This window comes from Oncorhynchus tshawytscha, linkage group LG04, assembly GCF_018296145.1.
Source record: "Oncorhynchus tshawytscha isolate Ot180627B linkage group LG04, Otsh_v2.0, whole genome shotgun sequence".
In the NCBI taxonomy this organism is placed as follows: Eukaryota; Metazoa; Chordata; class Actinopteri; order Salmoniformes; family Salmonidae; genus Oncorhynchus; species Oncorhynchus tshawytscha.
The window spans coordinates 20564343-20686578 of NC_056432.1; the positions used below are offsets into that span (position 1 = coordinate 20564343).

Here is a 122236-nt window from a genome sequence, read left to right on the forward strand (position 1 = left end):
AAATATTATTCTGCCAACCACTATATGAAGAAGTTTAAGGAAAACATCAACTCAAATTGCTCCTTTTGTAATGACCACCCAGAAACAGTTGTGCATCTTTTTTGGCATTGTATGCATGTAAGAAAACTGTGGCAAGACATCAGTATGTTTATAATTGAACACATTTAGGAAGATTTTACACTATTGTGGAGAGATGTACTGTTTGGATTCTTTACATACAATAGAAATAAGCGGAATCATTTTTATGTAATTAATTTCATTATTCTTTTTGGCCAAATTTCATATACACAAATGTAAATTTACAAACAGAAAACCACATTTTCGTACCCTACAAAAAGAAATTGAACTGTATTTTAAGACTGTTAAATGCTCTACTCACAAAAAAGCTGTTAGAATTGTAAGTATATGCATGTCCCTTAAGGTCCTTGTGTAATTGTAATGTGATATTGTATCCCCTAACTCGATTGTCTATTGTTTGTAATCTATGTATGCTTGTGTTCCCTCATGTGCTTTATGTATTGATTTGATATTAATAAAAAAAAAGTTTTAAAAAAAAGAAAAAAAAAGAGAATCACTGTGTTATGGAACGCCGTTTGGGTCTATGCTATCCTCATGGATATGCAGAGATAGGGATATGCAGAGATAGGCCTACGCCGTCTCGAACTACGAAGTGTCACGTGCATCACACATATCAGTACATTCGTAATAAACTAAGCATTACGATACTTCTATTAGATCACGTATCAAAATAGCAATGGGTTTTATCTTGACTAAATTCGACACTCCCATTGCCCCCTATACAAAATTCCTCAGTTGCTTTATACCTGAGACAGATTTTAGGCGGAAGAAACCCGCTAGCTTCGCCTCTTCCTCTCTGCTATCACTATCAGACAGGCATTCTGCTTCTGCAGAAAAGAAGCCTCGAGTTATGATGAATCTGTAGCCGTGTCGGAATAGTTTTTTAATTGCATCCTTCCTTCACCGATGTGGTTATATGCTGTACTAGGAATAGTTTTGAAACGTGCTTTAATTTACCCAGATGTGTTAGATTGGTGATTATTTCAAGTGAGTAATTAAATATACATCGGCCTCGGTTGCTACTGTGAAACAAAAACGTAACATACATTTTCTCGTCAACCTTGTTGTGAAAAAGTAGCCTCGCCTGGATTTTTACATGGAATCGTATCATTGTTTCTGTGGGCCCAATTGCGCATAATTTCTTAACAAATTAGAGGCTACCACTTCCTGTTATAGTTCACCCAATATGTCTTTCCTCACTTCTAGTCTTTATGGAGTATGAGAAAGGATTAACGGCTATAACAAATTCTACAAAAAAAATAACAATGGAGTGCTAGTTCCTCCCCGACAATGACAGATTGTAAAACAAACCATGCTGTCAAATAAACAATAGAGATTGACATTGCTGGCGACCAATCCGTTCTACAAAAGTAATATGATTGTCTTGTTTTATCCAATCAGGTGATAAGAGGAGGGATTAAGATTCTGAATGCAGCTAGCCGGCTAGGGTGTGTTTCTTGTTCAGGTCTTGAAAGCTTGTGAAGCTAAACAGCTAGCTAGTTATCAGATTTGAAAAAATTCAACAATATTTTCGTCGAAATAGCGGCTACATTTATCGTTTTTTTTTATTTTAAAGGTAGCCTTTTGTTTTTGAGGAGTTTCCCACTTTGTCTTTTGCACATATCTTTACACATAGAAGAGCTCGTGAGCTTCATCATCAGGGTAATGCAATGCTTTTAATTTTCCCTCGACTTTGATGTTGTTAGCTAACGACAGCTAGCAAGCTAACGTTAGCCAGTTTTTTTAAAATTTGGGCTAGCTAACGTTAGTTGGCTTATTTATCACTTCTAGTGTTAACATAAAATAAACACGATTGTTATTGTAACTGGCAATGATGGCGCTGTATGTCTCAATCAAACCATTGTTTCGTTGTAAGTTAGCTAACCAGTCATTTAGCTGTATTGAAAGCCTGAGTTAGGTGGCTAACGTTAGCTAGCTACAGTAATTGTTGTTTTCACAACAAAAGGTATTGACGATAACGTAATCCCACCATACGAGTCATGTACTCAATTATTTCTGCAGCCTTTCATGGCTTGCTACCTTATGAGTAAATAATTGCAAACTTAACTAACTTAAATAGTAGATTTGTACTGCTGATAAAATGCCTATCATCAACCAACCGGCCTGAAAGTATCAGCTAGCTATGGAGCTAACTACCCACTTAGCCGAGGTAGCTAGCTTGGTACTAACTGCAATATATACACTAACGAACAATGGAGTTTATCAATTGAACAGTATATCACGGTAGATAGCTAACCACCTTTTATAATGAAGATGTGGTGTTATACAGCATCCACCAACACTGGTATGAAACGTTTGTTTTATGGCTATATGTCTTCGCAAACAATGGTATGTTATGTTTACTTGCTTCTAGTGATTCAGTCCACTGAGTGCTCAAGTCGCCTCTATTATTAGATATATTATGTAACTACAGTTGTTGCTAATGAAATTATATGATGGTGGGATTTATCTAACAAGTTTTTCAAGACCACCCATTCAATTTAAAATGCACCCATCACACAATTGAATGCACTCGTCATCACATTTTTTTAAATTTAGACATTGATTACTAAATTCCTGTGTTTGATTTTACCTCCTCAGGTGTCTCATCTCTTTTGCACATATCCAGTTCCTCCTCACTCCAGCCCTGTGATTCCTCACGAAACAGAGGGACCACACCAGAGAAAGGGCTAAACTGTGCATCCCTTCCTCCAGGTCCCCTCTGCCTCAGTGTGTGTTTGAGTTCTCTCAAGACTCCTCCTCGCTACAACCAAAATGTCCTCCATCTTGCCTTTCACCCCTCCGGTAGTTAAGAGGCTCCTGGGGTGGAAGAAGTCAGCCAGTGGCGCCGGGGGTGGAGAGCAGAATGGCCAGGAGGAGAAGTGGTGTGAGAAGGCTGTCAAGAGCCTGGTGAAGAAGCTGAAGAAGACTGGACAGCTGGATGAGCTGGAGAAGGCTATCACCACCCAGAACTGCAACACCAAGTGTGTCACCATCCCCAGGTAAGTAACCATAGCCCCATGCCAGGTAACAGAGCTAGGGTTTGCCTATAGTCATTGTATGGTTCTATAGAATTAACAGTTGACCATTCATCAGAAACCTACAGGTAACTGCCAAATTAAAGGAAATGCCATCATTATGGCTGCATTTACAAAGTCAGCCCAATTCCACTAACATTATTGCTGTATTTGCAAAGGCAGCCCAAATCTTTTTCACTGATTGGTCTTTTGACCAATAACATCACTCTTTTTCAGAGCTGATCTGATTGTTCAAAAGACCAGTTAGTGAAATAAATATCAGAATTGGACTGCCTGTGTAAACACAGACAAACTGTCTTAATATGGGGCGTTCGGCCATCACGAGCCGCCAGAACAGCCTCAGTGTGCTTTGGCGTAGGTTCTACAAGTGTCTGGAACTCTATTGGAGGGATACGACACAATTCTTCCACGAGAAATTCTGTAATTTGGTGTTTTATTCGTGGTGGAAAACCCTGTCTCAGGTTGCACTCCTGTTCAATTGGGGTGAGATCTGGTGACTGACACACACTCACCCTTTAAACACTCCTTTGAGACCCCTCTTTCAGAGTCACAAATCTCTTCTAGTAATGGTAGCCAAAATAATACGCAACAGGGCATTTTTACACATGACCCTTAGCATGATGGGATGTAACTTTCATAATTCATTCAGGGACCACACCTGTGTGGAAGCCCCTGCTTTCAATATACTTTGTATCCCTCGGTTATGCAAATGTTTTCTTTATTTTGGCAGTTTCCTGTATGTTTTCTGGAGATTATTATTTAGTATCGGGTAACCCTTTTGTTGCCCCATGTTTCCTTAAACAGCATGTAACATACAAGATCCCAATACATAGAGATCTTAGCAACTCCCAAATTCTTTTACATTTTATAGGCTTCTACTTTCTTTCTAACATTGACTCTCAGAAATGGCGCAACAGTTTGTTTTGTAAACACTGACTTGGCCTCCCGCTATGTACTTGTATCACATTTGTCTGAGGGTGTAGGGTGAGAACATTCCTTATCAGCCAGTTAACCTTGATGTCCTAGAGTAGAACATGTTCTCTGGGAAATGTTGTGTGCTGTAAAATACCTATTTGTTCAATATTGACTAGCTATGAACAGTTCAGATGTCTAGTATGTTTATTAGACACTGAGTAAATTTGTATAGAGCTTTTTGACAGATGGAATAAATATATTGTGTAGGCCTATAATTGATGGTCTTGCAAAGAAATTAAAGTTTAATGTTATTTGCCAATCTACATGTCATGCATATATATATTAGAGTGAAGTTTAGAACCTATTCCAGCTTTTAGAACACAGTATATAGGCCTAGCCAATAGTTTAGATTCAGTCCCACTTCAGAGGTAGGCTATATTAGCTCTGAGTTCTAAAGTCAGGATATTGTATGAGCAGCAACTATCATGTCATATTTCCCCATTTCATTTTTATTTGATTTCTAGAGTTGTTTATTTTTATCATTCCTTTCTACGTGTCCATTACAATCACAAAATTAAATATAGAGGGTAGTTAATTGGAAATGTACTTTTTTCCAAGATTGCTCCCTCCTTTCCTTTTAGTCCCATTTTGTGTCTTCTGTGTTTACTTAAATGTCTCAAGATAAGTCAATTGCTTGCGACCTACACAGCTGTGGTGGAAATGTTTCAGTTGTTCCGAAAATTTGATATGCCACAGTAGAAATGTTTTTTTTTGTCTCGCATAATGTTTGTTTGTGTATACTACTGTACTCCCATCTTATGCTGTTGTTTTTCTTTATTCTGTCAAAAGGCTTCTCTTATTTGACAGTTATTTTTTTTTCAGTTCCAGACTGAAAGAATTAAATACCCGATTGAAAATGACTCTAATAAAAGATGCCTTTTAATGTTTACATTACCCATACTGGTATTTCTGAATGACTCATGCCCCATGTTTATCATTTTGTTTTTGTTTTGTTGTTTGGTTTTTCTGTGCACAGCAATTGCTCTGAAATATGGGGACTGAGTACACCAAATACGATAGAACAGTGGGATACCTCAGGCCTATACAGCTACCCTGACCAAACCAGGTGACTATCCTCAACTGTCCTATGCTACATACTGTTGTACAACCTTGATGTGGGAAGTAATCATTCCAGGGGGGTGAGGGACATTGAGAGCACAAATTCTATTCATCCCTCTATCATTCTCATCTCATTTCATCATACCCCACCTCCCCTCTCCACACCCCCACCTTTTGTTTTGCTGGCCACATGCATCTCCTTCTCTTACTCCTATCGAGTCCTCCCCCTTTTCTTCCTTTCCTCGCACTCACTTTTCACACCTATTTCCTCCATTGCCTGTCCTGTCAGATCCCTGGATGGGCGCCTGCAGGTCTCACACAGAAAGGGTCTTCCTCATGTCATCTACTGCCGCTTGTGGCGATGGCCCGACCTGCACAGCCACCATGAGCTGCGTGCCATCGAGGCCTGTGAGTACGCCTTCCACCTCAAGAAGGATGAGGTCTGCATCAACCCCTACCACTACCAGAGGGTGGAGACCCCAGGTAGGTTGTCATTTGAACCACTAGTGTGTGTGCTGACTTTTGGGTGCCATCAAAGCCCATGTTGACAGCTAGTTGTGACATTCTTATTTCTGAACATGAAAAAAGATTTGTATGAGAGGCTAAAAGTGGTGTTAGTATAATCTTCAACTATGTTTTGTAAAGATGTCACTTCTTTTGAATTTGGTTTGGCATTGAAGAATATTTTCTCCACCTTTCCTCTAGTTCTGCCACCTGTCCTTGTGCCAAGACACTCGGAAATTCTGACAGAACTGCCCCCATTGGATGACTACACTCATTCCATACCTGAGAACACAAACTTTCCTGCAGGGATCGAGCCTCCAAATAACTACATACCAGGTTTGTGTATCTATCATGAGTTGATATGCAAATGGTATTCATGATAACGAGGTATCCATTTCAGCTCATCAGTATTTTTCCCTCCCCTGTTACTATAGAAACGCCACCACCTGGATACATAAGTGAGGATGGGGAAGCCAGTGATCAACCGATGAATCAAAGTATGGACACAGGTATATTCCACTTACCTCAAATAAGAAGTTCTAACATAAAATAAAAATATTTGCCAAGTTTACATTTGTTAATTAAAATATCTTGGTAGATTCTTTGCACAAATAAATCTGACCATGCAATTTTATAATTTCCTGTTTTCTCCCATGTTAGGTTCTCCTGCTGATTTGTCCCCTGGCACCCTCTCACCTGTCAATCATAGCATGGGTAAGAAGAATTGTCTTTTTAGACCTGCTCGACGTCTGAAGAACCAGTAATTGATCATCTGAACAAATTTTACTAAACTCATTGGCTGCATTTACACAGGCAACCCAATTCTGATATTTCTTGTTTTGTTACTAATTGGTATTTTGACCAATGAGACCAGCTCTGAAAAAGACATGATGAAAAAAATGTGATTCGTCAGAAGACCAATTAGTGGGAAAAATATCAGAATTTGGGGTGCCTGTGTACAATTTAAATAGCCCAGTACCCACTCTGGCCCCAGGACTACCTGACATGATGACTCCTTGCTGTCCCCAGTCCACCTGGCCATGCTGCTGCTCCAGTTTCAACTTCCACCTGACTGTGCTGCTGCTCCAGTTTCAACTGTTCTGCCTTATTATTATTCGACCATGCTGGTCATTTATGAACATTTGAACATCTTGGCCATGTTCTGTTATAATCTCCACCCGGCACAGCCAGAAGAGGACTGGCCACCCCACATAGCCTGGTTCCTCTCTAGGTTTCTTCCTAGGTTTTGGCCTTTCTAGGGAGTTTTTCCTAGCCACCGTGCTTCTACACCTGCATTGCTTGCTGTTTGGGGTTTTAGGCTGGGTTTCTGTACAGCACTTTGAGATATCAGCTGATGTACGAAGGGCTATATAAATAAATTTGATTTGATTTGGAGATCATTGGTCTATGCCTGTCAACCTGTGTAGTTGTCTTTCATCCTGACATCTCACTTTTTTTCCCCCCCAGACCTGCAGCCGGTGACCTACTCTGAGCCTGCGTTCTGGTGCTCTATAGCTTACTATGAGCTGAACCAGCGTGTTGGAGAGACCTTCCACGCCTCGCAGCCCTCTCTGACCGTGGACGGTTTTACAGACCCTTCCAACTCAGAGCGTTTCTGTCTGGGCCTGCTCTCCAACGTCAACAGGAACGCCACTGTTGAGATGACCAGGAGGCATATAGGTACAACAGGGGCTATGTCACAAACGGGACACTATTTCCTTTATAGCGCATGACTTTTGAAGGCTATGGCTAAAATGAATAGGGTGCCAATTCAGATTTGCCCACAGAGATGTTTTGTAGGAGAAATACTCATGCTAATTGTCTACTATTTCCACAGGACGAGGAGTCAGGCTGTATTATATTGGTGGTGAGGTGTTTGCTGAGTGTCTCAGTGATAGCGCCATCTTTGTTCAAAGTCCAAACTGCAACCAGCGGTATGGGTGGCACCCAGCAACCGTGTGCAAAATTCCTCCAGGTAATTTAGCCAAACACAATTTCTTTAATATTCCATGTGTTCCTATAATCATTACTTAGTATTAAATGTTTTTCACGTGTTTAGATGCCATATTTAGTCAGTCTAACTACTTGTTTCTACAGCCAATATAAAACTGATAGCAGGGTGGTTCTGCAGTCCATACAAGATGCCCAGTAGGAATGGGCATGGTTATTCAAATATCCGAACGGACGTTAGTATTCAAATACTTGAGTGGTGAGAAGGAGCTCCGCGGACCCTTATTGTCCGGAAGTTTTTTTGCCATTTATTGTAGTCATAGCGATATGTAGAGTTGCTATTTTCTAAAGTTTTCTCGTCAATTAACTTGTGACATTCCTGGATTACTCATTATACACCATATAGATAAAATCAAATCAAATTTTATTTGTCACATACACATGGTTAGCAGATGTTAATGCGAGTGTAGCGAAATGCTTGTGCTTCTAGTTCTGACAATGCAGTAATAACCAACAAGTAATCTAGCTAACAATTCCAAAACTACTACCTTATAGACACAAGGGTAAGGGGATAAAGAATATGTACATAAAGATATATGAATGAGTGATGGTACAGAGCGGCATAGGCAAGATACAGTAGATCTTTTAAAATGAGGTGAACATTCCTTCAAATGACTGGTTTTGAAGTCTGACAGATGAATCTGGGTTTGGCGGATGCCAGGAGAACGCTACCTGTCCCAATGCATACTGCCAACTAAAGGTTGGTGGAGGAATAATGCTCTGGGGCTGTTTTTCAATAAAAGTTTTTAAAAAGTTTTTTAAGTCACACAATAAAATACCTACAGAGGCTATATACATGCGGTACCGAGTCAAATGTGCGGGCATACAGGTCAATTGAGGTAATTTGTACAGGCTATGACTTGGGTGAATGGAGTGACCATTTTTGGGCCACGTTGGTCCTGGATGTCAGTTAGCTTGGCCCCAGTGATATACTGGGCCATACGCCCTACCCTCTGTAGTTCCTTACGGGCAGATGCCGAGCAATTGCCATACCAGGCGGTGATGAACCGGTCAGGATGGTGCAGCTGTAGAACATTTTGAGGATCTGGGAACCCAGGTCAAATCTTTTCAGTCTCCTGAGGGTAAAGGATATTGTCGTGCCCTATTCATGACTTTCTTGGTGTGTTTGGACCATGATAGTTTGTTTGTGATGTGTACACTAAGGAACTTGAAATTCTCGACCCGCTCCACTACAGCCCCCTCGATGTGAATGAGGGCATTTTCAGCCCTCTTTTTCCTATAGTTCATGTCCACAAGTCCACAATCACTCCTTTGTCTGGCTCACGTTGAGGGAGAGGTTGTTGTCCTGGAACCACACTGTCATGTCTCTGCCTATAGGGAGGAGGTCAGTCTCATCGTTGTCGATCAGGCCTACCACCGTTGTGTCATCAGCAAACTTAATGATGGTGTTGAAGTCATGCTTGGCCACGCAGTCATGGGGTACAGGAGGGGGAGTAAGCACCCTCCCCTGAGGGGCCCCCATGTTGAGGATCAGTGTGGCAGATGTTGTTGACTACCCTTACCTCCTGGGGGATGTCGGGAACTCCAGGATCCAGTTGCAGATGAAGGTGATTAGTCCCAGCGTCCTTAGCATAGTCATGAGTTTTGTGGGTACTATGGAGTTGAATGCTGAGCTGTAGTCAATGAACAGCATTCTCACATGGTGTTCCTTTTGTTCAGGTGGGAAAGGGCAGTGTGGAGTGCGATTTGCGATTGCGTCATCTGTGGATCTATTGGGGCGGTATGCCAATTGGACTGGGTCTAGGGTTTCCGGAATGATGGTGTTGATGTGAGCCATGACCAGCTTTTAAAAGCACTTCATGGCTACCGACGTGCTACGGGGTGGTAGTCATTTAGGCAGGTTACCTTCGCTTTCTTGGGCACAGGGACTATGGTGGTCTGCTTGAAACATGTTGGTAGTACAGAATCGGTCAGGGAGAGGTTGAAAATGTCAGTGAAAACACTTGCCAGTTGTTCCGTGCATGCTCTGATTTACACGTCCTGGTAATCCATCTGGCCCCACGGCCTTCTGAATGTTGACCTGTTTAAAGATCTTGCTCACATCAGCTACGGAGTGTGTGATCACAGTCGTCCGGAACAGCTAGTGCTCTCCTGCATGCTTCAGTGTTGCTTGCCTCGAAACATGCTTAAAAGCCTCCGGTAGGCTTCCGTCACTGGGCAGACCGCGGCCAAGTTTGCCTTTGTAGTCCATAATAGTTTGCAAGCCCTGCCACATCCGACGAGCGTTGAACCCGGTGTACTCTGTAACTGTTTTCAAGTCACCATTGTTCTCATGGTGAAGTCCCTGGGTGGCTTCCTTCCCCTCCTGCAACTAAGTTAGGAAAGACACCTTTATCTTTGTAGTAACTGGGTGTACAACATCCAAAGTGTAATGACTTCACCATGCTCAAAGGGATATTGAATATCTGCTTCTTCTTCTTTTTTTTTACCTCCCTCGTCTTTGTGATTGAATCTGTGTTTGAAATTCACTCCTCGACTAAGGGACCTTACAATTATCTGTGTGTGTGGAGTACAGAGACGAGGTAGTCGTAAAAAAAAACATGTTAAACACTTATTGCACACAGTGAGCATGCAACTTATTATGTGACTTGTTAAGCTAATTCTTACTCCTGAACTTATTCAGGCTTGTCATAACAAAGGGGGTTGAATACTTATTGATTCAAGATGTTTCATATTTTCCTTTTTAATTAATTTGTAAGAATTTAGAAAAGCAATTCCACTTTGACATTATGGGGTATTGTGTGTAGGCCAGTGACAAACACATCTAAATTGAATCCATTTTAAATTTCACTACAAAATGTGGAAAAGGGAAAGGTGTGTGAATACTTTCTGAAGGCACTGTACAATCCCGAAATCAGCTGTAACTGTCAATAGTAAAACAAAGCTTGAAATTATGGTCGAGTGAACCTGAATTGTAGAGTGATGAGGAGGAGTCTACTGTGTCCAGAAGAGTTCACCATTAATTTTCTGTATTCAGGGTTCACTCAGACATTGTTTTTAAGCTTTGTCTCCCTCTCATATCAAACTCACTGACCCTTTCACTGCTGCACGCATGCTGAGCGGCACCTCTCCCAAGTCACGCATGCTGAGCGGCACCTCTCTCCCAAGTCACGCATGCTGAGCGGCACCTCTCTCCCAAGTCACGCAGGCTGAGCGGCACCTCTCTCCCAAGTCACGCAGGCTGAGCGGCACCTCTCTCCCAAGTCACGCAGGCTGAGCGGCACCTCTCTCCCAAGTCACGCAGGCTGAGCGGCACCTCTCTCCCAAGTCACGCAGGCTGAGCGGCACTCCCTCCCAAGTCACGCAGGCTGAGCGGCACCTCTCTCCCAAGTCACGCAGGCTGAGCGGCACCTCTCTCCCAAGTCACGCAGGCTGAGCGGCACCTCTCTCCCAAGTTTCAACCTAAAAAAAAAAAATGTATAGTCAAAATAAATATCTGAACAAAATGTATTATTTGCAGTGATGAAAAAAGTGCCCAATTGTCATACTTGAGTAAAAATATAGATGCCTTTTTAATAGAAAGTTACTCAAGTAAAAGTCACCCAGTAAAAAAACTACTTGAGTAAAAGTAAGGATTTGGTTCTAAATATACTTAAGTATCAAAAGTAAAAAATAATTTTAAATTCCTTCTATCAATCGAAGCAGGCGGCATTTTAAAATGTATGGATAGCCAGGGGCACACTCCAACACTCAGATATCATTTACAAAAAAACAAACATTTTTTATTTTATTTAACTAGGCAAGTCAGTTAAGAACAAATTCTTATTTACAATGACGGCCTACACCGGCCAAACCCGGATGACGCTGGGCTAATTTTGCGCCGCCCAATTGACTCCCAATCACGGCCAGTTGTGATACAGCCTGGATTCAAACCAGGGTGTCTGTAGTGACGCCTCTAGGATTGAGATGCAGTGCCTTAGACCGCTGCGCCACTCGGGAACCCATAGAAAAGATGCATTTGTGTTTAGTCAGTCCGCCAGATCAGAGGCAGAAGGGACGACCATGTTTTGGATTGGTAAGTGTGTGAATTGGACCATTTTCCTGTCCTGCTAAGCATTCAAAATACAACGAGTACTTTTGGGTGTCAGGTAAAACGTACACTATTTTCTTTAGAAATGTGAAAAATATAAATAGTAAAGTACAGATACCCCCAAAACTACTTAAGTAGTACTTTCAAATATTTTTACTTCAGTACTTTACACCCCTGCTTATTTGACTAGTGAAATGATTTCTAATGCCTCAACTGACCCTCTCCTTCCAATGCCCCTCAGGTTGTAACCTGAAGATCTTCAACAACCAGGAGTTTGCTGCCCTGCTGGCCCAGTCCGTGAACCAGGGCTTTGAGGCTGTGTACCAGCTCACCAGGATGTGCACCATCCGCATGAGTTTTGTCAAAGGCTGGGGGGCTGAATACAGGCAAGCATGATGACCGACTTGTTACTTTTTATTCTTTCAGTTGTACACAATGGCGTAGTTAGTAGAAGATGAATAGTTGGAGGAAGACAGTAATATTAATGTAATCATTGACATATATTTTTTTTAAACATTGTAGTCTGCTAATGATCCATTTTTCTGTATTTGTAAAAACTTTGGAATGTTTAAGGAGTTGGGATGGGTATTCAAATGTGAGTTGTCCCTCTTAAACAATACTTCTGTTATGGAAGAAGTCAGAGAGGTTCAGGCTATTCTATGTTTTTTGGTGACATTCCTGTGCTTGCATGCTGAGTGATTTCACCAATTTGTCATTGTTGTCTTTTTGTCTACTAGACGGCAGACTGTCACGAGCACTCCCTGCTGGATTGAACTGCATTTGAATGGACCTCTCCAATGGCTGGACAAAGTGTTGACTCAGATGGGTTCCCCTTCTGTACGCTGCTCCAGTATGTCATAATGCTAGAAAACGACCCAAAACGTCGCCCACTCAAAGATCATCAAATTCCAACTTGCAAGTCCTATCATGAAAAAAGCTGCAGAAATAATTTCTGCTATTAACATACTTCATAGTATTTGTGGCCTAGCTCCACGTCCCTGTCTAAACACACACACACACACACACACACAGCAAGACATACTTTTCAGAATAGAATTAGGCACTTTGTTACCCATCTTTGTTAAATTGCTTTCCCCCAAATCCTTAATATTAGATCTATTTGTGGTGCAAATAAAATGTATATTGATTTTTAAAGTCCAGGTATGAGTTATTGGAGGCAGTGGAAATACCAAAAAATATTCTACAAATAGTTTCTCAGTATTGGAGAATGCTTGTATAAGTAACACAAGCGTGAATGCTAAATGAATTTTGGTTCAACTCATCCATCCATCTTTTTGGCCATGAGGTAACTTTTCTCTGGGAAACATGGACCCATCTGTTTTTGTCTGGGGAGTTAGTGTGGTTAAGAAATGAAGATGGCATTTGTCGCTTTCTCCTCGAAGGGAAATGCTCAATTATGTTTTTAAAATGTAATTGTTTAATTTACCTAATTAACTCTTCACCCTTTTGTCAAAATGTATTTTTTTTATTCCAGATGTGTCGTTGTAAGACACCTCTTAATGGACATATAGGAATGTTTAGCAAAAAAAACTAAACAAGCTGCGAAATCAATCCGGCTGTAGTTGACATACATTTTAGCTCTGTCATTATATGGCACCTCCAATGTAATTATAGGTAGCCCGTGTTTTCATTTGGACCACACCGCCTCAGATGCATGCTAGTGAATTCTAGGCTCTGTTAGGTTTGGATGCACCGGGCAAGGACCAGAGAATATCAGCTGTAAAATCTTTTTTTGATGTCTCACTTGGTGTCCAGGTCTCTCGAGGTGAATTGTTAAAAAGTTATTTCACTTGGAGAATGGAAGGTATCAATGAATTTCATTCTATATTGTTTTTAGCCTATATCCCCTTTCTTTTGCTACTTTTTTGTATTCTCATGTATTTTTATATATAAATATAATTAAACTTCTGTCGTTCACTTTTTATTAAAGTTAATATTTTCAAGACTGTCTCTTTTTAAGTGACATGGTGAGCATGGATCATTAGTGGGTTTTTTGTGTGTTTTTTTTTAAGGTTCAACTTGAATCCAATTTAAGCCCATGCCTTGGTAAGAAAAACACAGCCCCATGTTATGTAGACAGGTTCTGTCTCTTTAAAAGAATAAACTTGGTGCATCAGAAGTACACAAATCAAAGCATAAATGCCTGTAACATGATATCTGCTTTCCTGTAATGTATGGATGGGTTATGTGACTGAGGAATGTTGTATGAACTTTTGACTCATTCATCTCTTCACTCTTGAAACACATTTGATTTCTGGAAGCTATTTGGTGCTCAGTAAAGGATAAAAAGGTCCACCATAAAACAGTGGTCAACCAAAAAAAGTGATTTATTTTTTAGCTAAATGTTACAGAAACTTGGCAGTATTCTATGTTCTTACATCACAAAAGGAAGAGAGAAATGAAACTGCACACTGGGACATGTTTTCTGTATTAGTGTGCATTGTATTTGTTCTTGTCTATAAAATACACTATGTACAACAAGACTGAGCTTGCAGTCTGACATTGTCATTTTGTGGCTATTGCAAGATTTCTTTTAACATCTATTTTCTCCCATCTCCTTTATTGATGTTATTCATCTATAACCTTACGGCACTAGTGATTGTACTTTGTAAGTGCAACTAGTGAGTTTGGATTTGGGGAACTGAACCATGTGTTAGGGTCCAGTGTTGAATCCTTGTACCATTGGCCTACAATATATGAATGTGAAGAGAGTACATAACAAATCTGAAGTGGACCAGACGTACATTATACAGTAGTGTGTATTTAACAGTCAAATATTTGCAAAACAGTCAGTACAGTAGTTCTCTCAGTTTTACCAGTAGAGGGCGTTATTGATAGAGCAGGTTTTTTTTCTGACCATATGCTTCTCAGGCGTGTGGCATATTATGCAGACTTCATAAAACACTAATAAAGATTTTTATTCTCATGATGCCCATGTGTTTCTTTCCATCTTTATTAACATGTTTACATTTTCTCATCTACAGAAATGTAACTTCTGGGAATATGCCTTTACCTTTCTAGTAAATCAAGTGCAAATGAAGGAGATATTGAGGTGTTATTAACGGAGACAGCCATCCAGTGGTGTGTCTGGCTAAATACATCCATAACCTCTCAGGAATGTTAGCTAGTTCTACTGCAACGTTTTCAAGCACTTACACCATTAAATCAATAGTCACAAAATGCTACCCCTTTGGACATGAGTATGGATTATGATTATACAGTATTGGTATTACATTGGCCATTTACTGTTGGGCACCCACTTTTGTATTCCGTCAAGAAAGTCACGCTTTCGAACTGCCCGTTCAATTTGTTCTTCTCATGATGCCATACATTTAGGCAACGTCATAAGGAAATACTTGAAGCTGCTAACGTCAGCTAACACGTTACAGTTATGGCGTTTACATTATATTCCCTTATTCAAGCGGTGATTTTGTGTGTAAATGCTGTCGCCGTATTGCACGAAGAAAGATTTTTAAGTAAAAGTAAGTGGCCGTCTACACATTTGGTCTAACATTACTTTCAACAGTGATTTACTTGCTTGCTAGCTAGACAGGGAGCAAGAAAGTAACGATATTTGGTTGATATGAGTCATTTTAGCATAATTTGGCGTTACCGCTAAATTAGCTAGCTAACTACACCAGCATAATGAGTTGGAAAAGCGTACAGGTACGTTGATCTGCCTCATGGCCAGGGTCATTTTTGTTTGCATTAATGTAATTGTTTTGTTCCTTCTAACTTAGTTGGCTGGGGTGTGGACCAAAGTATTGGGGGATTTGGTGATGAACCGGGCATTAAAGTGCAGCTAATGAACCTTGTCCGCTCTGTGAGAACAGTAATGAGAGGTACGACTGAAAAATCAATACCATTTATAAATATCAAACATCGTTCTGCATGCATTTAAAAAAAAATAGATTGTTCTTGTTTTATTCAAACAATTTTATGATGTTGACCTAACTGAACTGAGACTGGTTTGTGTCATTTTTCATCATATTTTCTCTCATCTTGCAGTGCCCTTGATTGCTGTCAATTCGGTCTGCATTGTGTTGTTGCTGCTGTTTGGCTGAAGCGAAGACTTGACTGAATCTGGATGTTGAACTAAGAGAAGACATTTTCAGGGCTCAGGGGGATGTCTCCATGATTCCTGAAGGAGAAACCCTACATGTACAACAAAGAAGATTACACACACACACACGTGTTGTTGTATCACAAAGAATCAGCATTACATTTGATTTCCTTTTTATTTATTCCCACTTTACATGGTCAGACTGAGTAACAGTTCAGATGCAGGAACAGTCAGTGTTTACTCCTTTATGCCATTCAGTTTCTTTCAAAGACACTGAGTCAATGATGTTTACACAAAGCAGTCCAAAGCATGTTGCTGCTGGATGATTTCTACAATGTCAAAGGATAATTTACTTTGAGCATGCGATTAATTAAACTTTCTTTCTCCTAATATGAAACTGTGATTGTGTCACAGTGCTGATTATGGCATGCATGTTGCTGTTAACATATTGTAATCTTATGTTGCAAAAAGTGTATTTTTCTTCACACCTTCCTGGACAAAATGTTAAATGTACGTAATTTGAACAGACATAAACGCCGTAAATCGGGATATATATTTGGTGTCTCATGTAGACAACTTAATTATGTATGACTTTTTTTTTTCTCAGTAACTTTCAATCAATTACTTGAAAAAAATAAAGATGTTTTAAATATCAACACATTTTGAGTTTGTTCATATCAATAACTGATATTACCCAACGGCATTACATGTTGACGTTGTAATGTTTTGTCCCATAACGCAATCCGTACTTCAACACAACTTTCGTTTTGATCATGGTTGAAAGTGTCAAAAGTGCAGTAAGGAGACCGAAGTGACTTGATTCCTTTGTTAAATACAAAATTGTGTGCATGTTGGCGATGTTTTTTAATTGCCGTGTATGAATGGCATGGCAGTGTACTCTCGGACTAGCTGCAAACTTCAGCACAAGGGCAACTAGCACTCGTTCTCCCGAGGAGGCCTTCCTATAACAGTATAGTACATATTAGTGATCAAGTACAATAGAGTCGGTGGATGCTTCTCATGTAATACTTGAAAATGGAAAATATTATGACCAATGTTTTCATTGCTGGGCTCCCAGCGTGTGCCATATATTTTCTTTACACCAACATTTATTGCTCTTATAAACTACTGAAAGCTAATGTGGTGTTTGACAGTTGTCAGAGCATTCCAAGTTTTGCCTACCTTTTTCTCAGATATGTATTCAGAGCTCTTATCAAAAGACAGGGGCATTTGTACTTTTGCGATAGAGATGTCGAAGGTGAAGTTTCCTTCACCATCTTTAACTGCAGGTAAACTGATTGCGCTTGACAATGTAGCAGTCCAATTTGTTTTAGTGCTATGGTTTGATTTTATTATAATAATTTCAAACAACACTGCCTTACAAAGATGGTTGTTTATTTGTTCACATTTGGACCAATTATCTCCTATGTGCTGTACTTTTTTTCTCTCTAAGGTTCAACAAGGATCTACTGAGGAGGTTCTGTAGTGCAGCTGGATATGGCTGGGACTACCCAGACATTGAGTTCAGGGATATCCTCTGTGTTACCCAGACACCCTCTGTCTGCGGATGCTTGACATATTAATATCTGCTGAGAAGTTCAGATTGAGCCCTCTGGGTAAGTAACACCTCTTCTGCTGGCTGGGTATTGCATGTCTTTGAAGGCCATCCAAATGTCAACACTCAAGGTACTCAGTTTTCTTCCTACATTTCTGTAGAATATATTAATTCAATTCAGCCAGATGTGTAGTTCATACAAAATCCCCCCACTTCAATACATTGTTTCCTTAGGTCTAGTCCGGGTACGTCAGAGTTTGAGAACATGGCAGCCAATAGATGAGCTGAAGAAGGGACCCTTCAAGTTGCAGGCTCGTGTGTTAGAGTACAGGGTTGTTGAAGATGGGGTGGAAGTTGACATTTCTTTAACTGCCATTTCACACACTGACCAGCCAGTATGGGAGAGTGTTTTGACAATGCTCTCCCAGGACAGAGGCCGAACACCAAACACACAACCTAAAACTGAGTGGTATGATGGTGAGTAGACCAATACTTAAGTTAATTAATTCTACATTTTGCCACCAGTCAACAAACCTGAGGAAGTTGAATGAAATTGTTCTATTCAAGTTTGAGTAGCACAGAACCCACATCATAAACCAATATATTTTCTTACACTTTTGACAGGTCACATGGACACATCAGAGCCAGATGACGTGAAGGCGGTAGATATCAATGTTCCCTGGACTACAGGACTGAAGTTTGTGTGGGCTTTCTCTGACTACTCTCCACGTTGTCTCCTAACTCTTCCTGCTAAACTCTTGGGCTGCAGATGTACCCCAACTCCTAGTCTATGGATGCTGTCTAAATGTTTGGCTGAAATTGAAAAGCACAAAGGTAAAGTAGCTTTTCTAGTGATTGTACCTCAATAGTGAATTATTTATAAGCAAAATGATGGTGGCTCAAATAGTATTTTTTTGTTGTTGCTGTCCATACTTTATTTACCCTCAATCTAGCACCTTGATTGATATTCTCCAAACATCCATTGATTCCACAGGAGTTGATGCCATTAGAGCCCCCATCTCTGTCACCGCCCAGTTCAAGGAACCATTGTTGGTACCAGGAAAAGTGACCATCAAATTTTGTGAGAGTGCGGGAGTGCAGTCCAAATGTGTTAGCTTCCAAATGGAGCAATACGAGAGGAAGATACCTCACATTACGGGACAGATCTGCAGGATTACTGTAGAGGATGTGAATTAAAGATGAAAACGGCGCCAATGGCCACACCAGCACCGTTATTGTTTTTGTTGCAGAGATGAGGAGCATCACGTAGCATGGTAAAAAAAAAAAAAAAATGCAGTACTCTTCTATGATGTGTTAAATGATGTCAGAGTTGAAAAAACTGTTTGTTGTTTGCAGTAACTTCTTTGTTGTAATATCGCAAATGGTGTGGCTGCTTCACCAATAAGGATTCCAGCTTTAAGATGATCAGTTATGACATGACATTCTATAAATATCAGGTAGATGAAAGTCATAATAATAAGGGATGATTGTGTAATTATTAGTGGAATGACATCTCATCTTTGCCATTATGTGGCATCCTAGTCAGTGCGGCATAGGCTTCATGGCCCAGCAGGTGATTTACACAAATGTATCTTCAATCCAAAGTACCCCAATACTGCTACCCTCTAGAGTAGATATTTACATCAAACAAGAACTGCAGTCTTAAGGCATTTTCTGTGTCCTCTACAACTCTAATGTTACTATGTCCACAGAAGCACCATAAGCTACAGTTGATGCAGACAAGGTCCCTACAGGGAATGGAGACTTGAATATTTGATCTGTTTGATATTCTTGTTCCCTGCCTTCATGTTTATGAAGGTCTTTTCTCTTGTATTACTCATTGTAAAATGGAGGTGTAGGCAGGAAATATGTAGAGGAACATAAACAGTATTGTTCACTGAAATGCTTTGTAGAGATCCATGAATTAAACTATACCTTAAGTTTAATGTCAGTATTTACATATTTCTGCTAAACTTCAAAGAGTGGTGATTAGATTCTGCCTAGGAGTAAAGTGTTAAATAAATATTACTAAAATGAATTGTAGTTTCAGTTCATGTGGTGAAAAAATGATCTTTATTGTGAGTGGATTAGGTGAAGTAATATTATGATATTGTTTGCATGCCCATAGAGATGTATGTAATTCTGCAGTTGTAGAGTTGGAAATTCAATTTTATGTAACCTTAAATCATGTGATCAGAAGCCCGGATCTCTCCGGCCTTACTGTATACGGTGGTTGTGTAATCAAAAGAGCATCCCGTGACTGCCTCTCATTGCACAGAGAGTATATGTGTTTTTCCAGTGTTTGAGGGAAGAGAGGGGATGAGGTTGTGAAGAAAAGCATCCGTTAGTAGATCTTCATACCACCGAATAACTGAACAGCACCTGACACTATTTAGTCTGACTGCCCACTGATGAAATCCTGCCAATACATCCCACGTGACGTGATTTACATTACTGTAACCCCCTAACATTTTGAAGAAGGAAGACTGCACAACAGAGGACTACACAACTTTTGTTTAAAAAAAAAAATGTTTTATTAAGTTTGCCTGCAGCTCTTGCACATGCTGGAAACATTGCTCTGTGATTGTTGTTGAATATGACCGAGGATCAGGAAATCAAACATAACTTTATGGGAGTGAACCTAAAGGCATGTTTCGTCTTACATCTTAGTATGCTGTGTAGCAAAGCTTTGAATGAATCATACTTATATTTTTTTGTTGCAATGATATCACGCCTAATTTTCTTGTTCCTCACTCAGTGACCACAAAGCAGCATTTACACCTCTCATCCATCATTGTGCAGAGACAGATGAATGGATTCTTGAACTATTCAAGGACATATGAACATGACTATCCAGTATTTTAAAGGTACAGTCTATTCAGACCCCTTGACTTTTTCCACATTTTGTAACTTTACAGCATTATTCTAAAATTGATTAAATTGTTTTTTTCCCCTCATCAGAGCAAAAACCATTTTAGAAATGTTTGCAAATGTATACAAAAATTAAACTGAAATATCACATTTACATGAGTATTCAGACCCTTTACTCAGTACTTTGTTGAAAAACCTTTGGCAGCGATTGCAGCCTTGAGTCTTCTTGGGTATGACGCTACAAGCTTGGCACACCTGTATTTGGGGTGTTTCTCCCATTCTTCTCTGCAGATCCTCTCAAGCTCTGTCAGGTTGGATGGGGAGTGTCGCTGCACGGCCACTCAAGGACATTCGGAGACTTGTCCCGAAGCCACTCCTGTATTGTCTTGGCTGTGTGCTTAGGGTCGTTGTCCTGTTAGAAGGTGAACCTTGGTCCCAGTCTGAGGTCCTGAGCGCTCTGGAGTAGGTTTTCATCAAGGATCTCTGTACTTCACTCTGTTAATTTTTCCCTCAATCCTGACTAGTCTCCCAGTCCCTGCCACTGAAAAACATTGCCACACCATGATGCATTCTCCACCATGCTTCACCGTGGGGATGGTGCTAGGTTTCCTCCAGATGTGACGCTTGGCATTCAGGCCAAATAGTTCAATCTTTGTTTCATATGGTCTGAGAGTCTTTAGGTGCTTTATAGCAAACTCCAAGCAGACTGTCGTACCTTTTTAAAATATATATATTTTTACCTTTATTTAACTAGGCAAGTTCATTAAGAACAAATTCTTATTTACAATTACGCCCTACCAAAAGGCCTCCTGCGGAGATGTATACAAAATATACAAATATAGGACAAAACACATATCACGACAAGAGACACAACATAAAGAGAGGCCTAAGACAACAACATAGCATGGCAGCAACACTTGACAACACAGCATAGTATCAACACAACATGGTAGCAACACAACATGGTAGCAACACAACATGGCAGCAGCACAAAACATGGTACAAACATTATTGGACACAGACAACAGCACAAAGGCAAGAAGGTAGAGACAACAATACATCGGGCGAAGCACCACAACTGTCAGTAAGAGTGTCCATGACAGTCTTTGCATGAAGATAACTGTCCAGTTTGAGTGTTTTTTGCAGCTCGTTTGGTTTGTGTCATTTTTCATCATATTTTCTCTCATCTTGCAGTGCCCTTGATTGCTGTCAATTCGGTCTGCATTGTGTTGTTGCTGCTGTTTGGCTGAAGCGAAGACTTGACTGAATCTGGATGTTGAACTAAGAGAAGACATTTTCAGGGCTCAGGGGATGTCTCCATGATTCCTGAAGGAGAAACCCTACATGTACAACAAAGAAGATTACACACACACACACGTGTTGTTGTATCACAAAGAATCAGCATTACATTTGATTTCCTTTTTATTTATTCCCACTTTACATGGTCAGACTGAGTAACAGTTCAGATGCAGGAACAGTCAGTGTTTACTCCTTTATGCCATTCAGTTTCTTTCAAAGACACTGAGTCAATGATGTTTACACAAAGCAGTCCAAAGCATGTTGCTGCTGGATGATTTCTACAATGTCAAAGGATAATTTACTTTGAGCATGCGATTAATTAAACTTTCTTTCTCCTAATATGAAACTGTGATTGTGTCACAGTGCTGATTATGGCATGCATGTTGCTGTTAACATATTGTAATCTTATGTTGCAAAAAGTGTATTTTTCTTCACACCTTCCTGGACAAAATGTTAAATGTACGTAATTTGAACAGACATAAACGCCGTAAATCGGGATATATATTTGGTGTCTCATGTAGACAACTTAATTATGTATGACTTTTTTTCTCAGTAACTTTCAATCAATTACTTGAAAAAAATAAAGATGTTTTAAATATCAACACATTTTGAGTTTGTTCATATCAATAACTGATATTACCCAACGGCATTACATGTTGACGTTGTAATGTTTTGTCCCATAACGCAATCCGTACTTCAACACAACTTTCGTTTTGATCATGGTTGAAAGTGTCAAAAGTGCAGTAAGGAGACCGAAGTGACTTGATTCCTTTGTTAAATACAAAATTGTGTGCATGTTGGCGATGTTTTTAATTGCCGTGTATGAATGGCATGGCAGTGTACTCTCGGACTAGCTGCAAACTTCAGCACAAGGGCAACTAGCACTCGTTCTCCCGAGGAGGCCTTCCTATAACAGTATAGTACATATTAGTGATCAAGTACAATAGAGTCGGTGGATGCTTCTCATGTAATACTTGAAAATGGAAAATATTATGACCAATGTTTTCATTGCTGGGCTCCCAGCGTGTGCCATATATTTTCTTTACACCAACATTTATTGCTCTTATAAACTACTGAAAGCTAATGTGGTGTTTGACAGTTGTCAGAGCATTCCAAGTTTTGCCTACCTTTTTCTCAGATATGTATTCAGAGCTCTTATCAAAAGACAGGGGCATTTGTACTTTTGCGATAGAGATGTCGAAGGTGAAGTTTCCTTCACCATCTTTAACTGCAGGTAAACTGATTGCGCTTGACAATGTAGCAGTCCAATTTGTTTTAGTGCTATGGTTTGATTTTATTATAATAATTTCAAACAACACTGCCTTACAAAGATGGTTGTTTATTTGTTCACATTTGGACCAATTATCTCCTATGTGCTGTACTTTTTTCTCTCTAAGGTTCAACAAGGATCTACTGAGGAGGTTCTGTAGTGCAGCTGGATATGGCTGGGACTACCCAGACATTGAGTTCAGGGATATCCCTCTGTGTTACCCAGACACCCTCTGTCTGCGGATGCTTGACATATTAATATCTGCTGAGAAGTTCAGATTGAGCCCTCTGGGTAAGTAACACCTCTTCTGCTGGCTGGGTATTGCATGTCTTTGAAGGCCATCCAAATGTCAACACTCAAGGTACTCAGTTTTCTTCCTACATTTCTGTAGAATATATTAATTCAATTCAGCCAGATGTGTAGTTCATACAAAATCCCCCCACTTCAATACATTGTTTCCTTAGGTCTAGTCCGGGTACGTCAGAGTTTGAGAACATGGCAGCCAATAGATGAGCTGAAGAAGGGACCCTTCAAGTTGCAGGCTCGTGTGTTAGAGTACAGGGTTGTTGAAGATGGGGTGGAGGTTGACATTTCTTTAACTGCCATTTCACACACTGACCAGCCAGTATGGGAGAGTGTTTTGACAATGCTCTCCCAGGACAGAGGCCGAACACCAAACACACAACCTAAAACTGAGTGGTATGATGGTGAGTAGACCAATACTTAAGTTAATTAATTCTACATTTTGCCACCAGTCAACAAACCTGAGGAAGTTGAATGAAATTGTTCTATTCAAGTTTGAGTAGCACAGAACCCACATCATAAACCAATATATTTTCTTACACTTTTGACAGGTCACATGGACACATCAGAGCCAGATGACGTGAAGGCGGTAGATATCAATGTTCCCTGGACTACAGGACTGAAGTTTGTGTGGGCTTTCTCTGACTACTCTCCACGTTGTCTCCTAACTCTTCCTGCTAAACTCTTGGGCTGCAGATGTACCCCAACTCCTAGTCTATGGATGCTGTCTAAATGTTTGGCTGAAATTGAAAAGCACAAAGGTAAAGTAGCTTTTCTAGTGATTGTACCTCAATAGTGAATTATTTATAAGCAAAATGATGGTGGCTCAAATAGTATTTTTTGTTGTTGCTGTCCATACTTTATTTACCCTCAATCTAGCACCTTGATTGATATTCTCCAAACATCCATTGATTCCACAGGAGTTGATGCCATTAGAGCCCCCATCTCTGTCACCGCCCAGTTCAAGGAACCATTGTTGGTACCAGGAAAAGTGACCATCAAATTTTGTGAGAGTGCGGGAGTGCAGTCCAAATGTGTTAGCTTCCAAATGGAGCAATACGAGAGGAAGATACCTCACATTACGGGACAGATCTGCAGGACTACTGTAGAGGATGTGAATTAAAGATGAAAACGGCGCCAATGGCCACCCCAGCACCGTTATTGTTTTTGTTGCAGAGATGAGGAGCATCACGTAGCATGGTAAAAAAAAAAAATGCAGTACTCTTCTATGATGTGTTAAATGATGTCAGAGTTGAAAAAACTGTTTGTTGTTTGCAGTAACTTCTTTGTTGTAATATCGCAAATGGTGTGGCTGCTTCACCAATAAGGATTCCAGCTTTAAGATGATCAGTTATGACATGACATTCTATAAATATCAGGTAGATGAAAGTCATAATAATAAGGGATGATTGTGTAATTATTAGTGGAATGACATCTCATCTTTGCCATTATGTGGCATCCTAGTCAGTGCGGCATAGGCTTCATGGCCCAGCAGGTGATTTACACAAATGTATCTTCAATCCAAAGTACCCCAATACTGCTACCCTCTAGAGTAGATATTTACATCAAACAAGAACTGCAGTCTTAAGGCATTTTCTGTGTCCTCTACAACTCTAATGTTACTATGTCCACAGAAGCACCATAAGCTACAGTTGATGCAGACAAGGTCCCTACAGGGAATGGAGACTTGAATATTTGATCTGTTTGATATTCTTGTTCCCTGCCTTCATGTTTATGAAGGTCTTTTCTCTTGTATTACTCATTGTAAAATGGAGGTGTAGGCAGGAAATATGTAGAGGAACATAAACAGTATTGTTCACTGAAATGCTTTGTAGAGATCCATGAATTAAACTATACCTTAAGTTTAATGTCAGTATTTACATATTTCTGCTAAACTTCAAAGAGTGGTGATTAGATTCTGCCTAGGAGTAAAGTGTTAAATAAATATTACTAAAATGAATTGTAGTTTCAGTTCATGTGGTGAAAAAATGATCTTTATTGTGAGTGGATTAGGTGAAGTAATATTATGATATTGTTTGCATGCCCATAGAGATGTATGTAATTCTGCAGTTGTAGAGTTGGAAATTCAATTTTATGTAACCTTAAATCATGTGATCAGAAGCCCGGATCTCTCCGGCCTTACTGTATACGGTGGTTGTGTAATCAAAAGAGCATCCCGTGATTGCCTCTCATTGCACAGAGAGTATATGTGTTTTTCCAGTGTTTGAGGGAAGGAGAGGGGATGAGGTTGTGAAGAAAAGCATCCGTTAGTAGATCTTCATACCACCGAATAACTGAACAGCACCTGACACTATTTAGTCTGACTGCCCACTGATGAAATCCTGCCAATACATCCCACGTGACGTGATTTACATTACTGTAACCCCCTAACATTTTGAAGAAGGAAGACTGCACAACAGAGGACTACACAACTTTTGTTTAAAAAAAAAAATGTTTTATTAAGTTTGCCTGCAGCTCTTGCACATGCTGGAAACATTGCTCTGTGATTGTTGTTGAATATGACCGAGGATCAGGAAATCAAACATAACTTTATGGGAGTGAACCTAAAGGCATGTTTCGTCTTACATCTTAGTATGCTGTGTAGCAAAGCTTTGAATGAATCATACTTATATTTTTTTGTTGCAATGATATCACGCCTAATTTTCTTGTTCCTCACTCAGTGACCACAAAGCAGCATTTACACCTCTCATCCATCATTGTGCAGAGACAGATGAATGGATTCTTGAACTATTCAAGGACATATGAACATGACTATCCAGTATTTTAAAGGTACAGTCTATTCAGACCCCTTGACTTTTTCCACATTTTGTAACTTTACAGCATTATTCTAAAATTGATTAAATTGTTTTTTTCCCCTCATCAGAGCAAAAACCATTTTAGAAATGTTTGCAAATGTATACAAAAATTAAACTGAAATATCACATTTACATGAGTATTCAGACCCTTTACTCAGTACTTTGTTGAAAAACCTTTGGCAGCGATTGCAGCCTTGAGTCTTCTTGGGTATGACGCTACAAGCTTGGCACACCTGTATTTGGGGTGTTTCTCCCATTCTTCTCTGCAGATCCTCTCAAGCTCTGTCAGGTTGGATGGGGAGTGTCGCTGCACGGCCACTCAAGGACATTCGGAGACTTGTCCCGAAGCCACTCCTGTATTGTCTTGGCTGTGTGCTTAGGGTCGTTGTCCTGTTAGAAGGTGAACCTTGGTCCCAGTCTGAGGTCCTGAGCGCTCTGGAGTAGGTTTTCATCAAGGATCTCTGTACTTCACTCTGTTAATTTTTCCCTCAATCCTGACTAGTCTCCCAGTCCCTGCCACTGAAAAACATTGCCACACCATGATGCATTCTCCACCATGCTTCACCGTGGGGATGGTGCTAGGTTTCCTCCAGATGTGACGCTTGGCATTCAGGCCAAATAGTTCAATCTTTGTTTCATATGGTCTGAGAGTCTTTAGGTGCTTTATAGCAAACTCCAAGCAGACTGTCGTACCTTTTAAAATATATATATTTTTACCTTTATTTAACTAGGCAAGTTCATTAAGAACAAATTCTTATTTACAATTACGCCCTACCAAAAGGCCTCCTGCGGAGATGTATACAAAATATACAAATATAGGACAAAACACATATCACGACAAGAGACACAACATAAAGAGAGGCCTAAGACAACAACATAGCATGGCAGCAACACTTGACAACACAGCATAGTATCAACACAACATGGTAGCAACACAACATGGTAGCAACACAACATGGCAGCAGCACAAAACATGGTACAAACATTATTGGACACAGACAACAGCACAAAGGCAAGAAGGTAGAGACAACAATACATCGGGCGAAGCACCACAACTGTCAGTAAGAGTGTCCATGACAGTCTTTGCATGAAGATAACTGTCCAGTTTGAGTGTTTTTTGCAGCTCGTTCCAGTCTCTAGCTCCAGCGAACTGAAAAGAGAAGCGACCAAGCGATGTGTGCGCTTTGGGGACCTTTAACAGAATGTGACTGGTGGAATGGGTGTTGTATGTGGAGGATGAGGGCTGCAGTAGATATCTCAGATGAGGGGAGTGAAGCCTAAGAGGTTTTTATAACTAAGCATCAACCATTGGGTCTTGCGACAGGTATACAGAGATGATCAGTTACACAGGAGTGCAGTGATGTGTCCTATAAGGAGCATTGGTGGCATTGGTGGCAAATGGTAAAGAACATTAACCGCTCGAGAGCACCCTTGCCTGCCGATCTATAAATTACGTCTCCGTAATCTAGTGTAGGTAGGATGGTCATCTGAGTCAGGGTTAGTTTGGCAGCTGGGGTGAAAGAGGAGCGACTACGATAGAGGAAACCAAGTCTAGATTTAAGCCTGCAGCTTTGATATTTGCTGAGAAGGACAGTCTAGCCATACTCCTAAGTACTTGTATGAGGTGACTACCTCAAGCTCTAAACTCTCAGAGGTAGTAATCACACCGGTAGGGAGAGGGGCATTTTTCTTACCAAACCACATGACCTTTGTTTTGGAGGTGTTCAGAACAAGGTTAAGGGCAGAGAAAGCTTGTTGGACACCAAGAAAGATTTGTTGTGGACCGTTTAACACAAAATCTGAGGAGGGACCAGCTGAGTATAAGACTGTATTATATGCTTATAAATGGATGAGAGCTTCTTACTGCCTGAGCTACAGTATGTTGTTGATGTAAATTGAGAAGAGCATGGGGCCTAGGATTGAGCCTTGGGGTACTCCCTTGATGGCAGGCAGTGTCTGAGACATGTTCTACATTTATACACTGCACTCTTTGAGAGAGGTAGTTAGCAAACCAGGCCAAAGACCCCTCAGAGACACAAATACTCCTTAGCCGGCCCACAAGAATGGAATGGTCTACCGTATCAAAAGCTTTGGCTAAGTCAATAAAAATAGCAGCACAACAATGCTTAAAATCAAGGGCAATGGTGACATCATTTAGGACCTTTTAGGTTGCAGTGACACGTCCATAACCTGAGCGGAAACCAGATTGCATACCCGAGAGAATACTATAGACATCAAGAAAGCTAGTCAGTTGATTATTGACAAGTTTTTCCAACACTTTTGATAAACAGGGCAAAATAGAAATTGGCCTATAACAGAGGATCAGCTTGTTCTCCCCCTTTATATAAAGGATGCACTGTTGCTGCCTTCCAAGCAATAGGAACCTCCCCAGAGAGGAGAGAAGGGTTAAAAAGGTCAGAGATAGGCTTGACGATGATAGGGGCAGCAACCTTAAAGAAGAAAGGGTCTAAAACCATCTGACCAAGATGTTTTTTTTGGTCAAGTTTAAGGATCTCCTTTAGCACCTCGGACTTAGTGACCGAATGCAGGGGGAAACTTTGTAGCCGGGCAAGGGGAAAAGGAGGAGCATCAGGCTAGTCACAATTGAAGGGGTGGGAAATTAGGAAATGTTGGATGGGCGATGAGGCATGGTTGAGTCAAATAGGAATCCTGACTTAATGAGGTGGTGATTAAAGAGCTCAGCCATGTGCTCCTTGTCCGTTACAAGCTGTTACGAACCCCTTTGGCCCTGCAGTCTAGGGGGGATGGAAACGAGACACGTAACATATCTCATATTGTGTATTGAAAACCCATTTCAATACCCTGAACTAACACACTGGAACCACAGTAGGTATCGTCGGATAAGGGCAACACATCAGACAATATATACGACTGCGCCGCACCAGTATCTCTAAGGATTTTAATTAGGGATAGGCAGGACGCAAATGTCTCAACTGGCCAATTGCCAGGGAAAATGCAGAGCACCAGATTCAAATAAAATACTATAAAATTCAAACTTTCATTAAATCACACATGTAAGATACTCAATTAAAGCTACACTCGTTGTGAATCCAGCCAACATGTCAGATTTTTTAAATGATTTTTGGCGAAAGAATAAGAAGCTATTATCTGATAGCCTACACCATCTTCACCAGCAGTAAACAAAGGAGTTAGCATATTTCAACCCTGCAGGCGCTACACAAAATGCTGAAATAAAATATAAAACATGCATTACCTTTGACGAGCTTCTTTTGTTGGCACTCCAATATGTCCCATAAACATCACAATTGGTCCTTTTGTTCGATTAATTCCGTCCATATATATCCAAAATGTCCATTTATAAAGCACGTTTGATCCAGAAAAAAACAGCTTACAAAAAACGCAACGTCACTACAAAATATTTCAAAAGTTGCCTATAAACTTTGCCAAAATATTTCAAACTACTTTTGTAATGCAACTTTAGGTATTTTTAAACGTTAATAATCGATCAAATTGCAGACGGGGCAATCTGTGTTCAATACAGGAAAGAAAACAAACCAGCTCCACGTTTCACATCTTGCGCAACTCACAAAAGTCAACCCAGTTCTGAGTTGGCCTACTTCTTCATTGCACAAAGGAATAACCTCAACCAAATTCCAAAGACTGGTGACATCCAGTGGAAGCGGTAGGAACTGAAAACAAGTTCCTATGAAATATCCCTTGGCGATAACAAGGCAGGGAACAGAGAGAGGCAAAAAACAAAAAAATTCTGAACAGTTAGTCAAATTAAATCAAATTAATTAATATAGCCCTTCGTGGGGACAGCAAGGAGTCATCATGCCAGGTAGTCCTGAGGCTAGGGCTCAGGTCCTCCAAGAGAGAGAAAGAAAGAGAGAATTAGAGAGAGCATACTTAAATTCACACAGGACACCGGATAGAACAGGAGAAGTACTCCAGATATAACAAACTGACCCTAGCCCCCGACACATAAACTACTGCAGCATAAATACTGGAGGCTGAGACAGGAGGGGTCAGGAGACACTGTGGCCCCATCCGATGACACCCCCGGACAGGGCCAAACAGGAAGGATATAACCCCACCCACTTTGCCAAAGCACAGTCCCCACACCACTAGAGGGATATCTTCAACCACCAACTTACCATCCTGAGACAAGGCCAAGTATAGCCCACAAAGATCTCCGCCACGGCACAACCAAAGGGGGGGCGCCAACCCAGACAGGACGATCACATCAGTGACTCAACCCACTCAAGTGACGCACCCCTCCTAGGGACGGTATGAAAGAGCCATAGTAAGCCAGTGACTCAGCCCGTAATATGGTTAGAGGAAGAGAATCCCAGTGGAAAGAGGGGAACCGGCCAGGCAGAGACAGCAAGGGCAGTTCGTTGCTCCAGAGCCTTTCCGTTCACCTTCACACTCCTGGGCCAGACTATACTCAATCATATGACCCACTGACGAGATGAGTCTTCAGTAAAGACTTAAAGGTTGAGACAGAGTTTGCGTCCCTCACATGGGTAGGCAGACCATTCCATAAAAATGGAGCTCTATAGGAGAAATCCCTGCCTCCAGCTGTTTGCTTAGAAATTCTAGGGACAATTAGGAGGCCTGCTTCTTGTGACCGTAGCGTACGTGTAGGTATGCACGGCAGGCCCCCTAGCTGAGATGCTTCGTCATTCGTTAGGGAAACAAACCCCTCGAAAACGAATGGTTCATAACTGCGGTCGGGGCCTGGGACTTTCAAACTACATTTACCCTGAGGCACCTGTTTCATTTCAGACCTCACAACCGTACGTATTAGACCAACAACTGTTGTCAGCTTGGCACGAAGAGGCATCCCTTGTTTGCGTTTTAGCAGGAAGCAATCATTCATCTTATGACAATAGAAACAGGGACGCTCATTTTTCTGGCGTGCTTGATGTACTGCTGGCTAACAAGGACTAAAAGTAGGCAATTCAGTGGCTCTACTCTCAGTATGAGCCAAAAACACGCTCTTGTGCATCAACACAAACTCAGACGCTTCTGACAGGGAGGATACTTTGTTTGTTTAGGTAAACTACAATGCGTTCGGGTAAGCAATTTTTAAACTCTGCCCTCGAGATTAACTCCCGGAGAGAGTTGAAATCAGTTACCTTGCTAGCAGCATGCCATTTATCAAACAGATTTCCCTTGTCTCTAGCAAATTCCACATAAATCTTACTAGAAGACTTTCTGTGAGACCTAAATCTCTGTCGGTATGCCTCAGGCACAAGCTCATAGGCTCGAAGAACAGTAGCTTTGACCACTTCATAATTCAAACTGTCTTCAAGAAGTAGCGCTGACAAAACCTCTTGGGCTTTACCAGTTAATTTACACTGAAGTAATAGGCATCATACCTCTTCAGGCCATTTCAAAGCTACGGCTATACGTTCAAAAACAAAAATAGGAGTCAACTTCTGACTCTCTGAACAAAGGTACTAAAGCAATCTGCCTACTAATGTCAAAAGTGTTGGAAGACACAGCTGGTGAGGACGGCTCACTAACAGGCACAGCAGGAACGTAGGCTAGCCTCGCTGTCTCCAGTTCCATCTGGCGCATTTTGATCTCCAACTGCCGCTGTTCTCTTTCTGCCTCAAGTTTACACATTTCCAACTGGAGATTCTCGCCTAATTTGGGCTCTCTTTTGCCTCCAGTTGGAACTGTATCGAATGGACATCCCTTATGGCATCACCGTTTGACTGTGGGGAGAGTGGATCAAAACGGGACAATGTGGCTGGAACTTTAGCCTTGCCCTCGTTTTCAGACACCGACGGGCTTACAGGAGCAACAACATCCCCTACATGGGTAGTAGGCTCAGGCAGCAGTAACACAAGCACTTGCTCTTCCAACAAAACATTTAATACCAGTTGTTTAACCTCTGCTTTAACTAAACTCTGTGGAATAGATACAGAATAATGGTCAGCAAATCAATTCTACGACATTTGTCAAAAACCTCCCATGTAGGGTTATCCAAAAAGGATTTAAAAGTAGCCATTTTGAACTAACACTAATACACAAGAGCCAACAAATAGCCAACCTAATGCTACATCAGCTATTTCCAGCGGTGACGCTCAACACTGATCTAGACCACCACAATTTGCACGAGTGGCATGGGTGTCAGTAAAGACATATCCCAGATGAGCCCCCACTTATGTTACAAACCCCTTTGGCCCTGCAGTCTAGGGGGGATGGAAACGAGACCTGTAACATCTCATGCAAATCATAATAGTGAAAAGGAACAGTGAGAGATAATAACAACTTAAATCTCTCGTCAAACACTTATGGTTTATTTGTTAAACACATGGGAAAGGGACTGAGTTGGACCCAAGGAAAGAAATAATAAATATCCAAAATACCCTAAGCTAGTCTTACTTGCTTCACTAACCGCTAGCTAACTAACCAATAAAATACAGTGGGTGGTCCGCCCAGTTCTAACTAGGGTACTTAGTTTTCCTACGGGTAAGGTATGCCCATGGGCGACTTGGCTTTGTACCCTCTTTTCCCACCAACAAACGTCATGAACCACAATTTAAAAAAATAATTTAACCTTTATTTAACCAGATAGGCTAGTTGAGAACAAGTTCTCATTTGCAACTGCGACCTGGCCAAGATAAATCATAGCAATTCGACACATACAACACATGGAACAAACACAACACACAGTCAATAATACAGTAGAATAAAAGGTCTATATGCAGTGAGTGCAAATGAGGTAAATTAAGGCAATAAATAGGCCATGGTGGTGAAGTAATTACAATATAGCAATTAAACACTGGAATGGTAGATGTGCAGAAGATGAATGTGCAAGTAGAGATACTGGGGTGCAAAGGAACAAGATAAATAAATACAATATGGGAATGAGGTAGGTAGATAGCCCATTGGTAAACAGCCCATCTATGTACATGTGCAGTGATCTGTGAACTGCTCTGACAGCTGGTGCTTAAAGCTAGTGAGGGAGATGTGAGTCTCCAGCTTCAGAGATTTTTGCAGTTCGTTCCAGTCATTGGCAGCACAGAACTGGAAGGAAAGATGACCAAAGGAGGAATTGGCTTTGGGGGTGACCAGTGAGATATACCTGCTGGAGTGCGTGCTACGAGTGGGTGCTGCTATGGTGACCAGTGAGCTGAGATAAGGAGGGGCTTTACTTTAGTTGTCCATGTATTCTAAGTCAGAGCCGTCCAGAGTAGGGATGCTGGACGGGCGAGCAGGTGCGGGCAGTGATCAATTGAATAGCATGCATTTAGTTCTACTTGCATTTAAGAGCAGTTTGAGGCCACGGAAGGAGAGTTGTATGGTATTGAAGCTCTTGTGGAGGTTAGTGAACAGTGTCCAAAGAGGGGCCAGAAGTATACAGAATGGTGTCGTCTGCGTAGAGGTGCATCAGAGAATCACCAGCAGCAAGAGCAACATCACTGATTTAAACAGAGAAGAGAGTCGGTCCAAGAATTGAACCCTGTGGCACCCCCATAGAGAAAGCCAGAGGTCCGGACAACAGGCCCTCCGATTTGACACACTGAACTCTGTCTGAGAAGTAGTTGGTGAACCAGGCGAGGCAGTCATTTGAGAAACCAAGGCTGTCGAGTCTGCCAATAGGAATGTGGTGATTGACAGAGTCGAAAGCAACAGTACATACTCACATAATTACAGACAAATGTGACATGTAGGAGCAAAACAAAGAGATTGCTCCATCAAAGAAAAAAAAGAGAGAGAGCTTGGGAAAACAACTGACTGGGTTTTAAAACCAAGGGAAAGGGGATGTGATTGGGTAAGGGAAAAGGAGCAGGTGTGTCTTCTGATTGGCGACTGATGAGTGACACCTGTGACTAGGGCAGAAGGAGAGAAAACAAATACACACACAGGATACCTGTATCTGTAACACAAGCACATCATCAACATGAAGGGGCATGGGCAGCTGTGAGGAGGACGGTTTATTCTCCAGGTCTTTTCCAGAACTTCTTGGGGTTACACCCAAGAGATAGAACTGCTCCTCAAAGTAACTAACTTTGGCCTTCCGGATAGCCTGAGTGTACTTGTTTCTCATTTGCCTGAATGAGAGCCAGTCAGCCTGAGTATACTTGTGCCTTTCGCCAAATTGAATTATTGAGGTGGAGTCACTTTGCCAGATCACAGTCAAACCAGGGGCTGAACCTGTTTTTAAATCTAATTTTCTTTATTGGGGTGTGTTTGTTAACAATACCACTGAAAATATCAAAAAAGAAGGTCCAAGCATCTTCGACAGAGGTGATCAAGCAGATTGCATATCAATTTACAGAGGCCAGGTCGGCAGGTAGCCTAGTGGTTAGAGCGTTGGGCGTGTGACCGAAAGGTTGCTTGATCGAATCCCGGAGCTGACAAGGTAAAAAATCTCATTTTGCCCCTGAGCAAGGCAGTTAACCCGCTGTTCCCCAGTAGGCTGTCATTGTAAATAAGAATTTGTTCTTAACTGATTTGCCTAGTTAAATAAATAAAATGAAAGAAGGCTTGCTCATTAACGTTTTTTTAGCAAGCTTCTATGACAAATCAGGACAGGTTGTTTCACTGAACAGCCATTACGAATACAGGCTGCAAAACAGTGATCACTAAGGTCATTGCAGAAAACACCAGAGTAGCTTTTTCTGGGTGTTTGGATTCATACCTTGTGGGATTTAGGGAGTCCCATTGCTTTAGGACTTGGACAGGTGTTTTAGTCATGTCCCAGTTTAGGTCACCTAGCAGTAAAAATCAGACTTAGTGTAAGGGGCCAGGAGAAAGCTTAGTGCGTTTAGTGTACAGACCAGTGATGATTGTGGATGATAACACCATCAAGTCAAATTGTTTGGGGACAGACTTGGTGGAGACACAGACCACTGAAGGTGTCCCTTGGTAAAGTTTGCCACTGCACCACCTTTGGAAGATCTGTCTTGCCAAAAAAAGTTAACCAGAAAGGTTAACATCACCTTTCAAAACACTATTTCTTAACCATGTCTCAGTAAATGACCAACACTTCTGGATTGGCGCTTTACTGAGGAGTGGCTACCGTCTGGCCACTCTACCATAAAGGCCTGATTTGTGGAGTGCTGCAGAGAAGGTTGTACTTCTGGAAGGTTCTTCCATCTCCACAGAGGAACTTCCCAACAACCTCATGGTTTGTTTTTTGCTCTGACATGCACTGTCAACTGTGGGACCTTATATAGACAGGTGTGTGCCTTTCCAAATCATGTCCAATCAATTGAATTTACCACAGTTGGACTCCAATCAAGCTGTAGAAACATTTCAAGGATGATCAATGGAAACAGGATGCACCTGAGCTCAATTTTTAGTCTTATAGCAAAGGGTCTGAATACTTACTTAAACAAGGTATTTCAGTTTTTTAAATACATTTACAAAATTTATACAAACCTGTTTTCACTTTGTCCTTATGGGGTATCGTGTGTAGATAAGGAAAATAATTAATTTAATACATTTTAGAATAAGGCTGTAATGTAACAAAATGTGGAAAAGTCAAGGGGTCTGAATACTTTTAGAATGCACTGAAAGACATTTCCCAAATGATTATTGTGTTATCTAAGCAAATTAGCTTTGATTTAGTTAAACACAATCAGATTTTTTGCAACTGTTTCTATCATGAAATAACTCGCTCTTCTGTGGATAGCAGGATAGTAGTACCTATTGTTCAACTACTGTGCTGTGTGTGCAACATCAAAAACAGTCACCAACCAAGCTCTTTTTCACAGCATACCCCCAACAATATAATGCAATAATTGTGTCATTTAAAAATCATATTTTCATTATTTATGTATTTTCCCTCGATCACTGCAAATTTGTACTCATCAAAGTTTATAGGTTGTTATCAATAAAATGTCGCAAGAAGGTGCACAATGTTCCAGTTGCCTGCTGGGGGGCAAGGAGACCCCTTGGGATTGTTAAATAAATGTTAACTATTTGGTTGTAAAATCATCAGTGGTGGAAAAAGTACCCAATTGTAATACTTGAGTAAAAGTATAGATACCTTTATAGAAATTGACTCAAGTAAAAGGGAGTCGCTCATTAAAGTACAACTTGAGTAAAAGTCTACAAGTATTTGGTTTTAAATATATTTAAGTATCAAAAGTAAATGTAATTGCCAAAATATACTTAAGTTTCAAAAGAAATATAAATATTTTCAAATTCCTTATTTAAGTAAACTGGACAGCACCATTTTCTTATTTTTTAAATGTATGGATAGCCAGGGATGCACTCCAAAAGCATTTACAAAAGAAGCAAGTGTGTTTGGTGAGTGTATCAGATCAGAGACAGTAGGGATGTTCTCCTGAGAAGTGGGAATTGGACAATTTTTCTTTCATGGTAAGCATTCCAAATGTAACAAATATTTTTGGGTGTCGAGAAATGTATGGAGTAAAATGTACATTATTTTCATTAAGAATGTAGTGAAGTAAAAGTTGTCAAAAATATAAATTGTAAAGTTCAGATACCCCAAAAAACAACTTAAGTAGTACTTTAAAGTATTTTTACTTAAGTACTTTAAAGAACAGAGTATCATCACCTTTTGAAGAACATAGTCAGACCTACAAACTTCCGATTATTCCATGCAAAACAATTGCATCTAGCTCTATCAGTTTTCTACAGCAAGTAACTACATGCTTTACATGATCAGTAAACATCAATTGATCATGCCATTTCAGATATGTTAGGGTAGCCTCACGATATCTCTCAATATTTGTCCCCATTAATTGGATATTTAAGTGATATAAGTCAACTATACCTGACAAGTATGAGTGGTGGTGGTGCTGATGTACTAGCTGATGATGTTTACTTTGCAAGATACTGGTAGAAACTTTGAACAGTTAGCTAAACATAGTGGTAAGTAGACCTAATGTACTTTTTTCTCCATCCAGTATAGGCTTACCTAGCGATGTTAGCTACATTATCCTCTTTTAAACATTGTTTTTAATAGTGTTTAATCACAATTACTGCTGACAGACATGATAGGCTATATTGATTGATGAACCACGCCAAATTGGCTAGCTAGCTAATAACAGATCACGTCAGTATGGCTACTTAACAAACTAACTTTTAGGGGATAAACTTCACTGAACAAAAATATGAACAGAACATGTAAAGTCTTCAGGTGAAAGCTATGATCCCTTATTGATGTCACTTGTTAAATCTACTTCAATCAGTGTAGATGAAGGGGAGGAGACAGGTTAAAGAATGATTTTTAAGCATTGAGACAATTGCGACATGACTTGTGTATGTGTGCCATTCAGAGGGTGAATGGGCAAGACCATAGGTGCCTGAACAATCTGCAACAACTGCATCCCCACTTTCAGAATAGGGGTGCAAGCGTATGTATATAAACTCAACATGTAAAGTGTTGGTCCCATGTTTCATGAGCTGAAATAAAAGATCCCAGAAACTTTCCATACACACAATAAGCTTATTTCTCTCCGATTTTGTGCACAATTTTTTAACATCCCTGTTAGTGAGCATTTCTTCTTACAGTAGCTATTAGAGTGAAATAATACCATGCTATTGTTTGAGGAGAGTGCACAATGTATGAATAAACAAATTAGGCACCTTTGGGCAGTCTTGATGCAACATTTTGAACAGATGCAATGGTTCATTGGATCACTCCAAAACTTTGCATATATAATGCTAGTGGCCAAAGTCTATATTGCGCCTGGCCTGGAATAATTCATTATGCCCTTTCTCTTGCATTTCAAAGATGATGGTACAAAAAAAATACCAAAAAACAATTGTTTTTTTCTTTGTATTATCTTTTACCAGATCTAATGTGTTATATTCTCCTACATTCCTTTCACATTTCCACAAACGTCAAAGTGTTTCCTTTTAAAAAGGTATCAAGAATATGCATATCCTTGCTTGTGTAACAGTATAACTTTAGACCGTCCCCTCGCCCATACCCGGGCGCGAACCAGGGACCCTCTGCACACATCAACAACTGACACCGACGAAGCATCGTTACCCATCGCTCCACAAAAGCTGCGGCCCTTGCAGAGCAAGGTGAACTACTACTTCAAGGTCTCAGAGCAAGTCACGTCACCGATTGAAACGCTATTTAGCGCGCACCGCTAACTAAGCTAGCCGTTTCACATCCGTTACACTTGAGCTACAGGCAGTTAGATTTGGGTATGTCATTTTAGGCGAAAATTGGGGGAAAAAAGGGGGAGATCCTCAAGTTAACAAGGATCGTACCCTTTAAAAAAAAAAATTTAACCTAAAAATACATAACCCAAATCTAACTGCCTGTAGCTCAGGACCTGAAGCAAGGATATGCATATTCTTGATACCATTTGAAAGGAAACACTGTGGAAATGTGAAATTATTGTAGGAGAATATAACACATTAGATCTGGTAAAAGATAATACAAACAAAAAAACATGCATTTTCAAATCTTTGTTTTTTTCATCATCTTTGAGTTGCACAAGAAATGCCATAATATACTTTTGCAGTTTAGGCGCAATTTAGATTTTGGCCACTAGATGGCAGTGGTGTATGTGCAACGTTTCAGACTGATCCAGTGAAGCATTGCAATAAATCAAATCAAATCAAATCAAATTTTATTTGTCACATACACATGGTTAGCAGATGTTAATGCGAGTGTAGCGAAATGCTTGTGCTTCTAGTTCCGACAATGCAGTAATAACGAGCAAGTAATCTAACTAACAATTCCAAAAAAAACTACTGTCATACACAGTGTAAGGGGATAAAGAATATGTACATAAGGATATATGAATGAGTGATGGTACAGAGCAGCATAGGCAAGATACAGTAGATGATATCGAGTACAGTATATACATATGAGATAAGTATGTAAACCAAGTGGCATAGTTAAAGTGGCTAGTGATACATGTATTACATAAGGATGCAGTCGATGATATAGAGTACAGTATCAACGTATGCATATGAGATGAACAATGTAGGGTAAGTAACATTATATAAGGTAGCATTGTTTAAAGTGGCTAGTGATATATTTACATCATTTCCCATCAATTCCCATGATTAAAGTGGCTGGAGTAGAGTCAGTGTCATTGACAGTGTGTTGGCAGTAGCCACTCAGTGTTAGTGGTGGCTGTTTAACAGTCTGATACTGCACAAATGTACATTTTCAAGTACATAACTATAGAGAACATGCTAAATGATATGGGAATACAAAAATGTAAGTTTACACACTCCCAGGGAGGTCATAAATGATGGAAAATGAGCTTCCCTACAGAAAAGACACTAACCTTCACACATCTAGACGGTGTGTGTGGGGCCAGAAACAGCAAGGGTTCAAACTTTAGAACCCAGTTTTTACATTTGAACATAAAAATAGATTTTATCAAACAAAAATGTGCAAACTTTTATCTCTGCGACCCTCAAGATGACAAATCAGGGCAAGATTACTGAATGTAAGTACATATTTTACCTTCAGAGGTTGTTTTTGTTGTTTTTGTTGTTTTTGTTGTTTTTGTTGTTGTTGTGCACTCTCCTCAAACAATAGCATGGTATTTTGTCACTGTAATAGCAACTGTAAATTGGGCAGTGCAGTTAGATTAGCAAGAATTTAAGCTTTCTGCACATATAAGACATGTCTATGTCCTGGAAAGTTGGATGTTACTTGCAATGTCATTTTTGTCACATTAGCGCATGTTAGCAACAACCGTCCTGGTATATGGACAACGATCCCGTAGAGGTTAAACAGCATGATCATTACACAAGTGAAACCTTGCGCTGGGGACAATAAAAGGCCACTCTAAAATGTGAAGTTTTGTCACACAACACAATGCCACAGATGTCACTCCTACTAAAAAATGCTCACTATGTGTGCGTGTCTGTGTGTGCTTGCGTGCGTGTGTGGGGGCGAATCCATGCATGTGGCAAGGTTGTGTCTTATGGAGCTGATCATTTTAGTGACTGTCCCCCTGTTACTCACTTAAAGGGAGAATCTCCACGCTGTGCTCTCCTGAAAGGTTTCAGAGCCTATGGGAATTCCAGTTATTTTGAAAGAACTCACTTCATTTATTTATCTTAAAAGGCCAATACTAAATGGAAACATGTTCCCTCTTTGTACCACTGAGTTTGTCATAATGAGTACTATTTCACAGACTCCTGAATGGACTATTTTGTTTTGTACAGTATTATGTACTAAACTAATTTAAAGGTTTTAACCAGTACAGACAATTGTTTTAAATCTTTAAATTACTAATCAGAAATTGAGAGATTGAGTTTTATTGTCTTTCTCATAATTACTAAGCATGGTCTCTGAGGACAACTATCACAATGTAAAAGCTGGTAAGCCTGTAGCTCTTTTAGCTCAAGTGAAATAGTGATGTCTAAGTGATGTTATGACAAAGTGTGGTTATGATAATTTCCTTTGTTATTTCAGTGCAGCACACCTCAGAGAAGTGCATGAAGAAAAATGAAAAGTAAGACCAGCGCCATCCACCTCTCCTCTCCAGTGGCGGGGGGCCAGAGGAAGCTTGATGGAAGCAGCTTGACAGTTTACAATGAGGGCTAGAAGGTGAAGGTGGTGTATGAGGTCAACCCTGGTGATGTCTGCACCATGGAGAATGGTGCCCACTCCCAGAGACAAGGTCTGTGCAAGGTCACCAGCAGAGATGGTGGAGGAAACGTGCCCTCTCCATCGGGTGTAGTCACCAACGGCAGGAGACAGAAAGACCTACAGGACCAGAAAGCTGGAAATAACAGTAACTCCATGTTGATGTGTCATGCCTCCATTAGCCAGCCCTGCTCTGGGCCTGAGGACAACTCAACAGAGGCACACAAGACTTTAACAGTGACTTCAACTACGATCTTTGTGGATGCACACACCATCGATGAGTCGTCGGAGACGCACAGCCTTTTGGGTGTAATGGAGGTACAGTGCCTTGCGAAAGTATTCGGCCCCCTTGAACTTTGCGACCTTTTGCCACATTTCAGGCTTCAAACATAAAGATATAAAACTGTATTTTTTTGTGAAGAATCAACAACAAGTGGGACACAATCATGAAGTGGAACGACATTTATTGGATATTTCAAACTTTTTTAACAAATCAAAAACTGAAAAATTGGGCGTGCAAAATTATTCAGCCCCTTTACTTTCAGTGCAGCAAACTCTCTCCAGAAGTTCAGTGAGGATCTCTGAATGATCCAATGTTGACCTAAATGACTAATGATGATAAATACAATCCACCTGTGTGTAATCAAGTCTCCGTATATATGCACCTGCACTGTGATAGTCTCAGAGGTCCGTTAAAAGCGCAGAGAGCATCATGAAGAACAAGGAACACACCAGGCAGGTCCGAGATACTGTTGTGAAGAAGTTTAAAGCCGGATTTGGATACAAAAAGATTTCCCAAGCTTTAAACATCCCAAGGAGCACTGTGCAAGCGATAATATTGAAATGGAAGGAGTATCAGACCACTGCAAATCTACCAAGACCTGGCCGTCCCTCTAAACTTTCAGCTCATAAAAGGAGAAGACTGATCAGAGATGCAGCCAAGAGGCCCATGATCACTCTGGATGAACTGCAGAGATCTACAGCTGAGGTGGGAGACTCTGTCCATAGGACAACAATCAGTCGTATATTGCACAAATCTGGCCTTTATGGAAGAGTGGCAAGAAGAAAGCCATTTCTTAAAGATATCCATAAAAAGTGTAGTTTAAAGTTTGCCACAAGCCACCTGGGAGACACACCAAATATGTGGAAGAAGGTGCTCTGGTCAGATGAAACCAAAATTGAACTTTTTGGCAACAATGCAAAATGTTATGTTTGGCGTAAAAGCAACACAGCTCATCACCCTGACCACACCATCCCCACTGTCAAACATGGTGGTGGCAGCATCATGGTTTGGGCCTGCTTTTCTTCAGCAGGGACAGGGAAGATGGTTAAAATTGATGGGAAGATGGATGGAGCCAAATACAGGACCATTCTGGAAGAAAACCTGATGGAGTCTGCAAAAGACCTGAGACTGGGACGGAGATTTGTCTTCCAACAAGACAATGATCCAAAACATAAAGCAAAATCTACAATGGAATGGTTCAAAAATAAACATATCCAGGTGTTAGAATGACCAAGTCAAAGTCCAGACCTGAATCCAATCGAGAATCTGTGGAAAGAACTGAAAACTGCTGTTCACAAATGCTCTCCATCCAACCTCACTGAGCTCGAGCTGTTTTGCAAGGAGGAATGGGAAAAAATGTCAGTCTCTCGATGTGCAAAACTGATAGAGACAGACCCCAAGCGACTTAGAGCTGTAATCGCAGCAAAAGGTGGCGCTACAAAGTATTAACTTAAGGGGGCTGAATAATTTTGCACGCCCGAATTTTTCAGTTTTTGATTCTTTTTTAAAGTTTGAAATATCCAATAAATGTCGTTCCACTTCATGATTGTGCCCCACATGTTGTTGATTCTTCACAAAAAAATACAGTTTTATATCTTTATGTTTGAAGCCTGAAATGTGGCAAAAGGTCGCAAAGTTCAAGGGGGCCGAATACTTTCGCAAGGCACTGTACACATTAAGGAGTTTGTCCTCATTGATGATGATGATGACAGTGGCATGTCCCTAAGAGAGAAGACTGTCACTGACATGTCCATCATGGATGTTAATGCTGCAGACCTGGTCTTTGGCAGACTACCGTCCATCACTACTGACACGTCCTCTGAGTGTAAAGAGGAGAGTCTGGCCCCGGAACCTCCACCCCCTGCACTGACACTAAAAAGCAGTCCTGCTGCTTCTTTTCCATTCAATGATCATTCTATCTGTTCCTTTTTATGACCATTTCATCAATTCACACTGTAACAGAGGCAGAGCACAAACTGTAGTTATTTTTAGTTTTTGTAATTTTGTGTTACCATCGGGGGGGACTTTTTGACCTTCCTGAATCAATCACTATTGCCTTCAAAAGCTGCCCACTATTCTGCACAAAATAAGTGTATTGGTTTTAAATGATGGTTATTTGTCATGTTGTCATGTCTCACTTACAGTATGTGTCACTGCAAAGTCTTTGTATCGATTTTGCAATCTTTATAGTATTGGGTAATATAGTAGTAAAGGTGCATAGTAAATAATCAGCATTTCTCACAGTAACTTTGAATACTTTGAATGCTTCTTGAATCGAACACTGTTATCTGAATGATGTGTTCTCTGCACAGAAAGGCCTTGAGTGATCAGGTGTTGATTTCTATTCATGTTCCATTTGTGTTCTGCTTTCTCTTCTTCACTTCAGATAAACTTTTCTTACTTGAATTGTATGTACAAATCTTTGTCCTTTGTTTATCGTACAATTAATAAACTTCACATTTTTAGAATTTCTAAATAATATTTTCAAATGTTAAGTAATCAGAAATCTGAAAATTAATCAGAAATATAGCTGCGAGCAGCAATAAACGGGGTTCACAGGATGACAAAGGACGCAAGATCAGTTGGATAACAAAGCAAGCACTATCATGTAGGATCTATCTACCTTTTATGTCCAATTAGTGATAGCATTACCATGTTTATCTCTCAATACCACAAGGATGTGAAGTTTAGTATTGTGCTCTAGGTTGGTTATCTTTGAATGCAACAAGTAATCATTGTTAAAATCATTACTTAATGTATATATTTATATATACATTGACTGGGCAAACAGCAGGAATTCTGGTTTCTCTTTTTCGCAAATAAAATATCCACTCAGACATCTCTAGGCATTTCTCTAACTACATTAAGAGATGTACTATGGGCCTAAATTTGGAGTTGCTATATGGACTTATGGTTCATGATATGTTTTTTAAATGTTTTCTGAAATTTCCAAAATGGAGGAAAATCTATCCAGACCTTATGGGTCCTTGATGCAAATTTGTTCAGTATGGGTAAAGACAACTACGTTCAACGTTTCAAGTCTCTAGGTCAATACCAGTTGGCGGATATGAGGTTTTAAGTGAGACTTTATAACAGCGCTGCCTATAGGCCAACCAGTGCCATTATTTTTTACCAAGTTAATCATGGCCAGTGGTTTCTGTTTGCCAAGTTAGAAAAACGTTACCAATCTATCTTTGAGTTATTTGACTATGAGCAGAATACAGAGATTAACAATAGCTTTCACAGCTTCATTGTGAACCAATAAGAAGAGACCTATGCCTGCTCTAGACATTCTATGTCTATCTAGTTACAATGTTGTGTTACCGTATGTTGCATTCCTCATATGTGCTGCTGGTGGAGAGACCCTAGTGTAGCGTGTTACAGAGGGTCTGGTGGTTTTGAGGGACAGGCTGGTGCTTAATCAGGCCTCTCCAGCAGGCGCAGTGTGAGGTGTGGGCTCACTGGAGGAGTGATAGAGGGAGACCCCACTGAGTCCTGGTGGGCTGGGCGATAGCAGCATGATGGATTTATCTTCCCCTTCCACATTATACTAGATTAACTCGCTACCCAAGAACCAACTGGAAACAGCTCAATGGTGGATGGCTGTTCTCACTGTGTTGACACTATTGGTGCAGTGATGAGCCAGTTTTACTCAATTTCACACCTTTTTTTGTGCATTTTCATGGACAGGGTTTTCCTTTGATTCATGTGACAGAGCACCTAGCGTGGATTGTAGTTATGATGGGTCTCACAAACACTGGATAAAGTTAATTCAAGAAAAGGTAGGATGTATAAACAACTAGGTTGGCCTAGTTAATTTACTTTAATAAATTGAATATCACCAATTGTTAATGTCACTCTTATATCCATGGTTATCATCTAGAGTCTGTTAATTTACCTAGTTTTTACTTTTTTAGTTCATAATGTTATGTTCATTATCAACCCCAGGCAGGTTTGCTGAGCCAAATATAGCTCTTATCAGCATACACAGCATGACCGTGCAATTTGAAAATGTGTTTCAGATGTCTCCCAAAGCGTAGAGTACATTATCACACATGTGAAGTATAACTGAATGTGTCAAAATGCTGATGATGATAGACATGTCCCCAAACCACTAGTGCCAACATCACCATTGAGAAGAGAGAGCGGCGGTTGGATTTCATTGTGACCTCAGCAACTCTTATACCCTTCTTTCCATCCTGGTTATCAAATCCGCTCAGCGCCATGAGTTCTGCAAGACGGAAATAAATAAAGATGTGTTTACAAAGGATGCGTCTTTGCAATATCTAAGAGAGGGAAATGGACATATTTTGAGAGGATGTATTGGAGAACAGCACTTGTGATCTTGGCCTTTCTTACTCATGCCATTACAGGTGAGTGGATCAAAACAAATCAATCACATTGGTAATATATTCAAATTAATATTGACAGAACCTTTGTAAATCATAATGGTGAAGCTCTTACATAGAGCATCTATTTCAATAAATAACAGTTATAGGTGACGGTTTCATCAAACAAAGATTTCTCTTAGTAGTGTATATTTTCTTTATCTTAGAAATGCGAGTGACTGGTCAAACGTTGGATGTGTGTGCCACCTGTCACCCTAACGCCACCTGTGAGGAGAAGGTGGATGGTACCGGAAAAGCCTGTAACTGCATGTATGGCTTTGTTGGTAATGGAAGAACTTACTGTCAAGGTGTGTATCTCCAGGTATAAACTCAAGATGAAGGAATGACTTATCTTTTATCTCATGTGTATCAGTTGTATTCATATTATACTAGTATGTATTGATTATTTTATTATTTTACCACTATTCTTCTCTCTTACAGACAAAAATGAATGTCAGATAGGAGCCAATAAGATCTGTGGGCAGCATACTGCCTGCCATAACACCTATGGAAGCTTCTACTGCACCTGCCTGGCAGGATACAGCCCTTCCAACAACATGGCCATCTTCATCCCCAATGATGGAACCCGCTGTCAGGGTAAGTTATAGCGATTACTGATGCTGAGTACTTCAGCAGCTTTGTAACATTATGAAAAGAAGGGCGACATAAAAATCATTGCCACTTTGGCAGATATGATATATGATTGTGAGTCTTCTTAAGCTTTATGGACATTAACTTGATGCTAATTTAGAATGAGTGAATGTGCTACAGTCACGCACATATTGGTGCCTAATAACTGGGTACATTACCCAACCACATTAACTAATAATACTAACACAACATTCGTGTTGGTTCTATCTAGACATTAATGAGTGTAGAGTCCAAGGGATCTGTGGTGAGGGGGGTAAGTGCACAAACATGCAGGGGTATTTTAACTGCCTCTGCCAAGTGGGATACCAGGTTCACAATGGAGCAGAGCCATTCCACCCACACCAGGACAAGGCCTTGTGCAAAGGTAAATAACACCAACCACTTGGGCTCAGTATTGTAAGACTTTTCAGTTAAATTATAGGTACAATTCAAAGATAATGGATAATAATCAGAGAGCTGTATGTTTCAAAAATGCATGTTTCAGAATCTCTTTGCCTGCTGCCTTATAATATACTGTAGCCACTGCAATAATTTCATAATTTATAGAAAATTTGCAGAATGACAGTAGTGTTATCAAAAACAATGGTATCTGTAGTGTTGTCCTTTTCTCCATGTGTAGCCATTGATTGTGGGCAGCCTCCCTCGGCTCTGAATGCAGTCCAGCTGTCAGCCACAGGAACACATTACGGCAGCGTCGCTAAATTTGGCTGCTCTGAGGGATTCTTCTGGAAAAGCGGGGAGAACTCCTCCGTTTGTGGGGCAGAAAGTGTGTGGAAGGGCCCAAGTCTTGTTTGTGAAGGTAAAATGAATTACATTTTCCCTCCTAGCATTGTTTCATTTAGATTTTTGCATTCATTCATGTATTTAACATGTGGATGGATGAGTGTTTTGTTTGTAGAGAAAAATGTTATCATGTACTGCGTCTAGGAATGGTCACTGGTCAATGTCATTGCTTTGCCTATCAGAGGTTGACTGTGGCTTGCCCCCTGCCCTCCCTCACTCAGTAATGTTGTGGGATAAGAGCACCAGGATAGGCTCTGAGGTGGTTTATCAGTGTAACTCTGGATATTACAATGTGGGAGAGGGAAATGTATCAATATGCACTGCCAATGGACAGTGGGACAAGTCAGCTTTGCTATGTGCAGGTAAAATAAATCTTCTCTCTCAGCATTACCATCTGGAATCACTACCTTACATCCATAACTAACTTAGAACTTAATTAACCAAGTGTTTTAACAAATACCTCCTAGGCCATGTTGACCAATCCATGAATTATATTGTGTGTCCAAAATATCAGACATGAATGTTTGCCTGATGGAAATTGCACACTGTTGTAATGCTTTCTCTTTATAGAGATAAGGTGTGGTGATCCCCCTATACTGCCCCACACTGGGCAGGTGTGGAATGGCAGCACAAACCCTGGCAGCACTGTGCTGTTTTACTGTAAAGGAGGGTTTTATAGAGAGGGAGGGGGGAATATTTCCCAATGCACTAGAGATGGTTACTGGACAAAGGCAACGTTGTCATGTAAAGGTAACAGTTTTGCCACGTAATACTTTCTCACATATTCTCTTGTGAAACCGCTTTTGAGATTTTCTGTAATCTATATGTCATGTAGGAATCATATCAGAGAGGCCAAATCTACTACCTATACAAATATCCTCGTGAATAATCTGTTATCTCAACCATTCTCTCATTCTCTGTGTAGAGGTTGACTGTAGTTCTCCCCCTGCCCTCCCTCACTCAGTAATGTTGTGGGATAAGAGCACCAGGATAGGCTCTGAGGTGGTTTATCAGTGTAACTCTGGATATTACAATGTGGGAGAGGGAAATGTATCAATATGCACTGCCAATGGACAGTGGGACCAGACATCTTTTCTATGTGCAGGTAAAATAAATCTTCCCTCACAACATTACCACCTGCAATCAATACCTTACAAGTTATCCATAACTAACCCATAACTGAATTACCCAAGTGCTTTAACAAATACCTCAGAGGTCATGTTGATCATACCATGGAACAATATTGTGTGTGCAAAATGTAAGATATTAATGTCTGCTTGATGGAAATGTGCAGAAATTGCACACTGTTGTAATGCTTTCTCTTTGTAGAGATAACGTGTGGTGATCCCCCTATGCTGCCACACACTGGACAGGTGTGGAATGGCAGCACAAACCCTGGCAGCACTGTGCTGTTTTACTGTAAAGAGGGATTTCATAGAGAGGGAGGAGGTAATATTTCCTACTGTACAGAAAATGGTTTCTGGACAAAGGCAACATTATCATGCAAAGGTAACTGAACATTTCTTACGTACACTGACAGAGATGAAATGATGAGAAATACATGTTTTTTAGCCCCCTGATACAGTAGTAGAAACAAAGCATTATTGATAAATAGCTACATGTCTTCATAAGATAAGACCTGTGGTTGAAATGAAAGTGTTGAAAGTCAAATCTAAATGTTCCTTATGCTTTACATCCAGGATACACATAATCATTTCCATACTGCTTTCCCCCTTAGAAATAATGTGTGGCGGTCCCCCTATACTGCCCCACACTGGACAGGTGTGGAATGGCAGCACAAACCCTGGCAGCACTGTTCTGTTTTACTGTAAAGAGGGATTTCATAGAGAGCGAGGGGGGGATATTTCCCAATGCACTAAAGACGGTAACTGGACAAAGGCAACATTGTCATGTAAAGGTAATGTATATGACTTTTTCACATGTTCTCTAGTTAAACCTCCTTTGAGATGTTGTGTAATGTATGTATGAATCATATCAGTGAGGGCAAATCTCCTTCCTATACAAATATCCTGGTGAACAATCTGTTATCTCAACCATTCTCTCATTCTCTCTAGAGGTTGACTGTGGTTCTCCCCCTGCCCTCCCTCCCTCCGTAATGTTGTGAGATCAGAGCACCTGGATAATTAAATGATTTATAGAAAATTTGCAGAATGACAGTAGTGTTATCAAAAACGATGGTATCTGTAGTGTTGTCCTTTTCTGCATGTGTAGCCATTGATTGTGGGCAGCCTCCCTTGGCTCTGAATGCAGTCCAGCTGTCAGCCACAGGAACACATTACGGCAGCGTCGCTAAATTTGGCTGCTCTGAGGGATTCTTCTGGAAAAGCGGGGAGAACTCCTCCGTTTGTGGGGCAGAAAGTGTGTGGAAGGGCCCAAGTCTTGTTTGTGAAGGTAAAATGAATTACATTTTCCCTCCTAGCATTGTTTCATTTAGATTTTTGCATTCATTCATGTATTTAACATGTGGATGGATGAGTATTTTGTTTGTAAAGAAAAATGTTATCATGTACTGCGTCTAGGAATGGTCACTGGTCAATGTCATTGCTTTGCTTTGCCTATCAGAGGTTGACTGTGGCTTGCCCCCTGCCCTCCCTCACTCAGTAATGTTGTGGGATAAGAGCACCAGGATAGGCTCTGAGGTGGTTTATCAGTGTAACTCTGGATATTACTTTGTGGGAGAGGGAAATGTATCAATATGCACTGCCAATGGACAGTGGGACCAGACATCTTTTCTATGTGAAGGTATTATATTAGTCATTTCTGTGTGGTCATGACACATTAATAACAATTACATATGATACCAACTCTTATATAACCACTATCCCCTTTTCATATTATAGAGATTGACTGTGGGGAGCCAGTATTTATATCCCATGCTAAGACGCTATGGGACCAGACATCGTTGATTGGTAGTGTGGTTTATTACCAATGTGTTGAAGGATATTACTCTACGAGTGGGAAATGTTACACTGAGTGTGGAGAGAATGGACTTTGGGAGGATATAGAAATTCAATGTGAAGGTGCATTTCTATTACCAGCACTATAATGAAGGTCTTTCAAAGACATGTGTTTTCATTTATATTCAAATGCACATTTGCTTTGTTATTGTACTGTATGAGTCATTTTGCTTGAATAACTTAAACATGTACAGTAATGTTTTTGTCTCTTTATGTTTAACCAAACAAACCTCAACTGATTTCTGTGAACAGAGTTAAACTGTGGGGCTCCACTAACCCTTCCCCATACTAACATGCTGTGGGACAATACAACTGTCCTGGGCAGTGTGATTGAGTATGTATGTAAGGATGGATTTTACCAGGAGGGAGGAAATAGTCTCTCAACATGTATATCATCAGGACAGTGGGGAATTGTTTCAATAATATGCAAAGGTATGGTAACAATATCTCACTCTGAAGCAAACCCTATTCTGCTGCGTGATCAATTGTCTGTGCGGGCACACTGTAACAGTTACTGCCGTGAACTAATTATATTGTGTCAAAGTGCTCACATTCAAATTGATGTTGTATGTCTATCATGAATGCGCCCACCTATGTAGTAGATGTGCTTTCAGCACTTACTATTCTGTACCAGAAGGGGGTAATGTTGTATTGGGTAATGGGTTGTAAATTCATGTTTAATCATGATCATGAGTATGATGCAACAAAATAATCAAGACTAGTATTTGTGTATACCGTGCAGTGTAACCTAATATTTTATGGTAATCCTCACATAATTCAATTGATCCACCTTGTTTTGACAGCTACATGTGGACCGGCCCCTGCTCTGGCCAACACAGAGGTGGTGCTGCAGAACACAAGTGTTGTGTTCCATCGTTGTCTGGAAGGATTCCACAGCTGGAGAGGAAGAAACACCTCTGTTTGTGACATCACTGGGAAGTGGCAAGCTGCCACAATGCGATGCAGAGGTATGCATTCATAAATCTGTGAACTATAGTTCATTTGAAAAACCTTTTAGTATGTGGAAGGAATTAGTGTAGATCAGTGATTTTGTTCATTCCACTCTTTTTTTAACACATTGTTTCTCATCCCTTGTGACTACCAGAAATCAAGCCTGCCATCAGCGACTTGGTTGTCTTTAATGAAAAATGTTTGCGTTGGAAAGCAGACAAGTATGAAGAAGACACAGAGAATTACAGAGTAAGTTTACCTTAATAACGAGAACCTTAAAATATGATAATATTATTGATTATAAAAAGTGCTCTCTGAACTTCCTACACCTTGACCATCATTATCTGATCTGTCTATCTGTATGTAACAGGTAGTATTTGTGGGATTCAGGGCCTATCAAAGGTCATTCCATGACAAGAGGAAGAAGCTCCTCAGCTCCACTTCAGACCACCCTGAGATCTGCCTGAACCTGCTGCCTGTTACCAACTATACCATCAGCATCACTGCACTGTCTGCCAGGTTCACCTCCACACTCACAACAAACACCAGCCTACAAGGTACACTACAAACACCCTTGACTAACAATGACAATTTGATTAATAAATATTTGAAGATATTATGAGAAACATGGAGGAGAATATTGACTTTGACTTGGATATGAAACCCAATGTTATTAAATGTGTCAATACCTTCTAATCTTATAGTGCCTCAAGCCCCAGAGATTTTATACAGAGAAATTGAGGCTCCATTGCCCACTTTGTGGCTACGCAGATCAGCTAACACTCTGGACCCAATTAGGTAATTCATAATTTTACCTCCAACGCCCTCCCGTACTAAAAGCTGATTTTGTATCTTGAAATTTGCCCACTGAGGTCTGGCTATTACGACACAAACCCTTTTCTCTTTTGTCCCTGGGTTTACAGTTTCTACCAGGTGTTTGTGTTGCCACTGGAGGGGACTCTTGTGTTTGACTGCAGCTCTCTTAACACCCCAGACTTCTCCAGTCAGAGGAAGCCCCATGGACAGTACATCACTGCCCAGCTCCATCTGAGGGATATAGGGAACGAGATTAACCTGACTTTGGGCGATGGACACTACTATGGAGGGTTCTACAATGCTCCTTTACAGAACGGCAGAGACTATTACATCATATTACGAGCTGTCAGTCAATGGGGAGGGGTAAGACTAACTGCTATGCATTGGAAATAAATGAAATGTGGAGTTTATTCATATAAAAGGAAGGACAGTTTTGAAGGTCATCTTTAACAAATTATTATTGATCATGCTTGTTGATCTTATAGAACTCCTGCATTAATAATGAGTCATTCTGTATGTGCCATTTGAACTATTTTCTAGGCATTCAAGCACTCTTGTGTTATTTGGGCAAAAGTGAGAGGTAAGGGTTCCTTTTATCATATTTAGCCCACTGTTTTGGTTTATTCAGATTGTTGTATTGATGTTGCTTTCTCTCGTTTGGCAGATATATCCTACATAATGAAGGTTTCATCGCTTTTTGCTGGGGGATCAATTGGAGTCTTTGCTTTGGCCATTTTTCTGGGACACTGTTACACCTGGTAAGATCTATCCTATCCTAGTGTGTATGCCTACATATGACATTTATGATACAGTTGAAGTCGGAAGTTTACATACACCTTAGCCAAATACATTTAAACTCAGATTTTCACAATTCCTGACATTTAATCCTAGTAAAAATTCACTGATTTAGGTCAGGCAGAATCACCACTTTATTTTAAGAATGTGAAATGTCAGAATAATAGTAGAGAGAATGATTTATTTAAGCTTTTATTTCTTTCATCACATTCCCAGTAGATCAGAAGTTGACATACACTCAATTAGTATTTGGTAGCATTGCCTTTACATTGTTTAACTTGGATCAAACGTTTCAGGTAGCCTTCCACAAGCTTCCCACAATAAGTTGGGTGAATTTTGGCCCATTCCTCCTGACAGAGCTGGGGTAACGGAGTCAGGTTTGAAGGTCTCCTTGCTCGCACACGCTTTTTCATTTTTGCCCACAAATTTTCGATAGGATTGAGGTCAGGGCTTTGTGATAGCCATTCCAATACCTTGACTTTGTTGTCCTTAATCCATTTTGCCACAACTTTGGAAGTATGCTTGTCCATTTGGAAGACTCATTTGCGACCAAGCTTTAACTTCCTGACTGATGTCTTGAGATGTTGCTTCAAAATATCCACATACTTTTCTTTCCTCATGTTTCCATCTATTTAATGAAGTGCACCAGTCCCTCCTGCAGCAAAGCACCCCCACAACATGATGCTGCCACCCCCTTGCTTCACGGTTGGGATGGTGTTCTTCAGCTTGCAAGCCTCCCCCTTTTTCCTCCAAACATAACGATGGTCATTATGGTCAAACAGTTCTATTTTTGTTTCATCAGACCAGAGGACATTTCTCCAAAAAGTACAATATTTGTCCCCATGTGCAGTTGCAAACCATAGTCTGGCTTTTTATGGCGGTATTGGAGCAGTGGCTTCTTCCTTGCTGAGCGGCCTTTCAGGTTATGTTGATATAGGACTCATTTTACTGTGGATATAGATACTTTTGTACCAGTTGCCTCCAGCATCTTCACAAGGTCCTTTGCTGTTGTTCTGGGATTGATTTTAACTTTTTGCATCAAAATACGTTCATCTCTAGGAGACAGAACGCGTCTCCTTCCCGAGCGGTATGACGGCTGCATGGTCCCATCGTGTTTATACTTTACTTGCGTACTATTGTTTGTACAGATGAATGTGGTACCTTCAGGCATTTGGAAATTGCTCCCAAGGATGAACCTTGTGGAGGTCTACAATTTATTTCTGAGGTCTTGGCTGATTTATTTTGATTTTCCCATGATGTCAAGCACAGAGACACTGAGTTTGAAGGGAGGCCTTGAAATACATCCACAGGTACACCTACAATTCACTCAAATTATGTCAATTAGCCTATCAGAAGCTTCTAAAGCCATGACATAATTTTCTGGCATTTTCCAAGCTGTTTAAAGGCACAGTCAACTTAGTGTATGTAAACTTCTGACCCACTGGAATTGTGATACAGTGAATTATAAGTGAAATAATCTTTCTGTAAACAATTGTTGGAAAAATGACTTGTGTCATGCACGAAGTAGATGTCCTAACCGACTTGCCAAAACTATAATTTGTTAACAAGAAATTTGTGGAGTGGTTGAAAACCGAGTTTTAATGACTTAATGTAAACGTCCGACTTCAACTGTATGTGGAATTCATTTTCAGTATACTGATAAAATATGACTTAATACATAGCCTACTTAACTTTCTGTATCCCTTTTCAGGTTTTGTAAGAAGACATGACAGTCATCCTGAGGACTGACTTTTTAAGTTGGGTCACACTTGGTTTATATTAGCACAACGATCAACGACATTTACCTGTAATATTGTAACTGTGTAAAAATGTGTTTTGTATTGTAGTTTTCTGTACTAAAATAAAGGTAAAAAATGTTTTGTCATTGTTTATAGAGTTTTATTATCAGCAATATCATAAATAATATGTTCTTAAAATACATAGAAACACATGCAATACAATGCATTTAAACTTTTTACTCTGTTGGTTTGCTACATTTTTAATTACAAGTTTCGAAAAAGGCAACAGTAATAAACATGTCGTCGAGATTTAAATATGTGCCCATTATAGTGCTACCATGTGATCAATGTGAATGTTCTTGCATATGGTGAGTCTTGACAGTGTTTGCAACATGTGTACCAAATTGTGTGACAATATGAATATCCTTGACTTATTTATATGTGTTTATGTGCCAGACCACACCCACGTGAATGTTTATTGGTCAATAGCAGCCATTTTATTTGAGGTAATAGTCTGAAAAATATTTAATCAAGAGACCATTGTCCATAGATGACAAATATCAAGTTTCATGCATATCGGTAATTCGGTGCCAGAAGACTGGCGTTTTAAGTGTTTTTCACAAAATGCAAAATGGCAGACCTTATGGGTCCCTGAAGGGAATTTGTTCATTGTGAGAAGAGCAGACGTGGCACCACGGGTTCAAAGGTGTATTTTCTGTGGCCTGGAGTTTTCCCTTATCTCATGACCTGGTCAGGTAATTTGTGGCCTATGACAGGGTCCACAATGATCTTTTTGGGCCAGTTGGTCCAATTGGGCCAGTTGGCCAATAGTCTACAGGCCTGAACAAAATTTCTACTGGCCCGGACATGGTGTACATTTTAAATGCATTGGGGTCATGCAGGGTCTATAGCTTGGCATGCTTTCTCTGTATATGCAGCTATTAATAGTCTATATTTATAATAAATAAATACAAAATCATTTGGTGGGTGCTTATATTTGCCCTATTTCACACTTGTGAATTGCATTAATACACACTTGTGAATTGGAAATGTGATTTTTGCATATCCCAGCTCTCCCTGAGAAACCTTTGGAGAGTGGGATTACTGCCAGGGTCTGCCATTATTAACGGCAATCCTGGAGCAATTAGGGGTTAAGTGCCTTGCTCAAGGGCACATTGATAGATGTTTCACCTTGTCAGCTCATGGATTTGAAACAGTAACTTCTCGGTTACTGGCCCAAAGCTCTAACCGCTAGACTACCTGCCGCCACCTTTAAAAAGCTGTTTAATATTATTAAAAAATGTAAGTCATTACTCTATTCTTAAGAATTGCATTGATCAATTTTTAGATTATTATTATTTTTTACATGTCAAAATAGCATGCTTCCCCTTTAAGAGAACTGCGTTCCAAAAGAAATATCGACCTGAGGTGCGTTCAGTTCGCTTGAACGTTTGCTACTTTGCAGAACGGTTTGTACTGAACTATACGTTTCCCCAAAACGTTCTTGAACAGACTTTGAGGTAGGTTTGCTTCCATTTGGTGGGTGTGGCTTGAAGCAATGACCGACATATCTAAAGGGAAGTGGCCATGCTGACAGCGTTCCCCAACCTCTACCTGTTTACAACTCGTCATTCAGTACAGCACTGTTTCCGTTCAATTTAATGTTTCAAGATGTAAAAACATACTGAACTCAGCCCAAACCTCCAGACGAGCTTCAATGACATACAACACTCCTTCCGTGGCCTCCAGCTGCTCTTAAATGTAAGTAAAACTAAATGCATGCTCTTCAAACGATCGCTGCCTGCACCCGCCCGTCCGTCTAGCATTACGCCTCTGGACGGCTCTGACTTAGGTTTTTGTAGTTGTCCACATATTCTATGTGTCTGGTTAGACTGTAAACTCTCATTTCAGACTCACATTAAGCATCCCCAATCCAAAATTAAATCTAGAATCGGCTTCCTATTTCGCAACAAAGCCTCATTCACTCATGCTGCTAAACATACCCTCGTAAAACTGACTATCCTACCGATCCTTGACTTCGGCGATCTCATTTACAAAATAGCCCCCAACACTCTACTCAGCAAATTGGATGTAGTCTATCACAGTGCCATCCGTTTTGTCACCAAAGCCTCATGTACTGACCCTCGCTTCATATTCGTCGCCAAACCCAGTGGCTCCAGGCCATCTACAGTGGGGAGAACAAGTATTTGATACACTGCCGATTTTGCAGGTTTTCCTACTTACAAAGCATGTAGAGGTCTGTAATTTTTATCATAGGTGCACTTCAACTGTGAGAGACTGAATCTAAAACAAAAATCCAGGAAATCACATTGTATGATTTTTAAGTAATTAATTTGCATTTTTTTTCATGACATAAGTATTTTAATACATCAGAAAAGCAGAACTTAATATTTGGTATAGAAACCTTTGTTTGCAATTACAGAGATCATACGTTTCCTGTAGTTCTTGACCAGGTTTGCACACACTGCAGCAGGGATTTTGGCCCACTCCTCCATACAGACCTTTTCCAGATCCTTCATGTTTCGGGGCTGTCGCTGGGCAATACGGACTTTCAGCTCCCTCCGAAGATTTTCTATTGGGTTCAGGTCTGGAGACTGGCTAGACCACTCCAGGACCTTGAGTTGCTTCTTACGGAGCCACTCCTTAGTTGCCCTGGCTGTGTGTTTCGGGTCGTTGTCATGCTGGAAGACCCAGCCATGACCCATCTTCAATGCGCTTACTGAGGGAAGGAGGTTGTTGGCCAAGATCTCGCGATACATGGCCTCATCCATCCTCCCCTCAATATGGTGCAGTCGTCCTGTCCCCTTTGCAGAAAAGCATCCCCAAAGAATGATGTTTCCACCTCCATGCTTCATGGTTGGGTTAGTGTTCTTGGGGTTGTACTCATCCTTCTTCCTCCAAACAGGCGAGTGGAGTTTAAACCAAAAAGCTTTATTTTTGTCTCATCAGACCACATGACCTTCTCTCATTCCTCTGGATCATCCAGATGGTCATTGGCAAACTTCAGACGGGCCTGGACATGCGCTGGCTTGAGCAGGGGGACCTTGCTTGCACTGCAGGATTTTAATCCATGACGGCGTAGTGTGTTACTAATGGTTTTCTTTGAGACTGTGGTCCCAGCTCTCTTCAGGTCATTGACCAGGTCCTGCCGTGTAGTTCTGGGCTGATCCCTCACCTTCCTCATGATCATTGATGCCCCACGAGGTGAGATCTTGCGTGGAGCTCCAGACCGAGGGTGATTGACCGTCATCTTGAACTTCTTCCATTTTCTAATAATTGCACCAACAGTTGTTGCCTTCTCACCAAGCTGCTTGCCTATTGTCATGTAGCCCATCCCAGCCTTGTGCAGGTCTACAATTTTATTCCTGATGTACTTACACAGCGCTCTGGTCTTGGCCATTGTGGAGAGGTTGGAGTCTGTTTGATTGAGTGTGTGTACAGGTGTCTTTTATACAGGTAACGAGTTCAAACAGGTGCAGTTAATACAGGTAATGAGTGGAGAACAGGAGGGCTTCTTAAAGAAAACTATCAGGTCTGTGAGAGCTGGAATTCTTACTGGTTGGTAGGTGATCAAATACTTATGTCATGCAATAAAATGCAAATTAATTACTTAAAAATCATACAATGTGATTTTCTGGATTTTTGTTTTAGATTCCGTCTCTCACAGTTGAAGTGTACCTATGATAAAAATGACAGACCTCTACATGCTTTGTAAGTAGGAAACACTGCCGATTTTGCAGGTTATCAAATACTTGTTCTCCCCGCTGTAGATGACTTGGAGCCACTGTATAAGTCTTTGCTAGGTAAAGCCCCACCTTATCTCAGCTCACTGGTCACCATAGCAGCACCCAACCATAGCACGCACTCCAGCAGGTATAGTTCACTGGTCATCCCCAAAGCCAACTCTCCCTTTGGAAGCCTTTCCTTCCAGTTCTCTGCTGCCAACAAATTGCAACAATCACTGAAGCTGGAGTCTTATATCTCCCTCACTAACTTTAAGCATCAGCTGTCAGAGCAGCTTACCAATCATTGAACCTGTACACAGCCCGTCTGTAAATAGCCCACCCAACTACCTCATCCCCATATTGCCTTTTTGTTTTTTTGCTCCTTTGCACCCCAGTATCTCTACTCGCACATTCATCTTCTGCACATCTATCACTCCAGTGTTTAATTGCTAAATTGTAATTATTTCACCACTATGGCCTATTTATTGCCTTACCTCCCTAATCTTACTTCATTTGCACACACTGTATTATAGATGTATCTATTGTGTTATTGACTGTACATTTGTTTATCCCATCTGTAACTCTTGAGTTGTTTGTGTCGCACTACTTTGCTTTATCTTGGCCAGGTCGCAGTTGTAAATGAGAACTTGTTCTCAACTGGCCAACCTGGTTAAATAAAGGTGAAATAAAAAAAGAATCAAAGAACGACTGTGTATTAAACACTATTCCCGAGGAAAAACAATATGTTTTGGAGTCTGATAACTCTGAGGAGGACGTTGGGAAAAAATATCTTGGGTATTGAGTGATACCCCATTTCATTGATCCCCAATCCTTCGGTAAAGTTTTAGTGTAATATGAATATCAATACACACAATATGCTGACTGGGGAGGTGATTTCACAGTCACTGTCCCGCGATAAGGGCTACAACGCTAATATTTGTGTAAACTCTTAACTGTTGTGTTCTGTGGGTGTCACCGAGAGGACTGATACCCCATTTCATTGTTTCACATTCCAACCTTGTTTTACATTATCTAGTCTAAATATGGCATGATTCCACCAATTGTAACCTTCTGCATCACTTTCAAATAGGTACTTTTATTTTGATGGCAAATTCCACTAGTGTGCCTACTCCTTATTGTGGCTAGCTTCACAACATATAACCCAGTCCAGTCAGCCTCACTAGCCAGATGAAGCTAGCTGGCAGCTTATAACGTTAGCTTTGGGCAACAGGGTTAAGTTAAATGTCAATAGGAGAACAACATTTAGATTCCTAAATCATTGCTAAGAATAATGAAAATGACTGCAGTTTCTACTGGTCATTGTTTTCAGGCTGGTTGTGTTGGTGCTAGGTAGGTACAAAGCTAAAGGTAGCTACCTAGCTACCCAATAAATTGCGGTCGAACAAATAATGCCTTATTACCAACGCGGTATTGTAAACACATCGTTCGTGGCTGGTGTGTGCTTGTTTACTGACTTTTTTTGTACAGCTTATAGTAGTGGTGGCGATTGGCTTGCACGTGCAAATTCAGCACACAAACCATTCTATAATAGAATTGTGTTATTTGACGTGCATCTTTTTTAACAGGCAAAGCCCAAACGGCGTTCCACACCTTTCTACCATTGTGACTAGATTAGGTAGACCTACAGCTCCATCTAGCGGTCGCGTCGGAGGCAACAGTTGTTGACAACTGTAACGTTGTTGCAAAGCCTAACCCAAAATGTCCTAACCTTAACCTCATTCTCCTAACCTGCCATGTTAATTAACATAACCTGGTGCATTCGTTTTCCTAACCTGCCACATTAGTTATTCCAACTTGCTATGTAAACAAACCATAAGTGGTGACAAATCATCAATATTACCACGTCTGCGGCTCTGGAGGAGAGGGACCAATGTACCGAATTTCATGACTAGGTTAAAAGGGATGAGGAGCGTGACCTTTCTAAATGTATATTTTCAATCGCTTGTTGTAGTAGCGCCATCATCTGGCCAATGAGTGTAATGTCGTTTAAATGCCGGATCCAATGGCAAGACGCATCATTCGCCCAAGTTTCGTCAAAATCAAAATAGGGCAAGTGCTGAGATATCGCGTGTGAATGTACGAATGGAACGAACGGAAGGACAGACAGAACGAACAGATCCACAGTCCCGTCCCGATTTAATCGTAGGGGACAATGAAATAAATGCAATACAAGTACTATACAGTATCTTATAATAGATGAGCATTTTGAACATAGGCTCAGTGGAATAAAGTCATTAAGAAAACATACTTTAAAGTATTACTTAAGTCGTTTTTGGGGGGTATCTGTACTTTACTTTCCTATTTATATATTTTTTACAACTTTTACTTTTACTTCACTACATTCCTACAGAAAATATTGTACGTTTTACTCCATACATTTTACCTGACAACCCAAATTACTCCTTACCTTTTGAATGCTTAGCAGGACAGGAACATTGTGAAATGCATAGACTTATCAAGAGAACACATCCATACTGCTTATGTTTTGGAGGACTCACAAATGCATATTTTGTAAATATTGTCTGAGTGTTGGGGTGTGCCCCTGGTTATCCATACATTTTAAAAACAAGAAAATATTGCTGTCTGCTTTGCTTAATATAAAGAATTTGAAATGATTTTGATACTTAAGTATATTTTAGCAATTGCATTTACTTTTGATACTTAAGTATATTTTAAAGCATATACTTTTAGACTTTTACTAAAGTAGTATTTTACTGGGTGACTTTCACTTTTACTTGAGTAACTTTCTATTAAGATATCTATACTTTTACTCAAGTATGAAAATTGGGTACTTTTTCCACCACTGCATAGTCTTATAGGTTTTCTATTATACACAAAACTACAATATTTCATGAAGGAAAGATCAGCTTTCAGTGATTCAGTCATACTACTTAGAATAATCAAATCATTGAGCTCAAGGAAGCATAAAAATATAATTATAAGTGAAGAAGGACGGTAATACCGAGTATAGTTAATGTCATTCTATTTTATTTTAAATATTGCAGAAAAAAACTGTTTACATACAAGAAGTATACAAACAGACAATGATAACATATGCAAATGACAGATTATACAAAGACCTTAAAAGATGTACACATATTGATTGCTTTAACAGCTTTCTTTTTAGAAGAATGTAGAATGGTCTTAATGTATTGTTTGAAATGATAGAAAACACAGAAGAGTTTTTTTAATTTGTGAATTTACATTTATGAATATGACATTTTTCCATTAGCACAATTCAATTAGATTTATGAGGTAAAATGATTCGCTGGGTAATACTTATGGATCATTCTGAAAGATGCCTCTGACCTTGTCAACAAGCAGGTATTTGTGTGGTTATAACCAGACTTTTTTCCAACAGATATTATCAACAAATGTATTCCAGTAACTTGTGACATAAGGAATGGATACAATATCCCTTTGAAATAAAGCACATATATATCTGTTGTTCTGAGGGAGCAAGGAGAAACACATTTTCCCTATTGGAGAGTCAACTGGATTAAGCAAGGGTAGGTCAGGAAGGTGAGGTCTGGTTACACCTCTAAACAACATGAGAGTTCCAGATGGAAATATGTCATTCTATGGATGGGAGGTCCTACTTGTGATGTCATGATTTTCTGTCAAGTGAATGTCACGAGAGCATCGAAAGGTGAGACTGAAGTGAAAAGGTTCTGCATGTATTTATCTTTAGATAAAGGGAGGCCTTAAAATCAAATTGTAATCAAGTGCATTGATAAGCAACATGTAAATAGCGGATTTTTTTGCTGGTGTTCTTTAAGAACACCCACTTGTTCTCCCACCAATTTGCGCGCTTCACCCTCATGCGGCAATGTTTGTAAACACAGAAAGCGGGTCTATTCAAGCACAAAATGTTTTTTATTACTCGTAAACAAACCGATGTATAGAGCTATATATTGCTCTTCTAATTATGTTTGAAACTATCATGTGGATGCCATGTTCTATCAGCTGTATACCAGTGACAGGGTGGCTGTTTTGTTGTTTTTCTAATCCCAGACTGTAGCTTTAAACAACCCAAATTGGGTCTGACCTGTGGTGTTGAAAATTGTCTCTCCTATGAGGAGTGTCAGATTTACATCTGTCTGACCGAGAGGACTGATACGTCAATTAAGCAAATCCACCCACAGCCTGAACACTTGTGGTGCGTGTGCATGTGAGTGAAGATATGTGTATTTGTGATTTTAGCGACTGAAGAAAAATGGAGAGAGAGAATGGAGGGGCTACATTTCCACCTCAATCATCTGTTGGACTCCTGGTACAGGGCAGTTTCCCAGCCCTGTGGAGGTAGAGAAAGGGCTGCACCAACCCACACAACACAGCCATGTTGATGCAAACACTGGGAGCAATTAATTCCACCCTATTCGATTGATCAATCAGGATGACAACCACTAGTAATGGGATATAGTTTACTGCCACAGACGTCATGAGAATCAAAATTATCTTAAAGGCCTTCATCTTCAAGTTATTTCCAGACTCCTTTTCACCGTCCCCCGGCCCAGGCTTTTTAAGAGCTCTGAGAATTGAGAGGCAGCAGAACAACATTACCAAAAAGGGAATCAGGAACAAGACCAAGATCCCATAGTGTGGTACATGAGGATAGAAGATTCCAAAGACCACAGAAGAAACCAAAACTACAAACCAGACTAAACCGCTACATCTCACTCTGTATCTTAGGGGTCTGTACTTTAAGAAGACCACAGGGTGGACCACCGCCAGGTAGCGCTCTACACAGACACAGCACTGGAACAGGGGTCGACAAATCCAGATAAAGCCCCACATGAAGGCCGCCACTTTTCCAAGAGCCACCTCAGGGATGTAGGTGTATACAATCGTAAGTGGGGTACCTATGCAGTAGAGGATCTCAGTCATGCTCAGGTTGAGGGGGAAGATCTCTGCAGCCACCCCAGATCCAGTCAAAATCAGCCACACCACCCAACTGTTAACAGGAAGGCCAACCACAAAGTTGGTGACATGGAAAACTGAAAAAATATACATTGAAGAGTAGTCCAGTCTAGTTGAGTTGCTATAGGAGAGGTTGGGGACTGCAAGGTGTTCATTGTCAGTGGTGTTCATCTCCTCTTTGGTTGTAGTCTGGTTCGTCTAAAAAATGACATTTGGAGTATCTGTGGACATGAAATCAAAATGGTGGCCAGGATTTTATAGTCCCTGAAATGTGATTTAAATCATAGTATAGGTGTCAACCCCATTACAGCTGGCACACCACCCACGTTGCTTCCTAATTGTGTCCCTGACTGTGTTCTCAAAGATTTCCATCAGACATTTTCAGTGGATATTGATGACATTAATTAAAATCTGTTGTTAGACAATATGGCTGAATTATGCACCTTCTTTTTAAATAAAATGGCTCTCAAAAGTCAATTTCTCCTAATTTACGACAATATACTGTACTTTGTCCTCAAACTTGTCCAATATGTCAATCATTTCTGAATTGGCGTGCATTTCAGAAGTGAAACAAAGGAAAATGTTGAAGAAAAAATACGATGAGGAGCCATGACACAGCAATATACTCCATTTGTCTCGCATTAATCATTCATTATTTGAAAATATTTGAAACTCAAACAAACCTTGGCTGACGGAATGTTCTTCTCTTTTTAGTAGTGATGAAAAACTTTTCCTTTGTTTTATCTGTTGTATTCGACACAGAGTCCAAACACCTGTGTTAGTTTGTGTGTTTATATTCCTGCAGCAACTGGCTCACATAAGTGCAAAGCATCATGTCACCCAATACTGTCGGCTATTGAGTCATGCAAATACAGCATTACATGACCAATATCCATACTTTAAGGCTGCTTCTCTGATGTGACCAATGTATTAAAATGATTACAATTATACGTAGCAAGTACTCCTTGGATCTTGACTCTACAGTTGTGCTCTACTTTTGTTTGTCCCCCTCCAGGTCTGAAGATGGGTGCACTTTCTCAATTCATATTTTCGCAGCAGTCAAATACAAAGCTCTCGACTATACTTCCGGGGCGGGTTGGCTACTTAGGCCTTTCCCCTCTGTCTAAAGCCTGTGTGTTAGCCAATGATTTATCCACAGTTTATTATTTCTAGTAAACATAAATTAGTGTTGTGTATTGTTACCAACCCTGGGTTCAAATGCTCTATGAAATCTTTTGCTTTAGTCTGCCTGGAGTGCCAGGTGGGCAGGGTTTGGAAACAATACACAACAACCAAACTCAATCTAGCACAGCTAAAGTATAGTATTATTTAAACCTTGCTCTGGCTGTTATATTGCATTCTTGTCTCAGTCTATAGGCTTCTACTAGTCTCAAGTTGACTATAAACTGGCTGGCCTTGCCGATGCCCTACCATCTTTGCAGCAGTGACCTTTACCCTCATACTGGTAACCCCCTTGAGGTCACCTACAGGAAACCATGGAGCAGAGGTATGATGAGTGACTCTTTTAATTGACATAATCTGCCCAAATCTACCTGACTACCCAGCATTTCTACCCAGCTGGCCAGCAGTTTACCCTATTCCAAGTATTTTTAAATGTAGATGTAAATATTTTCAATGTATATGGCTCAACAACGATTTGAAATATTATGATTATCTATAGGAATGAGTCTAAACATTCATTTAATCGCATCAGCAGTGGTTAGATAAGGACTCATAGACAATTGTTTCCTATTCCTTGTTTTGACAGGAAATGTAATTTCCTCCTGCAAACTGTTTGTCATTGAATCTGTACTAGATGACTTGTGGACTAAAGGACAACCAACATACTCTCTTGAAAAGTAACCATTTTATGTAGCTAGGATACTGTACACCTACAGTATGTGTGTTTAAATAGAATCAGAATGCTTAAAGGTCAATGGAGTTGACAGCTGGGAAGTTGCTGAAGGACTTGAACGTGCCTCAGATATCTGACAGGGTTTTCATGATGTCATTTTTCAGGCTGAGTTTTAGTCTGACCCAGGTGAGAGGGGATCCTCTGGAGGGGAGCTCCAACCCCAACTCACAGCTTGATGTAGATGAAGCAGTGTGGCTCCCAAGAGAGGCTAGGAAGGACAAGGGACACTTTGTCTGCAATGAATCCTTTAGCAAGAGCGAAAGAGCCCAAGGCATGAGGGTCAGATCATAGGACAATGTTTCGATGCAAATATTCCTACACTGTATATCAGTCAATGTAATTTCCCTGTTATTGGATGAATAACGATAAAAATATATTGATTTGTCTTTATTGTGTACTCAAACATACATGACATATCCAGCGATATCCTGTCCTAAGGTACCTGATATAAGATGTGTCTATGTCAATAGGTGTAAGTTAAAAGAAACAAGTGGCACAATAACTATGTAGACATGTGCTGATCTAACCAAACCTGCATTTTTGTCTCAGATCTTGTCATGCCAGAGGAGGTGCTGTTTTTCGATCACTTGTCACAGCTCAAGAAAAGTCTGCCCTCCTTGAAATGTAGTTAATTGAAAAAATCCAAATAGAAATCAATAGGCAATAATCAATTCATGAGTTACACTGAGTGTAGAAAACATTAGGACACCTTCCTAATATTGAGTTGCACACCCCCCCATTTTGCCCTCAGAACTGCCTCAATTCTTCAGGGCATGGACTCTACAAGGTATTAAAAGCGCTCCACAGGGATGGTGGCCCATGTTGACTCCATTGCTTCCTGCAGTGTCAAGTTGGCTGGAGGTCCATTGGGTGGTGGACCATTCTTGATACACACAGGAAACTGTTGAGCGTGAAAAATCGAGCAGCGCTGCAGTTCATGACACAAACCGGTGCGCCTGGCACCTACTACCATACCCTGTTCAAAGGCACTTTTAAATCATTTTAGGCTAAAATTGAAAAAAGGGTTGGATCCTTAAAAGGTTAATAATTAGTTATTGTTTTGTAAACTATTCCATGTCTTATGGAGCTTTCAAGCACTGTGCGGCCTATGAGGTACCTCTTGACACAGAGACAGACAGCTCAAACACCTGTTCAAACACTGACGAGGAGCTGAGCAAAGAGTCATTGTTGAATGAAGCAGCGGTGGCAAAGTTAGCCTGGGGGGCATGGTAGTGGGTGTGGCCAATTGCCTGGTTTCCGACCAAAGATCCTGAAGGCCCTCTTGGCAGCAGAGACAACATTTTGCGGTTTAAAAGCACATTTTCTGAAATTGTACACATTTTGCCATGTTTTTTTCCATCTCCTTATGCTATCTAAGTGACTCAAACATTATAACAAAATCCCTATCACCCTGCCATGACATTTTTAACATTTTTGATTCTCTCTGATCCCTATAGTGCCGGAAGACGTGTGTAAACAAGGCTTCCGCAGTCTGTAGGGCCGTAGAGAGACCGGGCAAAGGGAGGAGACGACAGGACTTAGAAAACCGATCCACAATGACCAGGATCATGGTGTTACCCTGTGATGGGGGAAGATCCGTTAGGAAATCCACCGACAGGTGCGACCACGGCCGTTGTGGAACGGATAGGGGTTGTAACTTACCTCTGGGCAGGTGTCTAGGGGCCTTGCACTGGGCGCACACAGAGCAGGAGGAGACATAAACCCTCACGTCCTTAGCCAAAGTGGACCACCAGTACTTCCCACTAAGACAGCGCACTGTCCGACCGATGCCCGGATGAACAGAGGAGGGTGACGTGTGGGCCCAATAAATCAAACGGTCGCGGACAGCAGACGGAATGTACAGACGCCCAGCTGGACATTGGGGGGGAGTGGGCTCTGTACGTAACGCCTGCTCAATGTCCGCGTCCAGCACTACCGGTGCCACCAGGCAAGAGGCCGGGAGTATGGCAGTGTGATCCATGGGCCGCTCCTCTGTGTCATACATCCGGGACAGTGCGTCTGCCTTCGCGTTCTGGGAACCTGGTCTGTAGGACAGAGTGAAAACAAAACAGGTAAAAAAATATGGCCCACTTTGTCTGGCGAGGATTCAGTCTCCTCGCCGCCCGGATGTACTCCAGATTGCAGTGGTCAGTCTAGATGAGAAAAGGGTGTTTAGTCCCCTCAAGCCAATGTCTCCACGCCTTCAAGGCCCTGATGACAGCCAACAACTCCCGGTCCCCCACGTCATAGTTTCGCTCCGCCGGGCTAAGCTTCTTCAAAAAGAAGACGCAGGGGCGGAGCTTTGGAGGCGTACCCTAGCGCTGGGAGTGCACGGCTCCTATCCCAGCCTCCACTATGAACGCCAAAGAGGGATCCGGATGGGCCAGCACGGGAGCCGAGGTAAACAGAGCCCTCAGCTGACCAAAAGCCCTGTCCGTCTCAGCTGACCACCGCAAACAGACCGCTCCCTGCTTCAGCAGTGAGGGAATGGGAACTTCTACCTGACCTAAACCCCGGATAACCCTCTAGTAGTAGTTGGCAAACCCTAGAAACTGCTGCACTTCCTTTACCGTGGTGTGAGTCGGCCAATTACGTACGGCTGAAATGCGGTCACTCTCCATCTCCACCCCTGAAGTGGAAATGCGGTACCCTAGGAAGGAGACGGACTGTTGGAAAAACAGACATTTCTCAGCCTTGACGTACAGGTCATGCTCCAACAGTCGACCAAGCACCATGCGCACCAGGGACACATGCTCGGCGCGTGTAGCGGAGTATATCAGGATGTCATCAATATACACCACTACACCCTGCCCGTGCAGGTCCCTGAAAATCTTGTCTACAAAGGCCTGGAAGACTGATGGAGCATTCATCAAACCGTACGGCATGACGAGGTAATCATAATGCCCTGAGGTGGTACTGAAAGCTGTCTTCCACTCGTCTCCTTTCCGGATACGCACCAGGTTGTAAGCGCTCCTGAGATCCGATTTGGTGAAGAAGCGCGCCCCGTGCATTGACTCAATCGCACTGGCTATGAGAGGTAGCGGGTAACTGTATGAGGTATCCGGTTGATACCTCGATAGTCAATACACGGGCGCAGACCTCCATCCTTCTTCACAAAAAAGAAACTTGAGGAGGCAGGTGAAGTGGAAAGCTGACGCAGGGATTCGGAGACATATATGTTTCCATAGCCGCCATCTCCTCCTGTGACAGGGGATACACGTGACTCCTGGGAAGTGCTGCGTCTACCTGGAGATTTATCGCACAATCCCCCCGTCGATGGGGTGGTTATTGGTCAAAGGTGAGAGTGGTGTCCCTGCAGGCCAACTCCTGACGGACGTCCTCGCTCAAACAACAACGGTAGTGATCGATCAGGACCCTGTCGTTCCATCCCGTGCTGGCGGCCAGGGTCCGAAATTCCAGAGAGAACTCCTGTGCTCTCCTCGTCCCCTGGCTAAGTTGGACGAGACGTTTACCTCGAATTGGTCCAACACCGCTTCTCCTTCCTCCCTTACGGCGTTGGCCCACTCCAGGGCTGAGAGACAGGAGACGAGGGCGGACACGCGCCCACGGCCCGAAGGAGCCGGGTGGACGGCTGCTAGGTAGAGCTCCAGCTGGAGTGGGAACCCCTGACATCCCGCAGCCGTCCCATCATACTCCCTCGGAAGATCGAGCTGAAACCGGGTGAAGGAGGGGTGAGTAGTGGTGCCCCTGGTGGTGCTGGTGGAGGCGCTGGAGGAACTCCTCTTCTCTCCCAGCGATCCATATTTTGCAGGACGCGATCCATGGCGATGCCGAGATGTTGTATCATGGCCGCATGCTGCTGGACGCGCTCCTCGACCCCTAATCCGGGGGTGTCTGCTCCTGCTGACTCCATATTTTGGTGCGTGATTCTGTCAGTTGGTGAGTGTAGCTGGTGCATGAAGTCAGGCGGAGTAGTGCAAAATGAGTGAGCAACGTACTTTACTCAAAAATAAAGGCACAAGGTGGTAAATACACTTGACCAAATACAAACGGTGAATATTATGCATGGGTGAAAAACAGCACCCGTCGAAAAACCAGCCATCATGAACCGAAATGAACATAGAAATAATCACGCACAAAAACATGGGGGAAACAGAGGGTTAAATACATGAACATATAATTGGGGAATGAAAACCAGGTGTGTAGGAAACAAAGACAAAACCAATGGAAAATGAAAGGAGGATCAGCTATTGCTAGAAGTCCGGTGACGTTGACCGCCGAACGCCGCCCGAACAAGGAGAGGGACCGACTTCAGCGGAAGTCGTGACAGTCCCGAGTCATTTGTCTATTTAACCTTTAGCCAGGTAAGTCATTGAGAAGAAATTAGCATTTCCAATAACAACCTGTTTTCTATGTTCTTTCAGCTTCTCCCTCAGATGCACTGGTGTAAGTGGACATATCCCAGTTTGAAGTGCCAAGGCTGACAGTCAATGACTCTCACTGTGAGATGGATATCAAGTCATCAGGTACAATACTGGCAATTTACTGTAGATCTCACTGTTTCTCATGTGTCGAGAGTCAGTGAATAAAAAAATGGCTACTTACACTGTACAGTGTATTTTCGACATATGGTGTAAACAAATCTATATGTGAATTATTAGAATTTCCTCCCTCTCCTCTCAGAATGTTGCCTACTCAGATGGAGATGGACCTGCCCCTCACCCACTCTCCCAAGCCCAGCCTGACCCAGCTCAGTCTGGTCTCCTCCCATCTCCCAGCAGAGCAGATCTCTCCAGTCTACAGACAGTAAGTCAACTCTTGGCCTATGACCAGTGTGGGGGTAAGAGTAGAGATAATGTCATGTACTTTTCATAGGTACATGAAAGGTACATTCCTTGACATTTTCTACCACTACAGATGCTACTTGTATCAGGTTACAAGACACAGCAACCTGCAATAGTGTGTGTTCTGAGGTTTCATCACTAAGTGTGCAGCCCTATATTCATAGTATAGTATATCTCTATATACAGTATGGCTCTGTAAATGTGCCACTAAGTGGTGCAGGCTCATGGGGCCGGTGATTGTCTTGTAGTTATTTAGTGTCCGAGAAAGATCAGGAAGAGATGGAACAGGCACTTTGGAGGACAGAGAAGCACCCTCACTTTGTACTGAGCTTTCTTTTAGCAGGTAAGAAGAGCGTAGTCCTGTAGTTGTATGAAGTGTTTGACATAACAAGACTAATCACAAATTAGAATATGCACTTACCAGTTCACAGTTACCTATGTTTCCTCTGTCACACTTGTCCTTTTCCTGCATTCATGCTGCATTTTGCACAGTGCATTCTTAACTGCATTGAATTACTAAAAAGACATATTCCTTTCTTTGCTAAATGCTAACAGAGCCCCAGAAGTCGGAATAATTTGTGCAGTTCCAGCCTTTGACCGAAGCCTTGAAGTTATTACTGATTGGTCGGGACAACTTTGTGACACTCGATGAAGGAACAAGCTCACCAGGACTGACGGGGATAAATGAGAGTATGACGAGCTCGGAGCAACCCCACATTATGGAGAAATTGAGCAGTAAGATAGAGGACTTCACACCACTATCACCCTGCCAGATGGACAGAGTGTGACTGAGATATAAAACCTATTGTCCCTGGCCTCCCAAGTGGCGCAGCGATCTAAAGCACTGCATCGCAGTGATAGAGGTGTCACTACAGATCCGGGTATGAACCCGGGTTTTATCACAACCGGCCGTGATCGGGAGTCCCATAGGGCGACGCATGTAAGGGTTTGGCCGGAGTGGCTTTACTTGGCTCAAGCGCTCTAGTGACTCTTTGTGCCGGGCGCCTGCAGGCTGACCTCAGTCGTCAGTTGGAAGATGTTTCCTCTGACACATTGGTGTGGCTGAATTCCGGGTTAAGTGGGCATTTTGAAGTGCGGTTTGGCGGGTCATGTTTTGGAGGACGCATGACTCAACCTTCACCTCCCGAGGCCGTTGGGGAGTTTCAGCGATGACACAAGATCGAATTTGGGTAGGAAAAAGAGGGTAAAATACAAAATAATAAAACAATATTACCTATTGTCCCACTGCAGTGTTGCTAGCTACCTGTCTAGTTAACTTAGTTATTTCCTTCAAAGAATGAGTTGTGTAATTTTGTTTTGCAGATAACTTGAGTGAACCTGTACTGTAGATGACCCTGGTAAGCGTCAGATCAGTTCTTCATCAGGCAGAGATCAGGCCGAGATATGAATCAGTTTATTACCATGTTATAATTACTTTGCTGCCACTATCTTCCGCAGCGCCTCATAAAAACCATTGAAAAGGTGTCTGTGGCTGCAACAAAGTTCTGAATCTCGCTCCTCCTTCTGTGCCCAGATCTGTCAGTCCCACCTGGTGAGATCAAAGACAAGGCCATCCTGAAGAATAAAAAACCCATGGCTGTGCCATCTCATCAGAAGAGAGATAGAGCTGGAAATACAGTCGTTTCAGCACAGGTTGTTGCCACTTCCCATGAGAAAGAGAAATCTGGGAATACTGTCTTTTCAGCACCAGCTGGTGCCTCTGGGATATGGCCCCCTCTACTTCTTCCCAAGAGAGTAGGGCCACAGAGAAGGCTGGAAGTATGGCCATCACAGCAGCACATGCTACCACCACTACTTGGTATGGCTATCACAGCAGCACAGGCTACCACCACTACTTACCTGGAGAAATTGAACCATGCAGTTAGACCTCAGAAGAAGGAGGGCTTACCTGACCAAAGAGCTAATGAATCCAAACACCCAACCCCCAGGCCCGGTGTGAGAGACAGTCACAGGAGTCTCACAGTTGCTAAATCTGAGGAGGACATAGACCCTCTGTCCACTTTCATGATGTTACGGTCCCAGCAGAGAACCTCCATCTCTGTGTCGCCTCAGAACTATACAAGCACCCAGACAGAGTATTATGTAGAGATACGATACAATACGCTAAACTAATTGGTGGCAACCAGTTTTCACCACAACAGGGGTTTGCGAAATGATTTTAGGGCCTGAAAGTATTTGACATATTTAATAGGTCTGTGAGTGATGGGTACCTGTGTTTTTTCAGTGTCACAGGTGAAGCAGCATGCACCACAGCCACCCACCACAGAACCAAGGCCTGGATTAGATCAAGTCTGTTGCCTAGTTCCTCCTTTTGGTAGTTCCTCCTAGTAAGTCATCATTCAGGTAGGTCCTCCTAGCCAGTTAGCATTTCAGACTGATCCAGTGAAGAATTACATCACTACTCAATATTTTGTATGAAGTCTGCCAGGAGTTTGACTAAATGTTCCGAATTGGTCAATTGATACATTTAAGTACATAACTATAGAGAACATACAAAAATGCTTCGTCCAAACTTTTGACTGTAACTGTATAATATGACTTTACTTGAGAGAAGCCTGTCACGTTCACTGTCTTCAAAGTCCCTGTCATAAATGAGCCAAGGCGCAGCGTGCATGTAATTCCACATCTTTAATTGAAGAGAAACCTTCACAAAAAACAGGTAAACAGAAACCGAACGTGACGCAGCCGTGGCGCACACAAACACTCACGAAAAATAAATAATTACCCACAAACACATGTGGGAAAAGGCTGCCTAAGTATGATTCCCAATCAGAGACAACGATAGACAGCTGCCTCTGATTGGGAACCATACCCGGCCAACAAAGAAACAGACAAACTAGAATGCCCACCCAAATCACACCCTGACCTAACCAAATAGAGAAATAAAAAGGATCTAAGGTCAGGGCATGACAAAGCCACTCTCAGTCCTTACAGATGCTTGGAGGGACTTACCACAATGCTGTGATTACAGTAGACGAGAACACTGCTGTCATCATTTAGGTAGGTCCTCCTAGTCAATTATTTAGGCAGGTCCTCCTAGTCAGTCATCATTTTGGTAGTTCCTCATGGTCAATCAATCAATCAATTTTATTTATAAAGCCCTTATTACATCAGCTGATGTCACAAAGTGCTGTACAGAAACCTAGCCTAAAACCCCAAACAGCAAGCAATGCAGGTGTAGAAGCATGGTGGCTAGGAAAAAGTCCCTAGAAAGGCCAGAACCTAGGAAGAAACCTAGAGGAACCAGGCTCTGAGGGGTGGCCAGTCCTCTTCTGGCGTGTTCTGGGTGGAGATTATAACAGAACATGGCCAAGATGTTCAAATGTTCATAGATGACCAGCAGGGTCAAATAATAATAATCACAGTGGTTGTCGAGGGTACAACAGGTCAGCACCTCAGGAGTAAATGTCAGTTGGCTTTTCATAGCCGATCATTCAGAGTATTTCTACCGCTCCTGCTGTCTCTAGAGAGTTGAAAGCAGCAGGCCTGGGACAGGTACCACGTCCGGTGAACAGGTCTTGGTTCCATAGCCGCAGGCAGAACAGTTAACTGGAGCAGCAGCACGGCCAGGTGGACTGGGGAGTCATCATGCCAGGTAGTCCAGAGGCATGGTCCTAGGGCTCAGTTCCTCCGAGAGAGAGAAAGAGAGAGAGAAAAAGTGAGAAAGAGAATTAGAGAGAGAGCATACTTAAATTCACACAGGACACCAGATAAGACAGGACAAATACTCCAGATATAACAGACTGACCCTAGTCCCCTGACACAAACTACTGCAGCATAAATACTGGAGACTGAGACAGGAGGGGTCGAGAGGCACTGTGGCCCCGTCCGACGATACCCCCGGACAGGGCCAAACAGGCAGGATATAACCCCACCCACTTTGCCAAAGCACAGCCCCCACACCACTAGAGGGTTATCTTCAACCATCAACTTACCATCCTGAGACAAGTCCGAGTATAGCCCACAAAGATCTCCACCACGGCACAACCCAAGGGGGGGCGCCAACCCGGACAGGAAGATCACGTCAGTGACTCAACCAAATCAAGTGATGCTCCCCTCATAGGGACGGCATGGAAGAGCACCAGTAAGCCAGTAACTCAGCCCCTGTAATAGGGTTAGAGGCAGAGAATCCCAGTGGAGAGATGGGAACCGGCCAGGCAGAGACAGCAAGGGCGGTTCGTTTCTCCAGTGCCTTTCCGCTCAACTTCACACTCCTGGGCCAGACTGCACTCAATCATAGGACCTACTGAAGAGATGAGTATTCAATAAAGACTTAACGGTTGAGAATGAGTCTGTGTTTCTCACATGGATAGGCAGACCATTCCATGAAAATGGAGCTCTATAGGAGAAAGCCCTGCCTCCAGCTGTTTGCTTAGAAATTCTAAGGACAGTAAGGAGGCCTGTGTCTTGTGACCGTAAGTCAGGGATTTCCTCCTCTTCTTCCGAAGAGGAGAGGCGAAAAGGATCAGAGGACCAATATGCGGCGTGGTAAGTGTCCATGATTCTTTTAATATGTAAAATGTGCACATGAACAACTGACTACAAAAACAAGAAACGTGTGAAACCTAAAACAGTCCTATCTGGTGCAAAACACAGAGACAGGAACAATCACCCACAAACACACAGTGAAACCCAGGCTACCTAAGTATGATTCTCAATCAGAGACAACTAATGACACCTGCCTCTGATTGAGAACCATACTAGGCCGAAACATAGAAATATCCAAATCATAGAAAATCAAACATAGACTGCCCACCCAACTCACGCCCTGACCATACTAACTAAATACAAAACAAAGGAAATAAAGGTCAGAACGTGACACCGTAGCGTACATGTAGGTATGTACGGCAGGACCAAATCAGAAAGATAGGTAGGAGCAAGCCCATGTAATGCTTTGTAGGTTAGCAGTAAAACCTTGAAATCAGTCCTTGCCTTAACAGGAAGCCAGTGTAGGGAGGCTAGCACTGGAGTAATATTATCAAATTTATTGGTTATAGTCAAGATTCTAGCAGGTGTGTTTAGCACTAACAGAGGTTTATTAAGTGCTTTATTCAGGTAACCTGAAAGTAGAGCATTGCAGTAGTCTAACCTCGAAGTGAGAAAAGCATGGATTAATTTTTCTGCATCCGTTTTGGACAGAAAGTTTCTGGTTTTTGCAATGTTACGTTCGTGAAAAGAGAGATCAGGGTCCAGAGTAACACCGAGGTCCTTCACAGTTTTATTTGAGATGACTGTACAACCATCAACATTAATTGTCAGATTCAACAGAAGATCTCTTTGTTTCTTGGGACCTAGAACAAGGATCTCTGTTTTGTCCTAGGTTAAAAGTAGAACATTTGTCAGTCATCATTCAGGTAGGTCCTAGCCAGTTATCATTCAGATAAGTCCTCCTAGCAAGTCATCATTCAGGTAGGTCCTCCTAGTCAGTCATCTCTCAGGTAGGTCCTCCTAGTCAGTCATCATTCAGGTAGGTCCTCCAAGTCAGTCATCATTCAGGTAGGTCCTCCAAGTCAGTCATCATTTTGATAGTTCCTCATAGTCAGTCATCATTCAGGTAGGTCCTAGCCAGTCATCATTCAACCAGTCATCATTCAGGTAAGTTCTCCTAGTCAGTCATCATTCAGGTAGGTCCTCCTAGTCAGTCATCATTCAGGTAGGTCTTAGTCAGTCATATTTCAGGTGGGCCCTAATCAGTCATCATTCTGGTATTCCTAGCAAGTCATCATTCAGGTAGGTCATCCTAGTCAGTCTTCATTCAGGTAGGCCATAGTCAGTAATCATTTAGGTAGGCCATAGTCAATCATCAGTCAGGTAAGTCCTCCTAGCCAGTCATCGTTTAGGTAGGTCCTCATGGTCAGTCATCATTCAGGTAGATTCTAGCCTGTCATCATTCAGGTAGGTCCTCCTAGCCAGTCATCAGTGAGGTAGGTCCTCCTAGCCAGTCATCATGCAGGTAGATCCTCCTAGCCAGTCATCATTCAGGTAGGTCATAGTCACTCGTCTTTCAGGTAGGTCATAGTCAGTCACAGTGATGAGAGGGCCTTGCTCTGTTTATCTTTAGAAGGATCTTATCCTTCGTCTAGTTGTGTCTAGGGTTGCAAAATTACAAGAACTTTAAATAATTTCCATGGTTTTCCCAACATCCCAGTTGGAGGATCCCAGAACCAGGAGGAAATAAGCAGGACATCCGGAACCCTCCAACCAGGATTTCTGGAAAACTAGGGAATTTATTGACAGTTCCCTGAATTTTGTAACCCTAGTTGTGTCCCAATAAATGCAGAAGGAGCTGTGCCAGGAGAGGGCCTGTGGGAGTATAGTGATGAGATTGACCACTCTCTCTGTGGTACAACTGCTGCTGACTCATCCTGCACTACCTGCAGGACTCAGGCTTAGTACTCATCACACACACACACACACACACATTTCCCACAGATGACATGTTTGAACTGTCCTTGTGGTTGTCTCGGTGGGTGTAGGTTGACCAGTGAGGGTTTCAACAACTTGTTGTTAGTCTACTCCTCTCTGGTTCTGTTTGGCTTCAAGAGTGAAGATCTGGATGTCAAGGTAACATACATTTCAGCTCTCTTCAAAATAAAACGGAGTCTTTCAATTCAATCTGATATGAAATGTTAACAAATGTTTTTTTTGCTGACCTACAATCAGCAATTGGTATTGAGAGACGTATCAGAAGTTGTGTACATTGCCAAATGGATCTGCCAGATAAGATGGCGCCGGAGAACAAGGCTGACGTTTTACATATTCCTAACCAATTTTTTGTTTGTTTCTTTGCGTTGTTTGTAACTTATTTTTTTAACGTATTTTGTACGTAATGTTGCTGCTACTGTCTCTTATGTCTGACAATAACTTCTGGGCATCATAACTGCGATTACTCACCACGGACTAGCAGAATGTCACAACTTCTGCCAAAGTAGGTCCCTCTCCTTGTTCGGGCGGCATTGTGCGGTCGACGTCACCGGCTTTCTAGCCACCCCCGATCCACTTTTAATTTTCCATTTGTTCTGTCTTTGTCTTACACACCTGGATTCACTCAACCAATTACTTGTTTATTATTTAACCCTCTGTTTCCCATGTTGTGTTTGTGAGTGATTGTTAATTGTAATTCGGTCCGTCTTTGTGGGCTTGTGATGTTACTTTGTATATTTGTCTTTTGAGTAAAGTACGTTGATTACTCATATCTGCTGCCCTGCGCCTGACTCTCTACACCAGCTACACACAGGACCCTTACACAGAATCCTTTTTTTCCTTTAACGAGTCCGACAAGCCCAACGTGAATGATATACTGCTTACCCGGGAACAGGCCCAGATCCCCGTGATTTGCATGAAGAGAAGGCAGAGAAAAAGGGGCCAGTGGGCGGGCTGCCTTCTGAGAATTCATAGGCGATCGAATATAAACCCCCACTTCCTTCCATTCTGCTAGCAAACGTGTAATCTTTGGGAAATAAAATCGATGACCTACGCTGAAGAATAGATAATCAACGGGATATTCAAAACTGTAATATCTTATGCTTCATGGAGTTGTGGCTGAACGATGACATTATCATGGTTATACACTGTATCGGCAGGACAGAACAGCAATGTCAGGTAAGACAACGGGCGGCAGACTATGTATTTTTGTAAATTACAGCTGGTGCACGATATCTAAGGAAGTCTCGAGGTTTTGCTCGTCTGAGGTAGAGTATCTCATGATAAGCTGTAGACCACACTATCTACCTAGAAAGTTTTCATCTGTATTTTCCATAGCTGTCTACAGAGCACCACAGACTGATGCTGGCACTAAGATCGCACTGAATGAGCTGGATTCCGCCATAAGCAAACAGGAAAACGCTCACCCAGAGGTGACGCTCCTAGTAGCCAGGGACCTTAATGCAGGGAAACTTAAATCCATCTTTCCAAATTTCTATCAGCATGTTAAATGTGCAACCAGAGGGAAAAAACTCTGGACCACCTTTACTTCGCACACAGAGACGTGTACAAAACTGCCCCTCGCCCTCCATTTGGCAAATCTGACCATAATTCTATCCTCCTGATTGATTCCTGCTTACAAACATAAATTAAAGTAGGAAGCACCAGTGGCTCGATCAATAACAAAGTGGTCAGATGAAGCAGATTCTAAGCTACAAGACCGTTTTGCTCACACAGACTGGAATATGTTCCGGGATTCCTCCGATGGCATTGAGGAGTACACCACATCAGTCATTGGTTTCATCAATTAGTGCATCGATGGTGTCATCCCCACAGTGACAGTACGTACATAGCCCAACCAGAAGCCATGTATTACAGGCAACATCCGCACTGAACTCATCAATAAGCAAAGGGCCCTGGGACTAAACACCTCCCTCTGCAACTGGATCCTGGACTTCCTGACGGGCATCCCCCAGGTGGTAAGGGTAGGTAACAACACATTCGCCACGCTGATCCTCAACACAGGGCCCCTCAGGGGTGCGTGCTCAGTCCTCTCCTGTACTCCCTGTTCACTCATGACTGCACGGCCAGGCACGACTCCAACACCATCATTAAGTTTGCAGATGACACAACAGTTGTAGGCCTGATCACCGACAACGACGATACAGCCTTTACATCACTGCCTGGTATGGCAACTGCTCTGCCTCCGACCGCAAGGCACTACAGAGGGTAGTGCGTACGGCCCAGTACATCACTGGGGCCAAGCTTCCTGCCATACAGGACCTCTACACCAGGCACTGTCAGAGGAAGGCCCTAAACATTGTCAAAGACTCCAGCCACCCTAGTCATAGACCATTCTCCCTGCTGCCGCACGGCAAGCGTTACCGGAGCGCAATGTCTAGGTCCAAGAGGCTTCTAAACAGTTTCTACCCCCAAGCCATAAGACTCCGGAACATCCAATCAAATGGCCATTTGATGGCTATAAATAGCTATAGTTATCATCTATGCATAGTCACTTTAATAACTCTACATACATGTACATATTACCTCAACTAACCGGTGCCCCAGCACATTGACTCCGTACTGGTAGCCTCCTGTGTATGTCTCGCTATTGTTATTTTACTGCTGCTCTTTAATTACTTGTTACTTTTCTTTCTTATTCTTACTCATTTTTTTTTAGCTGCATTGCTGGTTAGGGGCTCGTAAGCATTTCACTGTAAGGTCTAAATACTGGTAGCCTCCTGTGTATAGTCTCGCTATTGTTGTATTCGACGCATGTGACTAATACAATTTGATTTGATTTGTGTGCTAGACCCTCCGTTAAATTACACATTTCTCGAGGTAGGAATACAGCAAAAAATATGATCATTGGCTCATTCGAGAGAAGACATCCTCCTGAGTTATGACATCGGCCAGATTTGAAAACTGACATGTATGATAGATGTTTTCGGCAATCTTAAAGTCGTATTCCTATTAGCTTCCAGTGTAGTGAGTGACTTTATCACGGTGCTACGTAATACCAGACGGATTTCTGTCTGCTTGAATGCCAATAACTCAGATAAACATGAAATTACCCAGGGAATCGATAGAACATCACTCAGAGATGCACAAAAACAATATAATATTCAAAATGGGTGAACCTTCCCTTTAATTTCATTATATATTGTGTAATAGTAGCAGTGTCATCATTGAATTCATTACTGATGGAAGGATACAGGTTACACAGAGAGAATGAGTTGTCCCAGTGGATGGTTTGTGCGTGTGTATGTGCGTGTGTGTTTGCATGTGTATTTGCAAATGTATATTTGTATATGTGAGTGTGTCTGTGCATACATGTGTGTATATGTTTGTTTGTTAGGTTTCACCCCCTGCTCTCCCCCTGTCTTCCCCCCATGAACCCTCTAGCGGCTCAGCTGATGTTGAGGAGGGGCCCCTCTCGCCACTGGCTCCTGGGGACCTCTCTCTCCCAGCTGCAGGAGCTGCTCTCTGAGGTCCCTCACAAAGTCATCAAGGTGACCTGGCCAGTCACCTCTTCTCAATTTAGTGTCCTGGTCTTGTTATACACCTTGCCTTCACTGGGAAGACAATATGGGGTTGTATTTTGTGTTGTGTTTCCATATACACTGGAGCAGCAGCATCCTCTTCATTATGAACTTTGCCAACTTTGTTTATCAGTCAAACTCTGGTGGTGCTATATTGATAATACTTGCAGTAATACCATATCTTGTTTTTATTCCAGCTCTTCAGTGACACCAGGTCTCTGTACACATCCAGAGTCTCACCCTGAGTCCACTCATCAGAAAGACCACAGTAGCTCCACCGACCCTTGTGCCACAGCAGAGACAACCAACACCCACACATCGCGACCCACACACACACTGCGATGAGAACCATTCAAGCCTATCCCCAACAGCTGCCTCGCTGGCTCCCCCAGTGCTGAGAGTTTAGCTAGGAGTTTATATGAAGAGAGCTCTCTCATTACCAAGGAGGACAGTGCAGACTTCCAGGTAGACTTGAGTCAGGCCCCTTTCCAGCACACCTGGAGCCACAACCCATGGGAGACATATGAGGTGAAATTTGTAGGCTGGAATAGAGGAGGACGAGGAGAGGAGTGGACATCCAGAGCATCCCTACACCAGGAGCCCCGTGGCTCCCCCAGAGACTACACGCCAGAGAACCCTGTTCAGACAGACCCCTTGTTATCATTCAGCTACAGCACCACAGAGACACACAGAGACCAGCGTACTCCGACAACCTTATGTACTCATACTCTACAGTAGGCTACAGTAAACAGCAGCAGTACCCTGATGGCAGCCTGGCCTCGCCTAGAGGAGCTCTGCCATTGGGGGCAGTAGCAGTGGCAGTGGCCCCTACAGCACAACTCAGGGGAGGGGTGACATGAGTGAGACACCTGACTATGGGATCAGTTACACGATGGGGTTAGAGAGAAAGAGGAGATCAGAGGCCCCAAAGATGAACAATGAGAGTAACATGTTAGACTGTTGATGAAGCAAGTTTCCATTTAAATATATTTTTTAGAGATCTCCTTTAGTGGTTTGGGAAAGTTCTAGTATAGCCTCTAGTGTGGAAATTATATCATTATTGAGGTAAATGTGAGCAATTACGAGATTATATTGTTCTGTTTTCATGTATTCTTTTCAGTTTTAAAGGCCATTGAAGAGGGGAAAGCTTAGTTATGAGAAGGTGTTAGGCTGAAGGGATAGACATATAAGACTAACCTTTTTCTAAAATGTCTCATATCTGTGAAATACTGAGATATTAAGATTTGCCTGAAAAGTGAACAGTATCCTGTCAGTCCCTTGCCCTGTCAACAACTACAGATATTTGGTATGTAAGAAATATATGAGGTATGCCATAGGTTCTTGAGTGTTTGAAAGACACTATTAAATGTTTAACTGTTGTTGGGAAAATATTTGTCAATTTATGTGTGTTAAGGTTTTTTTAAATAATTATTTTGTAAATATTTTTCTAAGGATAAGACTAAATAGACGGTTTTGTTATATTTTGACTTCATATAAAACATATAATGCTAAAGATAAATAATTGTAAGTTATGCTAGGACAAATACTTTTTAAATTAAAGCCAATCTGAAATGTTGTCCATCTTTTGTAGCTTTTGCAGAATGTGTTAGGAATTGTATCAGCATTAAGAACAAGACAGGATTAATATTTCTGAACTCAAATGAATGAATGACAGTAATTTCCATGAATTCAAATGTTCACTTAGTGCATATCTTCTTCTGACTAGTCCAGTGGTGTCAAACTCATTCCTTTTGCCCCGGGGGCCACATTCGGTCTTCAACGAGGCCCCGGGGGCCACATTTGGTCTTCAACGAGGCCCCGGGGGCCACATTTGGTCTTCAACGAGGTCCAGAGGGCCACATTCGGACTTCGGGGGCCACATTCGGTCTTCAACGAGGCCCCGGGAGCCACATTCGGTCTTCAACGAGGCCCCGGGGGCCACATTCGGTCTTCAACGAGGTGCAGGGGGCCACATTCGGTCTTCAACGAGGTCCAGAGGGCCACATTCGGTCTTCAACGAGGTCCAGAGGGCCACATTCGGTCTTCAACGAGGTCCAGAGGGCCACATTCGGTCTTCAACGAGGTCCAGAGGGCCACATTCGGTCTTCAACGAGGTCCAGGGGGCCACATTCGGTCTTCAACGAGGTCCAGGGGGCCACATTCGGTCTTCAACGAGGTCCAGAGGGCCACACTTCAACTGTGTTAAATTATGATCCTCACTGACTGTCTAACTTTCATTTCGGTGATCATTAGAGAGTCAGACAGTCTAGAACAGGGATCAGCAACTATTCAGCCACGGGACAATTTATTTTATTGAGTGTATGGTCGGGGGTGGAACATCATTTCAAATAATTTGTAGACTGCAAATTGACCACAATAATCCCAAACAGATATAATATTTATGCGTGGGAAAACTTGGTAACAGATTTCCAATTGGATCTGATTTCCTGGTGTTTAAACAATCTTATATACAACAATTAACATGTTAAATAAACAAATAAAACCACCTGCGGACTGCAATGCTGGTGAAGCCAGGTGTAGAAACTGTATTAATGTAGTTCCATTGTCATTTATACACAGTTTCAATTTGGTGTTAGTCATATTAAGTATATTGAGTTTTAAATATATATATTTTTTTACTCAAACATCACGCTGGCCCTATTGGACCCTGGCGGTACATTTAACACCCCCTGGTCTAGTCTAATGCTATCATCCTGTGACCTTTATGTAGCAGTCCTGTTTCTCCATGTTAGTGTGTCTGTGCTGTGTGAGAAACAGCAGGTGGACTGGACATCAGGACTGCAGTAAAAGCTCCATTCACAATCATGGCCACTGTGTTTACCAACAATGAGGGACATTTCCCTAAGACTATAGTGGTCCCAAATACCTCAGTTACAACTTCTAAAAAGGCTCTATTACGTAGTCCTACCGACACTGCATTCCAATGCAGAATGGGTGCTGAGAGAAACGTTTCGCAGGGTTAGAGGGAGAATGCCGAAAATAAATATTACATACGAATAAATATTTAGACTTCAAAAAATAACGTTTGGTTTTGAAATCTTAAACATTTGGAAGATGTGAGTGAAGTAACCAATGGCAAAGCAAAACATGCTTTGTTTTTGTTTTTGCTGGGAATTCAGGTTGATTTGGATTGTTCCTGCAATGAAAAGAAGTATACCTTTTACTCTGTAATTGACCTGCAATTTAGTCCTTGATACATAAATAATTGTACAGTCTAAAATGTGTCTGTTTACGAGCAAGAGTAGATGGAAAACCCCAGATACATTATTATTAACGAATACAACATTTTACATAGAACACTCTCAAAATGTCATAATCAAAATAAAAAAAATGTATGGAGGTTTTATTTTTCCAGCTAAAACGGATAGTCTCCCTCCATTTCAGAGCTCAAAAGGTCGTTTTTCATTTAGCGCAGCAATCCCCTTATCACAGTCTCTCAGAGTGTGGAGAGAGTGCCTATCTTCACGAGCCAGCAGTCTGAAGCTTTCTCCCGCAGGAATTAGCCTCAGACAAGGAGCCCCCCAGGGCATAGATTCCTGCCAGCAGCAAACCTACTATGTCCATAAGCTAACACACTGACACACACGCACACACACCATAAATAACCACCTAGCTAACCTTTTGTTTCGGTTATATGTCTCCGGCCACATTGCCTTAACAACAAGCCTAACAAAAGAGCCAAAAGGGTGTGTTTTTAATGGCAGGCGAAACAAAAGCTGAGTGAGAAAATTGTTTAAAAAGTCCAACACGTGGAGGCTAAATCAACATCTGTGTAATGGTCCAGTAATTGGTCCTGCCTGCCATACTTTAGCCCTTGAGTGAATAGCAGACATATTGTGAAAATTAACAGGCTGTTCAAACCTAACCTTTAGAGCAGAATTATTTCCTTACCACTGCTTCAAAGGTCAGGCTACTACTGTTATTTTTTATATCACTCTGTTCAACTAGATGCAATACTTTGATTGGACAAGCTCTTGATGGGGACATCAGTTGAAAAGAGATGTTAAAATGTACCTTTGTAATTGTAGTCTCTGCATAGTTGTTTCTTTAGCTACACGGATGTTTTTATTATGTTGACAGCACTACAGTATGGCTCTCTTACTTCATTTGCTGTACTGACTAATGTATTTTTCCTCACTTCTCCATAGGTTCTTTATGTTGTTGTTTTCGTCAGGGTTGTCAAGCTGCTCGGCTCTATACCCCCACACACTACCCTCTGTGACAGGAAAAACCAAGTTCAAAACGATCTGGCCCTGCTGAATGTGGCCCTGGTGTGTGTATGAGAAGGGGATGGAGGGACAGGCTGGCTGGCTGAAGGGGCCTGCTGCCTGCTGTGAGTGTGTCTGCAGACCTGAGGCCAAGTAGAGTGCAGAGAGCAGGGGAGTGGGAACCCACCACTGCAGGTGCAGCCCCTTGGAAGTGCAGCAAGGCCCATGAATGGCAGCAATTCAGGGCCAGCCCCATTGGGCCTGTTCTCCAGGCCCCAGCGCTAATCCCAGGCCCTAATCGGATTATGTAAATTTCTACTCCACACAGAGATACTTTTATGGAAAGCTGCATCTTTGAAAAAACACTTGAAGGATGTAAAAAGAACAGTAGCAATTGGTTAAACTAGACGTCGTTAAATAAAAAAACATCTGAAACTGAGGTTGAAAGTGGGAGGCAGAGAGAGGGGATATGGAAGAGGAGTGGCGAGGAAGAATGGTTTTAGAGAGATGGTTTGGCATGCGCTCATGCTTGTGACCCAGGGAAGGACTCTACTTTCACCCGCCTGGCTCGTTCCCCATGCTCCCTTTTGTAATTTATGTGTGGCCCCAGGAATGGATCAACAAGATTACCATAGTCATAACAAAACCCACATTGTTAAACTGTCAATCTGGATATGGTATTTCTGGCCCAATCAGAGTGAATTAAATGGCAGCAGGACTGGCGATATCAAAGTTTTACTGAACTGGCTACCCATGGTTGATGTTTAACCAACCGTAACAAGTGTCCAGAATTGTAAGGGTAGGATCAGGCAGGGAAACATCTCAGTTTCATCTCAATAGGAATTTATTTGTAAGCGTAAATGTAACCTTTAATAGTCACGTTATGTGTTAAAATTATGAATAATTTAATGAAATGACCAGGGTTGCAAAGTGAGGTTATATTATTGGAAACTTTCAGAGTTTACCAGTTAACTACCAGAATGTTGGTATCTTTCAAGGATTTTATATAATCTATCACAAGACTTCTAATGGCACTTTTGGGTACCTCAGATTATCACAGGTGTCTGTAATTATCTCTTGTCCTCTGTGTGGCCTTATCACATGTAAAATATATGAAATAATTGAACAAGATGATTTAAAAATAGAAAATAGAATGAGAAAGCTGTGAACATCCTAAATATAAACCATCAATTCAGTGAATTTAGTTTTCAGCATGAAATATGCTTTCCATTTTTTTTTTACACCGTTTTATTAATTTTACTATATCAATATGTGTTTGTTGTCAATGTTTTGGTGTAGGATTGGTGGCAGTTGTGAAAAATGTCTATCGTTGGAAGAGTTTCTTTAAAAAAAATGGCATTGTTGATTTGATGCTTTGTCATTAATTAGGCTATTTTCTCTTGAACCATATGGTCTATCTAATAGAAACTCATAAAAAAAATAATACTATATATAGATATCTTTTTAAAAAAGTGATTCAAGTACAAATTACCAAAGTTACGATTGATTGCCATAGATTTTCTGTTGATTACCAAAATTACTGAAGATTCTGGTAGCTTTGGTAAATTACCGGTAGCTTTGCAACCCTAGAATTGACTCAACAAAAAGTTGTGGATGATATGAAAGCAAAGTTTCCAAATACTCTTTCAAATTGTTAAACATTATTGTATGATATTATGTGTTTGTATGTTTACCCCTAACCTCATCTTTCTAACCCATTGGTCATCTATTTTGTTTACAGACAGAATAGAACATCCAACACAGAGGTCTGTGACTGGAAACATCTCTCTTGAGTTGAACACCTCACACAATGCAGCAGACTGAAGGAGAGGCTCAACGACAGCACACGTCACACAATAGGGGCTCACTCTGCTATAAAATGTGAGAAGCGTGCGCCAGCCTTTCCCCTCTCTCCATCCCTCCCTCTCACACACAGTCATCAGAGAGTATGAGAAGGCTGGACTGACTGGACGGACTATACACAAGACTGGGTTACTGCAGCAGGAGTACACACTTCTACTACCTGATACCTCTGTCTGCACGCTAAAGCACTTAACAGGTGAGATCACGGACCATAAGTGGATTCGTTTTTTTTCCTCTGTTGAATTTCATGTTGTGGAATTGCTAAGGAACTGGTGGAATTACAATTCTTATGAAATGTTAAGAAATCTTAATGTTGTTAAGATAAAAAGAAATGATTATCAGTTTGTATTCATGAGTGTACCATAATTAGAAATAGATAGTTCTTCAAATACAGCCAAAGTGTCATTATTTGTATGTACGCTAATAATGCCGTAACACCATAGCACAAGCATCCTCTATGCATTGACTGAAGGTCAGACATTTTCCACAAACATCTATTTTCATTATGGTATTTTTCATCTTCTAAAGATGAAACTGAATTCCAATGTCAAATGCATTTTATTTGTCATACTTAAACTATATTTTACATCTATTACTTTCCATTACAGTGTTAATGCGTCATATTTCAGTTATCATTGAGATTTAGATTCTCTGGTGCCACATTTTATGTGATACCATCATATAGTGTTTCTGTCTAGGGTCTGCGCCAGAAATGGCACCCTACTGAACAACATCTGCCTTCTATTAGAACAGCCCCATGGGAGTTTGAATTTTGTGTACATTTCTCTCTAAAACACTCTCCTCTCCTCCCCCCTCCAGGAGAGCCGCACCATGACCAGAAAGGTGTTCACCAACACACGGGAGCGCTGGCGGCAGCACAACGTCAACACTGCCTTCGCTGAGCTCCGTAAGCTCATCCCCACCCACCCACCAGAGAAGAAGCTGAGCAAGAACGAGATCCTGCGGCTGGCAATGCGTTACATCAACTTCCTGGTGCAGCTGCTGGAGAGCCAGAGTGGCCAGCCTGCCTCACACTCCCCTACAGCCCTGCTCACCTTCCTCAGGGGCAACGTGGAACGTCTCCACTCCTCCTCCCAGACCTGGGGCCTGGCCAGCGACACTGACGCCCTCTCCCCTGGATCAAGCTGTGACAGCACCGAGGCCTGGTAGTGTGCCTCCTGCAGTTTCCTCTGAAGGGTGATCATCTACAACTCTCTGGGTGAAACGGTCTGTCACAAGGCCACCATTCATAGACTCCATTTTGGTTCTGTGACACTTGAGGAGTACAGTGTTGGTTGTGATGGCAAGCAGAAGATATTTGTGGATGATGCCCTTCCTGCTGAATTAAATAGATTGAGATGGATTTATTTAGCTACACTCTTGATGTAGACATTATGACACGGGAGGATGGGAGCCTTGTGAAATGTAATCTGTAATCTGCATGGATGTAGCTTGGATGTATTCCCCCTTCATGTCAGACATGTATTTTTATCTTGTCGGTGGGGAAAGATGTCCACATCAACAACAAAAAATGTTTTGAAATAAAAAATAAGGATGCATTAAGGCCATAAAGGATCATTTAAGGGAATTTATTTGGGAAAGACATTTCAGGAAAGATAAAGTCTTGTCCAATTCACCAAGGACTGCAATCTAATTACAAAATGCAAAGGGCACTTTCTTTTTTTCAAATGACGATTTTATGATGAGACTGATTATGACCTTGCTTATTTGCAAATCAATTATAATTATCAAAATCCTGCAATATGACCACATTCATTGATTGACACATTGCTGTTATACACATTAATTGACTATTTATTGGGACGACAGGATTGAGCTGCATGATAACACAACTGACAATCCTCTTTGAAATATGTTCCAATTGTAGGACTGTATTGTGTGAACAGATAACAGGAATAGTTTTTGTTGTCTGTCCATTCAAGTATTTATTAATCTTGCTCTTTTTGTACAATAAGCATGTCATGTAACCAAAGATTATTATTTAACCGTCATTTGTCAAGGCTATTGTGATTATTTATTTTTTGTAAACTATGTTGGTTAATATTAAGTTGTGAATATGTTATTTATTATAACTATTTAATAATGGTTTGTTAATAAAAAAATATTTGAATTTATCAAAAGTAAGTACACATTAAGTACCATGCTCTTATTGTAAATAACCCTGGTATTCCATTGACACCATGCAACCATTTGTACTAATTTAACAAACACCTCAAAGTGCCGAGCCAGGAAGTCAACAGTGCAGCTGCTCCCTATGTGTTTGTACTGGTCCATTCTGGACCCTCTGGTCTACTAATGCCCTTGTTTCCTCTCAATGGGGCCAGTGATGGCCGCGCCTCTGATTGTCCTCTACAAACCCTCTGACCACTGTGTGGACACGGAGACAGCCCCTAACCTCTAAACCCTTATCTAGTGTCCGAGGGCAGAGAGAGGGGAAGAGAAAAAGGACAACTTAACTTGTGACCTGCAATCACACAGGTCAACATGTAGTCAAACCCTGATCACTGACCCAACAGGCAGATACAGCGCTGCTAGTCCTGAGGGGCTCCTATGGGCTCTTGAATGGAGTGTTTTTATCCCCTTTCTGTGACAAAATGTCAATGAAGTCAGATGCCAGTGTAGTTTACACAGGCTTGGCCATTTCTGTGTCCAATAACGTTTGAATTGGAATATGTCATTATTTGGATATTTGCCCTAGGTATGGATATGCACATATTAGATTAAACTTGAATTACTGAATTTCCCTCTAGGCTCTAATCATGGATTATTATGTAAGAACTGTGAAATTAGATTTAGAGAAATGCATAACCTTACAACACAATAAACATGTTTTGAGAAAAAATGCCATTTGTTAAATACACAAATTATATTTTGTGTACTTTTGTCAAGTACCAGTAAGTACCAGTACCAATAAGTACCAGCAAGGTTCAATCCTAGGCCCCACGCTCTTCTCAATTTACATCAACAACATAGCTCAGGCAGTAGGAAGCTGTCACGCTGGTATAAAGGATTTTGGAGACAGGCGCAGGAATATACAATAGGGGTTTTTAATACACCCAAAACAAACACGTACACAAAAACACTGGGCTGTAGCCGAACAAAAGGGCGAGGGTAAACCTTGTTGAACGATATGGGACGATACCCGTAATACACAATATATATAGCACGCAGCATGACCGCTGCACCAACGCATAGGTACTCACACCACCAACAGACATGGGAACAATAACCGACAAAGACAGAGGGCACATATATAACATACTAATCAGCGGAAATGGGAACCAGGTGTGTGTAAGCAGACAAGACAGTCCGGGGTTGATGATAATGAATCCCGTTCAGTGAAGCCTAGAAAGACGGTGACGTAAACCTCAGCAACTGGTGAACAGAATGAGCATCAGTATCAGGGGGATCCGTAACAAAAGCTCTCTCATCCATTTATATGCAGAGCTTTATAAGCTTTCTCTCCCCTTAACCTTGTTCTGAACACCTCCAAAACAAAGGTCATGTGGTTTTAGTAAGAAGAATGCCCCTCTTCACACAGGTGTGATTACTACCTCTGAGGGTTTAGAGCTTGAGGTAGTCACCTCATACAAGTACTTGGAAGTATGGCGAGATGGTCCGCTGTCCTTCTCTCAGCACATATCAAAGCTGCAGGCTTAAGTAACATCTAGACTTGGTTTCTTCTATCATAATCGCTCCTCTTTCACCCCAGCTGCCAAACTAACCCTAATTCAGATGACCATCCTACCCATGCTAGATTAAGGAGACATAATTTATAGATCGGCAGGTAAGGGTGCTCTCGAGAGGCTAGATGTTCTTTACCATTCGGCCATCAGATTTGCCACCAATGCTCCTTATCTCTGCACTCTATACTCCTCTGTAAACTGGCCTCTTAGGCCTCACTCCCCCCTATCTGAGATATCTACCGCAGCCCTCATCCTCCACATACAACACCCGTTCTGCCAGTCACATTCTGTTAAAGGTCCCCAAAGCACACACATCCCTGGGTTGCTCCTCTTTTCAGTTCGCTGCAGCTAGTGACTGGAACAAGCTGCAAAAAATGCTCAAACTGGACAGTTTTATCTCAATCTCTTCATTCAAAGACTCAATCATGGACACTCATACTGACAGTTGTGGCTGCTTTGTGTGATGTATTGTTGTCTCTAATTTCTTGACTGTTGACTGTTGACTAATTTCTTTGTGCTGTTGACTGTGCCCAATAATGTTTGTACCATGTTTTGTGCTGCTACCATGTTGTGTTGCTACCATGTTGTTGTTATGTTGTGTTGCTACCATGCTGTGTTGTCATGTGTTGCTGCCTTGCTATGATGTTGTCTTAGGTCTCTCTTTATGTAGTGTTGTGTTGTCTCTCTTGCTGTGATATGTGTTTTGTCCTATATTTATATTGTATATATATATTTTTTTAAATCCCAGGCCCCCGTCCCCGGTGGAGACCTTTTGCCTTTTGGTAGGCCGTCATTGTAAATAACAATTTGTTCTTAACTGACTTGCCTAGTTAAATAAAGTTCAAATAAAAAATAAAGTAAGTACCCATTGTTACCTCCACATATTTTCTTATTAAATACAAAGAAAATATCAGTGAAAACAGTCATGTAAATTAAAGTGTCACCGATTGGTGAACAAATGTAAACAAAAACAAAACAGTTTCCTCATTTCACCCTTGCATTGGCCCTGATGTCATCAACTAAGAAGACGATTATACCCCAAGGTCACACATCTAGAGCCCTAATCACCTAGCCTGGTTAAACCAGCCTGAATGCTGAGATCACCATTGTTTAACATTTAACCAGGCTACTAATCACCTATTGTCACTGTTTAAATCTGCCCCATGTCCTTTCCGTGCCAACAGGCTGCAACTACTGAGCTGAAGGGTAAACAGTGAGTTGGTGTAAGGCCTTTTCTCCACCACCATTAAACCTGCTAATGGTGTGTAAACGGAGCAATGTGCAGCTGCTGAACACAGGCATACAGCCCGTGGGAATGGACAGGTGACTGCTCTTAAAGGGATAGTTCCCCCAAATTACAACATTACGAATTGGTTTCCTACCCTGTAAGCAGTCTTTGGACAATGTATGACAGCAATCCATGCGTTGGTTTAGTTTCCTTGGCACTGTTTACAAATGCTACAATTTTTGCATTTGTGGCACAAATTCCCTTCAAGTCAGGGTACTGATATGAGCAAAGGACATCAAGCCAACTTGACACAACTGTGGGAAGCATTGGAGTCAACATGGGCCAGTGTTCTGAGGGTGTTCTGAGGGCAAAAGGGGGTGCAACTCAATATTAGGAAGGTGTTCCTAATGTTTCGTACACTCAGTGTATATGGTAGAGAGAACGCACACATGATGCAATAAATCAATTTGTTGTTGCTCAGCAAACTATAGCACTCTTTTAAGGCCAAACAAATGTAACATTTTCAACACAACACATAGGCCTTCAGTGTAGTCATATTGAATCATTGTCCAATTTACAGACATTTATGTACATTCTTGGCAGAAAACATCCAATCACAGTAGATGCTTCCCTGACAACTTTTCAGCAGGATAATGTCAAACTCACTAGCTACTGAAAATCAAATCTGTATTCTGCTCATCTCCTCATCCAAGGATATTTGCCTGATTGACTATTCTCTCCCAAGTACAGTGGTAATGGTCTATTGAGAGCACATTTCCTTATCTACGTCTAACACACTGTCTGAATCTGTTATCACAATGGACCAGATCAGTGCAGGCAAGCCCTCTCTCCTGGCTGAGGTGCCATGAAAAATATTTTCTGGAGCTGGGTGCCAACCGATAGGCCCTGAGCTCTTTATCCCCTTAAACCAATTCACACTGCATGTTTAAATTTTTCATCCTCCCCCTCTTCCTTCCCCATCACTTCCTTTCCTCCCCCTTTTTCCCTCCTCTCCATTGCTCTGGTCTTCCCCAGCGAGGACAGGGAGAAGAGGGCAGCCCAATGAGGGATGGATGCAGGTGCAGGCTCATCGGCGGAATGGGGACCCCATTCTTGGCTGGACAGCACCCTCTCCTCTGGAGCACTTTCTTATAGGGCCCACCACTGACAATCCCACATTCTAATCAGATTATGCAAATGTAAACTTCAAAAAGCAACACACTGTAACCCAAACCCAGGCACTGAGAGAGAGAGAGAGAGAGAGAGAGAGAGAGAGAGAGAGAGAGAGAGAGAGGGGCCAGAGGGAGGGAGTTGGGAGGGAAGTACCAGGGATGGTTAGAGAGAGAAAGGACAGCAGAGGAAACCATTTCGAGAATAACAACTTCCAATAAATCTTGTTCATATGTATATATCAAACACTACGCACTAAAAGCTCTACTGACCACATGTACTGTATACACCTACATCCTTCACAACAACAGTAGCCGAGGACCGTTATTTCCCAGAGAAAAACTTCCACAATACCACAGCTTCCTAAAGGCTGGAATACACTGTCTATTCACCCAACCCTGACCCTGGGAAAACTCTGTGGCTCCACACTTAAACCAGATGCTGAATTTACCTGACAACTATGCTTCTACATCTCACTTGCTAAACAGAGATAGGGGCCTATAAAATAAACTATACTGTCGTTAGCGAGGAAGTTTAGAAATATCTATTACCAAATGTAATAGTTTGTCACATGTAGTAGTAACACAAACATTTTGAATGATGACTTCTATACACTTTTATATTTGTTTTACTTTGTTGACTTTCTCTGTTTGTTGACTATTTTCAGATTTACAATGTAGGCTTTTACCTTTCACCCCCAAAGTCCACCGGTTTGCTCTTCTACCTGGTGGCATGAGATAAGATGAGTACTACTATGATTCAGAGTTCAAGTTCTTCAGTTAATGATTGCTTGACTTAAATGACTAGTTTAAAAAAGATTGATTATAGACCCTGTCTACACACTTACCATGAGGCTGGCAGAGAGCATACCGGCTTAAATAATCATACAGTTACAGTGCCTTGCGAAAGTATTCGGCCCCCTTGAACTTTGCAACCTTTTGCCACATTTCAGGCTTCAAACATAAAGATATAAAACTGTATTTTTTTGTGAAGAATCAACAACAAGTGGGACACAATCATGAAGTGGAACGACATTTATTGGATATTTCAAACTTTTTTAACAAATCAAAAACTGAAAAATTGGGCGTGCAAAATTATTCAGCCCCTTTACTTTCAGTGCAGCAAACTCTCTCCAGAAGTTCAGTGAGGATCTCTGAATGATCCAATGTTGACCTAAATGACTAATGATGATAAATACAATCCACCTGTGTGTAATCAAGTCTCCGTATAAATGCACTGTGATAGTCTCAGAGGTCCGTTAAAAGCGCAGAGAGCATCATGAAGAACAAGGAACACACCAGGCAGGTCCGAGATACTGTTGTGAAGAAGTTTAAAGCCGGATTTGGATACAAAAAGATTTCCCAAGCTTTAAACATCCCAAGGAGCACTGTGCAAGTGATAATATTGAAATGGAAGGAGTATCAGACCACTGCAAATCTACCAAGACCTGGCCGTCCCTCTAAACTTTCAGCTCATACAAGGAGAAGACTGATCAGAGATGCAGCCAAGAGGCCCATGATCACTCTGGATGAACTGCAGAGATCTACAGCTGAGGTGGGAGACTCTGTCCATAGGACAACAATCAGTCGTATATTGCACAAATCTGGCCTTTATGGAAGAGTGGCAAGAAGAAAGCCATTTCTTAAAGATATCCATAAAAAGTGTTGTTTAAAGTTTGCCACAAGCCACCTGGGAGACACACCAAACATGTGGAAGAAGGTGCTCTGGTCAGATGAAACCAAAATTGAACTTTTTGGCAACAATGCAAAAAGTTATGTTTGGCGTAAAAGCAACACAGCTCATCACCCTGAACACACCATCCCCCCTGTCAAACATGGTGGTGGCAGCATCATGGTTTGGGCCTGCTTTTCTTCAGGGACAGGGAAGATGGTTAAAATTGATGGGAAGATGGATGGAGCCAAATACAGGACGATTCTGGAAGAAAACCTGATGGAGTCTGCAAAAGACCTGAGACTGGGATGGAGATTTGTCTTCCAACAAGACAATGATCCAAAACATAAAGCAAAATCTACAATGGAATGGTTCAAAAATAAACATATCCAGGTGTTAGAATGGCCAAGTCAAAGTCCAGACCTGAATCCAATCGAGAATCTGTGGAAAGAACTGAAAACTGCTGTTCACAAATGCTCTCCATCCAACCTCACTGAGCTCGAGCTGTTTTGAAAGGAGGAATGGGAAACATTTTCAGTCTCTCGATGTGCAAAACTGATAGAGACAGACCCCAAGCGACTTACAGCTGTAATCGCAGCAAAAGGTGGCGCTACAAAGTATTAACTTAAGGGGGCTGAATAATTTTGCACGCCCAATTTTTCAGTTTTTGATTTGTTAAAAAAGTTTGAAATACACTTTATCATCATTAGTCATTTAGGTCAACATTGGATCATTCAGAGATCCTCACTGAACTTCTGGAGAGAGTTTGCTGCACTGAAAGTAAAGGGGCTGAATAATTTTGCACGCCCAATTTTTCAGTTTTTGATTTGTTAAAAAAGTTTGAAATATCCAATAAATGTCGTTCCACTTCATGATTGTGTCCCACTTGTTGATTCTTCACAAAAAAAGTTTTAGGGCTATTCTATATCTTTATGTTTGAAGCCTGAAATGTGGCAAAAGGTCGCAAAGGTCAAGGGGGCTGAATACTTTCGCAAGGCACTGTAAATACAATGAATAGACTGGACATCTCTATTCACGTCATTTATGGCATATTGGGTGGACTGGAAGCCTTTGAGTGCACACGTAAGAGCAGGAAATAAAAGCAGTAAGTAAAAACATCAACATGTTTTGTGATTTGTTAAATCAACTCAACTGACATTACAAAAAAATACATTCCATTGCATGAGCCACATCAGTTAGCATCATTTGAATGAACATTCTATATTACCATGGAAATTATTGCATCACAATACCAGGCAGCAATTGAGTGTACCCATGAGTTTATCAGTCAAATTGCCAGGGTTAGAGATTCCTTGCCCGTTCTGTTCATTCAATTTTTTATGGGTTCAGCACCAGTCAATATTATTTCAATACTGTTACTTGACTTTCTTCCTCATCAGGGAGAAGTGATAGCCACCAAACAGAATCAGAATGTTTCGTCTCATATTGTACGTTCCATTTATTTTAATTAACGTTTACGTTCATTGCCTGGTTGTAGAGGAAATGAAAGGCTTTACACAAGTTGGACCTGTTCTTTCAAAAGAATGGTGTTAAATAATTATTGAAATAGTTTATCCTCAGTGACACGGAGGTTTTATGTATCATCACATAACATCTGAAAGTGTTGAGGACTGTAGATAGACTGGGGAGGGGCCTGTTTCTTGCTCACATTGAGTTTATTGGATGTTGGACTTGACTAATCTCCTCAGGTGTCACACACAGCTATGAAAGCGTAATGCTGCAATTCCCATCAACCATGATCATAACAATAATACCCCACAACAGATTTCTTTACTGTGCTTTTACTTTCAATGTATATTATTCTTTCCCAGTGTTGAGTGCATCCCCAAATAATAATTACATTGGCATAGACTGAGAAGCATAATATTGAACAAGGATTAAACAAAAATTAATTCCATCAAAAAACGAATGTACATAACAAATATAATTTCCCTCTCCAAGCCTACCCAGACCATTTGAAGAAATGAGCCAACAACACTTCCCCTTTATACAAATAAGTGACATTGTAACATACATCTCTGTGATTTCATGAATAACGAAGGTGGGCGATGCCAGTTTTATTCAGATCACCATCGTTTAGTTTTGCCATCTTCTTTGACCTTCCACAGCATGAGCTCCATACAGGCAGCAGCATCTTCTGCTGAGTCATGGCCACCCACTGGAAGAGACAGGAACAATGCCATACACATAGTTACTGCAAGACTAATGTAGGCCTGGGTATATCTTACATGTATCAGAAAGCCTTGGATCAGGAATGATTCTCACATTAGTGGATACATGTTTTAGGACTGTAGCCTCCTACGCAACACAAAATATTCTCTCTCAGATTTTCCTTCTCACCTGTAACGTTCCTTTTTATTAGTGTTAAGAACATTTTTTTAAATGTAGTGAATGGACAGAATTGGAATTGTGAAATATTTTTCATTAAGAACATTCATGCAACATGTCTCCCTGATTTCACCAGGATCAGTTTGACAGTATAAAAAAAAAAAAAAACTTTAATGACACACAGTAGATGGACATCCTCCCCACTGCCAGACTTGTTTGTGTTTGACCCACCACTCTCCTGGATGATCCTCCTGAGGTAGTCTGCTGTCAGGTTGTGGAGGGTCATCTTATGAGGCAGGCCCAGGCGGTGGGGGAACGACACAGAGGTGTCCACCACGGTGCCATGGAGCAGCTGAGACAGGCAAGGTGACAAACTTTATGGGCCAGTTTCCCAAACACAGATTAGGCCAAGTCAGGACTAAAAAAGCATGCTCTAAGAGGATCGTAGTAATGTTGTTTTATTTGATGTATCGAAAATAGACTGATATTGACTTTCCATATCAGTGTCCATTCACTAATAAATAGTTAAATAATGCAACACAACTCACCTTCAGTGCACAGAGGTCAGATTCCAAGCCGTAGCCGATCAGTATAGTCTCAGCACTGACAAAGCTCAATAGAGTCTCCTGAACGTCTCGGATGGACGAGCTTGTTCCTTTCACATCAGCTTCATTGATGCCTGAAAACCTGAGGAAAAGAGAGCAATAATGACTTCCATGCCATCCTTGTCAAAAATACTGGATTAAATAAAAGCAGTCTGTCAAGATTCAATATTAATTATGAAGTGTTATGTGGCCTTACCTGGTGTTGTAGTCAATGACGTCATTATCAGGTTTCACAAAGGTGTCATAGATGACCTGCAAACTGGAGTTGACAACAGTCACTCTGGCCAGCTCCAGACCTTGAGTGGTATAGCACTGAAGAAAAATAAATGTATTAGTCATACAATAAACTTCACCAGATCACTAGTGTGGCAGTGTGGACATCGATATTCAAAACACACTGACCCAACCTTAATTGGCATGTCATGCAAAATGTTGCCTATGAATTCCATAATGTGACTGTTGAATCTCACCATTTCACAGTCGACTGAGAACACACCCGGGCATCCCTTGTCAGAGGCAGGCCTTGGAAGGGTACTGACAAAGCCATCCAGGCTAACTGCATCATGGACATGCAGCTGAGGGGGGAGACATATGTGAGCAATACAAAATGTTCCCTGACATCTTTGAAGGGTCTTAAGGAAAATAAGTGTGATGCACCAGTCATCTTCTTACCTTGAAGACTTGGCATCCAGGACACCCAGCCACACCTTCACAGCAGCTGTAGCGTGTTTCCACTCCACCTGGAACTGTACAGTAATAGCAAGTTATTAAATATCTGTGTTCTAAATGTCAGAATATACCATAACGTCCTCTCACCCTTCTTCTCAACTCCTTTCCCATAGTGGTAGTTGCACTCCTCCTTGCGAGTGTGCTTTCCCACTTGGTTCACAGAGTAAGTGGCCCCACACCGACAGCAAATCCTCTTCAAAGCTTTTCCCCCAGAAACAAACAAAAACACAAGTTGCCAATTCAGGAGTTAAACAGAGCCCTGAAAGCAAAGACATTATAAAGCTGGAGTATGCCCTCTTGAACATGAAGAGAACATGAAGAACATGAAGAACAGGTCCATGTTGACTACAACACCCAAGGTAGACCAGTCCTAGGGAAATTACTCATACCACAGGCCTAAATTTAAAATATGAACCGTTGAAGCCAGTTCCAATGCTTTCTTTCATTGTTCCCCTCTAATCAGGGACTAATTCAGAACTGGGACACCAGGTGGGTGCAATTAATTATCAGCAACAGAGAAACAGTACTCTCAGTACCTCCAGGGTTGGATTTGAATAGCCCTGGCCTATTGATGTATTTTACATGCTTGCTACAGGCAATACATGCTTATGACCAAATGTCACATTCCAAGAGGTACATTTTTACATTTGGTCATTACTCAGCAATATAGACCTGAACAATGCAGTGCGTCATACCGTACTCACGATCAGTGATTCCCTTTTTATAGTCTTCACGGTACAATATGGCACTGCCAGATTTCTCTGGGTGCTGAAGAGGATAGTTATTCTCCATCAATATCTCCTCTGACAGAATGTGCTCCTTCAAACTGTCATACAATGCAACATCTCCTTCAGCAGAAAATGAATAGGAAAGCTAAATGAGTCATGGAAGTGTCAGAAAGGCAGTCAGGATTTTGATATGACGCATAGTATAACTTAGAATAAAATCTTATCCTTTGATGAAAATGTGTGTTGAGGAATGCATGATACCATTTCCCCAAAGTGCTTTTTCATTGAGTGGAATATTTCCTTTGGACAACTGGACATTAGTTTCATTTCCAGCTGCAAATGAACAGACAAGAAACAATTCAACTTGAGTTGCGAAGCCCCAAATGTCCTTTGTTTACATCTGTCCCACCACAACATATTTAACAATATAATACTATTGCAAGTAATCAAAAAGCAATTTAGAATACATTCACTCAGTTGCTGTAGATTCCCACCTTTGACAGAGACAGAGCTCTGGTTCTTCAGCCTCTTCAGTGCATTCACTGCAACACTCAGATACTTGAGTTTGTTGATGCTGCGATCATACACAGTCTTCTCCTCAGCAAGAGCCTAAAGTATAAATCACACTGTCACAGCTTCCAACATAAAACAATAGGTCATGGCAACAACATGTATAACAATTCCCATATAATATAATCATGGCTAATAGAAATGTTGACTGCCCTGGGTCAAACCTTTTCAAAAGCATCTTGTACAGTGACGGACGTTTTGAGGAATTCCTCTACAAACAGGTTTACATAGCGCTGCCGTACGTCATGTGGGACTTTGGCGCTGACCTCAGGACGCATCTTGGCCTTACGTTTGGTAGGAATGGGCTGGGAGGACAAAAGCGAAGTAATGATTTTTTACTTGAGAAACAAAACAAAAATGACCTTGCCATGCAGTTTTTTAGAAAAGATATGAATGCTAGCGCTAATGAAAATAATCTGCTCAGTAATATGCTACTGTGTCAATACAAAGAAAACCACTAAAGCCATTTCATTCCACCTCTACATTATGTTGGTACTCACCTTAGCAGGGATATAGGCAGTAGGCTGAGGTTGTACAGGAACAGGTGTAACTGGAGTATGGACCGGGGTATGGACCGGGGTGACTGGAGAATTAGCTGGAGTGATGGGCAGAGTGTAGCTTCCCTCTGGGAGGATGAAATGCAGGTTGTTGCCCACCTGGATGGCTGTTCCCACAGGTATGACGTTCACACATGCTAGCAGGGAAAATATATAACCAATAACTTAGTATCATGTACAGATGGAAATAAGATGCATATAATATAGATGAAATCTTCTGATGCATAACAGACAAAAAAATATGTACAATAGGATATACATGCCAACTGACTGGAGGAGTGCATTTTCACCTCAACATCACCCTGTTGTACTTTATCATTTACAACATCAAATTGCAGTGGTTGGTACATTCCTCACACATACAAAAGTATAGTTTACACATTAAAGATATGGACTCTTACAGTTTTGCATAGTAGTTTGGTGAGTTGGCTGGTGAATGAGGTATTGAACTGGATGGTGGGTGGCCTGATGAGCAGGAGAAGGCAGCATCACCATTTTTCTCTGAGAGTTGGAGATGAATGCCTGGCCTCCTTTCAGAGCAGCGGACAAAACGGAGGCCCTCTGCTGCAGCTGCTGGATCTTAGAGGGGTTGGACAACTGGGGGGCTCCTCCACGGAAAGGAACGATCACCTGGGCTTTGCTTTTGCCCACCGGTGGCTGTAGGACAGGAAGGCAGTCAATTACAATAAGTAAAGTTTCATGAATCACAGTTAATAAAGTAATTCATATGCTTGAGTTGTAGCCTTCAATATAGTGTACCTCAGTATATCTGGACACATGGGCCACCCTCTTCCTGGGTCCTGGCAACGGTTTGGGTTTCACTGCTAACCCTGGTGTCTCCACATCCACAGCTCCTACCTAAAACACACAATGACAACATTTTCCTAACTCCATTGAACTGTACAATTAGCCCACCCAATGTCTGTTTGCATGCACTTACAGGTGTACAAGCCTGGTCTGTCGATCCCTCTTCACCCTTGTTGGCTTCCTCCATGAAGATACGATAGCATTCCTCCATTGTGTCACTATCAGATAACTCTGAATACTCGAGCTCCTCAGAATTTGAATCAATAACAATGTGTTCATTCATTGCTTCCACAGTTGGCTGCTCTAAAGGAGCAGATTGTAATTCTACTCCATTAGTCCCTGACGCAGTTGGCCCATATAACAGCTGGCATTGGGTGAAACCCACAGTAGTGGCCGCTTGCTCTACAAAGTTTGCTCCCGGAACTGGACTAGGCAGGGAGAAATCAAGCGCTGGCGTTTGGCCTGGTATTTTCTGCAGACATGGCACTGATGATACACTCTGTACAGGTGACCAGTAACTCTGAGCAGAGCTCTGTGCTACTGGCTGCTCACTTCTCTGGGTCTCAATGGGGAGTTTATGGGGGGAGTAGATAGAGGGAGGGACTAAAACATTATGAGGTAGTGAAGATATATGTCCATATGAGACTTCATTGGGTTGAAGATGGTTACTGTTCTCAACACAGTTGTAGGCAAGCTCACGTTCAAGCAATCCAGGCTCTGCCATCAGTAAGTTGACATCAGTCTTAACTGGCTCATTATGGTGGCGTGTCTGTAAGGATGATAGACTCATTTTGAGAGTCACAGGTTCTGGGACACAGTTGCTTTCAGCAGTGACTTCAGCCTCTTGGTAACAAACTATTCTCTCACTTTCACTCCTCAGGTTTTCCAAGCATTTGGACAAGTCATCAAATACACTCTCAGCACTGGGTTCACCATCATTTCCCCGACTAGCGGAAACACTAGATAGGCCATAAGTGTTGAGGTTATCATCTTTCACAATCTCAGACACTGCAGGTGGGGATAGGACTTCAACTACTTCAGGACCAGGAGTGGACACAGGAAGTGGAATACTAAGTGGAGCATGAGCCACAGTAGGAACAAAAACAGGGTGGACTTCCTCTTTGATTTCCTGTGATTGGTTTGTGTTGATCTTACAGGGCTTCTGAGCCCGACACTTCTTTCTATCGCTCTCCAGAGGTGGAATATCAATGATGAGGACCCCTTCTTCTTCTTCAGAATCATCAACTAGCTTGTTACTACTAGCTGGTGAGGCAGTGAACTCTTGAAAAGGTGGCTTAGTTTGGTCCTCCTTACAAACATTCTCTCTAGTCCTCTTCACACCTTGCCCACTTCTCACTTTCTGCTCATTACCTGGTTTGTACTCAGAACAACCACTAGATCGCAAAGAAGCTGAGAAGTTGGACAGGGGGTCATATTCCAAATCAGTCCTGGGTTTGGAGTTGTCAACCACATACTTCCTCCGGGCAGGAGAATAGACTGTAGTTGACTGCCTGTGTTTAGACTTTACACTATTTCCATTCAGATCTTTGCCTGGTGTTTCAGATTTGGCAATCAAGACTTTCTTGGACCCTGTTCTTTCACTGTCCACCTGCACAGTTTGGTAACGAGATAATCTCCTTTGCTCCTTCTCAACCTCATTCTTAACAGTCTCAATTTCTTTGTTGATCCTCTCCAACTCCAAAAGGCAAGGGTCTTTGGCTTCATTGACCTGTGGGACTCCATTAATGGAAGTGGAATGAGTTTTCCAAACACCTGTTCATGGAGAAAAAGTAAATAGAAAACTGATGTCATTAAGAAGATCAAACCACGTAAATTACTACACACATGCCATACTATTTTTCCAAAGTGAAAAAAAAAAAAATGCAGCCACCTCGCATAATTCCTTACAACATGGTCAAGGCAGGTTGATGCGCTGCAATTAGGTATAGGCAGACTTGAAAAGAAGTAATCCGGTTTCAAATTGATGGGCTACTGCCCATTTCCACTCGAGGATGTAATGTGGCAATTAACAAGTATGCCTTTTTGGAAAACTATGGCAAAACTAAAGGCAAGCTGAAGAAAAAAAATACTTCGGGGAATTTGTATTAAATGAATTACAAAACCAGACTGACCTGCTGTTGTTACCGGTGACCCATGCAGGGTGTTGTCAAACATTCCTCGGTCGTCTTTGTCATGCTTGTACAGACAGTGGGGCCGCTTACAGTGGTCACGTCTGAAAAATGGACAGTCTATTTCAGCGAAGAACCCAATGGAAGACAACATCGACTACTTATAATTGATCTGTACTCCGGCTATATTTAATAACATTTATTCACGCGTGGGCGCTTTCCATCAATTGTCCACTCACAACACTATGCACCTGTCATGACGTCAGTGTTACGTGAGTTTTATAGCATCAGTCGTGGCGCGGGACATTCTGTCAAAAAAATTATAGTGGACTGCCATGCGAAATCATTTAAATTAATGATGATGATGATCATGTGAAATAAGTTCGCTTTGGTAAAGAGTCAAGCTAGCACATTTGAAATTAATTGACAGGGAATCCACCTGTAATTGATAAAGCTTTCCCAGGCCTAAAATACAAATATGCCTAGTGGCTAGTGCCACCAAGTGGCTGTGCCTGTCTGCTACTCTGGAAGTACTTCAGAACTGTAGGTGGTGCAAATGCGCTTGTTGCTGCTCAAGCCAACGAACCCAGAATCAGAAGAAGACATCCAAAAGACGTTCGTGTGTTGCGTGAAAAATCGAAACAACACTCAAACACATTCATATTAGATGTTTGAGTACATCAGAATGTTCTTGTTGTTTAGAAATGGACGTGGGTGTTGAGGACATTGATGAGGATGAAACTGACTGGAACAGCATTTGCTCGGACTTTGTTCAACCTCCCCATGTTGGTAAGAAAACAACACAAGTGACACCAAATGACGGAAGCAAATTGCTTTGCTTACATTGCATGTTTTAGTGTAGTGAATAATAAGTGTGTAATGCTATACTCTGTGTGTAAACAGTGTTTGCCTACCCTTTTCGGTTACTGTACCACTCCTTGGTCATGACTCTGTTCCATTGCATTAATGTTACACAAGAGTCATTGGACGAAGGCGTGTTCTGTAGGGGAAAGTTTTGTTAAGAGCCCTGATTCTCGGTTTGAACATTAACATGCATCGCTTGCACTACGGTTTTGGAAGCATAACGGACCTTATTTCATATCAGCGAGAAATAATTTTCAAAAAACAAAAGGTTAAATTGATACACACCTTGTTAGTGTTCCCACACGGCAATATATCCATGTTACAGCGCTTGTTTACGGAAAGCCTCGTCTTCCGTCTGTTTTCTAGCAATTAACGATCTAGCATGCTCTGAACACCTGTGTGTTACTCGGGAAGTGTAGCGGAAGTGTAATTTCATCGTATGGGGGCACCCATAGCTATATGGATCTGTGCAAAACCGCTACAGTAAGTGTATGTTTTCTGTGTGAATCATTTTTTCTTGCTGATGAAAGATAAGGGCCATATGCTTCGAAAGCGATATTGCAATAAATTATTTACGTTTCTAAACGTTAAAACACAGCGTCAACATTGTAATTCACATGAGGCAGTCGTGGGTGAAGCTAATGGCTGAGAACCACAGGGAGAAGGCAGAATGTCGCCTAGAGTTTGAGAGCTACTGTACCACCAACTGAATGTTGCTCTGCCCAGACTACCATAGTCCAGTGGTTCCCAACCTTTTCCCTTACTGTACCACCAACTGAATGTTGCTCTGCCCAGACTACCATAGTCCAGTGGTTCCCAACCTTTTCCCTTACTGTACCACCAACTGAATGTTGCTCTGCCCAGACTACCCTAGTCCAGTGGTTCCCAACCTTTTCCCTTACTGTACCACCAACTGAATGTTGCTCTGCCCAGACTACCCTAGTCCAGTGGTTCCCAACCTTTTCCCTTACTGTACCACCAACTGAATGTTGCTCTGCCCAGACTACCCTAGTCCAGTGGTTCCCAACCTTTTTCCTTACTGTACCACCAACTGAATGTTGCTCTGCCCAGACTACCCTAGTCCAGTGGTTCCCAACCTTTTTCCTTACTGTACAACCAACTGAATGTTGATATGGCTAGAGTACCCTAGTCCAGTGGTTCTAGAAATATAAAGCCCTTTACTTTCATATCACATAAAAAATAATTTCACACCTACTGTCACTGTTTTAACCAGTTGCAGCCAAAAGTATTTTTCAGTGACAACACGTTTCTGGAGGCCTTCTTCCGTTACACACAGGTTTTCAGAGCATGCGAGATAGCGAATTAGCACAGGTGGTCCCTTTGTCTTCTGTCTGTCTTCCATAAACACACGTTTACCCCTCCAGACACCCCCCTGAAATGTTTTTATTTGAATGGGTCTTATAGTAAAAATATATTACCTTTAAATGTGCCATGAACACAACCAGTTAGGATGTTTTCATCTGATTGTCAAACAAATCACTTCACAAAGTAGTTTACCTTCGTACGTTCATCCAAAATGATTCCAGGATGCGAACAGTGCACTGTGCACCCGCCAATGCTCCTTCACTCATGCGAGTGGTTGACACTATCTTACCGGAGAAAGCATCCAAGCAAGGGAAACAGTGCCCCTCTGTCTTACTAAATGTATCTGATGCTGTCTGGCCAAAAAAATTGTATTATATGCCATACTCTTTTTGGCCAGACAGCATCAGATACATGGGCTACACATAAGTTGTTCTTAACTGACTTGCCTAGTTAAATAAAGGTTCAATAAAAAATGTTTTTAAAGAATGTCGTCTGCCTCAATGATGATGTCAGTATTATCATCAGCACCTGTCTTTCTTCTAAAGAAGTGCGTATTGTATCCCCATAGAGTCTAAGGGCCCGAGGCTGGGTTTCTACTAAACTAACCTGGTCGAGAACCAGGGATCCCTAATACGGGCAAGCCTGGGGAAGTTCATTGTTGAAAAATGGCTGAATAGGGGTGGAGACCCGGTGTAATACGGTGACGCCTCGGTACACATCAAACCAGTCAAATGCCTTGCTTGGACGGAGCTCCAATAGTGCTCACTATATGAATGTTGTAGGTGCAACAGTGCCTGATGATTCTTTGGTGAGGATGGCCAGGAAATCGCTGATTTTAAAACCCCATCAAAATATGTTGATGTATGCAATTTTATGTATAGAGCACATCACTCTAGTGTGTAATTGGTATATTGTAATTACTTCACCACCATGGTCTATTTATTGCCTTAGCGCCTTTTCTTACCTCATTTGCACAGACTGTATATAGATTTTCTTCAACGTATTAATGACTGTATGTTTGTTTATTCCATGTGTAACTCTGTGAGGTTGTATGTGTCGAACTGCTTTGCTTTATTCTTGGCCAGGTTGCAGTTGTAAATGAGAACTTGTTCTCAACTTGCCTACCTGGCTAAATAAAGTAAAAATAAATTTGACAAATTCTAACAAAAACATAATTATGTTTTTCTTCCAGGCTTTCATCCAATTTCTGCAATGTTGCAAACTAGCATACAGAACAACTCTCTGCAAAATGTGACCTTCCCTGTCTGAAAACAGTGGCGAACATTACACGTAGCACCAATGGGCATGGGGGGAGAGGGTTCTTGAACTGTAAAGTCCTATTAAAAATCTTGCCGCTGGGAGCCAGCAAACCATTCAAACTGTTTTTGCAAGAAAAAATGATCCAGACCTCCAAAGGAGGTGTGACAGCGATGCGATATTATTGGAGGTATGGCAAAGCGAGATGACTACTACTAAGCTAACATATGGAATTGTTTTAAGATGGTCATAGCAAGGATATTTTAGCTATTTTATTTTAGGACCCTTGTAGGTATATAAATAAGGACCCCTATAGGTATACACATTTTTTTATTTTAAATGTATACATTTTTGTTATGCCTCAAGTGGAGCATGGGGGCCTCAAGTGGAGTATTATTATTATTATTATATATGTTTTATGCTCAACTCATGAGGCCCCTTGATGGTGTGAGGCCTGAGGCAATTGCCTCTTCTGCCAAATGGTAAGTCCGCCAGCGCCTCTAAAGATGTGTATCAATTTAACCTTTTGTTTTTTCTCCCAGATATGAAAGATGAGGTTCTTATTCTTCCAAAACTGTACCGCAAGCAGTGTGTGTTAATGCTCAGACATGGCATCTGGGCTCTTAACAAAACTTCCCCATACAGAAGACTCATTCGTCCAATGACTTATGTGTAATGTAATAGAACTGGGAGTCGTGATCAAGGGCTAGGAGTACCCCTGAAGTACCCCGTCATGTGCATTTTACCAGTAGGTCTATGGGCTCATGAGTCTTCTCAAGTACCCCCTGTGGATAGGCCGAGGACCCCTGGTTGGGAACCACTGGTGTAGTAGCTCTTTCACCTGTAATTGTTCTCACTATGAAACTGCCCTTCTCTCTTTCAGTGATCCATGGGGGCAAATATTGCAGTAAGGTACCTGCACCACCAGTACAGAGAGTCATCCTGCATTTTGACCTGGACTGTTTCTATGCCCAGGTTGAAATGATCCGCAACCCAGCACTGCGGAAGGTGCCTTTAGGTGATTTATTTGACATACTATTTCTATTTTGTCTCCTATTCTTTGTGTCTAAGCTTTTACTGTATTGTTTTTCAACATGTTAACGGAAGCACTGGTTGCATAACAACTTCCCTCTGAACTCCTTGTAGGTATTCAGCAAAAGTACATCATCGTCACCTGTAACTACGTGGCCAGGGACCTTGGTGTGACAAAGCTGATGTTAGTGACGGATGCCAAAGAGAAGTGTCCTCAGCTCGTGCTGGTCAAGGGAGAGGACCTGACACACTACAGAGAGACATCTTACAAAGTCACAGGTAATCAACTCAGTAACTCTTGAAAGGAGTTAACCACCACAAACCGCTAGAACTGTGATCTCACAAACATCAGATAAATCATTTTTATAGCCACAGTGTTACGCTCTAATGAATTCTACCTTACTATCATTTTTTTGTTATGGAAAAACTCTCACCTGTCTCTGTGCTTTCCTCCATTTAGAGTTGCTGATGTCGTTCTGTCCATTAGTAGAACGGCTAGGGTTTGATGAGAACTTCATGGACATCACAGAGATGGTGGAGAGGAGGATGGAACAGACCCCAGAGTCTGCTCCCTATTCATACGAAGGCCACGTTTACAATCTTGACAGTGAGTAGCACAAGGTCTAGCAGCATTCAGACTGGGGACTTATGAAACCAAGATATGGGTTGTGAAACAACCTGTGAAGCTAAATGTATAAACATTTGCATTGCACTTTCAGTTTCCTACATTTAGAGCCACTGTGGGTTTGGATTCTTGACCTTAGCCTTTAGTTATTAGAAATTCCATGTCTACATACTAGCAATCAGGTTGAGATGATGTGAAATTTAACCGTGAATTGTGTATCTTTTTGTTTTGTCTACTCAGCCTCGGATGCCAAAGTCATGGTACACCCTAGACTAGCGGTAGGCTCACATATCGCAGCTGAACTGAGAGCAGAGATCCACAGCAAGCTGGGCCTCACTGGCTGTGCGGGCATTGCTACCAGTAAGCTGCTGGCCAAACTGGTGGCGGGTGCCTTCAAGCCAAATCAACAAACCACACTTTTGCCAGAGAGTGTGAAAGACATTATGGGCAGTCTAAATGGTTTACGTAAAGTACCAGGTATAGATTTGCGCTTTATTCCTAATTTGACACTCAGCAAGTTATCCATGTCACTACATGAAGTAGAGTATAGTGGTAGATTATCCAACCTGTTGTTGATCCATGTAGCCCTAGTCGTAATCACCTCTGTAGCTGTTGTCATGCCATTCAGTGCTTTACCTTTCTTTACCCATTATGGCCCATTTCAGGAGTAGGCCACCAGACTGCTAAGAGGCTTCAGGCTCTAGGATTGGTTGGTGTGCAGGACCTGCAGCTCTTCCCATTGGCTGACCTGGTGAGGGAGTTTGGAGTTTCCACTGCTCAGCATCTCCAGAACCTGGCTTTGGGCATTGATGACACTCCAGTCACCCCCACTGGTGCTCCACAGGTGTGAGATGATAACTGATCAATACAATAATCTATTTTCAGCTAATACTGTTACAGTGCACATATTGATATGTCTTTCTGTATTTTTTTCTCCCTGTCTTCATAACATACCAAGTCTCTTAGCAATGAAGACTCCTTCAAGAAAATGTCCTCAACCAATGAAGTTTGGCAGAAGGTTAAAGATTTGTTGAGTAGCATTTTAGACAGGTAAGCATAAGGTTTGAATTGCAAGGTGCAGAAATGGTTGAATTTCCAAGTAGTGTTTCTGCTCTTAAGTTCAACTAAGCTGTCTTGGTTTTAGGATGCATAAAGATGGGAGGCAGCCTTTGACCCTTCGACTGACCATCAGGCGTTACTCTGCAACCAACAAGTGGTTCAGCCGGGAGAGCAGGCAGTGTCCCATCCCCAACCACATTGGGCAAAAGATAACCTCTGGTACCTGTTAAATAATTCTCTCACACATATGGAGTATATTTTGTCTGCAAGCCATTAGGAATTGAAACGGCCAATGTACTGCCAATGGCTTTAGCAAATATACAGTAGCTATTGTTTAGTACCTACTGTACTGTGTATCTACATTTTAACTGTACATTAATTTCTAAGTATGAATTTCACAGATCTTGAATGGTAGATCAGTTACTGTGCATTTAGCAGCTAACACCACTTAAATCTGCTGTGTTATTTGTCAGGCAACTGTGATGCCTTGGCCCAGCTGGTCACCATGGCCATGAAGCTCTTCCACAAGATGGTGGACACCAACACAGCCTTCCACCTCACCCTCCTCAACGTGTGCTTCAGTAACCTGCAGGCCAAGTGTGCTGCTGTCAGCAAGGGATCAATCACCTCCTTCTTCACACACAGATCTCCTGAGAAAACACAGGCCTCCTCTCGGTGCCAGGTAAGAAGACAGGTGGATGTCACCCATTAGAAGTAAACTAGTATCTCTGTCTCAGGCTTTACCCTGCCATGTGTACTCCTTATGTGTCATCTTTAGAATTCTGAAAATGTGCATCCTTTCTCTTTCTCTCTTCTTCCCCTCTAGGAGGATCTGTCTCAAAGTGTGCTTGGTAACCTCTGTGGACAGGCTGGATCTGATGTTGAAGGTAAGACAGAGGAGTTGACTGGTCAGGATGCATCACACTGGATACCAGACATACCTAGCAACCTTAAGATCAAGCCTTACACACAGTCAACAATGCATAGCCCTGAGGCCTCCCAGCAGCGGCCTATGGTGGGTGAGTGCTGCATAGGTGGAACAGTAGATGATAAAATGACCAACAGTCCTAGGATGACAGATGTTCATCCATTGCCCCCCAACATTGACCCTGAGGTGTTCAGACTCCTGCCTGAGGACATCCAGAAGGAACTGTTATCAGCTGCCTACCCAGAGACCGCCCATGGCCTCCACAGCCATGGCACTCAGTCCGTCAGACCCACAGTATCTGATCCAGCAGACAGAGCCCACTCATTTCACCACAACCATTCAGAACAGCCTGCCTCTTCCTCTCAGCCTGCTGCATGTAAACTTAATGACTCATTTCACAGCACTCCCATAGACCTAAGAGAAACTGTGAAGGGCTTTGACAGACAGCCCAATGCACCGACAACCAACAACCAACAAGAACACACAGTCTCCTCCCTGCACTATTCACTCACAGACCTCTTGGAGGAGGGAAACTCCTCTACAGGCTTCGTGTCACAGAGGCAGGTGGCTGACTGTGGTTTCCCAGGAAGTGTGGACCCCAAGGTGTTCTCAGAACTACCTCCAGAGATTCAGAGAGAGCTACTGTCTGAGTGGAGACAACAGATACCTGTCCTTAAGATTTCCTCCTCTTTGAAAAAACAGGGCAAAAGCCCCCTGGCCAGAGAGAAGAAGGCTCCAGCTAAAAGCAGTCAGGCTAATAAATTATTGAACTATTTCAAACCCAGCTCAGGTTAGAATGTGTCTGTTATATCAAAGGTCACTATGTGGTGATTAAGAATTTGGACAAATATTAAAATCATTCTCTTATTTTTAGGATGTTCAGCAAGTGAGATTCATACAGTTATTTTAGTCAATACAAATATAAGGAATTGAATGTTAAAATATACTTTTTTTCAAACTGTGTTTTACATTTTGTAAACATGGTAATGTTCCAAGAAATATGTAAATAAAGATCATTTCCTTATTTTATTGTACAGTTTTAAATTGATAAACATTGTAATTAGTTTGCATTACATGTGATGTTTAAGCCAGAGCCTTAAAACGTAGATGATTATGCTTCCAGGTGCACAATTCTGTGTCATATGGTTAATATACAGTTTATCTAGTGTAGACCTTCTCTAAAAATGATCTACATACAGTGGATGACACAATACATGTCCCCCCCCACAAGTTGACTTCATCATTATGTCCTAATAGATACTTTTTAGACAACGATTAGCCTACTTGTTGAGCTTCCAGAAGAATAAGCGGGAGAAGGGGCCTTTTAAGGGGTTTACAAAGCTTACAGTTGGCTGAGTTCCACTGAAATCCACAGCAGGACATTATTTGTGGACAGGGCCTCAATCCAGTTTTTCTTTTTTTTTCTCCTGAGAAATACCAGAAAGCACAAGGTCTGTGAACACCGCACTGTGTGGTTGTTTTTTTTTAGCTGGAAACTCCTCCCTTATAGCATGTGAGAGGGGAAAAGGTTCAATCAACAGCATGTCTCCCCCCACTATGTGTTTACCAAGCACGGGTTGAGCTCCCTGAATGGAAGTTGGCAGTACCTCCGGCTAAATCGGTAAGACTGAATTTATTTGTTTTTGTCAAATCTTGGTAAAGTTCATCTAATTATTCAGCGGCATCAGTGTGTGGCATATTGGCTTAATCTTTCAGGCATTGATTGTGTTGTCTGTCACACTATATTGTTTGGGGGCTTTATCATTGGCCTACATTTTCTGAAAAGGCTACGTGAGACTTTCCTTATGTGCATATTGATTGATTTGATTTTGTTCTATGGCTCAAATATTTCTGGCATCACAAACACATGCCACTGACAGAATTCAGGGTTTTTTTCTGGATCAGAAAGGGTCTGTGGTGGTGGGCGTGGCAGAGCACGTGGTATTGGGCAAGGTTGGCTGCATTTAGCAGAACACTTTAGAGACCCCCATCTTGGTGGTTTTTTGTTGTTGCAATTTTAGCATTTTTAAGCCAATTTCCTGCAATTCTCAGAAATCCTCCTCTGAGCCGAGATATATTTTTGCAGTTTTAAAGTTAATTTCCTGCAATTCAACATATTTTGCCATGGAGCTGAGAGAAAATGTTGCCGTTTTTAAGGATAATTTCCTGCAATTATATGCATTTTGCCATGGCTAATGCTGTGTTATTTTAGTCAAACTCAATAACTAAATCAATACTCTTAAATTCAATGTTTTTATTCATTTTCAATTCCCCTGACTGTTTAGCTTTTATTTTGGTGATTGTTAGTTCTCAGTTATTATATTCTAAAACAATATACAGTGCATTCAGAAAGTATTCAGACCCATTGACTTTTACCAATTCTGTTACGTTACAGCCTTATTCTAAAATGGACTAAATTGGGGGGTTTTCACATACACAATACCCCATAATGACAAAGCAAAAACTGTTTTTCAGAAACTAATAATACATTTACATAAGTATTCAGACCTTTTTATTCAGTACTTTGTTGAAGCACTTTTGGCAGCGAACATAGCCTCGAGTCTTCTTTGGTATGACACTACAAGCTTGGCACGCCAGTATTTGGAGTTTCTTCCATACTCTGTAGATCCTCTCAAGCTCTGTCAGGTTGGATGGGGAGCGTTGCTGCACAGCTGTTTTCAGGTCTCTCCAGTGATCTTCGATCGGGTTAAAATCCGGCCTCTGGCTGGGCACTCAAGGACATTCAGAGACTTGTCCTGAAGCCAATCCTGCGTTGTCTTACTGTGCTTAGGGTTGTTGTCCTGTTGGAAGGTGAATTCAATTGATTGGACATGATTTGGAAAGTCACACACCTGTCTATATAAGGTCCCACAGTTGGCACTGCATGTCAGAGCAAAAACCAAGCCATGAGGTCGAAGCAATTGTCCGTATATCTCCGAGACAGGATTGTGTCATGGCACAGATCTGGGGAAGGGTACCAAAATATTTCTGCAGCATTGACGGTCCCCAAGAACACAGTGGCCTCCATCATTCTTAAATGGAAGAAGTTTGGAACCACCAAGACTCTTTCTAGAGCTGGCCGCCTGGCCAAACTGAGGGAGGAGAAGGGCCTTGGTCAGGGAGTTGACCAAGAACCCTATGGTCACTCTGATAGAGCTCCAGAGTTCATATGTGGAGATGGGAGAACCTTCCAGAAGGACAACCATCTCTGCAGCACTCTAATCAGGCGGAAGCCACTCCTTAGTAAAAGGCACATGACAGCTTGCTAGGAGTTTGTCAAAAGGCACCTAAAGGGCTATCAGACCATGATAAACAAGATTATCTGGTCTGATGAAACCAACATCCAATACTGGCCTGAATGCCAAGCGCCATGTTTGGAGGAAACCAGGCACCATCCCTTCGGTGAAGAATGGTGGTGGTAGCATGTTTTCCTCCAAGGGACTTGGAGACTAGTCATAATTGACGGAAAGATGAACGGAGCAAGGATCTTTTTTATAATCTACACGGGTAATGAGTCCGTATTTAATGAGGGCATCTCATCCCTTTTTCAGTGTTTTAAGGAATCTGAGTCTCATGACAGGCCTCTTAAGAATGACACAGATTGCAAATAAACAAAACATTTGAAATAATCAAGAAGGTTGTGCTTTTAGACTTCTCAACTCAATGGGTCAATTGATGTCCATGGTGGTAATGATGTAAAAATGTAAACATCCTTTTTGATATTTTCTTCCACTTGACCTTTCTATCCATCAGACTACACAATACTTTGTCATTTCACTTCTCAAATAAAAAATTACAAGTGTAACTGAATAAGTAAGAGGAGCACAAGTTCTTTGTGCTCTTTTGTATTCTCTCTCAGAACTATATGAGATTATACTGTATGTGGACAATGAAAGAATTTCCTTGCATCAATAGAAGCCACAGTTGAGTTTTCCTACAGCTCACACAGGACAGCCACTTGACTGATCATGTGAAAGCTGGGTCAAGTCATGTGCTAGCTCCTCTCTGATCAGCTTTTAAAACGTCCTGTCCATGGGATGTTTGAGCTAAAGTAGGCTAATGCGATTAGCATGAGGTTGTAAGTAACAAGAACATTTCCCAGGACATAGTCATATCTAATATTGTCAGAAAGCTTATTCTTGTTAATCTAACTACACTGTCCATTTTACAGTAGCTATTACAGTGAAAGAATGTCATGATATTTGAGGAGAGTGCACAATTTTTAACAAAGTTATTAATAAACAAATTAGGCACATTTGGGCAGTCTTGATACAACATTTTGAACATGAATGCAATGGTTAATTCATTCAGTCTAATACTTTGTACATGCACTGCTGCCATCTAGTGGCCAAATTCTAAATTGCACTTGGGCTGTAATAATACATTATGGTCTTTCTCTTGCATTTCAAAGATGATGGTACACTTATTTTTTTTTTACAAAATATATATTTTTTTCTTGGTATTATCTTTTACCAGATCTATTGTTATATTCACCTACATTCCTTTCACATTTCCACAAACTTCAGTGTTTCCTTTCAAATGGTACCAAGAATATGCATATCCTTGCTTCAGGCCAGAGCTACAGGCAGTTAGATTTGGGTATGTCCTTTTCGGTGAAAATTGGGAGAAAAAAGGGGCGGAACCTTATGCCCCAGTGATCATGAAGCCACTCATTGGGAATTTCAGCTATGTGTTCTGTTAGACATGTGTTTGCCTGTTTCTAAATGTTAAGGCAATTTGCAGTATATTGGCTATATTAACAGTACTGTAATTACATTGTATATTATTACCGTTTCCAAGTATATAATTAGTTAAGGGCACATCAAGCCTGTAATGTCCTCTGGAAGACCTGTATAGAATCTTCTGAAGTCTTGCAATGTAATAGTGACTCAACTGTATTTATTGTTACTATAATAATGGTGAATGTACCACTATTTACAGTAATGTATGTAATGTAGTTGTGTTCTCTATGCAAAAGCATGTTACATGCAAGTAAGAATATGACCATAATATGGTACTTTTGTTTAATATTTTAGGGCAGGTTCAGTACGAGGCTGCACAATGACAATGACTGACTGGGATTATGACTTTCTGATCAAACTCCTGTCGGTAGGGGATTCTGGAGTAGGGAAGACCACATTCCTCTACAGGTACACAGACAACAAGTTCAACCACAAGTTCACCACCACAGTGGGAATAGACTTCAGGGAAAAGAGAGTGGTGAGTCGTGATGCTTTACTCCAGTGTGTAGCCCATGACATTCATTTCAAAGATAAAATTCATTTTCAGTCATCCTTGCTCCACAGCTTCCAATTTATGATAATGTGGTTCTGCAAATCCAAAGGGTTGAACAGTTGATTGTTTTTTACAAGGAATAGTAGGGTAGCAACTGAAATATAGCTGCAAGCAGCGATGACCTGGGGTCCAAGCCTTTCTCGCCTTCTCAAATATTCTGGCTTGTTTTACAAGTCATACATTTCAGTTCAGGTACATCACCAACAATCCCTCACTGTCTAGGGATGTCTATCTGAAACCGGCAGTGGTGGGATTTGAACCTGGGCTGTCATGTATTACAGTAATGTAGTTGTGTTCTCTATGCAAAAGCCTATCTCTACGAAGGCCTATGGTCACAGAAAAAAAATGGGTTGAACACTGTGGAAGAGCATGCGTGTATGTATGAATTGCAGGTTCCAGTCTTGACTCAATCTTGTAACACTGTAATGTTTATAGCAGTTCGCTTTTATCCAAAGCAACTTGCGGTCATGCGTGCATTCATTCTTTACATTTGAGTGATCGTGAGAATCAAACCCACTATCCTGGCATTGCAAGCGCCATGCTCTACCAACTGAGCTACAGAGGACCACCATGTGGGTAGCGTGCTGACAATGTAAACATCGGTCGTTCTGCCCCTGAACAAGGCAGTTAACACAATGTTCCTAGGCTGTCATTGTAAATAGGAATTTGCTCTTAACTGACTTGCCTATTTAAATAAAGGTTCAAATAAAACATACTGTACTGTGCTAAACTATGGTGCACCGTGGGGCTCAGTTGGTAGAGCAAAGTGCTTGCAATGCCAGGGTTGTGGGTTAGATTCCCACGGGGTACCAATACGAAAATGTATGCGCTCACTACTTTAAATTGCTCTGGAATAGAGTGTCTGCTAAATGACAAAAATGTACTGAACTTAACAGAACTATAAACTACTCATGTTTACTCTATTGGATCTTATTTTTACCCATTTAAACTGGTCTTGTTTTGGTCATGGTCTCGATCCACTGGTCCTCGGTCTGGGTGTTAGAAAGTTTAGTCTGGATCTAAAGGGCTCCGGTCCTGACTTCATCTCTGGTACTCGCACCAATTTTATACTCTTGAATCCATACGTATGGTTACATGTAAACAATAATGTGATTATTGTGGATAGTCAGATTAATATAATAGTTTGATTAAAACGTAAACAAGCTTTGCAAGAATTACTATTTCCCTAATAATGCTGTTTATATAATGCACTCTAATGCAGAAAATCGACATTCAAAATGAACATTCTACTACAGCGACCATGTTATTTTTGGGAAGCATATTTTATTCTGAGTTCGATCATGTAAAGTTTGTATGTGAAACTACGTCTAAGACGCCTACATTCAGTTGTTTCCTAACTCGCTGATCTGCGCATATCAGATACACCGCTGGAATGCCGATTAAGGCGTTTACATGTCCTAATAATAAGAGTGCTCAGAAAACCAGGTGTTTTAATCGGCTGATGCTACCTTCGATTTTGACCTCATGTCGATTTAAGATAAACAGAGTAAGGTGTTTACATTACTATTTCATAATCTACATACTGCCATAATCACTTTAATATCGATTTATTAGTGTGCGTGTAAACGTACTCCATGTTGGTAGTGGACAAGTGCACACTTCAGGTAATATTGTAGAGTATTGAGATGAATGGCCAGGAGGGGGCTCGGTTTCCTCCAAGATTGACTTGAATTGTCAGGCCGGGGCTCACTGAACTTTTAAGAAATCAACTTCATTTATGGAGCATATAACGATTTTGGTCTATAGATGCTGTACATCAAGTTTCTGAGATCGGTTTAGCGGTGTCTGAGGAAAAGTTGAACATTTTGGAAATATTTACATTTTCAAAATGTCAGATGATCCGTCATGGTGATGTCATTGGTCCTAGAGGGAAATGTGTTTATTGGGTAAAGAGAATCCTTTGTACCTAATTCTGTGACTAGGTCAAATGAAGAGGCGGGGCTGACCTTTTGAAGTCAAAAGTTGTTTATAGTGAACTAGTCGTTTTTATTGAACTAGGCAAGTCAGTTTAGAACAAATTTTTGTTTACAATGATGTCCTACCCCGGCCAAAGCTGGGAAAATTCTGCGCTGCCCTATGGGACTCCCAATAATGGCTGGATGTGCTGCAGCCTGGATTTGAACCAGGTACTGTAATGATACCTCTTGCACTGAGATGCAGTGCTTTAGACCTCTGTGCTACTCGGGAGCCTGAGTTGCACCATTTGGGCTGAATTGCACCCGTATTAACCAGATGTATTTGTCCACCAACGTACACCATCCCACCAGTTTGGTCTCTATTAGGTCTTACCATTTTAAGCGCTATAGTGCTCCAAAAATAGGATAATAATAATCCTAACAATTGTAATTTCAAGCCACTCCGGGACTTGGACCGCTAATTATAACAGTATGTTGGATTGGTAAAACAAATTCTAGAGCCAAAGAGTATGTCTTTGGTCCTAGCTCTTGATATGACACTTATTTGACATCTTATGTCTTCAGACGTATTTGGGGACTGGCTCTGATGGAACGACAGAGAAGACTTTTAAAGTGCACCTACAGCTCTGGGACACAGCAGGGCAGGAGAGGTAGGCCACGTAAACAACAGACAGTACATTTTGTAAGATAAGGATTTTCAATGATAGTCCACATCCATCGCTTTACCAGCATTTGAACATTGTTGTAATTGTATAAATTCCAGGTTCAGAAGTCTCACCACAGCCTTCTTCAGAGATGCCATGGGCTTCCTGCTCATGTTTGATCTAACCAATCAGCAGAGTTTTCTGAATGTCAGGAACTGGATGAGTATGTCTGTGAATCATCCATTTAGTACATCCTTTAAGAACCAGACCGACCACATTGATCGGGTATTTCAGTTTTGTATTTGGCATTATCAGTGGTGTAAAGTACTTAAGTAAAAATAGTTTTTGGGGGGTATCTGTACTTTACTTTACTATTCATATTTTTGACAACTTTTACTTCACAACATTCCTAAAGAAAATGATTTACTTTTCTTACTCCATACATTTTCCCTGACACCCAAAATGATAGGAAAATTGTCCAATTCACACACTTATCAAAATGACATCCTTGGTCATCTCTACTGCCTCTGATCTGGCAGACTCACTAAACACATTCTTCGCTTGTAAATGATATCTGTGTTGGCGCGTGCCCCTGGCTATCTGTAATTATATACATTTTTATTTAATGGTGCCTTCTAGTTTGCTTAATATAAGGAATATTAAATTATTTATACTTTTACTTTTGATACTTAAGTATATTTAAAACCAAATACTTTTAGACTTTTTGCTCAAGTAGGTTTTTTACTGGGTAACTTTCACTTTTGCTTGAATCATTTTCTATTGATCTTTACTGTTACTCAAGTATGACAATTGGGTACTTTTTCACCACTGGGCATTATAGTAAATTATCTTGGTAGCATGGTAGCTTGCTGTGATTCAAATATGAATTGACATATCCATAAATAACTGAAATGTTATTATGTCTTGTTATGATTGTTCAGGTCAGCTGCAGGCAAATGCCTATTGTGACAGTCCAGACATAGTCTTAGTTGGCACCAAAGCAGACCTTAAAAACCTGAGAGATGTACAAGGAAAACAAGCCAGAGACCTGGCGGACAGATATGGGTAAGTGAGATCAATACTTGCTTGCTCAGGACAAAATTCTGCTGCCTCTATGAAATCTGATCTGACTGTACAATGCAATAAAATGGCTGGCTAGTCCTCTTACCATTGGCATGGCTAACTTCTCCAGTGCCTTAACATGAACTGAGGTTGTTTGAGTTCATACCTTCAGCACCACTGTAAAGCATTTATACCGATCCAGATCCAATGCTGGAAACAGGCTCACTATTTTAATACCTCTAATTTACAAAGAAGGAATCTGTGATCTACTACAAGCCAAGGTCTATGGATCTTCTTAAACATCTTTAAACTAGAAATGACCCTATTAGAAATAAACCACAAGTTAACTGACCTTAATAATACATCAACCGAAAGTTAACTGTTCTTTATCCATTCATTTCAGTATAGTGTTCAGTATAATAAGTTCCTCCCTTCCTGCTTAGTATCCCCTACTTTGAGACGAGTAGTGCCACAGGGACTGAGGTGGACCAGGCAGTTACCACTCTGCTGGACCTGGTGATGAGACGCATGGAGCAGAGCACAGAGGGGCCTGCGTCAGAGGCAGCCAATGGGAGTGCTGCCACTAACGACACGGCTGAAACGTCCACCAGCAGGAGGTGTGCCTGTTAGGATGTAGGGATGTCCATCCATTCAAATGTGTAACTATTGCATCTGGGGAGTATTATTACATTAGAAAGTTCAATTATCCCATCCAGTATTTATAGGAAGTGTATTATCCTCTTATGCATTAATGTGTGTTTGTCTGGATTGATAACTGTCACACTCAAGCTATGTATTCCCAACCTGGTCATCATTACCTGCTGAGTCTGTACATGTACTGTATGTTAATGATATGAAACGAGCAAAAGAACGCACAATCTAATACTGTAAAATTATTCAAAGTAAATGAAAGCACCATGTGTATGTACATCTCAAACTGATATTTGCAATTTGACTAAGCTTTGTGTGATTCTAAATAGGTAAATACTAATGGGAAGTGTTTGAAGAAAAGTTGTATATCAGAGATTTTTTTATTTATTTTATTTGACAGATTGAAGCATTGATGGAAGGAAAATACAGGTACATACATTTATCATTGACAATATATAATCCTAACAGATTATGCAACAACTCATTAACAATCATGGTTATTTCCTTAAATGTGAATGAGAAAATGTATTATTCTGTTTCACAAACCGAGATAGCAAAGTACATTACAGGATCCATGAGTTCTATATGACATGGAGCACATTTGGTGTTTAGCTTGATTATTAGTGGAACAAAATTGTCATGCACATTGAATAAAGTATAGAACATGTTTAGAGCCCATAAATACTGTCAACCCAGAACAAAAATTAGTTGAATATGTTTTAATACAAAGTCTTCAGAGTAAATGCAGTCACTTTAAATAAAGTTAATGTCCGTTTTACCAATGATTGCCTTTTGACAGGAAAATGTCTGGTTGCTTTGTCTTTATCAAAGAAATACATACAAGTGCAAACTTTGGGTGATTTGCAATCCTATAGGAATTCCGGGGTTCCATCACTGGCATAGCAACAAAAAAAATGCCACACACACCCCTGAGCTTTGGGGGGCCCCAAACTCTCAGAGGTTGGTCGGGCCACGCAGATGGTACTGAAAACATAAGCCATTCATAATTTTTTTGTTACATTAAATTAGTACTGCTAAATTTTCTCTCAGCCTCATGGCAGAATGTGTCAAATAGCAGGAAATTGGGTCATGGATTCTTGGAAGTCGGGGCAATCCTTGTCCAGTCGGAAAAGTTTTATTTTTTTATAGTTGAAAAAGTGATTTTGTTGCATTCTTTGATCTAAAATGTATATTTAGCGAAATTATGTAAGGAAAACCTTTTTGTGGGGTAATATTCAATATACTTTCAATATTATTTGTTTCCATGTCGGCTCTATGCCTGGAAATGCCTTTGTCCCGGAGCAAAGGATCACAATTTCAAACTCTCCCAAAAAGTGCTTAAAAAATCATGGATATTAATTAAAAACATATGTTTCTTTCAATAGCCCTCTGTGACTTTAAAATGTATCTCAACTTGTGTCTGGAGATTTGGTCAACTTTGTCAGATTTGTCTAAAATCCAGAATTAATTAGGAATGAGCAGGGTCAGCTATACAATAAAGACCCCTTGTTTTAAGATGGTCATACCAAGGATAATTTAACTATTTGATTTTGAATTTTAGGACCCCTTAAGGCACGAGTGTGCTAAGCTGTCATCAAGGCAAAGGGTGGCTATTTGAAGTATATAAGTAGCGTACTACAGTATGTACTACAAATATAACAGATTTTGATTTATTTAACACTTATGGTTATTACATGATTCCATATGTGTTATTTCATAGTTTTGATGTCTTCACTATTATTCTACAATGTAGAAAACAGTAAAAATAAAAACCCTTGAATGAGTAGGTGTTCTAAAACTCTTGACCACCTACTGTGTGTGTGTGTGTGTATATATGATATATATATATGATGAAACATGGATAAACAGTAAAAAATAAATAAAAGGAAGATTGTTCTGAAGTGTCTCTCCTATATCTGAGAGATAGATATAAGAAAGATCAGGAAACTATTTTTATTTAACCCCTTATTTTAGCCACTAAACTATCTCCATATATTCAGTTCTTCCATTAAAAAAATAACTGGTACCTGCTACTTTCAGACTAGTCTTGTGAGGCTTGTGGGCAGCCTAGAGCAAACCAACCAACATGTATGTGTTTGTGAGATATTCACCTTTCCACAGAGGGGTCATATTAGTGTGTAGCCCAAACTGCTACAGACAGAAGTTGGCAGATCGGCTGTACCGATTTCAGACAAGTCCTGTGATACTTGTCGGGGTTAGAACAAAACAGAGAACACCATTGTGTTTGTGACTCATCTTTCCATAGAGGGGTCATAATAATAGCCAATCCTTTCGAACGTTACAGAGGTTTTTCTGAGAATATCAATTATCAGGATATCTCATGGACTGACAAACACAGCTCAAACACGGCGACATCTCCGATGTGGTGGATTGAGACACAGCCCTTGCAAAAAAAAAAAAAAAAACTGTAGGGTTAAACACTTGTTGGGCAATAATTGTACAAATTAAATGCCCTTTTGTGGTGTCAGATGGAGTTAAATCCAGCTAGTTGTATTTTATGGAGAAAAAAACTATTTCCTTTATATGGTACGCTAGCTGCTACTTTGGTCTATCAAAATGTATATTTCAAATGTTATTAATATTAAAGACAAATAATTGTGGGAAAAAGTTGAGATTGTCCCATCTTTCAAGAATCCCTGAGCTCTAAAATAGCAACATTTTCACACAGCCTCATGGAAAAATTTGTAAAATAGCATGAAATTAGCTATAAAACTTAGACCTTGTGGGGGGACTGCAAAACTGCGCTATGCCACTGGGTTCTGTTGGTACCATTCCTTTTGAAAACAAAAGTGTTGGCACACACTAACACACACATTGGACATTTTTCTCTAAGGAAATGTGGGGAGAATAAATTCCCTTCCTTCATGTGAGCAATACAATAGTCTTCTTTGGTGATGATCAGTACATGGAAGCAGTCAAAGGAAGACATTCATGGCGGCACAAATAGTATAAATCACCAACAGAACCTATTAGATGAGACTGAAAAGACAAATATACCACACAACTATCCAAGTGTTTTCTATCTCAGGAAATCATTTGTCGACACATCATCAAATAAAAAACCTCCATCGAATGAAAGATATTGTTGTACATCATTGCCATACTTAAGCCAACATTTCAAATCATGTTACATTCAGATAAATTAACATGTCTAGTTTTAATGGGCATTCGTTGGTATATTTAGTTATATGAAACATTCTAAGAGGGAAAGATCTAATTACATTTCAAATCTAATCTACATAATCAGGGTATTGACTAAGAGTAAAGTACTACCTAGCAAACTAATGGCACATTTGTATCATATATTTGTATTATAATAATGATGACAGACAGTCCTATGATGGGAAAACAAATTGGTATGTTCTAAAATACTTCTGTGGGCATACACCATCCATTTAAGACTGAAGAACTTGAGAAGAACCAATGATCTGGTTCATGAGCATAGTAAATCTGAACTCATAAGCAGGGTCACCACCTTCCCAATGAGTGCATGTGCTGTGAGTCATGTGGATATCATGTTGTACCATTTGAGCAAAGTCGTTGTACTGACATCAATGATTAAGTACTAAAAATGTCCAATCCATACCCAATCCTCTAACATAGTGGAGCTTGACTTGATATTTTTCATATAACATTTTGCTGAGAAAAGTAAAAATAATCTAGAGATATAAAAAATAAAGTTACATTAGTTCTTTCATTGTCAGAAAGGGAAAACTAATCATTTTGGTCCCAGTGGTTTGATAGGAATTTATGCTTTAAAAGAACTTTCATATAAAGTTTCTGATGATATTTCAATTAAAATATCAGCGCAAATACAAATAATAACAAAAACCACCCGTATCCCCTCGAAACAAAATCTCCTTCAAAAATGTTGTATAAAACTAGCCTTGAACATCTGCTAGTCTCTTACATGCAATGTCATTCAATAGTGTATCATGCTCTTTGT

The 122236-nt window shown here is 41.3% G+C and overlaps 8 protein-coding genes and 2 long non-coding RNA genes across 34 annotated transcripts; 9 read left to right on the top strand and 1 right to left on the bottom strand.

Moving 5' to 3' along the window:
* The first annotated feature begins 1513 nt into the window (after nt 1-1513).
* LOC112248205 (mothers against decapentaplegic homolog 2) lies at nt 1514-14667 on the top strand. Of its 3 annotated transcripts, none has more exons than XM_024417043.2 (11): nt 1514-1740; nt 2680-3080; nt 5068-5157; nt 5440-5633; nt 5856-5990; nt 6089-6151; nt 6315-6368; nt 7122-7334; nt 7492-7629; nt 11957-12101; nt 12453-14667. In XM_024417043.2, the coding sequence occupies exons 2-11, from the start codon at nt 2854-2856 to the stop codon at nt 12574-12576; spliced, it is 1383 nt and encodes a 460-aa protein (XP_024272811.1). In that variant the 5' UTR covers nt 1514-1740; nt 2680-2853; the 3' UTR covers nt 12577-14667. The 3 variants fall into 3 exon arrangements, with proteins under 3 accessions (XP_024272811.1, XP_024272809.1, XP_024272810.1); XM_024417041.2 differs by having other exon boundaries at nt 1515-1740; nt 6089-6163; XM_024417042.2 differs by having other exon boundaries at nt 1515-1740; nt 2794-3080; nt 6089-6163.
* Nucleotides 14668-15063: 396 nt separating this feature from the next.
* On the top strand, nt 15064-19392 carry LOC112248203. 2 transcript variants are annotated; one of them, XR_006083202.1, is made up of 7 exons: nt 15064-15218; nt 15477-15578; nt 15745-17088; nt 17253-17415; nt 17589-17831; nt 17979-18188; nt 18349-19392. XR_006083202.1 is itself a non-coding variant. In XM_042320435.1 (5 exons), exons 2-5 carry the CDS (start codon nt 17367-17369, stop codon nt 18549-18551), a joined length of 705 nt encoding a protein of 234 aa, XP_042176369.1. In that variant the 5' UTR covers nt 16526-17088; nt 17253-17366; the 3' UTR covers nt 18552-19392. The 2 variants fall into 2 exon arrangements, 1 of the variants encoding a protein (XP_042176369.1); XM_042320435.1 differs by lacking the exons at nt 15064-15218; nt 15477-15578 and having other exon boundaries at nt 16526-17088.
* Nucleotides 19393-22203: 2811 nt separating this feature from the next.
* Nucleotides 22204-25057, top strand: si:ch211-12e13.1. Of its 4 annotated transcripts, none has more exons than XM_042320436.1 (5): nt 22204-22267; nt 22922-23085; nt 23259-23501; nt 23649-23858; nt 24018-25057. In XM_042320436.1, exons 2-5 carry the CDS (start codon nt 23037-23039, stop codon nt 24218-24220), a joined length of 705 nt encoding a protein of 234 aa, XP_042176370.1. In that variant the 5' UTR covers nt 22204-22267; nt 22922-23036; the 3' UTR covers nt 24221-25057. The 4 variants fall into 4 exon arrangements, with proteins under 4 accessions (XP_042176370.1, XP_024272803.1, XP_024272802.1 ...); XM_024417035.2 differs by lacking the exon at nt 22204-22267 and adding an exon at nt 22318-22758; XM_042320437.1 differs by lacking the exon at nt 22204-22267 and adding an exon at nt 22320-22439.
* A 19252-nt stretch (nt 25058-44309) lies between these two features.
* susd1 (sushi domain containing 1) lies at nt 44310-53995 on the top strand. Of its 9 annotated transcripts, none has more exons than XM_024417025.2 (23): nt 44313-44535; nt 44872-45126; nt 45309-45449; nt 45583-45738; nt 46004-46156; nt 46412-46591; nt 46758-46937; nt 47146-47325; nt 47501-47680; nt 47905-48084; nt 48314-48493; nt 48808-48987; nt 49159-49338; nt 49437-49616; nt 49806-49985; nt 50357-50521; nt 50659-50753; nt 50875-51061; nt 51209-51302; nt 51428-51683; nt 51861-51900; nt 51985-52078; nt 53827-53995. In XM_024417025.2, exons 2-23 carry the CDS (start codon nt 45072-45074, stop codon nt 53843-53845), a joined length of 3255 nt encoding a protein of 1084 aa, XP_024272793.1. In that variant the 5' UTR covers nt 44313-44535; nt 44872-45071; the 3' UTR covers nt 53846-53995. The 9 variants fall into 9 exon arrangements, 8 of the variants coding, with proteins under 8 accessions (XP_042176372.1, XP_024272793.1, XP_024272794.1 ...); XM_024417026.2 differs by having other exon boundaries at nt 44974-45126; XM_042320438.1 differs by lacking the exon at nt 46004-46156 and having other exon boundaries at nt 44312-44535.
* A 1192-nt stretch (nt 53996-55187) lies between these two features.
* On the top strand, nt 55188-72054 carry LOC112248199. Of its 3 annotated transcripts, XR_006083204.1 has the most exons (6): nt 55188-55615; nt 63912-64048; nt 65914-66074; nt 68842-68943; nt 69101-69223; nt 69817-70177. It is a non-coding gene; the product is annotated as an uncharacterized LOC112248199 (long non-coding RNA). The 3 variants fall into 3 exon arrangements; XR_002953195.2 differs by lacking the exons at nt 65914-66074; nt 69817-70177 and adding an exon at nt 71507-72054 and having other exon boundaries at nt 55196-55615; XR_002953194.2 differs by lacking the exon at nt 65914-66074 and having other exon boundaries at nt 55198-55615; nt 69817-70174.
* A 5894-nt stretch (nt 72055-77948) lies between these two features.
* On the top strand, nt 77949-80823 carry LOC112248198. Its single transcript, XR_002953193.2, has 2 exons — nt 77949-79217; nt 79445-80823. It is a non-coding gene; the product is annotated as an uncharacterized LOC112248198 (long non-coding RNA).
* Nucleotides 80824-84779: 3956 nt separating this feature from the next.
* Nucleotides 84780-88106, top strand: LOC112232783 (T-cell acute lymphocytic leukemia protein 2). Its single transcript, XM_024399998.2, has 2 exons — nt 84780-85535; nt 86159-88106. Exon 2 carries the CDS (start codon nt 86171-86173, stop codon nt 86507-86509), a length of 339 nt encoding a protein of 112 aa, XP_024255766.1. The 5' UTR covers nt 84780-85535; nt 86159-86170; the 3' UTR covers nt 86510-88106.
* Nucleotides 88107-94559: 6453 nt separating this feature from the next.
* zgc:152968 (uncharacterized protein LOC564848 homolog) lies at nt 94560-106604 on the bottom strand. Of its 7 annotated transcripts, none has more exons than XM_024400096.2 (18): nt 102739-102881; nt 102504-102589; nt 101593-101693; nt 99594-101233; nt 99413-99511; nt 99055-99310; nt 98597-98790; nt 98261-98401; nt 98021-98135; nt 97788-97859; nt 97494-97646; nt 96886-96999; nt 96742-96815; nt 96540-96644; nt 96266-96381; nt 96013-96151; nt 95696-95816; nt 94560-95294 (listed from the first exon to the last, which is right to left on the bottom strand). In XM_024400096.2, exons 1-18 carry the CDS (start codon nt 102769-102771, stop codon nt 95203-95205), a joined length of 3651 nt encoding a protein of 1216 aa, XP_024255864.2. In that variant the 5' UTR covers nt 102772-102881; the 3' UTR covers nt 94560-95202. The 7 variants fall into 7 exon arrangements, with proteins under 7 accessions (XP_024255864.2, XP_042176381.1, XP_042176379.1 ...); XM_042320447.1 differs by having other exon boundaries at nt 97503-97646; nt 102739-102880; XM_042320445.1 differs by having other exon boundaries at nt 94560-95816; nt 102739-102882.
* Nucleotides 102091-109704, top strand: poli (polymerase (DNA directed) iota). 3 transcript variants are annotated; one of them, XM_024400100.2, is made up of 10 exons: nt 102091-102378; nt 105920-106054; nt 106183-106347; nt 106529-106675; nt 106934-107170; nt 107359-107537; nt 107652-107743; nt 107838-107971; nt 108226-108434; nt 108579-109704. In XM_024400100.2, the coding sequence occupies exons 1-10, from the start codon at nt 102294-102296 to the stop codon at nt 109473-109475; spliced, it is 2280 nt and encodes a 759-aa protein (XP_024255868.1). In that variant the 5' UTR covers nt 102091-102293; the 3' UTR covers nt 109476-109704. The 3 variants fall into 3 exon arrangements, with proteins under 3 accessions (XP_024255868.1, XP_042176382.1, XP_042176383.1); XM_042320448.1 differs by lacking the exon at nt 102091-102378 and adding an exon at nt 102917-102936; XM_042320449.1 differs by lacking the exon at nt 102091-102378 and adding an exon at nt 104970-105226.
* Nucleotides 109705-109797: 93 nt separating this feature from the next.
* On the top strand, nt 109798-119052 carry LOC112232843 (ras-related protein Rab-27B). Its single transcript, XM_024400101.2, has 6 exons — nt 109798-110301; nt 113717-113900; nt 116477-116562; nt 116676-116779; nt 117498-117621; nt 118062-119052. The coding sequence occupies exons 2-6, from the start codon at nt 113742-113744 to the stop codon at nt 118246-118248; spliced, it is 660 nt and encodes a 219-aa protein (XP_024255869.1). The 5' UTR covers nt 109798-110301; nt 113717-113741; the 3' UTR covers nt 118249-119052.
* The last annotated feature ends 3184 nt before the right edge of the window (nt 119053-122236 follow it).

What these genes read in the sequence shown, in the direction of transcription:
- LOC112248205 (XM_024417041.2), top strand. Translation starts at nt 2,854, where the DNA reads ATGTCCTCCATCTTGCCTTTCACCCCTCCGGTAGTTAAGAGGCTCCTG. An exon ending in GATGACCAGGAGGCATATAG is followed by an intron (nt 7,335 to 7,491) that starts GTACAACAGGGG and finishes CTATTTCCACAG; the next exon opens with GACGAGGAGTCAGGCTGTAT. An exon ending in CGTGTGCAAAATTCCTCCAG is followed by an intron (nt 7,630 to 11,956) that starts GTAATTTAGCCA and finishes AATGCCCCTCAG; the next exon opens with GTTGTAACCTGAAGATCTTC.
- LOC112248203 (XM_042320435.1), top strand. Translation starts at nt 17,367, where the DNA reads ATGCTTGACATATTAATATCTGCTGAGAAGTTCAGATTGAGCCCTCTG. An exon ending in TAAAACTGAGTGGTATGATG is followed by an intron (nt 17,832 to 17,978) that starts GTGAGTAGACCA and finishes CACTTTTGACAG; the next exon opens with GTCACATGGACACATCAGAG. An exon ending in TGAAATTGAAAAGCACAAAG is followed by an intron (nt 18,189 to 18,348) that starts GTAAAGTAGCTT and finishes TTGATTCCACAG; the next exon opens with GAGTTGATGCCATTAGAGCC.
- si:ch211-12e13.1 (XM_024417034.2), top strand. Translation starts at nt 22,608, where the DNA reads ATGTGGTGTTTGACAGTTGTCAGAGCATTCCAAGTTTTGCCTACCTTT. An exon ending in GTTCAGATTGAGCCCTCTGG is followed by an intron (nt 23,086 to 23,258) that starts GTAAGTAACACC and finishes TTGTTTCCTTAG; the next exon opens with GTCTAGTCCGGGTACGTCAG. An exon ending in TGAAATTGAAAAGCACAAAG is followed by an intron (nt 23,859 to 24,017) that starts GTAAAGTAGCTT and finishes TTGATTCCACAG; the next exon opens with GAGTTGATGCCATTAGAGCC.
- susd1 (XM_024417025.2), top strand. Translation starts at nt 45,072, where the DNA reads ATGTATTGGAGAACAGCACTTGTGATCTTGGCCTTTCTTACTCATGCC. An exon ending in GGACAAGGCCTTGTGCAAAG is followed by an intron (nt 46,157 to 46,411) that starts GTAAATAACACC and finishes CTCCATGTGTAG; the next exon opens with CCATTGATTGTGGGCAGCCT. An exon ending in GGCAACATTGTCATGTAAAG is followed by an intron (nt 48,494 to 48,807) that starts GTAATGTATATG and finishes CTGCATGTGTAG; the next exon opens with CCATTGATTGTGGGCAGCCT.
- LOC112232783 (XM_024399998.2), top strand. Translation starts at nt 86,171, where the DNA reads ATGACCAGAAAGGTGTTCACCAACACACGGGAGCGCTGGCGGCAGCAC.
- poli (XM_024400100.2), top strand. Translation starts at nt 102,294, where the DNA reads ATGGACGTGGGTGTTGAGGACATTGATGAGGATGAAACTGACTGGAAC. An exon ending in ACTGCGGAAGGTGCCTTTAG is followed by an intron (nt 106,055 to 106,182) that starts GTGATTTATTTG and finishes AACTCCTTGTAG; the next exon opens with GTATTCAGCAAAAGTACATC. An exon ending in CCACGTTTACAATCTTGACA is followed by an intron (nt 106,676 to 106,933) that starts GTGAGTAGCACA and finishes TTGTCTACTCAG; the next exon opens with CCTCGGATGCCAAAGTCATG.
- zgc:152968 (XM_042320445.1), bottom strand. Translation starts at nt 102,771, where the DNA reads ATGGATATATTGCCGTGTGGGAACACTAACAAG. An exon ending in GAGCTCTGTCTCTGTCAAAG is followed by an intron (nt 97,860 to 98,020) that starts GTGGGAATCTAC and finishes GTTCATTTGCAG; the next exon opens with CTGGAAATGAAACTAATGTC. An exon ending in TCTCAGTCGACTGTGAAATG is followed by an intron (nt 96,382 to 96,539) that starts GTGAGATTCAAC and finishes ATTTTTCTTCAG; the next exon opens with TGCTATACCACTCAAGGTCT.
- LOC112232843 (XM_024400101.2), top strand. Translation starts at nt 113,742, where the DNA reads ATGACAATGACTGACTGGGATTATGACTTTCTGATCAAACTCCTGTCG. An exon ending in GACACAGCAGGGCAGGAGAG is followed by an intron (nt 116,563 to 116,675) that starts GTAGGCCACGTA and finishes TATAAATTCCAG; the next exon opens with GTTCAGAAGTCTCACCACAG. An exon ending in GACCTGGCGGACAGATATGG is followed by an intron (nt 117,622 to 118,061) that starts GTAAGTGAGATC and finishes CTTCCTGCTTAG; the next exon opens with TATCCCCTACTTTGAGACGA.